At 33.5% G+C, this 117,868-nt stretch overlaps 7 protein-coding genes across 12 annotated transcripts; 1 reads left to right on the forward strand and 6 right to left on the reverse strand.

Moving 5' to 3' along the window:
* Positions 1 to 418: 418 nt before the first annotated feature.
* LOC111518306 (uncharacterized) lies at positions 419 to 4,936 on the reverse strand. Of its 5 annotated transcripts, none has more exons than XM_023174722.2 (2): positions 4,785 to 4,936; positions 419 to 2,232 (listed from the first exon to the last, which is right to left on the reverse strand). In XM_023174722.2, exon 2 carries the CDS (start codon positions 2,192 to 2,194, stop codon positions 644 to 646), a length of 1,551 nt encoding a protein of 516 aa, XP_023030490.2. In that variant the 5' UTR covers positions 2,195 to 2,232; positions 4,785 to 4,936; the 3' UTR covers positions 419 to 643. The 5 variants fall into 5 exon arrangements, with proteins under 5 accessions (XP_023030490.2, XP_023030492.2, XP_023030491.2 ...); XM_023174724.2 differs by having other exon boundaries at positions 419 to 2,229; positions 4,785 to 4,894; XM_023174723.2 differs by lacking the exon at positions 4,785 to 4,936 and adding an exon at positions 3,059 to 3,232 and having other exon boundaries at positions 419 to 2,229.
* Positions 4,937 to 19,671: 14,735 nt separating this feature from the next.
* On the reverse strand, positions 19,672 to 77,288 carry cactin (cactin, spliceosome C complex subunit). The gene is made up of 9 exons (XM_023174719.2): positions 77,128 to 77,288; positions 63,266 to 63,682; positions 42,742 to 42,979; positions 42,447 to 42,621; positions 40,992 to 41,420; positions 33,757 to 33,961; positions 33,331 to 33,517; positions 26,343 to 26,642; positions 19,672 to 20,188 (listed from the first exon to the last, which is right to left on the reverse strand). The coding sequence occupies exons 1-9, from the start codon at positions 77,142 to 77,144 to the stop codon at positions 20,000 to 20,002; spliced, it is 2,157 nt and encodes a 718-aa protein (XP_023030487.1). The 5' UTR covers positions 77,145 to 77,288; the 3' UTR covers positions 19,672 to 19,999.
* LOC141483599 (lysine-specific demethylase 6A-like) lies at positions 65,405 to 75,699 on the reverse strand. Its single transcript, XM_074178347.1, has one exon. The coding sequence runs from the start codon at positions 75,386 to 75,388 to the stop codon at positions 74,486 to 74,488; it is 903 nt and encodes a 300-aa protein (XP_074034448.1). The 5' UTR covers positions 75,389 to 75,699; the 3' UTR covers positions 65,405 to 74,485.
* Positions 77,289 to 82,920: 5,632 nt separating the features above from the next.
* LOC141483600 (zinc finger MYM-type protein 6-like) lies at positions 82,921 to 85,743 on the reverse strand. The gene is made up of 2 exons (XM_074178348.1): positions 85,333 to 85,743; positions 82,921 to 85,270 (listed from the first exon to the last, which is right to left on the reverse strand). The coding sequence occupies exons 1-2, from the start codon at positions 85,379 to 85,381 to the stop codon at positions 83,463 to 83,465; spliced, it is 1,857 nt and encodes a 618-aa protein (XP_074034449.1). The 5' UTR covers positions 85,382 to 85,743; the 3' UTR covers positions 82,921 to 83,462.
* A 7,002-nt stretch (positions 85,744 to 92,745) lies between these two features.
* Positions 92,746 to 98,537, reverse strand: LOC111518304 (cyclin-dependent kinases regulatory subunit). Its single transcript, XM_023174717.2, has 3 exons — positions 98,371 to 98,537; positions 94,774 to 94,901; positions 92,746 to 93,094 (listed from the first exon to the last, which is right to left on the reverse strand). Exons 1-3 carry the CDS (start codon positions 98,439 to 98,441, stop codon positions 93,030 to 93,032), a joined length of 264 nt encoding a protein of 87 aa, XP_023030485.1. The 5' UTR covers positions 98,442 to 98,537; the 3' UTR covers positions 92,746 to 93,029.
* Positions 98,538 to 99,855: 1,318 nt separating this feature from the next.
* Positions 99,856 to 103,665, reverse strand: LOC141483601 (uncharacterized). Of its 2 annotated transcripts, none has more exons than XM_074178349.1 (5): positions 103,354 to 103,665; positions 102,989 to 103,142; positions 102,572 to 102,876; positions 102,239 to 102,442; positions 99,856 to 102,050 (listed from the first exon to the last, which is right to left on the reverse strand). In XM_074178349.1, exons 2-5 carry the CDS (start codon positions 103,090 to 103,092, stop codon positions 101,743 to 101,745), a joined length of 921 nt encoding a protein of 306 aa, XP_074034450.1. In that variant the 5' UTR covers positions 103,093 to 103,142; positions 103,354 to 103,665; the 3' UTR covers positions 99,856 to 101,742. The 2 variants fall into 2 exon arrangements, with proteins under 2 accessions (XP_074034450.1, XP_074034451.1); XM_074178350.1 differs by having other exon boundaries at positions 103,468 to 103,486.
* A 908-nt stretch (positions 103,666 to 104,573) lies between these two features.
* On the forward strand, positions 104,574 to 107,417 carry LOC111518301 (cyclin-dependent kinases regulatory subunit). The gene is made up of 3 exons (XM_023174716.2): positions 104,574 to 104,803; positions 104,866 to 104,993; positions 106,521 to 107,417. Exons 1-3 carry the CDS (start codon positions 104,733 to 104,735, stop codon positions 106,580 to 106,582), a joined length of 261 nt encoding a protein of 86 aa, XP_023030484.1. The 5' UTR covers positions 104,574 to 104,732; the 3' UTR covers positions 106,583 to 107,417.
* The last annotated feature ends 10,451 nt before the right edge of the window (positions 107,418 to 117,868 follow it).

Consider the following 117,868-nt stretch of genomic DNA (forward strand, 5'->3'; position numbering starts at 1 on the left):
ACCTAAAAGATCTCAATCTCCAAATAAATAAATCGGCTATAGTACAAAACAGGATTAATTGGGTAGAGTTTGAATAGGTGAGCCACAATAAACACTCGCGGGTTGCAGTATTATCGAACAGGCCCACCCATTTTAAACCAACCTACTTATTGTTTTTCAGAACTAATTTTATACCAGCGATACTTGTTTTGCTATACATTAGCTTTATCAAGCGCTTGATGAAACTATTGTATAGCGAAACACTTGTCGCAATTTTTTTTAAAACCTTTTACAGTGAAAATCATACAATAAACTGTATTAATAAGTTTTAAAAAATAGTATAGCTTTAGCTATAAAGTAGTTTTTAAAGTCGCATCCATATATTGGTAAATTATGAGAAAAGCTGAGTTCAAATGCTTCCGGAATAAAAATCCAGGAATAAAAATATTTCTTATATATTTAATTTATGAAGAAACATATCATTTTTATTTTAGTATACAAACTAATTTTTAATAGTGGTTAAGATAATTTGTTATTCCATATTACCATCACAGTTTTATTATTCAATAAAATTATAAGTACCCTGTCTTCTAGTACTTGACACCGAATTAGATCAATTTTAAGCATTAATAAAATTTTATACCTGTATAATATGAATCAGAGTTTAATGTTCACATAACGAAAATCTACGCTCATAGAAACATTCAGGCTTTCCAAAGTCATATTCCTTTGTAGATTCATCAAACTTTCTTGTCAACATCAACTTCTCTCTATACATCCGAGCATCATCAAAACTCATAGTGAACTTTAGATTTGATTCTCTGTTTTCACTTTCAATCCAACTCCTTTGTTGAGGAGCAACGTGCTTTGTCGAGAGAATTCTTTTATTCGGATCAACAAGAAAAAATACCAAAATTTTCCTATGTCCATTCTTAGTTTTATCTACCAACTCAAAAGGGCCTACCCTGTGTTGGTAGATATTAGGAAAGGCAATACAACAATCTTCACCACAAACAATTGAACCAATTTCTTGGCTCAGGGGATCTCCATCCTCCAGACCATAAAACTCCTTCACCCCCCGGCCATCGTACTGTTCGTAATCTGGATCTTCGATACCTTGTTTGAAGAACAACCTGGATTCTGTTATATTCGAAGATGAGTAATAGTATATCCCTGTGGCTACGATGGCTTCATTTTCAGTACCTTCAACATGCCAGACACCTCCAGCATATTTTGGTTCTTTGGGAGTCAGTTCAATATTTGCCAGTTTTACTATTACTTGCAAATTTCTTCCCCTCACATCAACGATTTCACTTCCTGGTTCTGGTGGTGTGAATTTGGGTATTTCTGGCCATTGAATTTCCCTATTATCTTCTGGTTCTTCTGAAAAGTCTTCTGAATCATAGGAATGAGAATCTTTTTCCGAATCTTTATACCATAAAAAACATGATACTTCTATTCTGTTTTTTGGTATATTCAATAAATCAGTTAAAACACGATTGAACAAAGGAATAAACTTCTCAAATATCTGGCCAATCATTGAGTATAAAGGCTCATGTTTCTTGGGGTTCAAATTATTTATGTATGAATTAATAAAAACCTTTCCTTCTGAATCAACATGGAACTCTGAAGGTAGCCATTGGTATTTGTATATATTTTCTTCAACTGGTTTTGTGGAAATATGTAACTCACTTGCATGTGCTCCACTGGAAGTAGTCTTATATTCATCTTCTATATAATCCAGTTTATCATCTAACTTATCAACTTTAGTAACACCTTTAACATAACAATATAAAGACGGATGTACTAGATCCACTACTTGATTTTTGCTCCAAGGATGATAGTCCTTCTGACTTTCATCTACATTTTCTAGGGTATCGTGAACATATTTTTTGAAATTGTTTTTCAATTGAGGATCTATTAACCTAGATGCCTGCCATGTTCCATCTATTGCACCGACCTCAATCCCATTTGATGTTCGACTGGCATAATACTTCAATTCATCAAAAACATAATCAACTAAGTGTTTGTCCTCATTGATTTCATTTCTCCAATGTTCCAAGATATCATCGTCATTAATTTTCTCTGCCCATCTTTCTTTTTCTCTAATTTCCTGACTCAGTCTAATCATATGAAGCTCACGTACTGTCTTAGGAGTCATTGCAGTGTCCATTGTAAAGGGTGTTGGAAAAATTTGTTTGACTTCAGCTTCCATGATTGAGCAGGTGCTTGGAGTTGGTTATAGAATGTCTACTGAAATATAAATTCAAAAAGTTAGTTTGATAAATCAGATTCAAGAAGTGACATCTGCTGCAAACAGGTCAATGAAAATTAGTAAGGGGGAATTCACACATTGGGAGAGCGTTCATACACCATACTTTCATAGATGGTGTATGAATGCACTCATTTTCTTCAATTTTTTCTTCAAAGGTGAAATAAAAAGTTAAAGATTATTGTATGAACCAGCCAACAGTTTTTCAAATCTACCGATGATTAGCAAGTCTAAAGAAATAACTTTTCCCACACACCATCTATGTTTCTATAATCAATTGATTACAACTGGTCGTTAGGCCCATTTTACATCCGCTTGTAGAAATTATCATTGATCAATAACTTAAGATTATTTCTACTAAACATTTGAAATGAATAATTTGAATACTTTCATATATTATTCCTGGCAAAAAATGTTTAAAGGAAAAAGGCTCAACAGGATACATTATCAGAATAATTATAAAAATTCAGATACATTTTCCAATTAATTAATCTTGTAGTATATGAATATTGAAATTGATCGCTTTTTTCCTCGTTATAGGATCACAGAGGATACCTAACAATGAATTGACCATGAAACAATTGTGATTGTAAAATAGGGAGCAGTCATTTTTTGATAAATAGGCTAGATGTACATTTTGGTGCAAAAAGACCTCGATTCCTAATTTCGAGTGTGTCTGCATCAATATTTTTTCAATGGGAGGAAAAAATTAACTTTGGTTAAATGAAACTTCAGCTGAAAAGAAGAAAATTAACAAATATTATTTTAAACTTTAATAAGTTTTTACTTGGTTTTAAGTTAGATTACCTGAACTGTTTTGTACTGAGAAGTACCTATAACATAAATATATTTTAACTCTGCGGAATACAAAAACTATTTGGATTTGAAAGTGTTATTCTCAAAACAAGTGTTTTCATCTATATTTTTTTTAGTGGAAGAAAAAAAATGTTCCAAATTCAAACCCGTCGCCTGCCAATTGTCACTCTCACACTCACAGCCCACAACAAAACATGACACCTCACATTACCACAGAGTAATAAAAGAGAATAGAGGGGCCTTTTACATCCTTGCATTGAAGGCAGCATAACTTTGTTTACGGGAAGTAAGTTGGACCATAAAACAGTGGCGGTTGGTTTAATTGATAATCGGAGGGATATATATTTACAAAATCTATCATTTCAGGTAAAAATGTATTCTGTTCAAATAGTTCCTACACGAAATCTGATTTATTATTAATGATTATAGAAATGAAGCCAGTTTTTCTACCACCTACTAGATTTTTATTTATGTATGGCTTTATAATAAAGCGCGTGGTTTACTGGGTTAAAATTAAATTATTTCAAATGAACTAATTCATAACAATGATAAATGTTAATTTCAAAAGTAATGAACTTTGCTTCATATAATCAGATGGAGAAATTTGTGATTTATTCTCAGATTTTATAAACAAGCGGTACGGTTTGTGAGATCCGATATGAAGAATTTTCGATTAGAAATCATGATTTTATTCAAAATTTGTATCAAAATAATAATATCAAACCTCAATCGTAATTAATTATTAATATTCATGATTTCTAATCGAAAATTCTTTATATAGGACCTCAGAAACCGTACCGCTTGTTCATCAAATCTGAGAATAAATTACAAATTTCTTCATCTGATTATATGAAGCAAAGTTCATTACTTTTAAAATTAACATTTATCATTGTTATGAATTAGTTCATTTGAAATTATTTAATTTCAACCCAGTAAACCACACGCTTTATTATAAAGCGATACATGAATAAAAACTAGTAGGTGATAGAAAAACTGGCCTCATTTCCATAATCATTAATAAAAATCAAATTTCTTGTAGGAACTATTTAAACAGAATACATTTTCACCTGAAATTATTTATTTTATAAATATATAATATCCCTCCGATTATCAACTAAACCAACCGCCATTGTTTTATGGTCCACCTTACTTCAAATGTAAACACACTCTTCATAACCCCTCACTACCCGCCACACCCCCCTCGTCCTAAAATTGTACAGAAAAGGATAGTACGATACCCGCTTCAAAATACATGTATTGTATTGGTACAGGCATGGCAACTCTATGTCTTATTATTACTCCGGGGACAAAATCATCGTGTTTTATTTCAGAATATTTTTAAATATTACCACAATAATTGAATCGAACTGGCCGATACTTGATAAAAATCCATATTAAAACTAATTAATACAGTTTATTGTTTATAGTGAAAATCATACAATAAACTGTGTTAGTTAGTTTTAGTACCACAATAGTAGTGATTTTTGAACCACCAAACCACATTTCTGGTTTTTTTCTATTGGTTGAGAAAGCGATCAAAAATGTTCGTAGATAAACAATTCATTTTTGTGCGTTTCGGACTTTATTAAATCCATCATCAGAGCTCTATAATAAATAAATTTAATAAGTAAACAGTATATACCAATACATATTGTAAAATTTATAAAGTTTATACAATCTCATATTATGTGAAAGAGAAATAAAAAGGTGCACTTACCAAACATTAGTTATCCATGTCAAAAAATACGTTTAAAATATATGTATCAGACAACATAGGTACAAACGAACATGAGGACTAACCAAATGAAAACACATACACCACGGACACATTAAAAAAGAAAACGATATCAAGGGAGACAAACTGATTAGCAATGGACGTTTTTGTTTGCCTTAAAAAAATGTATAAACAATAGAAGGATATCAGATTACACAGGATGTTGGAAACGTATCTGTATTAAAATATTAAAGAATACGATTTAGTAAATTAAAATAAGCATTATTCAGTCCTTCTGTGTCCCTTCTAGTGTCAACATTTTTTGTTTGAAAATGTAGATCATCTCACTAAACAGTCGTTTACCTAATAAAGGTTGAATATCTAAATCTTGGGGTTTTCAAAGTCAAAACTGTGGTTGTTTTCTCTTATGTGATCAACAAGAGGTGTTGGATTGGCAACATTCAACTTCCTTGTATCTCTTTCATGTTCGGACAACCTGTTTTTTAAGTAACGTCCCGTTTGCCCTACATAACATTCTAGACACTCCTTGCAGTTAATTTTATTAACGACGTTTGATTGCATATTCATCGATTTTTTTTTGTTTCGAAAAAAATCTTTTACCTACAGTGATAACATTTGCAAACGCAATTTTGATGTGTTCATTATTTAGAACTGATCCAAGTTTTTCAGAAAGGTTATGTACACAAGGAATTTTGAAATATTTTGAATTGGTAATTTTCAGTGTGGGTTGTCTATTTTCATTTATAATTTTTTTCACCAATGAAAGTGGGCAATTATTTTTAATAAGAAAATCTTCTATAATTCTGATGTTTTTGTTATGAAAGTCACTATCAGAAATTGTGAGTGCTCTTGATTTTAAGTTCCTAATGATATTGATTTTATTGTTAAAACTGTGTTGTGAAAAATAATTAACCTTTCTGAAAAAGTAGTTTTGTGGTACCAGTCGACTTTTAAAGTCTGGTAAGGTGTTCTCGATATCTTAGTGTCTAAGAAGTCTAGAGAATTTTCTTCTTTCAATTCTGCTGTAAATTTAAAATTTGGGTGGAAGCTTTGAAAAACATCAGTAATTTCCATTTTTTCAATGTTGGGTATTGAAGTGTACTGCAGAATGTGTTTCAAAGCTTTCAGATTCGAAAAGTCGCCGGAAAAGATTCGCAAATGTCGCTGCACAAGGAGTCACGCGTTGGAGATACCTTTCCAGATAGATGCGTCTGGCCTCGCTTGAATTTCCGTCAGCCAAGCCAAATGCAAAAACCATATCTGCCATTTCAGCATGGTACCAAAAAATCATTTTATAAACTCCGAGCTGTGAATTCGTCAGTTAAGGTAATTGTCCCAATTACAGATAGTGTCCCAAATACTGACACTCATGTTAGTTATTATCAAAAAATAAGGTATATGGCTGCATTGAAATTGTGAATTTGGAAACATCAGGCCCAAACAAGTTTCCGTTACAATGCCACAAGTGAAATTTTGAAATAACCGCCTAAGAAACTGACAGCCAGCTTCTATTCTGAGTGCTTCCCGCCATTTACACGTGAGAGCTCGTGTGGTAGTCAATCTTACAACAACTTAGGTATATTTTTTGTGCAAGTTCCGTAAACAGCGTCTGTAGTCCTTTGCGAAATATTCGATACAGGTGAGTTTATGGTTAATATTTCCAAAGTAGAATTATTCCTTTCAGACTGATCATAAAGAATAAATTGAATATTACGAAAAATTTAATTGTCAGTAATATGTACAAATACCTATTGCATCATGTACCGAATACTGACAATACTGTCAATAACTGGTACAATGGATCTGAATGTTTGCTGTCTCTGTTGATTTCTACGAGTTTCCGTATTTTCTATTTCTGTTGTCACCTAATTTAATATTTCTCTGGTTGAGCTATGTTCCAGTTGCTGATATAGCGATTTCATTTCTATTAGCGTTATGTAACTCGATTTATGTGACTGTCGGTATCTAGGACATGCATCAGTCAGTAATTGGTACTTGGGTTTTTTCAGAAAAATGGCTCATCGTCGACTTCAATATTCGGAAGAGCAAATGCAAAAAGCTTCAACAGCTGTTGCTAATGGCATGAAAGTTTTTACTGCTAGTAAAACATACTCTGTACCAACAGGTGTTTACCCCATTGAAAGAAAAATTGGCCCTGATACAGTACTTTCAACAGAAGAAGAAACATATTATTGGTTCGGTAGATTCTCCATGTGGGAAATATAGGATTTCCTGTCACAAAAACTTAGTTGTTGGATAGTGTAGAAATGCTTGTCAAAAAATTGAAACGGGCAAACAAGTTTACTGATGGACGACCAGGCAGGCACTGGTATGAAGTCTTTCTGCGTAAACATCCGGAAATCCGTTTACGAACATCTCAAAATTTGACACACAGTCGAGCATCAATCTCGGAGCAGAAAATAAGACAATGGTTTTCGGATATTGGAAAACATTTTGAACAAAACAATCTCATGAACATTCTTGACGATCCTTCTAGAGTTTATAACTGTGATGAAACTGCCTTTTTCCTAAGCCCAAAAGAAAACAAACTTATCGTCAAAAAGGGAGAAAAGGTTGTTTATAATTTCATAAACAATGACGAGAAAGAATGTTTGACTACACTAATTTGTGGAAATGCAAAGGGCATGTTAGCATTCCCCATGGTTATGTATTCGTATCAAAGAGTACCCAACCATATAATAAGGAACATGCCAGCTGATTGGGCAGTTGGTCGCTCAGAAACCGGATGGATGACCGCTGAGAGTTTTTACGAATACGTTGCGAATATATTCCATCCATGGTTGGTGAAAAATAGTATTCAACTACCAGTCGTCTTGTTCGTTGACGGACATAGTTCGCATTTAACAATGGTTCTGAGTGATTTTTGCGTGGAAAGTGGGATAGAATTGGTTGCACTTTTTCCAAATTCGACACATATTCTTCAGCCTTTGGACGTAGCTGTTTTTCGTCTTTTGAAAGCTTCTTGGAAATCTGTTGTTCACAACTGAAGAATAGAACACAATGGTGAACGGTTGAAACGCGAACACTTTGGGTCCATCCTGAAGAAAGCACTTGAAAATGTTGACTTTGAGAAAATTCTACCAAATGGTTTTCATGCGTGTGGGTTGCATCCCTTCACTCCTGATGCCATCAAATATGAAAGAATTATAAAAGCACAAGAACAAGTCAAAACAGCAGAGAAAGAACATAAAAATGTAAACAGTGTGCTGGAATACTTGCAATTTTTTGAATCTCAGCTGAGTGAAGCAACCTTACTGTCATTCCAAAATTCATCAAACTTGTGGACGGGAAATTTGGAGGATAAAAATTTATTTTACTTCTGGCAGAAACTGAAATCGAAAGTTCAAAGTAGACCCGATACAAATCATCTTCGGAACACTGAAACAAAAACGGATGAAATTTTACTGAATCCGGACATTGAAACAGAAACAGATGAAATTATACTGAATCCTGGCGACGACGCTGAATGGGTGAACCAAATTCTGGGCGATAATCAATCCGTGGAATTATTGGTAGTAAATGATAACTCTGAATCAGTAAGCCACACACCTACTGCAAGTGAACTATCACATATTAATGAGAATATAAACTTGAATAATGCTGAACTGAATATGACAAGTCGAAATTTCATCATAACCCAGGATAGAATAGATGGTATTTTTCCAAATGGCCTAGCAGCTCCAAGTTTAGTTGAAGATAACTCTGAAGAGAACATCGAACCAAACAGTTCAATGACAAATGTATACCAACAAGCAACTGAGGTGTTGATACAGCCTGAGGTAGCTTGCAATTCATCAAACCCCGTCAGTGACATTGAGTCTACAGCGGCCAAAAATGGTGGTGTGCCTGTTAATATACCATCACCATTCAAATCAAGTTTATTCTGGCCTGCTCCAAAGCTGAGCGTTTCCAAAACGAAACCAAAACTTAAGTTACCTTCTGTGGCTACTTCAGATTCATGGAGGCAATACCATCAGAAAAAAGAAGAGGAAAAGCAACGGCAACTTCAAGAAAAAGAGGAAAGAAAACGAAAACGAGAAGAAAAAGCTGCAGAAAAAGCAAACATTAAAAAGAATAAAAAGCAGGTGAGAAGAAAAAAATCAGACAATGAGGAAGAAAGTACTCAGTCAAGAGAAGAAGGAAATAGTCGATCAGATGGGGACAATGCAGCAAATGTCAGTTATCCGAGGAAAACAATAACTCGGAAAGTGAAAATGATTCCGGACTTATAAATCATGCAAGAATTGATGGAATTTGTAAAAATGATATTGAGGAAAACAACTTTGTTGTTGTATGTTACGATAACCAATATTATCCAGGCATAATCTCAGAATTAAATGAAGATGAAGTGAGGGTGAAAACAATGGTGAGAAGTGGACCCACAGGATGGAAATGGCCAGTACCTGATGACGTTATATGGTACTCCAAATCTGACATAATGGAGATAATTAAACAACCTAACTTCGCAGCTGTCAACAAAAGAGGAGTTTTTCACGTTCCTGAGATGCTGAAATATTGAATACCCACTTGTACTTGACTGGAATGTAACTATATTCCTATTGTCTTTAATCGGGACATCTAGATGTCAGTGAATAGGACAAGTGTATTTGTTCAGTGTCAGTAACTGGAACAAAGGTTTTTTTCTGTAAAATTCATCAGGAATATAATGTTACTTTCTTATTGATTCATTCATTGAATAACCTAAATTAAAATACTGAAGATTCAAGTGGTGAAAAATTTTCAAGAAACGCAATAATCATTCCAGATATAATTATCTCTAAATCGAATTATAGTACTTAAAGTGTCAGTGATTGGGACGGTTACCTTAATAGTTAAAAATGTGACAGCGAAGTTCTATTTTTATGAACAAACTTTCATAGCCTACTCGATTTAATTAACTTAATTTGCAAGCGGAGAGTGACAAAAATTATTGAAATCAAATTTGGCTATGAAGATATGCATCGATATAGAAAATTGTAAATATCACGAAAACGTTCACCTCCAGCGTTGTTGAGGAAGTGTACCTTTTTTACTTGGAAAAGGTGTGGGAATTAGGTTTTTCATGAAAAGTATCAAAAGTTTACTGTTAAAAAAGTTACGGCAATTTGAAATAAATAATGACAGCGTACGCAGCGCCCTCTAGATGTTACATGAAAATTAATACAAAATTGTGATTTCCCACGTCAAAAAAACCCCGGGTACCGAATTTCGTGCAAATAACTTATTTTTTGCAAGAGTTATTTTCAAAAAGCAAACAAAAAAATTCAATTTCAACACCCCTTATCTCCGAAACGAAGCATTTTTGGACACAAGTTTATAACGACTTTTTTTATTAAAATTGTCCCAGGAATACGTCACTTGAATATTTTAACGTACTTATGTTACACCCTGTATATGTAGGAGCAAATACTTCCTTTTATGCAGTTGCGGTCAACAAATTTGCGGTCGGATGTGGCAAACGTGCGGTTGTCCGTTTAATCATGCCGTCGAAAATATAGATTTGGAACGCAGCACAGAGCGGTAAAAGCACCTAAAACGTGGCCAAAAATTAATTCTCACTTTTTTTAATTGTTATGGATAGAAATTGACATATTGTGATATTCTTACTAAAAAAAAAAGACAAATCAATAATGAAGATGAAACAAAACATTTATTTGTATTGAAAATAATAATAATAACATTTTTACAATTTAATAAAATTACAAAAAAATATGGATCTTATTAGCATAGTCAACAGATTTCACTTCAACATAAGTTTTAATGAATATTATTCCTGAAGAAGGCTGTCATTAAATTTAAAAAACTGCTTAGCCTCAACACTAAATGGTTGCTTTGGTTTGCGTTTTGTTTTCGTCTCATGCTACTAAGACATGGATCCGAAGTAAGAAAAAGTCGATTAAGTATATCTTCGTTGCACTCTCTTCTGGAAAATTTTCTAGAAAAACTCTCTCTGTACTGTCGAAAGTGTTTATTTCGAGCTTTCGCAGCTTCTTCCTATAATTGTCCGATTGGTAACAAAGCATGAGCTTTGATGAGTCCACTCATCAAGCGTTACTTGATGAGTGGACCAATATTTTGTGTACTGTATAGGCGACAGTTTGCCAAGAGTATAAATTTATGTACATTATCTGCTGTACTCTTGGCGAAGCTTGAAAATCATTCTAAGTTTATTTTAAAGCCAGATGACAAAACCTCCAATATTGTTTTGAATCTTTTTGATTAAGTATATGTCGATGCCCGTTATTGAAGCTGCTTCTTCAGCGTTCTGGAAAAATTTTCGTGAAGTGTTACCGTTATTAGTGTTGCCAGACCCAGCCTCAGGAATAGACACGAGTAATCCCAACTTGCCATTAAAATCTTTTTAAATTTGTTCCTTTGCATTTTGAATATTTTCTTTATCATTTTTGTCGGTTACACGACTCTTATAGACTTTACCATATCTCACCATTAAGCCATTCGTGGTCTTTTTCTAAGAAACGACTTTCTGTACTATTACAAGCAAGCAATTTACGTTTATATACCACTTAAAAGTCTTCACGACTTTATGAAGTTCATCACTTTTTTCCGGGGGGCTTTTGGTTATTTCAACCAATTTTTCTTCCAAATCCTGGAGCTGTCTGTCAAGCAGTCGCTGTGGACTTGCTCTAACAAGCTCGTATAGTTTTTTTGTCATAGATATAACAAAAGGTCCACAATTGGTAAAATATCACTCAAAACTCTAATTTTGCGTTAATTTCAACAGAAAAATTCTATGAAATGTGAATGAATTTGGTCATAAACTTATTCTAAAAACTTTGAAGTGCCATAAAATGTAAGTATTATCTTGTTACAATTAGTGATGATATCCACGATTCCTGAAAAATGACAAAAAATACAAGTATTTTTATACAAATGATTTTACACTCTATAATCGAAAATAAGGCATATTAAATAAAACTTATATATCTTAAAATATAGGACATACCTTCACCAACAATATCCACAGCAAAGGATGACCCATTTATCTACCTATCTAATGTGCATTATTGCCTGTGACAATTGAAGTTAAAAAATTTCATTTATGGCCAGGTTTTAGGTGATTTTATCGCTCTGTGCGCAGAGGCCCGACCACATTTTGTGGTTATAAACTTTTAAATACACGTACCCAGATGGAGGTTTTTATGCAGACGTTCAACGTTTTTGTTGACGCCATTCGCTCTGTTGCCACCCCTCGAGTCCAAGTGAATAGTTTTGAAAATGAGTTCAGACGAGGCAGACGTCAACACAGAACAGTTTATTGAGGAAATCAGATGTCGGACGTCTATTTGGGATGTATAAATGTAGATTTCACAAAGTATTTTACAAAATTTTACTGTGGATCTTTCACAACAGTTCGGAAAATATACCACAAAAACGCTCGATTACAAATATACCTACCCGAGAATTACCCAAAAATGTTTTACAATATTCAAAATAGCCTTCTGTTGATCACTAAAGGGATACTTTATTGTTCATGTAATTTTTAGAATTTTGAATTTTGCAAGGCAACTGAACCCGCAGAACTTACAAAATAGTCTGTCAAATCTTTTTTAACACTGTAGCTTGTTTTTTTTTCTTTAGAAACGCCCCATCGACAGCTCGTGTTCTATTAATAGGATGGACAGCCCACCATCTTTTTCTTCTTTGTTTTTTGCGATATATTACGGAATACTATAACACGCATGGATCCATTCTTTCTCTTGTCTGAACGGTTGCAACTTGCATAAAAAAGTAGCGACGGCACCACAATGAAACGTAGATCGTTGTGCCGTTCGACGGCATGATTAGACGGACAACTGCACCTTTGCCACATCCGACCGCAAATTTCTTGACCGCAACTGCATAAAAGGAGGAAGCACTTGCTCCTACATACATAATTTTTGAGCGTTTTATGCCGTTCGACTGTAAACCGCACGTGCATAAAAGAGGCCTGAATAGGTATGCTGTGCCTAAATGCTGTACAATCACGGTCACATATATCATATGATCATAAGGGCTAATAGGGTGGGGACGGGTGAATGACTACAACTTCAAAAATCTCGAGACAATAATGCAAAAATGGATTCTCAAAATTATAATACATAAAAATAGAACTCACTCAAGCGAAAGACTTTACAAGGCAGTTGGTGTACTTGGTGTACGTCAACTACTTTGTTAGAGTATTTTTGATAATTTAAAATAATATTTCATTAGAAGTAGTGATTCATCCCCATCATACCTACTTGAAATAGAAATATACGCTTGATTACACCTGAATGTGAAAAAACTATAGGACAAAATAATGCCTTTTATCTGGGACCGCGTCTTTACCAAATCATACTAGAAATAATAAAAAATAATGACAACTCAAAGATGTCATAGAAAAAAATGAAAGCTAGAATATTTGATAGAGGAAGAGAATTTTTTTAAGATTTTGTAAACCAGGATATCCCCGGGTAATAAGTATTAACTTATAATCCACAAATACGTGCAGGCCAGTGTAAGGGACAACGTATACCTATCCACCGATCATGGAATGCTTCATCAAGAAATTGACGAACGATTCGTTGAAAATGGGCCGGTGCTCCGTCATTTCGAAACCACATCCTTTGACGAACCAAAGGAATGGGTTTCGTTCTGTCCATTCAAATGGGCAGGAAGAAGATATAGTCCAACGTTATGATTTTCAATAATTCCTACCTAAATATTGACTGAAAACTTCTGTTGGTAGACTTTTCGAAATATTACATGCGGACTTTGTTCATCCCATAAATGGCTATTGCTACTATTGAAATACCCTTCTCTTATGAAACTTGCCTCATCCGTGAACAAAACATATCTGGGAAAGTCGTTCGCTTCTTCGTACATCCTCAAAAACCATTCACAAAATAATCTACGAGGGCCATAATCACCAGCATATAGGGACATCACCTTCTGCAGGCGAAATGGGGTACAATAGTTGTTCACGAGTACTACCCGACCTACTGTTAACATGGTTAACAGTTTTACAAAAAATACTTGAGGTGTAGTAATTAAGCTATGAACCTGAATCATAAACATAATGTATCATGAATTGCAGGGGCTTGTAATCAATCCACAATAAAAATATTGAGAATATCGAAAAATCCTTTGAGATCTGTAACATTTCATAAGGAGATGTTCAGAATATGATTATTACTGTATAAAAAATTTTAAGAGGTAGAGAAAAATCTACATTTACAAATACATTGTATCTGTTGATTAATTTCATAATACTTACGAGAGGAGCTCTTAAAGTTAAGAGAGAATTTGGTATATTGAACATAAGTATTGTTCGAGTACGCCGCCCAGGTACATTAAAAGGGATAAGTGCAAGAATTTCGGGACTGTTTAATTTACTATTGGTCACCTTGTACAGAAACATAATAGCAGATAGATTTCTTCTTTGGTCCAAGGACATTATTTTAAATGCATTTCTTGAATGAGTTGATATAACTGTGTTATAGTCAGACCACAAACGGTATTTTCTATAATACAATATTCTTAAAAGTTTATTCTGTACTCTCTCAATTTTATGTAATGAGGATGCATACTCCGCGAACCACAGTAATGATGTAAACTTCAACTTAGGCTTTATTAGCGCAAAACAGAGTAATTTTATTGTGGTAGTATTTGTGAAAATTGCAGATTGCCTCATCACATATCCTAGTGTTCGGTTGGCGGTGGATACTATATTTCCTATATGCTCCGCAAATGAAAAAACTATATTGTAGGTTACACCAAGATCCTTAATTTTTGTACATCTGATTAGTTTCTCTCCCCCCGTCTCATAATTAAAGATAACTGGTTCTTTAGTGCGAGTTAAACTCATCACTTTACACTTAGTGAGATTGAAATGCAGTTTATTAATCAGACTCCATTCATAAATACTATTCATGTCCTTCTGCAGCATAACACAATCCCGTACTGACTGTATTTTTTATATACTTTGAGGTCATCTGCTAACAGGACGCATTCCGAGTATTTAATAACTGAAGATAAATCATTTATGAATATAATGAAGAGGATAGACCCCAAATTGGAACCCTGTGAAACTCCAGAGTTTGCATGATATTTTCCTGATACATTTCCTTTGTGTCTGACAATATATTTCCTATTTTCCAAGTAACTCTTGGACTTTTTGTTTACTTTTTCAGAAGTACGTCATGATTTACACGGTCAAATGCTTTGGGGAAATCGGTAAATACCGTATCCATTTGGGATTTACATCCAAATGTTTCAAATACCCGGTTTCCAAATATGAACAAATTTGTATTGATCGACTTATTTGACATGAATCCATGCTGCTCAGATATTAAATATTTTTCAGTATATTGATATAATTTACTGTATATGATCTGTTCGAACAGTTTGGACAAAGCACACATAATTGAAATTGGTCGGTAATTTTCAATGTTCGTCTTATCACCAGATTTATAGATTGGTGTAGTGATGGCTGTTTTCCATTGCTCTGGAAAGACTCTCGACTCAAGAATTCTATCGAAAATATGAACAAGTGGTTTCTTTAACCATTCACTACAACCTTTTAGGACATAGGAAGGGATATCATTAGTACCTGCAGTTTTTTTGGTTTTAATTTCATTACCGCTTCCTCAAAATCTGCCTCAGAAATAGCCTTAATTGAAAATATATCGTTAACGTCCCCTACAATATCTGTATTTAAGCTATAGAAGGCTTTATTCAGATCATATACGGAAGAAAAGAATTCTGCAAAGACTTCAGCAGTGTCCTCTTCATTCACTACGTTACTTTTATATAGAACATTTCCGGCATCAGTACAGTTTGTCCTTTTACTTCTAACATAGTTGCAAAAATAGCTCACGTTCTCTGACATATTATCATGCAGCTCTTTGAGATACCTACTTTCTTCCTTTTTTATAATTGATTTCAATTTCCTTCTCATTACAATATATTTTTCTTTGTACTGTGCGTTCCACTAACCGTTCACAACGCCTAAAATACTCATTCAGGCGTTCCACATGACGACCGCGATCGTTGTGGTCGCGGCGAAAACGTCATTAATGACGTCATTACTTATGCTCACGCCTAGCTCACGACGACCCATCTCAAGAGGTGGGTCGATGTGAGCGTTTTGAGTAACTGAGCGCAATTTTTAAAACTAAAAGCAGCAAACATGGCGACAACAACAATATAGTTCTATTGTGCCGATCGAGATACTGTTGTGGATCTCAAACTTTCTCCTGCAGATGCTGAACGTGCGTTAAATGGCCATTTCCCAAAGAGCTATCATCAATTGATGACGGGAAGGAATTGTAGGACATCCGGGAACACGTCGGACTAAATCTTCTTGTATCAGCTCACGTAAATATTTCAATGTACATCTTGAAAGTCTGAAGAGATCAATAAAGAATTCCATGAGTAAAATTTCCAAAATCTATAGTGTATTAAGTGATAAAAAATAATTTACCTGAAATGTCTTTTAAATTCTTCATCTGAATAATGAGTAATTATATTATCGTAATCAATAATACGTGGTCTAAGTTTTCGTTTTTCACGATTATATTTTTGGAAAATTATATTCCATTCTTCATCTGAGCTGGACGAACTAGTACTTTGTGGAGCATTATTTCGATGCACCAACAAATTTCCAACTGCCGCCGTAAAAGGCATTTTTATTATATTCGAACATAAATTAGTTAAATACTCCTCTAAAATTGAAGTATATACATAATTTCATCAACTTTTTGTTTTGTTTTTTCAAACGTGCCATGTGTATTATTTAAATGAACGCTCAAAACGCTTCAAAATCCATTCCACTTGAGTTAATGATTGTGACGCCCAGAACCAAGTGGAACGGCAAAAACCGTGGTCGTGAGCGTGGTCGTTGTGAGTGCTTAGTGGAACGCACTGGTAATAATTCGATACCTTCTGAAGCCTTCTATATGTATCCTTTTCTTTCAACATACTCTTGTTCATATCTCTTATTCTATTCGTATAACAATGGTGTATACTGAATTTAAAGGAGCCGCCTTTCTTCAATCGTCGATGCATAGCAATAAAAGTAGTGAAATGTGGATGACGTCTGTTTGGATATCTATTTTGATATAATTCAGCAGCGGCTCTAGCATTTCCCCCTGTATCACCATAAACGAAATGCATATCTGTATATTCTTCAAATAAATAATCCATTTTGACACGATCTTAACTGACTGATATGATGACACATGACTTAACAACAATATAAACTTGTTTGGGTTACTGTCAATCATGTTTAATGTAAGTATCGATATATCAGTTTGTTTCTACCGGAAACAATGACGGTCTAATTCAGACTCATCCGAACCATCTTTTCAGTTCTTCCATTTGCTTCAGCTTTTAGCTTCTGACGATGATTACTAAGACAATTGAGTGTACTGTTCCTAAACGTTTTTCTTTCGATCCGTGATAACTAATTGCAAAGTGGAACCTTCCAGTCTAATTTGTATGCCATTGATCAATGCATAAAAAATACACAATTTTTTTATTCTTGTTCTTCTTCAAAACCATATGCTGAATGGATTAATTTTCCTCAATAAACCAATTAGGAAAAGCTCTAATAATGATACTCCAACATAAAATTTAACAAATCAAGAGTATTTATCTTCGATTTTCCACAAAAATTGATTCAGATCTAAACTCTTATCTGAATAGAGTATTATGAATTTAAAGTTTGGTTTATTCACAACAATCATAAGCAAGAAAAATTGTTTTCGATTCTGCCTACATTGAAAAATGTTCTGAGAGTGTACAAATATTCCGATAAGTTGTAAGAAATTAGCATTATGCGATATTGCACATAGGAAATTATGTTGATACTCAGGACATATCTTCAGTTTTGCTCAATCATCTCAGGAACCTTCACTTTCAGACACATAGAATATTATGACTTTCTAACAATTCATCTCTCGAACGCACGGGTATTTTGTAAACTTTTTCTTTAAACATTCCCCACAAATAAAAATCTAATGGATTAAGATCGGGTGATCTCGCTGGCCAATTCCATGGTCCCAAGCGCCTCATCCACCGATCGTCAAATAGTCTATCCAGTTCTGCGCTCACTTCTCTTGTGCAATGTGCAGGAGCTCCGTCTAGTTGGTACCAACAGTTTCGATAATCTTCGAGTGGCAGATTATCCACGAAACTGTCTACAGTATTCTCCAAAATATTCAGGTAGCTTCTGGATGTTTATGACTCCTCGTATATCACGTACCTCAATTTGTTGTCCGTCAACATGCAGAAGACATTAAAACTAAATTTTTCTTGAAATCCGGCTTCTTTTGTGACGTGAGGATTTTCACTGGACCAATAATGACGATTTTTTCTATTGAAAATCCCTTCTCTCGAAAATTTCGATTCATCAGTCCAAATAATTTTAGTTAAAAAAAGTGGATCTTCTTGAATGCGTGTCAACAACATTTCACAAAATTCTACTCTCTGTTGAGGATCTTGAGGCTTCATTGCTTGAATTTTGGTGAATTTATAATCATGCATTTTATGTCTTCGCAAGATTCTTTGAACCGATGAATATTTTATACCCAAATCTTCTTCAGCACTTCTTATCGATGACTCGGGAAATGCGTGAAAATATGCTAAGACATTAATCTGGTTGTCTTCGAAAGTTACGGGTCGAGGCAAGTTTCTTGGTGCTTTTAAAGTTGATCCAAATGCATTGAAATTGTTCTGAATTCGTATAAATTTCTTGAGGTTCGTTGGCGGTAGATTCGGATACATTTCATTGAACTTTCTACATGTTCTGCTGATAATTTTGTCACACTGTCCAAAAATAATTAACAAATTCATAAGAACTTCGTTTGAATAGTTTTGTTCCATCGTTTTGAAGGTATTTGCAACTTCTGAAGTGACGAAAATGTCGATATTATTAGGAGAATGTCACAACGCTACTGTCAAATAGTAATCATGGCCTGCTTACCAAATACCGAATGGAAATACCATTCTGAAGGGACATTTTCACAAATAAATGTTCATAAGTCCGAAACTTGACTAGTTAGGTATAGGTATGATATACATAGAAAGAAAGCAAATTTCAGCAGCTTTCCGAATTTTCAATAATAAACAGGGTGTTCCATTTAAAATAATCAAATTTCTGCAACTTTTTCAAGCAAACGAAAAAACTGTATTTTTTTACCACCCTGTATTGAAGTAACGGAGATTAGGCTGACGTGTGGGAAGTGTCCAAGTATCACCTAACTCCAAACCAAATTTCGATATCATAGTACTTCTTAACTAAAAGATATCGGCATTTTTAGAAGTCATGATTTTCGAAGAAAAAAATTGAAATTAATTTTTATTTCGAAAACGGTAACAGATAGGTATAGGGAAATATCAAGAAAAGTTGTCGGGCAATTGTTGGAGATTCCAAAAATAATATTATATACAGAGTGTTCCATTTGAAAAATCAAAGTTGCTACTGCTTTCTAATAGAAGCGGCAATACCGCATTGTCGAAAATATTTTAGTTGGCTAGAGAATGTCCGAATATGACCTCCATTAAATCTTCAAAGTGATCCGTTGTCTGGTTCACCAGAAACGTCTAATGTGCCATCCACCGTGAATCAGCCTGTGTATATATATATATATATATATATATATATATAATTTTGAAATATATATATATATATATATATATATATATATATATATATATATATATATATATATATATATAATTTTGAAATATATATATATATATATATATATATATATATATATATATATATATAATTTGAAATATATATATATATATATATATATATATATATATGATAAATTTTGCCAATAAATTAAATAATTAGTGAAAAAATTAAATGTATATTCTGATCCTTTTATAAAAAATGGTTGACACTTTGGAAAAAATTCGATCTTGAAAAAATTAAATAAAGTTACTTAGGGAACATTCATTCCAGCAGAGTTATTCTGCTGAAAAGTTACAAAAGAATCTATAGCTGTAATCGGCTATAATAATATGGGAACAAATCCAACATTCTCTACCAATCCTATGTAGTCCGAATGAAGGATTTTAGCAAGCCTACAAAAATTAGCAGAAAAACCCTGGTAGTTATTCATATGTGAAATAAATTGATCCATGAGAATAAATGTATAACAGTAAATAAAGAAGTTAACTCATCGTCGATATCGATATCTCTTGAAATGGAACCATAATTGAAATATGTTGTTGTGAAACTGACATCTAAATCCTCTTTTGTAAGAATACTCCCATTCCCTATTCACAATCTTGAAAGCAATGTCTTCGTATGGAGGGCCTGCATGGAATCGTAGGATGGTGAATTCTTTATTTTCCAAGCACGGAATCTGAAACAAAAACAAATGTGAATGATCTGAATAATTTATCTTGTAGTGTAGTCAAGAAAAAAGGGTTTATTTTTCACATAAAAAACTGAATGTTTGCATTTTGTCGTTTCAAAACAATTTCATTTAATTGATTAAATGAACGAGATTCTCTCTATGAAGGTTTTTTAAAAACAATTGAATTGAGCCAGTTGAAGGTAATGATGAAAATTCAAATATTATGAAGACAAAAAAGAGAAGAAGATATAATGAAGACTGTTGAAAGTGTATCAAGTGATTTCAACACAAACACCTCGAATATCAAAAAAATTGCTTTTGAAAAATCATGTTTTTAGATAAATAGATATGGCTTATATATCCCATTTAGGGATTGCGACCCTATTATAGCTTTCTACATCCTATGTTGACTAGGATGGATGAGTCCCTATGATCGCCTGGGTCACATCAGCCTCTCACATATCTTGCAATTTCTCTTAAATTTCCAACTCTGGTCCTTTTCAGATCTTTTGCCACCTCTTTTGACCAACTAGATCTAGGTCCTTTTTTTCTTTTTCCGCTATCATACTACATTATCTTTTTTTTTATCCTCCATATGTGTTTTTTCCATCTGACTCCTTATTTCTCGATTTCTAAAACTATGTCCTTTCCACATTTTTCCGAAATTTATCTGTTTATTCTTCTCCTATATTCATTTATAACGACTCTAATTGGCCTCCTTATTGTTTCCAGTATTTTCCTTTCTACCTCCCTTAATGTCTTCTTCATCTGTCTTAGTCATTGACATTGTCTCTGCTGCGTACAATATTGACGGTCTCATTATTTTTTTATACATTTTCATTTTAGTGTTGCTTGAGATTTCTTTACTTTTTACTAGTTTCCTGTTTTCCTGTAAATTTTTGTTGGCTTTTAAAATGTTCTATTTTATCTCCATTTCCCTACTTGCATATTTTGTTACTGTGAACCCAACATACTTCTCATTATGTCTCTTCTCTAGAGTCACTAAGTCATCTGTGTAGCCTATTAATTGTCCACTTCTTGTTCTTATTGATTCATTGTTCTTGTTGCATATTTAAGTGCAATGTTGAAAATAATTATTGAAATTGCCTACCCTTTCATTTATTTTAAATTCTTCTGTTTCCCCACAACTTGTCTTAACGCTTGCTCTAATTCCATACAATAATATTGCTGTGAGTCTCCTCATTTCAAATGTACATCTATTTTATTGCTGCTATTAGCTCACTTTCAATAATCGAATGAAAAGCCTGTTGAAAGTCTATAAAGAGCAATTCTAGGTTCATCTTGTACCTACACGCTTTTTTCATAATTTGTAATTTCCATAACTGTAGACCTTTCCTGTACGAAATCAAACTGATATTGTCCTATTTCTTTCTCTATTGTTGCCTGTAATGTGTTTTTTACTAGTGTAGTTAACATTTTATAGGCTATTACTGGAGCTTTATTCCAACATCAAACCGTTAGAATTTACATACAATGTTATCCTTATTTATACTGCTAGGTACCTGCATCTTAATTGTCTTTAATTAATTTTACAATGTGGCCTTATGTAATTGTCAGGTAAATCTGATTATTAAAATATTATTTCGACAAGCTATACAGGGTGTCCCTGGACTTCCTCTTTTCCCCTCGGGAATGTATAGATGAGGTCAAAATATCACCAGTACTTCATATAACTTTTTTTCCTAAAAGTCTTCGTAACCAAGTTACGGGCCCTCGAAGTTACAAAATGAAAAATATTTTCTCTTTGATAACTTTTCAAGTGAATATTCAAAATCATCCAAATTTTGGTAATTGACTAAACAAATGAATTCCGTCGATGAGCTTTCATGCAGGAGTCAGTTGTTTTGCTACAAAGTCAGGAACGGACTACCCCCGATGGTCCACACCCCAAAACTTTGAAATGACAGATATTTTTCAATATTTTTCAACAAAATAAGGTTACTTGGACAATTTTATGAATAAAAGTACTCGTGTGGAAAGTCGATCGGAGCAACGAGTCTTGATAAAAATGTAGTTCTACTCGACGACATCAAACCCGCTCGTCCACCATTATTTGAAATGAATAATTATCAAAGCAGAAATAATAATGATAACGTTAATTCAACAACATTTATAACAGGAATAATACAAAGTATGCTAAAATGAAGTCGTAAACAAAAAGTACAGTACCTATATGGAAGTTTAAGTCACAATTGTGATAGCAGATATTTTTTCAAAAGAAATATCAGGTTCTGTAGATTCGTGGTGTTTTTAAACTAACAAGCTACTCTACTATGAAATATCGAATTCATTCCATATTTTGTATGTACATAATACGTGTGGAATAATCACGTTTCGTGTTGATCAGTTATCTGAATCTCATGAAACTCAACATTCGAATGTTTCAAATTCTTCTTCACAGCTAAACTGTTGAGGAGTTTCACTGATAATTATAATTTTATGGGAGAAATTCTTTAACACGAATCTAAATTTAGCTGAAAAAACGCACATCGGAAAAAATATTTACTATACTAATAAAAAGCAAACGAATGAACTACAAAAACGGCTGCACATGATCAGGTGAAAAATATCCAGGGAATAATATTTCTTTCACAGATGTTGACAAAAAAACCTTTTAGAAAGTTTTGATAAAAAATGAGAAACTGGAATGCGATTTTGTTTTGTTGAGTGGTGCGTTGTCATATGACTATCATTGTATTGTCAATATTCTATAGGATATTTTGAATTTTTTTGATATGGCCGAACAGTTTACATTCAATGAATATGCAGATATGCATGTATTTTATGGACGAGCATTTTGTAATGCTGCAGAAGCTCGTCGTCTGTATTCCGAGCATTTTCCCAATCGAACGGTACCGTCAAGAGAAACATTCGAGCGTGTCGATCGCAGCTTGAGGGAGACAGGTATGTAATAATTGATAATTAATTTGAGCACGTTGTTTTATTTCAATATTATTGTAGGTACAGTTTTGCCAAAACGAGGTGGTGAGGGCGCTCCTAGGACTGTACGTACCGTTGTATTGGAGGAAAATATTTTGGAAGCCGTCGCTGATGATCCTTCAATGAGCATCAGAAATCTATCAGAACAGTTCCATACATCCAAGTCCACTATTCATAGAATAATTAGGGAACAACTGCTCCACCCATTTCACATCCAGAAGGTACATGCCATGACACCTCAAGATTTTCCAGCACGACTGGAATATGCCAATTGGTTCATGGATAGGCAAAGAGAGGATATGACTTTTATTAATCGAGTTTTATTCACTGATGAAGCAGGTTTCAGTAGAGATGGAGTTATCAACTCTCATAATCTCCATATATGAGCCGAAGAAAATCCCCATGGGATATTGCAAACCAAACACCAACGGAAATTCAACGTGAATGTTTGGGCTGGTATCATAGGAAACCATCTTATAGGACCATTCGTTCTACAGGACCGATTGAATGGAGAACGTTATTTGGAGTTCATTCAGAACGATTTGAATGGACTTTTGGAACATGTTCCATTGCAAACCCGAAGAGATATGTGGTTTATGCATGATGGCGCTCCTCCTCATTTTAGTTTGATTGTGCGTGACCATCTGAACCATATTTTCCACAATAGATGGATTGGTAGAGGTGGGCCATATTCATGGCCATCGCGATCTCCGGATTTAAATCCATTGGATTTCTTTCTGTGGGGGCATCTAAAAAGCCTTGTTTACGCTACACCTATTCACACAAGAGATGCATTGTTGAATAGAATAACATTACATTGTGAAGCCATACGAAACGACCCTGGAATGCTATTTCAAGTACAGAGAGGGTGTCTTCGCAGACTAAGAAAATGTATAGAGAGAGAAGATGGTCATATCGAGCAGTTTCTGTAGCGGATTTTTCATTTCTGTTTGCTCTTGAGGCTCTTGAGTTTCGTTAGTTAAACGTGTTTGCATTATAAAAATTCGTTATGAACATTTTACCTATCATTTCCATTTTCCTTAAAAACTAATATTTTCGAATAATGGTAGACGTCTCAGGATAAATGTTGTTGAATTAACGTTATCATTATTATTTCTGTTTTGATAATTATTCATTTCAAATAATGGTGGACGAGCGGGTTTGATGTCGTCGAGTGAAACTACATTTTTATCAAGACTCGTTACTCCGATCGACTTTCCACACGAGTACTTTTATTCATAAAATTGTCCAAGTAACCTTAATTTGTTGAAAAATATTGAAAAATATCTGTCTTTTCAAAGTTTTGGGGTGTGGACCAACGGGGGTAGTCCGTTCCTGACTTTGTAGCAAAACAACTGACTCCTGCATAAAAGCTCATCGAAGGAATTCATTTGTTTAGTCAATTACCAAAATTTGGATGATTTTGAATATTCACTTGAAAAGTTATCAAAGAAAAACATTTTTCATTTTGTAACTTCGAGAGCCCGTTACTTGGTAACGAAGGATTTTAGGAAAAAAAGTTATATGAAGTACTGGTGATATTTTGACCCCATCTATACATTCCCGAGAGGAAAAGAGGAAGTCCAGGGACACCCTGTATAGTATACTATTAGGTATTGGTACACCATCCTCATTCATAATATTATTATGTTCACTTATTTCTACACTCTCATTGGCATCTAGATGCCTGTTGTTGTTAACTTTTCTAACTAATCTTTATTAACTAAAGTCTATGGAATGGTTTTGTTGCAAAATATGATGGGTGACAGCTGAAATGCTAATTCTTGTCCATTCTGCCAATCATCTGGAAATGTTTCTTCTCTACATATTTTTTGTGTTAGTTTATATATTCTTTCTTTTAAAGATTCCACACCATATTTTAGCAATTCCATATTAGTACCGGCTGGCGTCAATATTTTGGTTGGTTTCCGGGTTCTGCCGTGGTCTTCTTTGGTTACAATCTCCAAAAGTTTCAACTGCAACAGTCATCTTCAGTGATGTTGCATTGTTTTATATAGCAAGGCGGAAATAAATAGTTCCCCCGTGAGCGAAACAACTGCTAATCCAATTTCCAAAAATAAAAGAGTGTTGGATAAATAATTGAAATATCTATTAAACAAGATATCACAAGACCCCCACTTAAAAAAAGTTGGTAGTTTCCTATATATAATGGAGGCAATTCTATGGATACATCAAAATAAAGATAAATATATATTTCGGGAACATATCTTCATGGACATGATACACGAAATAAAAATCAATATTAGATGCCAAAAATAAATAACGAAAAAACAAAAATACAAACTGAATATTTTCCAATGAAACTGTACAACCAAATACTAGTGAAATGGAAGTATTACACAACTAAAAAATTAAAGTACCAACTAAAACAATCATTGCCTGTCAAGAGTGTGGACTACAGATTTTGTGATTAATGTTTCTGTGTTTTCTAAAGTTAAAACTGTTTATATATGTATAAGTGTGATATAGGTATGTAAATATCTAATTTTTGACACACTAACATATTTTTTATTCTTAAATATTTTTTCAGTATGAGAATACTCTCTACAATTATTGTGACGTCCCTAAACAAAAAACTGTTGTGTGACTATTGTAACACTGTTTTCTGTAAATATTTTTGAAGGTGAATAAATATCTCATCTTATTGCCTTACTCATTAAAACGTACTAGAAATTATACCTTTTTACAAAAATTTTGTCTGACTTTGATTTCCAGTCTCGTTCAAAATCTAAGAGCGGTTGGGACTATTTACTTCTGCACTGCATAGCTTCCTTTTCCTCTGCAAGTGCGTGTTTGTGTTTCAATTACAAAGTGGAATAAACTGTCTAATATTTAAGTGCATACTGGAATATTCAAATTGCCAGATATCGAGTTGGAAAATGGAATACCGAATGTTTTTATAGAATGATTATTAAAAGTATTAACGGTTTTTATGAAATTTCACAAATAAAAGCAATTGTGTATTAAAAAAAGGTTAGGTTGTTCGGAGCAGTAGCCATATCATTTCGTTTTCATTAGTTTGTCAACTCATATCGGATGCACAAATTGATGACGCATGTGTATTCTTTCGTTGGCCCAACTGCAACTGTCTATCAATATTCTGATCAACAAATCTCAAGGATGTTTGTCCGAAAAAAATATACCTAGATGATATCTTACAACTTCAATATGTACTCACCAAAAAGTATTCGGGCGCACTGCTTTTATCTATTAGATCAGGATAGAAAATGTTGAACTTGTACCCTTGCACAATCTTTGGTGGAGGATTGTCCATATCATAATGTGTCTGATTATATTTATTCCATTCGAAACCTGTATGAACTCTGTTGAAATACCTCGGTTTCCGAGGTCTATACTTATCAGACCACAAATAAACTTGGCTATCTAGAGCTTGTTCCACAGAAAATTGTGCTTCGTCCGCATCCATTCCCTTTCTCGCTTCCTTTTGAAGCAGCAACTCTTCCTTTGTGATAACATTCTATAACGAAAGAATTGTATTATTATCATTCACAAAAGTTCACAGTGTCACTATTTTTCGGGTTTGAAGGCCGTCACTAGCGCTAGCCAATTGCTCCAGCAAAAATCAGAAAGAAATTCCAAAAATCTACGGCCACCGAACCCGAAAAATAGTGAGACTGAAAACCTCGGCTGCGAAAGCCTTAACCATTTTGTCATACACAAAAGTTATTTTTATTGAAATCAAGAAGAGAACCTTCAAAGCGTTTTCGAATTTTTAAATTAATTATTTTGAGAAAACCACAGAAATGATTTTGAATCGCATAATTCACCAAAATATAAATTAATTGCCATATAGGAGGTCTGTTTAAAAAATAAGGTGAATTTAATTCAAATATATATATAGGTATGTATATATATATATATATATATATATATATATATATATATATATATATATATATATATATATATATACATATATACATATATACATATATATATATATATACATATATATATATATATATATATATATATATATATATATATATATATATATATATATACATATATTCATAAATTTTTATTTTCCCCTTTCAAAGAAGTACCTCTCAGATATAATAAACTTGTGCCAACATTGTTTTCATTCCTGGAAGCAATTTTAATATGCACTTTTTGTTATGTCCTTGAGCTCACTCAGCGATTCGGTTTTTATTTCATCAATCGTCGCAAACGCCGTCCTTTCATTGACCACTCCAATCTTGGGAATAGGAAAAATTTGCAGGGTGGCAAGCAATGACAGCGAGCAGGTGCATTATCGTGATGCAAAAGCCTACAACACCGGACATTTTCTTAGCACTGCTTCTCGCAAGCGGCGCATACCTTCAATATAATACTCCTTATTGACCATACGACCATTAAAAAAAAAATAGATGTACTGTATGTGGAACATAATAAAGACGTATTATTGACCGTAGTGTGCGCTGGTCAGGCCCTTTCCCCCAAAGCTCCGATACATTCGGGAGGGCGCGCCAGCATTATCAACCAATAACCACTCCCCACACCGTGAGGTAAGTGATCATTGGGTCCGAGAATCATGTGCCCTGAGCAAGCGCAGTGAGCCAAGAATGACAGTCTTCTGCATCTGTGCGGCTGAGATTTCTGCCTTAGTGCGGCAAGCCGGTATGATTTTAATATTCCAGAGTAGAGAGGAGATCATTCCACCAAGGTCTCCATTAATCAGAACAACCATATTGACAGAGTGATCTGGATAGAGTCTGCGGAGTTCGAAGAGAAAATCTCGATATTTCATCCGTTTTTCCTCCTCTTTTCTGACGATATTCGTCTCGCCAGGAGAACGACAATTATCGTTTTGCTCTGATGGACGAGAATGACTACATCAGGCTTATTAGCTTGTATGAGCCTGAAGGTGGGGAACGAATAGTTCCAATAAATTCGGCACTTCCCATTTCCCGCAACGGATTCAATATCCCCCGGACCATAGGGCAACACCGGTGCCTCGTCAATACCGTAAAAGTGCACTCTTAGGGCCGCGTTATGTCGATGGATATAGGGCGAGACCGCATATGCTGGACATGTGCATTAGGGTCTCGGGCGCCTCGCGGCAGGCCCTGCACCGTAGACCGTACCGCGACTGCGGTAGACTACGGAGAGAATGTGCAGCATCCTACACCATCTGGATGCCGGAGAGACGTATACTTACCTCGGGGTGGAACAACGCCACTCACAACTGGTGGCTCTCTCCACGTCAAGTATCAGCACAAACTTCGACAGATCTGGTCATCGGAACTGTCGGGGAAGAACAAAATTCTTCTTGCTTGCCGTTCCAATCTTACTCTACTCGTTTGGAGTAGTGAAGTGGACTCGACGTAAAGACCCGCAAAATGATGCATCTCTATAGGAGTTTGCATCCCAAATCGTCCGTTCTACGGTTGTACTTCCCCCGACAAGAGGGGGACCGTGAACTTTTGAGTTTGGAGTGTCTACATGACATAATGGTACTGGATACAGCCTGTAAAGTCGTCAGGAGTTCAGATCCCCTTCTCTGCGTGGGCCGTGACCATGAGAGAGCAGGAATTGGAGCATTTCTCTTTAGGGCAGCTGCCCGAGCAGCTGATGAACTCGCTATAGTTTTCGACTCTGAACGAGGTGACCACAACTCTGTCACCAAGTCGGAGCCCGTTCAGCAAAAATCTCAGATAAAAGCCGCAGAGATCACCTTACTTCTGCGGTGACACAATGATAAGCCAATGCATGGGGTCTTCTTCAATAACATTGGAGACCTTGGCTTACCAAAGCGCCTGACGTTCGCTTTTCTCAGGTAGAGTGGGCTGAAGTCGGAAACTGAGGGGTTCATCATGGCTTGCCAGGATGGTGTCTTCAACACCTTAGTCTGCCGAAGACGTATTATTATTATTGACCATACGATCATGTGGCGAGAACTCTTGATGCACCAAACCACGGTAAACGAAAAAAACATTGAGCAAAACTTTGATATTTCATCGAACTTGTCATGCCGCACATGACATTACAGATCAGCTGAATGGGAGGATCATCAAGACCATTTCCAAAGATACCCCTGGCTAGTAGTTTGATTCAGCTCTGAAGATCCATCAACTTGTGCTTTTGAAGTCACGGAAGTTATTCTATCATCGATGAATGCATATATTCCTTTTTTAATGAAACGATCTTCTAACGGCAAACCTTGATACAACAGAAATTGCGAACAAACTGTCGCCTCCAAAAATCTCGTCTACCGGCAGTGGCGCAAAAATCCCAGTGCCGAAAACCGAACCAGGTTCATTAATGCTCGCAACAGCTACAAACAGAGGATAAATGAAAGCAAAAAACTTCACAATCAGAGAATGAGAGATAGACCGCTTGCCAATTCCAACAGGTCTAGATCCTTCAGGTCCGTAGCTAAAGATGTTAATCAGAACTTTACAAAATTCACAATTCCACCACTAACACAGGCGGACAGCCATAGAAAAAGCAAATTTACTAGCTGAACAATTTGCGTCCCACTCCACAGTAGATTTTCTAGAAAAGGCACCACCTACTATTCCACCATCGTACTTAAGAAGTGCGGAAATGAACTCGTACCAATATTTTGCAGACTTTTGAACCTGTCTTACAAGAAAGGGGTTTTTCCTTCTTGTTAGAAGATTGCTCGCGTTCACCCTATTCCTAAACCACCATATTATCAAGTATTTGGTGTATGACTCTTCAGCTTCCTGAAAGCACGGTCCCTGCAAGTGGCTGTCGATGGATATCTCTCGAATACTTTCACCATCAACGCTGGTGTTCCCCAGGGATACATATTGCCTCCAATCCTCTTTTTATTGTATATCAACGACTTATTGGAAAAAAACAAGAATCCAATCCAATATTGTTATCATGTATGGAGTTCCGCCCCCAAACATACCCTAAAGCTGCTGGATTCCATCCAGAAAAGAGACTGATTGGAGACGCGAACATCACTTGCAACCTTGATAGTCTGGAACATCGAATAAAGGCTGGAGATTTATATCTCTACTGTAGATACTTTCACGGAAAGTGTTCGAGTGACTTGGCACATTGTATTCTACCAAGAGCGGGACATATCAGAAATACGCGACGGACTATGGCTGCTCATCATTATGAGGTTCAACTCAGTACACCCCGAACTTCACTGTTTAAGAACTCTTTCATTTGGAGAACGGCGTTTATGTGGAATAAACTTCCTGAGAACGTTTTTCCAAATGGATTTAATCTTCAGCAATTCAAATCCAATGTGAATCACTATTTTCGTATAGGCACCGCTCTAAGAGCGCCTTAGGGATTTGCCTATAGTGCTTGGGTTTTGTCCTTAAAAAAATATGTTATTTTTGGTCTTGGCTCCCCTGGGCTCTTCCATTAGGAGGATTGGACTTTGGTTTCAATGTCATAACCATATACCCATGATTCGTTGCGATGGTTCTTTTGGTCAAAATTCAGCAATTTTAAAACGAACTTTGCTGCCACACGATTCATGCCCAAAATTTAAAAAAAAATTACACTGCCCGAGTCAACCGATATGCTGACATCCTCAGCAACTTCTCTACGACGATTCTCCAAAATAATTTTCTTCACTTTCATCGGTTGTTGATTTGTTGGGGCGGCATCTCCTCAATCTTCTGTGAAAAGCTTGTACCACTTGAACATATGTAATCTGACGATTTCCGCAAGCCGAAATAACAAAAATTCGTCGATAAAATTTAATGCGTGCAGCTATGTGATACCTATATTTCCCTCTCCGAGTGTCTATTCCTCTATTCTCTATTCACTTTTTCTCTATCTATTACTCTCTCACTCCGTCCCCACTCTGAATTATGTTGCCATGACGCCATCACAGCTGATCACAGAGACTCGTTCGTGATGAAGATGATGATTAATCAATCAATTAATTGATGGATGTAGCCGTTACTACGTGGTAGGAAATCATAATGAAGAAAAGAGAAATTAAACTTTCTATGTTTTTTACCACTTTTATTTGTAACTAACGTTATTGCAGTTTCGTCCTATAAGGACATTTTCAAACTTATACAATATATAAGAACATTTTAAAACTTACACAATATATAAGTTTGAAAATGTCCTTATAGGACGAAACTGCAGTAACGTTAGTTACAAATAAAAGTGTTAAAAAACATAGAAAGTTTCATTTGTCGTTTCTTCATCAATTAATCAATTGATTATTAGAAATTAAATTTTTGTTGAGCATTTTTTTATTATTTTTTTATAAATACAAGGATTCTACTTAAAAAACATACACTTATTCATTTGCATGCTATTTCCTGAGCTTTTCAATTAATTAAGTTCAATGAATTGAAAAAATTAAAAAAATTTGTTTTTGTCAGATTAAGCGAATCCTCTAGCTCTAGATAATCATCACATTATGAGACAGCATGTCTAAAATATAAAGATGCACCATATATATCTTAATCTGACGCGCTTGAGTATTTCAAAATGGCGAATTTTTTTTGCACATTATAATAATGGCCGCGAGTTTGCGTCAGATTGAAATCGTCAGATTATTTAATGAGAGCTTTTTTTTGTTGCACCTAACACCCCCTTAGAAAATCTGACACGCTCGATTAATTTTTTTTTTTTTTCACTTTTAACTCTTACGTACAACCACCCACATCATGCAAACGATCAGATTAACATACCAACATCATTAAAAATACGTAGGACATTGATACTATCAATATCTGACGCGCTCGAGTATGTCCACGCAACAGTATTTTTTACATATTTAAAAATCAATAGCCGCTTCCCCCGCCGATGAAAAGGTATATATTATATAACATTTTTTTCTTCTCATCATCTAAGCTTTGCAACCTAATATGTCTCAAAAACGCTCGAGGAAATCCCCATTTTGAATCGTGGGCTCCCCTGCTATAAATATAAATTCCTATATTATTTTTGAGTACTTTTTTTGACAGGATTCGAAAATGGAGAACATTATATAAAATCTCATTAGAAAAACCGAATTTTGATATTCCATTGTTCTACTTGAAACCCTGTTATCTGTAACTTCATCCAAAATATTTTTTGATAATTCCACTCCTCATCTCAAACTTTTAATAGAAGCTTGATGTGACACACACATTATATTTTTTAATCAGTTAACTAGCTTAGTGACCCAATAATTTTTCTAAAGAAAGGTTAGTTGGGTAACAGAATGCATTAAAAAAAAAACAATCGTTTTCTTGCCAACGTTTCGATTTTAATCAAATTCTTAATTCTTCTTCAGGGCTTGAAAAGTAGTTTCTTCGTGTTAATATTACTATTTTAAAAATCATTAGACACATTAGATACATTTTTAAAAAATAAAAAACATTGCAACAACCAAATTTTCGAGACATGAACACCGAACGACATGAAACCAAAGACATTTAAGAAAAAATTGATCCTGTTACCCAACCAACCTTTCTTCAGTCATACTTTTTAATCTTTGATTATTTTGGAGTATTTAGTACATATGTATCGGGAAATGTTCCCAAAATTCTTGGGTTCAAATCCCATTGAAGACTGTTTTTTTTTTTCATTTTTCAACCACCAAATTGTCAAACTACTCAGGTTGCTTTCCTTCATGAAGTTGAATGATATTACTTTCATTCAGAATATCCTTCACAAATAAATTATTTGAAATATTCCTAAGATTAACCATAAAAAAAGTATAGTATTGTCATGAATCTGAAGCCGCCCCTGACCGATATGCCGGCCGACTCGGCGAACAAACACATGACATCACTGCTGAAGAATCCAGTCGGAATCCCCAGTAAAACTCTAGAACCGAACCGACTACAGATTTCTAGAAAGGACCGTTACCGATATAAGGCCGGCTTCCCGACCCAAGAGGGCAGTTCAGAAAGTGAATCGAGCGGCTAAACAAGAAATTCAAATAATGGAAATAAATTAAGCGTTAGTTGCTAAGTGTTGTAAATAGATTAGTTTGTGATCAGTGAAATATTGTTGGAAATAAATTTTTTAAGACAGTTAATTCGTTAATATGTCACAGTATTCTACTCGCGAGAAATTTTGCTCGCCTTCAGCTTGCGCCAACAAACTTCATTCTCACGAATAATGACTACATTTCTTGCTTGTTGAATCCTCTACTATTTTTCCTCATGAAACAAACCTAAGTGATTATTGGATCTTACCTCAACTTTTTTACCACTGCCAACAACTTGTAGCCTAGCGAATTCCAACCTTTTTAAGTCATCTTCTTCAGTTACAACAATGGTTCCAGGTTCAATATCTTCTGGTGATAAAAATTTCGGACTGTAGCCTCCTGTTTGATAGGCAATGAAGTATTCATTGAGCATGTCTTTTGCTTCATCTTCATTTCTGAAAAGAATTACTTTCAGTTTCATGCTAACTAAAAACAAGCTATTTTGTCGGTCATATAAGAAATATATAAAAATAAATGTTAAAAGAAAATTCTTCCAGATTTTCTACAAACAGTTTTTGGCAAATGCCTCTTGAAAACGAACTACTTCCTGGCTAATACTACAACAGACATTGGATTCCATCCATAAGGCATTCGTGAATGTTGGTCATAGAGAAAATTCTTAGACATGTCTTACCCTTCATTTTCGCTGACTCGATCATCTTCTTGTGATACACCTGGTTTCGGCTCAAAATTTTTACTGGTACTTGGCTCGTCTACTTCATTGGAACTGGCTTCGGCCTGTGCAGGGATAATAATTGCTTGTTCAGCTTTCAATACTTGCAATTTACGTCTCAAACTGTCTTGATGTCTATCTCTTAGCCGTGCTCGTGCCATATGAGCTAAAGTAACACCAAAACAATTAAATTCAATTGGGAAAATTATTGGGAAAATATTATTGACTAAGTTAAGAGGAAGTTTAGAACAATATAAAGTTTCTCACAAAACTTTCGAGGACAATTCGAGTAAAAAAATCAAAACAATTTTCCGATTAAGGTGTACGCTGAAAACCAATTTGAACCAAAAAAATGGGTTGATGAAGGTTTTTTTTAAACCAAGTTGTCTTCCTTCGAACCACAATCTTCAGAAGTCTTCAAGAAATTTGTACTTACGGGGTCTGTTCAAAAAATAAGGGGAGTGTTAAAATTCATTAGCGATATTTTAATTTGTTGATGTTGGTACACTAGTTTCGAACATATGATCTCAGTTTTAGCTGTAGCATAAAAGTTAGAAGAATTTTGCGTGTTCGGCAATTTTCTGCTGTCGAAAGAAAATGGTTCAGAAAATTTGCATCAAAATTACTGAATTTTAACCGAAAAAAACGTCGCCTTAGCATCGTTCAGGAATTGTTAAATGACGTCAACGGCGATCCAAATTTGCTTCAAATGATCATAACTGGTGATAAACTGCACTCTGAGTGAGAAAAATGTTTACAAGTGGTACAAGATTTTCACAGAAGGTCAAGAACGTGTGAATGACGACGCTTGCCCTGGACGTCCCCACAAATGATGCTGCACTGCCTGAGGCCAGTGCGCAGCGAAATACAGAAGACAGATCCAGTCGTTAATGAACGCGTGCGTAAGGGCCGCCGTAAACGCTCCAAGATATGTACCAAATAGGTACATATTCCAGGATCTAAACGTGAACATACACGACGTAGACGCATACATGAGAAACACGCAGACGACACATTTGACAGAATACGAGCGCACGACAATCCAGCGCTAAGCTATCAATACAACGCACTGAACAGAGATGACCCCAGATTTCGAGAAAGGGGCAAACACAGAAGGCCAACGAATCAGAACCAGAGACCACCCCCGAGAGTCGCTGTCAGGCGGCTCCGGTAAGTATAAACATTTCTTAACCAGATCGAATTCATCTCATTTTCAGACTCACTGAAAAACAAAAATGCTCGCGACAAAAGACACCCGTCTCCGATTAGTTTTTGGGAACCCCATGCAAAAATTCAGTTAGGAAAGTCAAGATAAAAGCAAATAACAGATTAGAAAGCGAAAGCACCTAAAGGCTGACTTTCGACTAAAAGAGGTCAGGGACTGGCTTGAACGTTTAAAGTTAATTTCTTTAGATTTGTTTACTGCCAGTCTTCAAGCATAGCCCACTGACTAATAAGAAAGTTTTTCTTCCTTATTCAGAGGAATCGGGCAAATTTCGGATATGCAGTTGGTTAGTACCTCGTCCACTAGATGGAGTGACATTTTTGTTGTTCGCTCCAACTTCGGACGAGGAATGAAATACTATGAAAGAATTTCGATTTTCAATTACGGAATATCATTGACTTTAGGTCGATGATGGTCACTATTTCGCACTGACAAGTGGCTAAGGAGCCCGAAACCGGTCTGCAAGTGTGCCCGTTCCAAAATTGAGGGTCGACTCTTTCAGTTTTATTGCCAATTGCATATGCAGGAAATTTTCTATGAAGATTCCTGCACCGACGCCTGTCGGATTTAATCCAACACCGTTCGTGGTATTAGCCAGCGGAGTAGTTGTTTTCTGATAGGCGTCAGTCCATTGAACCTACTGTGTAGGTATATCCGAGACGGGCTTGAACATTTAACGGTCTCACTGTAGAAGTAATGGAAGACTAGATAAAATTAACAAAAATCTGCAAGAAACAGAATTGATTCCAGTTCAACAACTGCTTCTACAGACAGCATGAAGGCATGGTAATGGAAAAGCCACTCTATCCATTCATAGCTGATCTGTTCATGAGCAGATTTGAATAGAAAGCAAAAAATAAGTTAGATTACTTTCCACGGACGTGGATCCGATTTGTTAGAAGATGTATTTGCGATTTTTGATACCAAGAAATCAAAGGAAGAGGACTTTGTTTCAATTCTCAGTAACAGAACCCCAAACATTGAGTTCAAATTTATATGGGATTGAAAACAACTTAGAGTTACAAATTTTTGGAAGTCATAGTGATTAGAAGTAACCAGGGTCTAGAATTTAATGTTTATACGGAGAATACCAGTATGTTAAGATATATTCCTGATGGCTCACTAGATTTTTTGATGCTTTCGAAAGTCTGGAAATAGCAAAGTGTGGCATGAGAATTATGAACGATGACAACGGTTCCATTCCAAACAGCCCATTATATTCCTTTTTATGAACCACTTAGAATTTGAGAGAGCTTTCACTAGAATATTTCCCGCAAATTTCTATCCGAAATCATTGATGTGAATCGGAGAATGAAAGTGTGACCTACAGATATAAATTGAGAGTTTTGGAGTTAGGTATTAGTTTTCTTCATCTCCTGAAGACGCCAACTTGGTTGGTGAAACACACGCCGAGAAGAGTATTGCATTTCTGGTGATTGGGAAAAGTGCTTGTTGTTAAATTTATTCTATGCCACAGGTTCCAGTTTTAACTTTTATCTATTGGCTCAACAATTAGATGTCTGAGCCTTCTATAAATACAGTTGAAACTAAAATCCACTAAATATTTTAGCTTATGGCTGTCGAGTTTATTTGTACGTTTTTGCAAACATTCCAAGTGTATTGGGCTAATATGCAATTTATGAGCAGAATATTATTCAAACTATATGTATTTCTACACTACACTACATGGTTGATGGGATATTTTAAAAACGATGCCTACATGAAATATATCAACAAAGGCATTTCTAGTACGAAGGGTGCTCCAATAAAATCTCTCGCAGAAGTGATCAAAGAATTTTGGTCAGAAGATTTATTGGATAAGTGGTTAAACACTTTTCCTTGAAGAGCCAAATCCAAACTTTGCCCTCCTTTCATGGATTACGCAAAGTAAGATGCCAATGAGTTCGTCCGATTTTTTTTGGAAGGCTTACACCAAGACATAAATAGAATCACTCAACCAAACCAACTTGCCGGAAATTGGGGTAATATTAGTGGTCAGCGAAAAATCGCAAGAGCCCTGGTTAGAATATTCCAAGATGAAAAATTCCAACATTATGGACTGTTTGTTGGTCTTCTAAAATCTAGATTGAAATGTAGATACTGTGGACACTCATCAGTAACCTTCGATAGATTCTGGATTTGTATCTCTATTCCACAAAGCGATGGCCGAATGAGTTTATCATGATGCTTGGAGTCCTTTACTAAAGAATGAATTCTAGATGGAGACGAAAAATCAATGTGTTCGAAATGCAGAGAAAGAAGAATGTGTACAAAATCCCTATCAAACCATAAGTTTCCCTGGGCATTAGTAATACTTTTGAACAGATTTTCGCCAACAGAAACATTGAATGTTGCTATCGACTTTCCTCTGGATAATCCCCACAGTGGAATACCTACAGTGGATATTATACAGCGCACTGTAGATATCCGTATATAAACACACTGCATGAATATAACCATTCTCGCGTGTCTCCTATGTCACTAAAATATGTTGTGAGTGGAGAGGCCTATGTTCTCTTCTATGAAGAGGAGAGAACGAAATAGCACCCTTGAGGTGATTTAGTTAAGTATTTAGATTAATGTGCAAAATGTTTCATTGCATATAGATTAGATGTTTATTTCCAACTTGGTATATTAAGAACAATCTTTTTAATTTATATTTTCAAAGTAGTTTACATTTGGGAATGAAAGTTTTCTATCGTCTGCTATTTTGTTAAACACTTCAGCAGATTCACTCTTTTTTTTACACCCTGTGTTAAGATAAGACTATGTTGATATTATAAGATTTCCACGTCGATGATTGATCACATATCAGCTCTAAATATTTGATTTCATTTGTATATTCAAGGGTTTCATTTTTATAGTTGGTTCATTAGCACTTCATTGTGAGATCTTCACTGCACAGTTTTACAAAAACGCAACACGTGTTTCATCATACAATGGCTTCTTCATGGGTGTCTTTACTTTATGGCTTCTTCTTGCGTGTCCTCACTTTATGTAAAGACACATGCGTGACTTTACTTTATGTAAAGATACGCCTGAAGAAGCTATTGTATGGCGAAACACGTATTGCGTTTTTGTAAAACTGTGTAGTGAAACTTTCACAGTAAAGTGTTTTTTTTGAAAATATTTAATTTATTCAGTCTGCTTTGCCAAATCACCATAGACGGATTCAACAACACGTGCAAATAATAAAATTGTTTTATCATAAAAGGTGTTCTGTTCGGGCAACATACCCCGCGCTTCGCACCTTTTAAATTCGCCATAATCGTCCTACCGAATGCACTATTCGCAAAGTGGTGGATAAATTTGAGTCCGCTGGTTCAGTTAACGATCGACCAAAACCCTTACGTCGACGAAACGCAAGATCTGTCAAAAACATCGTCGCTGTCTGTGAGAGTGAGTAAAAGAATCCGAGGCAATCGATTTCGCGTCGCCCACAAGAATTCGGCCTTTCGCCGAACACAACTTGGCGTGACTTGGACCTGCACCCGTACAAAAGTCAACTGACCCATACCAGAAACTGTAGAAAAACGATCATAGACAATGACGTGTTTTCACTAAATGGGCTCTGAAGCAGTTGGCAACTGATCATAATGTTCATCGAAAAATCATCTTCAGCAATGAGGCTCATTTCTGGATTAATGGATACATGAACAAACAAAGAACAAACAGAGAAGCCATGACAGACATTTGAACGACGTTCCATCATCAATGAGTCTTTAAAAAAATAAAAACTTTGATAATATCTCACACACACTTTGTTTTATTTAAATTCAAACATAGAAAGTGTTTAACGAAATATCCTAATCATATATTTTTCTCATTTATGAAAATCATCAACTTATCAGCAAACTGGTTGCATATAAATTTGGAGTCATCATTAATGGCAATGAGCAATAAAGTGGGGCTGTTAACAGAGACTTGTGGGTTACTATTATCTGAGAATAAATTTAGGAGAGTTGTTACCAATTTAACGTATTGATGTCGTCAGGTAGGTACCCTATTTGATGCTTCTTGGTCTTGTGTTTATTGAATTCTGTATATTTAAGTGATTTTCACTTCCTATCGTCCAACCCACGCTAGGAATTACACGTTGAAATGTAAGACCTTGTTAATCCTTAGATCGCACAAGTGTCGACCTCTGAGAGTTGCCGTTGTTAGGGGGACCACAGCTGGTTTACAGAAAAACAGATTTTGTTTTTTTCAACAGAATAATAACTGGTAGTTCCTTCTATTGCTGCTTTTCTTTAAGTTTGAAGCTTCAGATTTTTTTCTTTGACAATTCTTATCCTTTTTTCATTCATTTTTTGTTTTTTTTTTTCATGTCTCATTTCAGTACGTAGAAAGTAGATGTCACTACCAATTTACACATGCCTAATTCAAAATTTGTTTTAAAATCTGTTTTTCCGTTAATCAGCTGTCGCCCCCATACGAACGACAACTCTCAGAAGTTGAGACACTTGTGCGAGCTAAGGACTAACGAGGTCTTACCTTTTAACGTGTGATTCCTTGGTATTTTTTACATGTTTTCAGTTGTCTTTGTTAATCAGAAAATAACGTATAATTGATTTTTCCTCTCTGCTAGGTTATTCCTTTATATATTTGTGAATTCCTTATGTTTCAATTAGGTATTTGATATTACTAAATTCTTTTTATGCTTAAGTAAATTAGTCTTTGTACATCATTATGCAATATCCTTTACAGTAATAAAGAAAATATATAGTCAAAGCTGATACCCATAAAATGTGAGTCAGTCACTCGATAAGACTAAGAATAAGAAAACTTTATTGACTACATTGTGAATAACTTACACGAGTACCAAGTCAGTAACAGTACACATATAAATGTTAATACAATAAAAAAATATATATGAAAAGAAGGTTAATGTATAGTGGATGTGGAGTTCATGTATTCCTCTATTGAATAGAAGCAATGTTCAGTCAATGTTTTTAAAAAGTATTTTCTTAAAAAGATACATGCTGAGCTTTGTTAGGCCTTAATTAAGTTTATTGTACAAATTCAAGTTGGGAGAGTTGGAAGAAGACATTTTCAGTCTGAACCTGTTTGGCCTCACCTGACTATTATTTCGGGTGGGATATTTGTGAAGTCTGAGTTCAACTTCAGATTTCCCCTATTTCTGTGCAATTCAATAAGGGTTTGATATATATATATATATATAATATATATATATATATATATATATATATATATATATATATATATATATATATATATAGATGCAAGGAAGTGGCATTATTCGATTTTTGATGAAAAGTGGCCTAAAAGGTTGGTCGTAGCGCGTACCTTCAATTATTCTCAATGCCCTTTATTGCAACTGGAATACTCTTTTTGTCTGACTAGAATTTCCCCATAAAATGGTACCATAGCTTATAAGCGAATGGAAGAGGGAGTGGTATGTAGTCAATAGCACATATTTATTCACAATATTTTTCAGTTTACGCAGCAAAAATAGTTGGCTAGACAGTTTATTGCATAGATGGTTTACGTGGCTATTCCACTTTAATTCATCATCGAGAGTTAAAAACCCAGAAGTTTAGCAGTGGATCCATTCGAAATGTTTTTATTACAGGAGAATATGATGTGCTGGGTCTTATCATTGTTCATTTTGAGTTTGTTTGTCGTAAACCACAGCAGTTCATTTAGTACAAGTCGACTATAATGCGAATTTATTAATGAAGTGTCGTCAGCAAATGCAATACACATATCCAGAAACAAGTAATGAAATATATCATTGACATAAATGGTGAACAACAATGGTCCAGGTACGGATCCCTGTGGCACGCCATGATCAGTACGAGCCCATAGCGAAGTAGTTCCGTTGACAGATACCACTTGTTGACGGTTGGTTAAATAGGACTTTAAGAGATTCAGATAGTAACCATATCAACAATAATGACTGAATATTGAGAAGAAATGGTTTCTCTGTAAAATGTATGAATGTATATACCTTTCAACTGAGATAACAAGGACTCCCAATATCCAATATCAATTCCATCTGCTCTACTACTGATTTTGGCCTCGATTTGTTTCTCCAAAGCTGCCAACTGAACTGCTGTTTTCCCTTTGAATATGGAAGTAACATCCGATGCAACTGCTTGATGAATTCCTTCACGTCTGTTCAAACCCATATCAAAATCGTCTTGTTTTTCTAGTTTTCGCAATTTTTGTAATTCATCTTCCACAATGACAGTAATGTCATTCCAGTAATCCAAATTTTTTCCTCTCTCCAGCTCTTTATAAACTTTTATATCTTCTACGAGATCCTCGAGATCTTTAATATGTAACCCATTAAGATATGTATAGGGCTCATGCATTTCTACCGCATCCACTTCTTCTTCAGCACTTATATATTTGGCGAGGAGGTCGATAGGTTTCGCTGAAACATTACTCACATTATTTATTTCATTAAAAATTGAAGGTAAAAATGCTTTATAACGTACCACTGCTTTAAAAATCGACACTACATCTGAGGAAAGTGTCCGGTTTATGCATATGATAACATAACCAAAATTATTCTGCATTTGATATTTTGCTATATCTACTAATATTCTGAAAATAATTCCATATAAACAAGTTCAACACTTTTTCATTAATTTTGAGATTAAGTGCTGACGAATTTTATGAAATTGACCCAAAATCATAACTTACGCCTTTCACTATTAGTGAATTTGAAAAATAAAAGCAATTATTTATCAAACTATAAGATCTCATAGCGCACAAAGGATGAAGTGGTAATTGGCATGTGCTGGTAATTGTATCCACGTCCAATTTACTCAAGAGGTACGGCTACAGAAAGAGAACTACGTCGTAAGCAGGGTATTGATGAACCCAAGTAAAAGACAAAAATAGTTTATCCAATACTGAGATATTTAGGCATCATAGGAAATGAAAAAGCTGATGAGACATGAATCATCAACCCTTTATATGGGCCACGAACCGTGACAGAAAATAGATCAATGAAATATTAAGATTCAAGTGAAGAAGGCATTCCACCAAGGGATTCAATCATCAGAGATCATTCTGATCAACGAAGTGATCTAGTAGAGTGTGCCGAGTTAGAACATCAACCGTTTTTTATCCTTTCCTAAGAATGATTTCAAAACGGAAACTCCGTAACAATTACTGCGTTACTTTGATGGACGAGGGTTATATTTTCCGGAGGGTAGAAAAAGGAGTAGATAACTACACCTGATTCAATAGGTAATATCAATGTCTCGTCAATACCGTAGGAGTACCGGTGATAATACAGCATTTACACAGCCGCCGTTTGCTGATAAATGAGACCTCCTATGCTAGACATGCTGCCATCAGTCAATATAAGAGTCTTGGAAGCTTAGCTGTAGACCTTGCATCTGGTGTCAGGAACCTCTAATACCCATTATTATTATTATTATTGTTTTACCTCTTCCATCCTGAATTCGAATGTGAGAACGCAATCGAGCTTGTTCTAGATGAAACTGATCTTCGTGACGCTCCCACTCCTCAAATTGTGCCGCTTCTTTACTTCTCTGTAAAAGTTGTGTTTCTTCTTCCCTCTTTTGTCTTTCTAATTCTCTTTCTTGTCTTCTCTTCTTGACCTACACATTACAAAAAATAAGAATAAAGGTGAGAAACACAATCTAATAACATAATTCACAATTAACAAAACTCAATAATCTCCGATTGGCGATACTTCTAATATAGAACTTCTTTCTCACCTTCTCAAGTTCTCTTTTATTTTCTTCTTGCTTGAATCTGTTTCTTGCTTCTATTTCTTCGTGGCTGACACCTATTAGTCCTTCCTTTGATAATTTTTTATTCCACACGAATGTTGACAAAAGATTTCCGTCGCCAAATGGATTATCGCTATTGGTGTAGTGTAGGTATTCATTATCCCATCCCATCCGTTCTTTCCTTGACCGTTCCTTTGCTTCCTTTTTCATGAGTCTTCGAATCCTACAGAAAATTACAATTTGATAAGCAGGTTCAGTTAAATTCTAAACTTGAAAAATCTGTTTGAAAAGATTATCTACTGTTTCGAATCCAATATAGGCTCTGAATCAACAATTAATAATGTTCTATCAGCTGCATAAACAAGAATATATTACATGGGCTGAAAAGTCCAAAAACAATGGATCAAAAGCAATGGACGTCCAAATGAGGCAGTCAGTAACACCAGAAAACAAAAAATCCAGAAAATCATATTGAATGATCAAAAAGTGAAGTTCCGTGAGTTAGCTGATATTGTAAAGGTATCAAAAGAAATTGATGGATGTACCTTTACTACGTGGTAGGAGATCATCATGTGAAGAATGAGAAATAAAACTTTCTGTTATTTTACCACTTTTTTACGTAACTAATGTTGTTACTGCAGTTTCGTCCTATAAGGACATTCTCAAACAATTACAATAATAACACTAAAGTTTATTATATATAATTGATCTGAAAAAACTGCAGTAACAACATTAGTTACGAATAAAAGTGGTACAAAAACAAAGAAAGTTTTATTTCTCATTTTTCCATGATGTCAACCTCTCTTAAGATGAGATTCGCATCCAACGCGTTCAATGCTGTAGTATCGAAGGATTTGACGGTACCAGGGACATCGGATTAGTTATAATAAACATTCGGAAATTGATATTGTTTGTAGTTTATTCGCTGTTGTTATTATTGTTTTTAGTTTTTGTAGTAGGTTATAAGTAATTACCACAAAATATTCTATAATAACCTTAAATTTAGTTTTTATATGAGCGCACGCCCATGGTAAAAGAACGAAATTGGCTCCTCACTTCGTTTCGAGGTCACCGGGAACTTTGTGAATTTATGAAAGTAGTGGGAGTACTTACTGGTTGAATTTCACTATGATTTGACTATGAGAAAGCTCTGTTCAAAGTGGGTGCCGCGCGAACTCAGTGTTGACAAAAAACAAGAACGTTCTGATGATTCTTAGCAGTATTTGGCCATGTTTAAACACAACAAACCGGAATTTTTGTCGTCGAATTTTTATAATTTTTTCAGCTCGTGTTAATAGTTAAATTTTTTTTGTATTTTTTTTTGGTTGTTGCTTGCATGTTATTTCATGATAATTTCAGTTCTTTTACTAATAAAATTGTTTTTTCAGCTAATCTTTTTAATTTTTTACCAATTCTTTCAGGGATTTCCAATCAATTTATATCATATTAGACAATAGAAGTCCGAACTAATGAAACATTGACAACCACCTTCAAACAATAGTAGGGGAGCCCATGATGCAAAATGGGGATTTACTCGAGCGTCATAGAAACATATCAATTTGCAAAGTTTAGATGATAAGAATAAAAAAAAATTATATAATATATAACTTTTCATCGGTGGGGGAAGCGGCTATAGATTTTTAAATATGTAAAAAAATATTGTTGCATGGACATACTCAAGCGCGTCAGATATTGATAGTATCAATGTCCTACATATTTTTAAAAATGTTCGTATGTTAATCTGATCGTTTGCATGATGCGGGTGGTTGTACGTAAGGGTTAAAAGTGAAAAGAAAAAAATTTAATCGAGCGCGTCAGTGGGTGTTAAGTGCAACAAAAAAAAGCTGCCATTCAATAATCTGACGATTTCGATCTGACGCAAACTCGGGCCATTATTATAATGTACAAAAAAAATTCGCCATTTGAAATACTCAAGCGCGTCAGATTAGGATATATATGCTTCATCTTTATGTTCTAGACGTGCTGTCTCATAATCTGACGATTATCTAGAGGGATTCGCCGAATCTGACAATTTTTTTTTATATTTTTGAAATCATTGAATTTAAATAATTGAAAAGCTCAGAAATAGCATGCAAATAAATAATTGTATGTTTTTTAAGTAGAATACTTGTATTTATAATATATAATTTTAAAAAATTCCATTCACATTATTTACAAGAAACATCAACTTGGTACAATTTGATTATTCTAACGAAAATGATCGAATAACTAGAGTGAGTAAGATTAGCGACCTAGGCATTATATTCGATTCCAAAATGATTTTCGAATCTATCGTAAACTCCGCCTCACGGATGTTAGGCTATGTAATGAGAACATGTAAACATTTCGAAAACATTAAATATTGTTACGTTTTTCCCTGTAGGTTGCCAATAATCGACTACAATGAATAATCAAACTTAACTTTATTTGACTTTAAATAACACAAACACTTCAACTATTATTTCAATGTCTATAGCCTTACTGAATTACTTCGCGTACCGCACTGTAACTTTCACTTGACTGTGTCGATATACTCGCGGCTAGCGTTTAAATATCGTAATCGAATGCCGTAGAAATTTCGCCGAAGTTCTGTCGAAATCAGTAGCATTATTTCTCGCTGCTTCTAAAGCGGCAGGGAACATTGTGCATTCACGCTCTCTTAACTACGTCATGTTTAGTTTATGGTTACCAGTGGCGGACGGCGTTATTTTCTTTCGGGCATGATATACAACACTATTCAGTGTATTTGTGTATTGTAAGCTAAATTTCGCTTATATTATATGGTGTCCTCAATACAAAGCCAATATAAACCACCTGGAAAACATACAGAACAAGTTTGTCAAATACATTTGTTTTAAACAAAATTTGAATCACAACGGCGACATTGAAAATGCGAGAAAACATTTCAATATTATATCCCAATCAATATATCCCAATAATATTTTATTTCTACACAAAATTATCTCAAATTCCGTAGACGATGCCATAATACCAAACCAAATTGAAATAAACGTTCCTATTCGGCCACTTAAAACAAACTACTTATTCCACATACCTCTCCGGATAACTGATTCGTCTCAAAATTCTCCTTTATGTAGAATTGTACGTAACACTAACAGGTATAGTGATCAAATTGATATTTTCTCTACATAAAACCATTTTGAATCGTTTCACGTAGTTTTGCATAAATTATTTAATTCTGTCCACTGATAACTATTTTTTGTCTTTGTTACTTTGATATATTTTTGTTTCAATTCATGGTTTGAAAATATTATTTAAGTTTAAGTCAAAGTTAAATTGTTACTTTAATGTCAGGAATTTTACAACTTATTATGTATTATTATTATTTATTAAAAGATATTCCAATTTCGGATACTCTAATCGAAACTTTTCACGGACAGGAATATGTTGAAATTATTCTTCGGGTTTGTTCCGTGTGGTGTATTGTCATTCCCGATAGGAATAAATTTCGCAACGTTTCGACAAAATCACATTTGTCATCATCTGGCGATTATTTGTAAAGTGTTCGGAAATCGTCTGACCCTACTCAGACTACTGTGCGGGTACAATGATGTTATTACATATATACCGTTCTTGATACCTGAATTTGGTACCTGAATATTTTGGTACCTCAGTTCTTTTTCTTCTCGATATGACCTCATCTCCCCGTAAAGGTTTGAAATGTTAATCGAAGGTTTTCACGAACAGGAATATGTTGAAATTATTCTTTGGGTTTATTCCGTGTGGTGAATTGTCATTCCCGATAGGAATGAATTTCGCAACATTTCGACAAAATCACATTTGTCATCATCTGGCGATTATTTGTAAAGTATTCGAAAGTCGTCTGACCCTACTCAGAAGACTTCTTACTGTGCGAATACAATGATGTTATTACATATATACCGTTCTCGATTACCTGATTTCTTGATTTTGTCGAAACGTTGCGAAATTCATTCCTATCGGGAATGACATTACACCACACGGAACAAACCCGAAGAATAATTTCAACATATTCCTGTCCGTGAAAACCTTCGATTAACATTTCAAACCTTTACGGGGAGATGAGATCATATCAAGAAGGAGAACTGAGGTACCAAAACATTCAGGTACCAAATTCAGGTATCAAGAACGGTATATATGTAATAACATCATTGTACCCGCACAGTAGTCTGAGTAGGGTCAGACGATTTCCGAACACTTTACAAATAATCGCCAGATGATGGGAATGACAATACACCACACGGAACAAACCCGAAGAATAATTTCAACACACACACATATATATATATATATATATATATATATATATATATATATATATATATATATATATATATATATAAGACTTGTGTAATATTATATACAAGAGAGTGAATCTGGCAGAGGACAGTCAACGATACGGTGTTTAGATGAAGGCGTCCGATATAATATTATATATATATATATATATATATATATATATATATATATATATATATATATATATATATATATATATATATATCAGAATAATTAGTGACTGGATTAACTATAAATCGGTTCAATTCGTGAGGTTGCAGTCAATAGCTGGGCTGTTACAAAGCCCAGCTTTGTATATTTCGGTATATTTCACACCTTCGTCGGGACAACTACAATATTAAGATTATATATCTTGTAAAAAATATATAAATATGGAGAACTTACTAACGTGAGAATAAAATATAAAAAGGTTCAAAAACAGATAGGAAAACATTAAATAATGACAGTTGATAAAAATTTTGGCTGACAATGTCAAGTGGGAAAATTCTGAATGATAGTCGAATTGCTAGATCTTTTATTTTCTTTATCATATTTCAGTAGGTACGTGTAAATTTTGCTGAGACTGTCAATATCAGTTCGTTTATTCATTGAATGTTCTTCGTTATTAATATGCATCATTTCTAAAAATATTCTTTCAGTTGTATTGGTTTCTCTGTCTAAAATATTTGGATTTTCAAAATTTATTTTATGATCCTCCGAATTAACATGTTAATTAGGCAAGTTTCTTTATGTAGTAAAAAAAATCGGACGCATTCATCTAAACACCGTATCGTTGACTGTCCTCTGCCAGATTCACTCTCTTGTATATAATATTACACACGTCTTATAATTGATGAACTCATAACTATATTAATCAGAATGATGCACAATCAAATACACAATGCTGATTGTTTACATGAAGTGACCTTGTTAGAGAATGAATAAATAAACGTATTATACATGCATTTGCTAATACCTAAAAAACGACGATTTATTGAAAGTTTCAACTTATTCAAATAAGGATTACTTATTGCACTTTGTATTCAGAGGTCCAACAAATATACAAGGTAATGTTATTTTGTCGAAACTATGGAAAATCTGTTCATTTCAATATGTACTTTTATTAGTGTATTAGAGAATATTCTTGGAAGAAGCGAACTATATATAACACGCATATTCAGAAAACTTTTGGGTTTTCTGTCTTCATGTGCATCACTTAGATCGGTTGGCAGTTTAGAGGCTATTAGCCACTTCTATGTAAAATCGAAAGCCAAATAACCTTGTTTATTTTGATTCAACTTATGCATTGAATAATGGAAATGCGAGGAAAAACAGAGCTGAGTTCTCAAAAAACTGTGAAAAAGACTATTTAGAGATTGGACACTTCCATATTAATGGTGGAAATAAATTCATTATTGATTTGAATGACGACAGTGACAGTTAAACAGAGAATATGGAAGAGGAATTATCAGAAGCTCTCGAAGAGAACGAAATATTTATTACACACACACACACACACACACACACATATATATATATATATATATATATATATATATATATATATATATATATATATATATATATATATATATATATATATATATATATAGGGCTATTCAAAGAAAACTAACTCTTTGTTTTTGCCAAGCTTTCGGTGGTGCTTACCACCTTTCTCAGGACAATAACATGAGATTGAGAAAGAAAATTTTATGGAAGTGAATGACTGTCGTTCACTTCCATCAAAAAAAGAAATGTTTCATGTTTTGTAGATATAGGTACTAATTTTCTGACTGATATACTGACTAACAATATGCCATTGAGGAAGTTCTGAAATTCCGAGTGTATCCGGAGTTTTGAATGTTACCAGATTTTTTCTCTTCAATGATGTATCATAAGTTATCATTCTTTTTCTAAAAATTAGAGGTATTGAAAAAATTTATTCTTATCATAATAGGCTTTGACTTTGATGTTTCTGAATTTGACTTTCAATTACACTCAATGACATGTTGTTATTGCACAAGTCATTGAATTTTTGGCGAAAAATGGCTTTCACGAATGAAGAAAAAAGAGATATGATACAAATTTATTACAAATACGATAGAAACAGTGTTAGGACACCGGAAATGTTTTTAAACTTGTTTTCCGAAAGACGACAAGCACATGGAACTATGTTCAAGTTGTTGAATCAAAATCTCACCAAGTTTGGTTCGTTTGAAAAGCCAATGAAAAAATACGGAGACAGAATCAACAATCAAAATTTGATAAATGAGATGAGAAATAGAACTCTGAACAAATAACAACAATTAACTAAAATGTAAAGACAAAAGTAAATCACAGCAAATGCTCAAAATGCTGGCCTTGTTCATGATAACACAAATGTGCCCTTCTTCGAATATTATTCATTGCACGATTAATTTCCATCCTCCTCAATCTTTCAAACTCTCTAACAATGCTGTGTTGAAGGTCCTCAATATTTTGATATTATCTCTGACCATAAACTGTACCCCATAAGAATGTATCCATAACATCTATGTCTGGAGACCTTGCTGGCCACCTAAAATCTGGTTCTATTCAAAACTCCGGATACACTCGGAATTCCAGAACTTTCTCAACGGCATATTGTTAGTCAGAAAATTAATATATCTACAAAACATGAAACATTTCTTTTTTTGATGGAAGTGAATAACAGTCATTCACTTCCATAAAAAAAAGAAATGTTTCATGTTTTGTAGATATACTAATTTTCTTTTTCAATCTCACGTTATTGTCCTGAGGAAGGTGGTAAGCACCACCGAAAGCTTGGCAAAAACGAAGAGTTAGTTTTCTTTGAATAGCCCTCAACACCTGACTGCAACCCCAAAATACTGTTCTTCGTATAATATATCCAAGAATTATCCTGAATATATATATATATATATATATATATATATATATATATATATATATATATATATATATATATATATATATACAGTGTCATACATAAAGTCCGCATCAAATGGGATTTTTTTTTGTAATTAGTAAATCAAAGTTTAACTGTTTGAAAAGTGCAGTAAAGAATAATAAATTATTGACTTTTCATTGATATTGTTTTTTAATTATGCTTATGTATCAAGCTATTTCGCAAAAAGTAGAAATAAAGTGAAATATTTATCTGTTTTTAAAAAAGTTGAAATAAGTTGTATTTAGAATTGCAATTGGTAGTAAAAATGCGTTGGAAAGATAAGTTAGGCATAAAGCACTACCTTTGTTAAGGTTTGGCTAAATTTGAGAAATCGGCAAATGTCAAATTTTCGAAAAACTGTAAAAAAACTAAATTTGTACTAGAGAGCTAAAAATTGGTATATGAGTAAAAAAATGAAAAAACAATCATCTTTTCTCTTTACCGATCAATTTCGAGCAATAACTGCTTTTCTGAACATTTTTTGGAAAAAATGTCAAATTAGACTGGGAAGAAAAATCACTTGATAGGTCATATGCATGTCATTTGGCATCATTTTCAAAGCACAACCTAATGGAGACATCAAAAGTTGCTTGAAGAGATGAACAAAAAAAAATCCCATTTGATGCGGACTTTATGTGTGACACTGTATATATATATATATATATATATATATATATATATATATATATATATATATATATATATATATATAGTAGATGGGTAGTCTTTGCTGGCTAGTTAGAAACAAAATTACTGAACTATTGGGCTACGCAGCATGCAAAAGAATACTCTTAGGACATTGATTCTAATATTTTGACACTTTTTATTGTTATCATCGAAGAAAATTGACCACGAGGCTCTATGCAAATGGTGGAAAAAATCATCAAATATATGTACAACAAAACATTTTGGTAAAGTTGACAATACAATCTTTGTAACAGATTAAAATAATAATACTGTAAAACATTCTTGAAACTTTCAGTCAATATTTTGAATAAGTTATTATTGTGATAAATGAACCACTAGTACCCAGAGATCGCATATCACTGCGGCCTCTGCATGACAAACTAGGGCTTATGAAACAATTTGTAAAAGGTCTTAATAAGGATGGTGATTGTTTTGAATACATCTCTGAAAAGTTTCATAATATGAGTACAGAGAAACTGAAAGCCGGAAGCACGAAAAATTTAATAGTTATATGAGTGTATTAAAAAATGCCTGGAATAAAATCGTTTGGATTACACAAAATTTTCTGGGAAACAAAAAGGAGGAAAGCTACGCTGAGCACGTTGAAAACATTATGTCGCACTTCCAGTAGCTTGAGTACACTTCCTACCCAGACACTTATATCTCTTGACTCAAAAGGAGTTGGAAGAAATAGCAGCTGAAATAAATATTGATAATGAGAGTGACTTTGGTTCTGATGATTCTTTTAGAGATCCGGATTTTCTTCTGGACACCGCATCTCTACAATTCAGATTCGATCCATCTGATGAAGAGGATGACGAAGAATCTTCGGACATTGAAGAAACCCTACAAGATTTGGCCATGAAAGAGGCTCTGGAGGAAGATAATGACCAAATTGAAGAAGATAACGGGCTGCCATCATATTCATGTGATTGGAGCGAATATGTGGGACGCCATAAGAACTTTACTGGTCTCAGTGGACCGCAACAAGAACTACCTTCTGAAATAACTCCGTTTGAAACATTCCTTCTGATCGTAGATGATGAAGTCATAAAGCTTATTGTTACTGAAACCAACATATTTGCAGCACAAACTATAGCATCGATGGGAGTGAAGAAATATTCCCGCATAAAAAAATGGGCACCTACCAATCCAGAAGATATCAAAAAGTTTTTGGGATTGACAATGTGGATGAAATTGATTCGATGGGTGCACTACCAGATTATTGGGCGACTAAGGGAATTTATCGTCAAGACATTCCTAAAAATACTATGTCACGTAACAGATATCGTTGCTACTAACTCTAATGCATTTCAACGACAACGAAACAATGCAAAACGGTGACCGTTTAGGAAAAATCCGACCTCTAGCTGATATTCTACAGAATAAATTTCAGTCGCTATTTCAACCTGATGAAGATATCGTTATAGATGAAACTTTGGTATCATGGAGAGGCCGCCTGATATTCAGGCAGTATATCCCAAACAAGGCTCATAAGTATGAAATCAAGCTGTTCAAACTTTGTTCGACTGATGGTTACACATAAGCACTCGAAGTCTATGCTGGGAAATCAGCGAATGGGCAACGTGAAATTGGATTGGCATCAAATGTTTGTTTGAGATTATGCCAGAAACTGCTCTATCAAGCACTATACGTTGATAATTTTTACACAAGCTATGAGTTGGCCAAAACAATGCTCGAGAAGTTAACACATGTTGTTTGAACCGTAAGAGCTAACAAAACAAATATGCCAAAAGAAGTTCTTCACGCAAAAAGAGGGGGGATGGTATCTCGCGAAGATGAAAACGGAATTGTTATTTTGAAATGGAGAGACACGCGAGATGTGAGGTTGCTCTCTACAAAGCATGCTCCAATTATGGTACCAACCAATAGAATTGCTGAAAACGATCTGCCTATAGCTAGTACCTCCAGAATCCCTAACGTTCAACCTTCTACTACTGGAAGAGATTCCCCTTTACCAACCGAGAGGCAGGAATCTGAGGACTCCCAAGATAGCGACAATAGACCATTGGTTACACCAATGAAAAGGAAATCTCGAAAAGCAAAGGAAAAGCCAATGACAATTTTGGCTTACAACAAAAGCAAATCTGGTATTGATTTGTCTGACCAGATCCGTGCATTCAGGGATATGTTGGCAGCAAACCTACTTGGCCATGAGCAACACTCAGAAACGCCAAGGGTACCTACATCTACAACTAGATATCACCATCTAGCTGTGAGAATTGGTGAAATCGAAAAAAAAAATCCGTTGGAAGTGTTCCGTGTGTTATTCAAAATTACAAAAGACATCAGGTCGTATAGTTGCAAAAAATAAAGCAAAAATGACACACAATCATTGCAAAGAGTGTCCCGGGCAACCACAAATGTGTTTTTCGTGTTTCAATGAAAAACATTGATTTTTCTTATTTTTGTTCTATTATATATTGGGTATCATTCTCTGGAATAGGAATGCTTGTTTATTTTCGTAATTATTCAATAAAAAATATCAAAAACTTTTTTTCTTTACTTATGATGGTTAATCTGAGTCACTGTATACAGCGTGACTCACGGTCGATAGTAGGTTAGACGTTTCTGGAAAACGCAAAGCATGATTTTTCGGAAAATTTCACCTCTCACATTTCCTCACCTGTTCTATCGATCTAAAATATTTTCAGCATTGCGGCGTTGCCACTTCCATCAAAAAGTCCTAGCAACTTTATTTTTTTTAATGGAACACCCCGTATATTAATACATTTTTGGTATCGCTCTGGTATTTTAATACTTTTTTGTTAATAATGTCCTATACCTATCTCTATCTGTTTTCGAGATAAAAAATAAATTGTGCTAAATATAGTCCAAAACATAGCCTTAATTGATATTTTAGTTGATATTTTGATGATAGTTTGGACAAACTCGAAATATTCAAATAACACCAAGAAATCGACTCCATATCATACAGGGCGTGCTAAAATTACTATTATTTCCATTGTGCTTAAAAGTAGTCAAAAGTTCATTTTTTCAAATGAAACCCCTGTATACAGGGCTTTTCATGATGAGCGTTAATTAGCCGTTTCTGACAAACTATTTAACGGATCATCCTGAAAATTTCACAGTATGCTTAAATCAATATGACCTACACGCCTAAAATATTTCAGATGAAGCGGCGTTGTCGCTTCTACTATAAAGTAGCGGCTTCTTTGATTTTTCAAATGGAACACCCCGTATATAATATCATATTATGATTTATTATCACTTTGTTAACAAATTCATATACTATTTCCCTATATCTATCTATTACCGTTTAGAAGATATAAATTAATTTCGATATTTTTTTACCAAACATGATCATTTATAAATGCTGATAATCTTGAACTCTCTTGCACTAAAAGGATCAAATTTGAAATGGAGTGGTGTGATACTATGAGGATCTTCACTCCGAGTCATATTTTCATTTGCCTCATGAGTGGAACTCAATTTTTTCAAATAGTACACCCTGTATATTTCAACATTTTTGAGCTCTACATCCAATTTTAGATTAACTTTGTTCAGATAATACTATTTCTATTTTGAACCGTTTTCGAGATAAACTGTTTCAAACAGAAACTGACGTGGTTTTCTTGCTCGTTTTTTTGAATTCATCACTTATTTTGGATATTCAACATTTGTTTTTATACTTAGTAATATTTCTTTTTGATCCAGTTTTTTACCTGTCTCAGATCAGTCAATTCGAAATTGGTATGTACCTACCTTAGAAAAAGTTACAATTTGTATACATTGAGGTATTGGTCTCTAACGTACAACAGTACACATCAATATTTTTTAATAGTGTGCTTTGGAAAAATAAATAAACCAATTATTTAACGTCAGACTTTCGTTGGTGGTTTTGACTGATTGTGATAGCTACCATTTATAATAGAATAATGTCAAGATTAGATTACAGTAATGAAGATTTCTTGAACTCATAAATAATTTATGGTGAGTGCAAGAGAATTGCAAGTAGAACATGCCGAGTATTTCATGAAAGATATCAACAACTTCCGAAGCCAAATAATAATGTGATAAATCGACTACTGAAAAACTGTAGTAGGTTGAATGGAACCTTCCGTCCAAAAATCATTCGTAAGGAGACTAAAGTGGATGATGATGACAATGGTATAACAGTTTTGGGATACTTTCATGCATTTCCAAATGCTTCTCTGCACGAGGCTGAAAGGGAGATAGGTATACCCTACGTGTCAATTTGTCGAATTCTTATAATAAGCATAAATGGCATCCCTATAAGTTCTACTGTGTCCAACATTTGAAAGAGACTGATTTACCTCGTAGAGTGGAATTCCTTGAATGGTTACTTGTCAAGACTCAAGAGGATGAACATTTCCTTGACAATATCATATGGACAGATGAGGCCAAGTTCACAAAAAATAGAGTTTTCAATAGACACAACAGTCATTATTGGGCGCCAGAAAATCCCCATGTTGTCCGCCAAACGGGTTTTCAAGAAAGATGGCAATTCTATGTATTTTGTGCCATAAAGAATGAGTCAATTTCTTATATCGAGTTTTATGATGATAATTTGAATGCATCAAAATATGAAGATTTACTGAGGAATGGAATTCAAATCATTTTAAATAATAGACCAGTAAGAGAACGTGTATGGTACCAAATGGATGGTGCTCCACCCCATAATTCTCATTCAGTCAGCGAAGCTTTAACCGAAATCTTCGAAGACAGATGGATTGGTAATAATGGACCTTTTCGTTGGCCTCCTAGAACACCAGATGGCAATCCATTAGATTATTTCGTGTGGGGTTTCATTAAAAATATGGTTTACTCTACTCCAATAACAACAATGGAAGATATGAAATCGAGAGTTACAACTGCTTTCAATAGTTTGACTCCAGACTTGATGAGAAGCGCTACACATGACAATCTTTTGAAGAGATTACATGTTTGTTTAAGTAGAGGTGGAGATGTGTTTGAACATATTCTGAAATACACTGACGATTAAATGAACTCATTAATTCATGGGTTTATTATTTTCAGTTCGTGTTTCAGAGTTAATCTTTTAAAAAAAAAAATCGGTTTCTGTTTAAAATCTGTTTTTCCGTTAATCAGCTGCCGCCCCCATACGAACGACAACTTGCAGAAGTTGACAAATTTGTGCGAGCTAAGGACTAACTAGGTCTTACCTTTTAACGTGTGATTCCTAACACGGTTGCAGAATCATTCCAGGTTCAACCAGATAAATTCTCTCGAAAAAAATATCTGGTCGAGGCGGGAATCGAACACACGACCTTCCGATCGTGAGGCGCACGCATTACCACCGCGGCCAATTCCACATTAATAAAACTATTGTTTGAAGAGAAGTTTCATTCGATTGTTGAGGAGTATTTTAATAATTATATTTTCATTGTATTATCTGTGGCTAATTGAGAAACATCAAACGAAATATGTTTTACAAAAATGAGTGATGAACAAGGAAACCATGTCAATTTCCGTTTGAAACGGTTCAAAATAGAAAAAAATTGAGTTCCACTCATTTTTTCATGAGATCAAAGTATCTGCATTTTTTGAAGACCCTGTATGAGGCAAATGAAAATATGACTCGGAGTGAAGATCCTCATAGTATCACTCCACTACATTTCAAATTTGATCGTTTTAGTGCAAGAGAGTTCAAGATTATCAGCATTTATAAAAGGTCATGTTTGGTAAAAAAAATATCGAAATTAATTTATATCTTCTAAACGGTAATAGATAGGTATAGGGATATAGTATATGAATTTGTTGACAAAGTGATAATGAATCATAATATGATATGATATACGGGGTGTTCCATTTGAAAAATCAAAGAAGCCGCTACTCTATAGTAGAAGCGACAACGCCGCTTCGTCTAAAATATTTTAGGCGTGTAGGTCATATTGACTTATGCATACTGTGGAATTTTCAGGTTGATCCGTTGAATAGTTTGCCAGAAACGGCTAATTAACGCTCATCATGAAAAGCCCTGTATTACTCGGTAAATTGAAAGATGGTGAAAAATGCTTCAAGATAATATATCATGTCCCTATACCTAAATCGTCAAGTTTTTTCAATAAAGTCGCTTCTTCCAGAAACATTATTTTTTTTAGAATTTGGATTTAGGTAGCAATGGAATTATCAAGCTTATAGCAGTTCGGTTACTTTTATAAGTAATTTACAAGTTATCGACGGTGTTTCGAATCATCTTCCAAAATGAATGCAAATATCGATTATTCAAACGAGGTTCTTATGAAATTATTTATTATACACATTACATGAACAAAGTGATCAAATCATTGTCAAAACGTGTAAAAAATTCAACCAAATGTATCCTGAATTAACACCAATGAACGAGAAGAAGTTTTTAAGGTTACAAAATAATTTCCTTAACCATGGCTCAAAGTTTCCAGGGAACAACTGTACCAAAAATCAGTCATTTCTAGGTAAAAAGTAAGATTTTGTGGGCTAAAACATGTGAAAGTACAGACAATAACAAAATAGGATGATTCAAAATAACAAAATTGTAAACAAAATATCACATTTTTACAATAAATGCTGAAAATGTTGTCCATTACATTTTAAACACTTTAAAATGTTTTTTGTACGCGACTTGTGGTTGCTTTTTCAATTTCCTGGGGATCCAGATCTTCAATACTCCGCACTATTCGCCGTCGCAGTTCTTCTTTGGTAGGCACTTGAGTACTGTATACCCTTTCTTTTAAAACACCCCATAAAAAAAAGTCAAGTGGCCACCGAAATCACCCGATCCCACGGCCCTAAACGCCTAAACCAACGATCGTCGAAGAGTTCGTCAAGTTTCCTGGAAACTTCCTGGGTGGAATGAGCTGGCGCTCCGTCCAGTTGAAACCACGAATTCCTATATTCCTCTAAAGGCAAATTTTCAAGAAAATGGGTTACAGTCGTCCTTAATATTTGTAGATATCTCTCTACATTCAGTGTGTCTTCATAAATAAAAAAGCTAATTTTATTGTTCTTCAGAATACAGTAAACATTCATGACAAATTTTTCTTGAAAACCCATTTTTTTTGTAACATGAGGATTATGATCAGCCCAAAACTGTTCATTCCTTCCATTGAAAATACCATCCCTCATAAATTTTGATTCGTCGCTCCAAATTATTTTTGACAAAAATTCCCGATCTCCCTGTGTATGAATCAAAAGGGATTTACAAAAATGCATTCTACGTCCGAAGTCTTCTGCTTTTAGAGCTTGAACTTTGGTAAATTTATACGGATGCATTCCGTGATTTTTCAAAATTCGTTGTACTGAAGCATGTGATACACCTAAATCTTTTTCTGCACTGCGAATTGAAGCTTCTGGATATGCATAAAAATATGCCAAAACGTTAACATTATTGTCCTCATTTGAAGTAACAGGTTTTGGTAATGTTGAAGGCGCTTTTAACATGGAGCCATAGTTAAGGAAATTATTTTATAATCTCACAAACTTCCTCTCGTTCATTGGTGTTAATTCAGGATACATTTGGTTGAATTTTCTACAAGTTCTGGCAATGATTTAATACACTGTCCGTGTATAATAAATAATTTCATAAGAACTTCGTTTGAATAATCGATATTTGCATTCATTTTGGAAGATGATTCGAAACACCGTCGATAACTCTTTGTAAATTACTTATAAAAGTAACCGAACTGCTATAAGCTTGATAATTCCACTGCTACCTAAATCCAAATTCTAAAAAAAATAATGTTTCTAAAAGAAGCGACTTTATTGAGAAAACTTAACGATTTAGGTATAGGGACATTATATATCATCTTGAAGCATTTTTCACCATCTTTCAATTTACCGAGTAATATACAGGGGGTTTCATTTGAAAAAATGAACTTTTGACTACTTTTAAGCACAATGAAAATAATAGTAATTTTAGCACGCCCTGTATGATATGGAGTCGATTTCTTGGTGTTATTTGAATATTTCGAGTTTGTCCAAACTATCATCAAAATATCAAGTTTTCATGAATTGAGAGTACCTACTGATGTACTTAATTTCAATTAAGGCTATGTTTTGGACCATATTTAGCACTATTTATTTTTTATCTCGAAAACAGGTAGAGATAGGTATAGGACATTATTAACAAAAAAGTATTAAAATACCAGAGCGATTCCAAAAATGTATTAATATACGGGGTGTTCCATTTAAAAAAATTAAGTTGCTAGGACTTTTTGATGGAAGTGGCAACGCCGCAATGCCGAAAATATTTTAGATCGATAGAACAGGTAAGGAAATGTGAGAGGTGAAATTTTTCGAAAAATCATGCTTTGCGTTTTCCAGAAACGTCTAACCTACCATCGACCGTGAGTCACGCTGTATAATGTACTACCAAATCTTCATAATTCCAATTTTCCTCAAACCAAGGTTCACAATACTTTCCCCAGAGGACACGCAGAAGATTCTCTATTTGAAATGCACGGCATCGTCTTTCAATTTTGATATACACTGTCAGGAAGTGAAAGATGTCTGTCTTTCAAATATGACCTGCAGAAATGTTGCTGTCTTTCATATATGAACGACGTGGCACGCAATGTGTTAAACAAATAGAGAAATTCAATATTTTTAAATTTTTTTTTGCTATTTTGTTGTCTAGAGATAGGTAATTATGATTTTGAAAAAAATTATCTCAATTTTAATTTTTAATAGAAAAACAAAAGATACTAAAAATAGGTATCATCGCAGTTGATAATCTTTGTTACAATATGTTAAAACAACGATAAAAATAAAATAAATACAACAATAAAAATTAATTGGCGCTCCGGGGCGACTTCATTGATTCCAGTGGCGCATTTGCTTTTTCAGCTGCAGGAAAACCCGGAAAAACCTGCAGCACCACATCATCTGCAGATCTTGATCTAACAATGTCCTCTCTCTCATAAAACAAAATGTAGGGTGTCTCCAGAGGCTCCAATAAATTCAATGCATCGCCAGAACACTTCGTGACACGACTATCGTCAAACTTAAACCAGTCCGTTTCTTCTTTGACCAAGGCGTAATAATGACCACATTCAACGCCAGAACCACAGTGAACAATGACTGCATGAATATTATAACAGTGGTCTGCTAGGTTGAAATGTTCATCTATTTCGAACCTTCCAAAGAGTTTCTTGGTTCCGTTAGAGGTTGAGTCTTGTTTGAAAATCATCAGTGTTATTATTAGATTGACTGGTGCCTCAGCTATACTTGTTTCCTTATTACAGTCAGTTAGTTTGGCGCATGTTTGACAATACAGTCGATCATCACCTGTTAAAAATTCCATTTTCAGATGATTTAACAATAAGCTTTGCACGGACTGGTAATTAGTCGTATTAGGAAAAGCTAGATGAAGTTCCAGAAATTCACATAAGTTTTCAGTACTTCTTGAACATTTACCACAAAATAAATAAGTGAGGATTTTTCCAGCAAAAGATTTACAAACACAAGACGAGATGGGTTGTACGGAATCACTCAGACCGGAGCGGCTGGGAGTATTGATTTTGCTATTGTTTTGCTCACGAAGAGTATTCAACAAGAACCCCAAGAATTCGGAACAATCCTCTTGTTGTCCTAACGAGTATTTAGTGGACTTCAAAGACTCCAGGAAATCGGTTGGAGGGAAAGATGATACCTTCTTACGAAACTGCAGCTGCATGAACAGTTGTTTGAGTTTGATGAATAAGCAGGAAACATTCCCGTTCTCGTTCATCATTAAAACTTCGTTCTTGAAATTCTTCGTCATGAACAACACTTGTAAAATGCTATTCATGTAACAAGTGTTTCCTAAATTATCCAATCCAATTTTCTTCTCTACATTTTTAGGACAACTCTCTACTGATTCGTAAGGAAGAACACGTTTCACAGAATCTCCATAAGAACCATTTCTCAAGCTGCGATCGATCCTTCCAAGTGAAAAAGGGTTTCGTAGAGGGATCGATTCGGCTCTTGCTTCAAGAAGCGCTTCCACTGAAATGGTACCAATTCTACTAGGAATGCAACTCATTTTTTGGGGCCAAGAATGACCTGAGTCCACTGACCGCACTGAAAAAGAAGAAGGTGGATCAATCACTTGTGAATTAACCTTGATAGGAGACTGATAAATATCCACATATTTTGGCTTGTTTCGAAGAGGTTTCAGTTCCGTACTGAAATTAGGGCAATGCATGATCTCATCAAAATTATGTGAAGGAGGAATAGTTCCAAGTACTAAAGCAGCATTGCCACGTTGAATAACAATACTAATTCTTTCTATCAAAAAAGAGGTAGAACAGTGATCTTTCGTTGCTTGGCCTATTCTCCTTCCGAGTTCATGAACGAATAACAGAGACTCCGGGCCATAAACACCAAAAGTTTCAACCGCTACTGGATGAAACAGATAGTTGTTTCCAAGATTTTGTTATTTTTTCCTTTTCAATTTCTCGCCAGACAATGTTGCAGTTCCAGCAGACTTGGAACTTTCGGCTAGATGGGAAGCCGCGACCGTGTCAACGCAAGTAAAGTCCCATACCACAGGTTTACCGTATTTCCATGGTATGAGAGACATGCCATCTGGTAGTTTACCATCATCTCGACTGGTACCTAAGGGTTCCAGAATCGCAGGAACATCCGCTGACAACATAGCTCGTTTCAATATGTCGTTCACTTGGTGATGTCGAGATATACGCCCTGCACTTCTCCTGCAACTCAAACCATGTGTACCTTTCTCATCAACTATACTACCGCAAACACAAGTATGAAAAACACAAATAGATGAACCCATCCTAAGTCCTACTGCTATTCTGAAAGATTCATCGTCTAATAGTGTTCCAAGAGATGCAACAGGTAAAGCATTCAGCCAAGCACCCGATTCCTTGATCATTGCTGCTTTCAGACGAGCCTTATCGTATACATTTGTAGATTTCAGAAGTTTATCAGTTATAATGTTCAGTTATAATCGATTTTCGATCGATTGTTTAAATAGTTAGTTAAGAAATAATTTTGCTTTTAAAAATCATAATTTACACTTTCAAATAGTTTGGCAGTATTTTTTTTTATTTATTATTTAATGGTTTATTAGTTTAACAATTTGTTATAAACAAATATTGACCAACAATTTTTTTCTGAAGCTGAAAAAAATTATAAAAACAGCTAGGTATATATAAAAAAGTGCCATAAATTTTTTATTTATTTATTATAATACTTTCTTATAATAAATATATATAGCTGTTTTTATAATTTTTTTCTGCTGCAGAAAAAAATATAACCTTGGTCAATATTTGTTTACAACAAATTGTTAAACTAATAAACAATTAAATAATAAATAATCTTTTTTCTTTGCCAAACTATTTAAAAGTGTAAATTATGATTTTAAAAAGCAAAATTATTTCTTAACTAATTATTTAAACAATCGAAATATAACAAAATTGATTTTAAGCAATTAAAAATTAAAATTAGAAAAAATTTTTTCAAATCATAATTATCTCTAGACAACAAAATAGCAAAAAAAATTATTCAAAAATTTTGAATTTCTTTATTTGTTTGAAACATTTTAATAAACAAATTACGTAAAAAATTCATATTCTATGTTAATAACTGCCATTGTTTAATGTGAAAACAGACATTGCTAAATATCAATTGAAAAAAAATTTTCATCAACAATTTTTAGATATTTCATTTTGCAATAGTTATAAGAAATCATAATTAACAAATTAATAAATTTGTATGAACTTTTATCGCAGGATCATATGAAGTATATATATCTAAAGGGCTCCACGAAGTTTAAAATTTATATGCCAATTATTTATACCTTTTATCCCATTATTTATGCCAACGCAGATTGGGAAAAAACTTGTTAGTTAAAAATTGAATAACTTTTTGAAAAATGGTGATAAAACTTTTTTTCTACGAGACTCGATTCATTCAAGTGTTAAAAAGATACTAGATTTTTTTTAACACTTTAGCGGCATCGCGCGCATGCCGTAACAGCCGCGCGGAACCCTATTTTCAACCTCAAATTAAAATTATAAATAATGGAGATACAGTTTCGGGAGTCGAGACTTTTTTATCGGAAATTTCCTCCTCTTTAACGAGCTTTTTTCAAAATTGCTTAAATATTAATATTTTTTGAGTTATTAACGAAAAACTAAATACCATTTTTTTTAATCTTATTTTGTTAATAACAATTGCAATTTTTTACCTGCACCAAAATCCTTCAAAAACATTTTCTAGAGATGATTCGGAATCGAATGAGCTACCGCTCATATTTTTAGAACCTTTATCTCTATTTTTCATGTTTTTGAACTTGTTGATTAGACTAATAGGAGGAAAGCAATTCATGGACAATCCAATTTATGTTCAGAAGAATATGGGAAGAACATGTACAAACGAGTAAAGAGAACAAGGTTATTGAAACGGATGTCTTGAAAAGATAGTGATGAGCCCATAAGGCTGCAATGTTTTTTAAAGAAATGGACAAGTTACGAGTAGCAAATATAAAAATTATCATTATTACTATTGCGAAAACCTTTAAGAACGTAAGTGCCTCATATTTGGGACCTATAAATGAAGATAGATAAAACTAAAATTAAAACGAACCTTTTTTCTTCAGCAGTTTCTGTAGCCTTGAGCAATTCTTTCCGTTTCCTTTTCTCTTCGGCAACTTTGAGCCGTTCCGCTGTCAATTTCGCCAACAATTTCGTAGAATCAGCCGAAGAATCACTGTCACTATCACTGGAACCATCATCTGAGGAGCTGCTTCTTGATTTTTTCTTCTTGCTCTTTGATTTCCTATGTTTTTTGGTCGATTTCTTTTTCTCCCGTTCTAAACTTTTCTCCCGATTTGAATATTTTTTGTCTTTGTCTTTCATATCTTTGGCAGATTTTGATCTATGTTTACTAGATTTTCGGAATCTTGAACTCGAATCTTCAGAACTATCAGAATGTGATGTTTTTCGTTGCGAGTGACTAACACCTCTACTTTTGGACTCTTCATGATATCTCGACAAACGTGAGCTATGAAAAAAATAATGCACATTTAGGATCGAGCTTTTTTAAGTTGCCTATTATATTCATATTGGACTATGAAAAGTCACATTTGTATCTATACTTCACATAAAAAAAAATTGGAGGATGTTGAAGAAACATGTAAGAGACAAAGAATGTTGTGAATGAATGTTTTTAGAAATGAATATGGAATGTCTGATTGAAATGTCGACAATATTGAGCTCAACATCATCCTGGCTTGCCTTTAATACAAAAAATAAATACAGAGTTGAAAACTGGTATTGAGAATTTTAGCACTTCAATCTCTTCATTATCTAAAATTGTTAATGAAGTTTAATTCTGAATAAAATTCCTTACTCAATCCTGAATGTGCATAATTTTATTCAAAAATGTCGAAAGTAATCAACCTTTCATTTGAGGGATTATGTCATTCATCCATATCAGTCGTGTACATCACTTAAGACATGATTACATACAGATTTGTAATTAAAAATTACTCCAACAAAATCACAAAGAGTTCCTTCTGATTCGTTTGATGAAATACTCTATTTTTAAGATGAATCTAGCCAAAATATTCGTGAATATCAGAACCTACTTAACTGAAGAGGAAGTAATTTTTAGGAAAGATGAATTTTTCGAAAAAAAGCTTTTTGGCCCTCTACTTCTCTATTTTTATGCAAAAAAATAGGGGAAGAACTTGACCTCAATAAACTTCTCACAAGGATGTGTAGCTCGACCACAAAAGTTTCTTTGAAATAAGTAACTACTTTAAAACACATGAACATTAAATTACACAAATAAATATAATTCACAGGGACTATACAAAACGTAATATACAGTGCATTTCTTTTAATGTCCCTCCCCCGTTTTATTTTTTGAACGAACCAACTATTTTCAAAATTTATGAAATATTCTAATGTATTTTTCATTCAAACAAGTAAGTCTATTATTTATTTTTTATATAAAAGTAAATCCGAAATATACTATCAAAAAAAAACTCCCATATATGTGTAACCGATTTTAATAACTTTTGCTACCTGTGCTGTGCCTCTCACTTAGTGAATCATTAGAGTTTCAACTTCATTGGTGAACTAACTGAAAAAACAGGTTCAAGGGCGATTTTTAAAAGAACATATATAGGCGTTAACCTTTTTGTTTTCACTCAGAATTTAAACGTAAAATCTTTCCCTAAATGACAGGTCATAAAAAATTTTACTGTGATTTCAGTAGAAATATGATTTTAGTATGCATTTCGACTGGACGACTTCCTTATTGAATTAATGTATATCAATTAGAAATACATTCAACCTGATCAAAAATGAACTTCATAAAAAACCGATATGGTAAAATAAATATAAAGTGTTACACAAGTACTTAGCATATGCATCTTTATAATTAAACAAAGCAACATGTTGAATCGGCTACGCCAACTAAATGGGCTAAATCAATTTTGTGACATGCAAGAACTGGAAAAACCTATTGTAGAGAAAATTATGGCTATTACTGTGTTCATCTCAGAGTGATGCCAAATGGGGGTTTTAAATCTGTGTCTACGAATTTATTTGGTCATGAAATACTACACTTGAGCTGATTTTTGCATTTTATAAACATAATTCAGCTTGCCAAGATAATAGTTGAGCTCAAAATCAACACAGAAAAATGTGTGACTTGACTAGATTTATAAGATATAATCAGAATGGGCACAGGTATTCTTAAATAACACACTGAACGTACACATCAAAATATTGTAAGGTTTTATTAGGCAGTCAGTGGGAATATAATTATTCTAAAACCACAATTATTCCGATAATGTATGATTCAGATAACTGTTAGAGAAAACAAAAGATACTCCACATAATATAATTATTTGACTAACAATGTATTCACCGCCTTGGAAACAATGGTATATCAAAGGTAACTAATCAAGTAATGGAAAAGGATCAAATAATTTTGAATACTGTTAAATCTGATATGCAAATTGGAAAACATGAGGGACAAACGGAAATTTTGTGGAGACTATAAGTCCCATCTCTTGTTCAAAAAGTTTGGTTCGATTATTAACCAGCTAAATGATAATACTATACAAAAGTGAAGAATAAATCTAAATGAGTGCTAAGTTGTATCACACCCGTTTCCAATACAGCAAAATGAGATAAAAATACAAATTGTACATTTTTGAGAGTGCTAGGTAGAAATTATCAACATAGCGTTCTCATATACAAATAAACGTAAACATATCTCAAGAAATGCAATATAACATGAATATCTGAGATCTATATATCCGAATCACACAAAGTAATCTTCAACCCATAAGTAATTTGGTTAGCCAATTCTAATTATTCATAATTACTAATTTTCTTCACGTTCTTAGTCTTCTCTGAAAGATACTTGATGAAAAAATTTCCCAAAAATATATCTTTCTCCAATTTTGTAGATAAATGTCACCAGTTTGTTAGATTTATAATCTATGTTATATCGCATGTTATATAAAAAGTCAAATATCTATGTTGAAAAGAGAAATGAAAATTTCTGTTTTTTACCACTTTGTGTTTGTAACTAACGTTACTGCAGTTTCGTCCTATATGGACATTTTCAAACTTAAACAATAAACAATATTGTTTAAGTTTGAAAATGTCCATATAGGATGAAACTGCAGTAACGTTAACAATAAACAATGTTGTTTAAGTTTGAAAATGTCCATGAAACTGCAGTAACGTTAGTTACAAATAAAAGTGGTAAAAAACATAGAAATTTTCATTTCTCTTTTCATCATGATCTCCTACCACATAGTAACGGCTACATCCATCAATTTATTCAAATATCTATGATTAAATTAATTATAACCTTTACTGTTTATAAGGAATTCCTCCACAAAAAAATAGTCTTCAAATAACATATCTAAGTAACACTTGTGAACCGTTTACTAAACACTTCTTCAGGGGTGTTTCATACTAATTACCTACTTTGATGACTACCTAAAACCACCAATCAACCTTACTTGCAATATTCAAGTAATTACCAATTTTAACAATAAACAACTTTTAAAAAAATCAGTTCGCCAGAACAAATATCAGGAGATAACCGAGTCTGACTCATCTCCTGATGATGCTAACTTGGTTAGCGAAAAGCGCGTCGAGAGTACTACTTTTATTCTGGTGTGGTAAAAAAAAGTGTTTTCAGTAGATTCGTTCTACGCCAGAGGTTCCAAATTCTACCCGTCAAGTCATAGTAATGATTAAAAAAAATTGAAGTGGAGACCAGTGAAGTGTTGAATGTGTGTTCACTCCAGATTTTCTGAATGTGAAAACAATTCCATATTTACAAACCATCTTTTGGAAGAGGGGCATAAGTTCAATCACCATGACGTGTTACATTTGAAAGAGATAAGTATGGAACTCATTTTTTTTAATCCTTAGAAATCAATGGATTCGAAAATTCGAGCCATTTACTCATTGACCAAGAAGAATTGAATAATTTTCCTTTGTTCAATTCATTTCTTAACGTTGAAATTGGTAATCAGTTTAATATTCCTGGTAAGGTTATTATGTGAACTTTAGTAGTTTTTAATTTATTGTATGTTCAATTCAATGTTTGTTCTTAGAATGTAAAATTGGTGGTGATAAGTAGGTAGTACGAATGATTTCAATGCAAGCTAGTAAGATATTTGAAAAGTAAGAAGAATTTAGTTAAAATGGAACACACCTGAAGAAGCTGTATATAGTTAAACAAGTGTACCTTGAATATGTTATCATGGATATTCATCAAGTATCGGCCAATCCCATCCACGTTTTAAAATAATTAGAGATTTGATTTATATATCAGGTATAAGTAACTCAAAATCTATCAAAAAAAAAAGAAGTGAAATGGTATATAACCAAATTCTTTGCAAAAAATATATTCCCTTCTGTTTTTAGGAAAACTCCATTAGAAATAAACTCGGTTCTCAATTATTAACATATCTATATTCCAAAACAAAATAATTTCTCAACGTCACCACAGATTTTCAGTAGTAGAGGCGTTTTTTCCATGTGCTTTCTCCAATAGGCTCCCTCATTCATAATCTCATTGTCAAATGTCTAAAAAAATGTTCCAGTTATTTCGTGGGTGACCCTATTGAACAAACCAGATGAAAAAAAATAAGATGGGGACATTGTTGAAAAATTACAGAATGCATTATATCCGTATCAGGAATTGAGAGACACTTTTTTTTGAAATTGATTACTTTCTCCAAGAAAATAAGTGACTTGTTTGTAGAAAATTTTATGATGGATAAAAAATGTTATATATCAATTCATCATATCTTTAGTAGTTTTTAGATTATTCAAAAGTGGTGATTTCTACGAAAAAAACAAAAACTTTTGATATTTCCGAAGATATTGAGAAAAAAATGTACTTTGACATTGAATAAAAAGGAAGCCCACTCGTAATAATTCCCATCGATAAAATGGTACAAGTGGAAAATTAAAAACAAGCACTGTTTCCCCAAGCTGATTTACTCTGTAGCCTACTTCTCCTTAAGATGCCAACTTGGTTCGTGAAATGCGCTGGCTGAAATTTTATCATCAGCAGAAGTCTAATAATCTAACCGAAAAATAAAAAAACGAGAAAGAATATTTTCATGATATTTGTTCCACCAAAAATCTAGTTCAACTTCCTTTTACTATAACTTTTTGTTTTTGGCCCTCTGATTACTTGTGAGCCAAAGTTTTCAAAAATGTTAAAATAATATAGACGTGCCATTTTCCTCGAAATGATAATGATTGAAAAGTAAAATATATTACAACTAAATTGAATAAATAAAAACACATTCAGTCACTAAACTCATAGAAGGTCTAATTACACAATAAGATTCGAATAAGAAAAAATGATATATTAACAAACGAGAAAGTATTAAGCTTGAATTTTAACCATGCAGGGTTGGGCGAGTATAAAACTGCTAATATAATATAGATATATTCACGATACAGTGTTTCCCACTAAAGATGAATACAATCTCATATTTTAATTTTCAGAAGCGAAGAAATAATTTTAGGTACAATTATAGATCTTCATACACTGCATGCTTTGTGGTTGTTGGCATAGGCAAGATGTAACGGAACCCCTGATGCTATTGTCAAAAAAATTGTTTTGAATGAAAGTTCAAACCAAAGTGTCGATTTCAATCGGAAAATTAATATTTTTATTATTTCAATTGTTTCAGTCTGATGCATTTTTCAAGCATCTTATGATTATCGTTGTCAACTTATCAAGGTTCGGTGACTATTATAGGTATAGCAGCTATTTTTCTACAAGTAAAAAATGAAGATCAAAATACTCTCCATGATTTCACGTTTGCATGATTGTTTGTTCTGGATATACCGAAAAGTCGTAAATATGGCGTAAACTGTAGGTAAATTCAAAAATAACCGTTGAACGTCTGTTATAAGAAAAAATTGAAATAATAAAATTCTTTGGAGACAAAGTTTAGTAGTGGAGAGGTTGCTCGTAAATTTTATAGCAATCATCTGAATGCTTTGCTTCAATACTACTGGTCGTGTGTCATAAATAAAATGTCTGCTAATCTACTTCGTAGACATCGGAAGCCATTTGAACAAATTCTTACATACTTGAATACAACTTGAAAAACTGAATTACTTTCATTGGGAAAATGTCCTCACAAAATTGAAGATATTGGGCTGTAGAAAATCCGTACTGGCACATCAACTGCAAAGACATATTCATAACACAACCCGCCTTCAACAGAGGACATCGAAGATTTTCCTCTCGAAGTGTGACAAGATATTACAATAAGGTATAGACGATTATTTTATTAATAACTCTCCCCTCATTCGAGAGTAGTTGAATAAAAATTTTCTACTGAAGTGGATTAGAATAAATAGCTCTTTCAAACTGTGGCCTCTTTGTTTCCCAGATATTACGCTCATAGATTTTTATTTCTTAGGTACTACCAGGAATAAAGATTGCGTGAAATAAATATTCAGGGTTGTCAGAAAAATTGTTAAAAATATTTGCAAACAGCATGAAAAATGCATCAGACCAGAAGTTGGACTAGTTGAAACAGATGCCATTCAATACATTTACATTTGCTAAATTATAACTAGTTTTATCAATTCAATGTCAACTATTGAGAATGGAAATGTCACTGACTGTCGGCACATAGGTATAAAATAACATTCTAAGCAACTTTTCCAAGTAACTTTTTTTATTATAAAATTGACCGAGTTCATAACTTGCTAATCATTCAATTAAAATGAATTTACACTTATTAGAAGCTGAAACTGTAGAATACATACAGTAATATCTTAAAATATGCAGCTTACGGCGGTTCATATTTATATCAATAATTATTTCTTTGCTGCTGAAAATGAAAATAAAAGATTGCATTCATCTCAAGTGCGGCACACTTTATATCAAATTATTTTCAATATTGGTAATATTCAAATACAATATTATATAAAAACACTTTATAAAGAGATAAATAAATGAATATTCAATTTCATCATGAATTAAATAATATATGAATCGAAGTCAGTTCGTGCAAACTCATCAATAATTGTAAAAGTTTACAATCATTTGTTCAGCTCAAATGTTTCTTCCAAAAACAAAATCTCTGTTTATATGACCCAGTTTAGAAATGTATACAATTTAGTTCACTACAAATGCAAAAAGAAATAGTTTCACTTTATAATATAGAAAACAAACTGAATATTCAAAACTGAAGTTAGCAATTGGAAAGAAGTAATGCAAAAAAAAATTAAATAATTACAATAAGCAATACATCAAGGCTACATCAAGAATAAATGGTCAGTCTCTTAACAAAATTTTTAATAATAATATGAGTGCTGAAATGAATTTTGAATGATACGAGATCGATGGTCTAGTAAAAGAGGAAAATGGTGGTTTCTCTTGGGATGAAAACTGATGATATCAGAAACAGTTCTGAAAATATATTGGAAAACTTCACAAATTGGCTTAAGAAAAAAATGGATGTCATTTTCAAAACTAGAAAAAATATTGAGAGCATCCCATACAAATAAAAAGGTGAACATTTTTTATCTTATACCATCGCGAGTAGTGAAACAAACATAACTGATATTTCAGTGTATTAAACTATCCTTGACCAACATTTATGAACTCAGCCATCTATTTCAAAAAATTATTAATTTGATGTCATTTTACCTTTAAAATATTGAATGTATCTAAATCAGGATCGCAAAAACACCTACAAATTCTTCAATGTCAAGGGTGGTCAAAGAAACCTACTTTGAAGGGTGAAAGGCATTGAACAAATTTTTATATATTCTCAAAACAAATATTTTTTTTGCAAGAATTTTCTGAATTTATTCTGATATCATCAATCAGTGTCATTCAGTACACATGAGAAATGTAAAGTCTCCACCATTCAATTGATCTTTCGTCTCACTCATTATAGAAATGATCATAAGATTATGTATACCTAACAGTCAAAAGAACATAAAAAAAGGTTTCATAATCATTATTAATTTCACTAAATAGAAATAAATTCTCTCAGTTCAATTTTTAGACAAATTCTAATTGTTTTTCATATCCTAGAAATAATAAGATTATTCAAGTTCACGTGAAGAACATGAAAATAATCACATGAACTTGGCTAGTTCATACATTTGCCATTGTTTTCAAGAATGCAAATTCAAGAGCCCACTCATTCCTTACTAACATTCATAACTACCAGACGACAAGCCGACAAAAATTTTTAAGGGATTGAATGACCCACTGTGAATCATGTTTAATAATGACGCTGCTATTTAAACGATAACTTAAAAGCTCGCCGTCACTTTGGAGCAGTTCAGGTGATTTCATATGAAAATTGAATTTTCTAGAAGACGACAAAATATTCTTGTATAGCTTTTTCCAAGATTTCATATGAATCTAATGGCATACAAAAATAATGGTACAGGAAGAATGTACTATATGACATTTATATAATTCCATTATATAGATTATTCCGGATGAACAGTGTCATGTGTTTTTGGTAGTTCGACGTTTCTGCTTCGATTTTGAAGCCATTTTTAAGAAGCTATCACTACACTGAGGTCTCAATCTGCTTACTCCTCAGTGCAGTGACATGCTGCCAGGGGTTTCTGACTTGACGCCAAGGCTTTGCAGGGGCCTCAATCCGTCTACTCCCAAGCGACAACTGAAGCTTGGAAGTAGGCAGCAGGGTTCACTTCACAACTTCATTTAATGATCTCATTTGTTATTTCATGAATCAATAGCATTTTTGTCATCCCATAGTTTTTTCATGGAGGATACATACTGCTGCAACATATTGTCACCAATAAAACTAAATGCTATACAATTATTTCTCAGGTATCAATAATTATATATTACCAGGAAAACAGTTTTACAAAAATGTAACACGTGTTTCGCTATACAGTAGCTTCTTCAGGGGTGTCTACACTAACTAAAATCTACATATTCAAGAAACACTTCATAGTGAGTTTTTCACTAAACAGTTTTACAAAAACGCAACACTTATTTCGCCATACAATGGCTTTTTCAGGCGTGTCTTTACTCAGTTTTTGTAAAACTGTTTAGTGAAAATCTCACGATGAAGTGTTTTTTCAATACTTTATGGATTTTCATCAAGTATCGGCCAATTCCACCATACAATCCACATATTCAATGCTTTATATATGATTTTACAATTTGAAGTACCTAAATTCTAGCTATCCAATAATTTTTAAAATGTGTACCTGTGTTTGAAAGTAAATCAATTAACATTATTGTAAGAAAAGAAACTGTACCAACTCATTTAAATAAGTATGTAACAAATGAAACTTGGTTCCGCCCTTACACATTAATGGTCTCATTCTTTTATAGTGTGAATAAAGGCATAATTAGTGTTATTTTGTATATGTTTGAATATACTTCCAGTTTCAAATCACATTTAGCCATAGCCTTTTATTTACTCTGTTTACGGGAGTGTATGATTTTGCAATCTAAAAATTAGATTCAACCCCCCAATTTGCAATGATCTTACACCATTACGATGTAAGGAAGATGGTGTCGCTCCAGGTACTCCATGGATTTTTTTATTATTAATTTTAGGAAGAAGTTATTCTTCATGAAAAGTTGTAAAAACACCTAAAATGCAATCATGGGTAATGGAATTCCTTCGATCATATATGGGATTTACAAAAAAAGTATGATTTGTTCTCAAAAGTACAGTACCTTCATTTTTTGACAATATGTAATAATTTACGATAAAAATTCGGTCTTATTTTTCACCAATATTGTGTATTACATTGTACTCAGTTATAGTCCTTAGTTTTCAGTTATTATTTTTCTTAGTTTTCAATTTCTATTTCTTTAGGTTTCATTTTTTAGATTTTTAGATGATCTTAATCATAAGTATTTCTGTACACCATTGTAATAACTTGTTTGTATATTGGATGTTGCCCGTTAGATAAATAAATAAATGAATAAAATAAATAAAGGAATACAGAAATAAATACAGAAACATTTGCAATAGATTTTCATCGTTGTAACTACGGTAAACATTCTTCCCTGTCTAGAGTTGCTATTGGTGGTAATAAAGTCGATCTAGACTTCTTTTCATTGAACGAAACAAAATTTTGAGAGCGAGCATTACGCTCGCTCAGAAATAAATTATAAATGGTAATAAATATAAACATAAACATCCTCAATTATTGAATTTTCCATATCTTAATCATTCATTTATCTAATTAATATTTCAATTCAGTAAATTTATTTTCTCAGTGTTATTCTTTATTAATAAATTAGTTTTACTTTTAGCAAGTTAGATGTAAGTATTTGTTGTATTCATATAATTTATTGCGAAATCTCTTAAACTTAATTGGGTGTTAATTTTTTGAAATTGTCAATAAAGTATAGCTGAGGAAGCACCAAACTCTTACGAAGGTTTAAAATAGATGAACACTTCAATCTAGCAGACCACTATTATTCACTGTAGTTCTGAAGTTGAATCTGGTTATTATTACGTCAAAGACGAAACGGACAGGTTTAAGTTTGACGATAGTAGTGTCACGAAGTGTTCTGGCGATGTCTTGGAGCCTCTGAAGACATCCTACGCTTTGTTTTATCAAAGAGAGGACATTGGCAGATAAAGATCTTCAGATGATGTGGTGCTGCAGGTGAAAAAGCAAATACGCAAATTTTTGTTGTTTCATAATTTCATGATTTGTATTACCGTCAATAAAATGTATTTTACTTTTGACCAACCGTGTATACTACTAAAATAATGTGATGATCGATGGTAGCATTTTAGGATTCATTTCTTACAGAACTTTTTATGAGGATTTGTTTTCCTGATAATAAAAATTTTTCAACTTACTGAGACAATGCGAAAATGATATTACTGATTAGTGAATCTGTATAAGTATAAAAAGCTACATTCTCTATAATTTTTTTATCATTCTTTAGAAAGCCGTACATAATATTTTGTCTACCTTCAAGTGGAAAATACAATTTTCCCATATAGTCACCTATACCGCTCAAAACTCACAGTAGAGTGCTCCAAGTAAACATGATGCATGGTAGGTCACTTTACCCCATAAAATTTTGAAAGGGCTTGTAATCTATACAATCTAACTTTTTTCTAAATTTTCTTAAATCACACATACCTCACAATCTCATCATTCTACACTTTTGCTCTTGCCCAACCCTATACGTACCACAATGTGTTTATTTGACAATACAATACCTATTAAAGCAATTATAAATATTAAAGTTGTACATCAGTTACAAGTGGCAGTGATAGCTGACTTTAGTGGTCACCTAATGAATTAACTATACAAGTCGATACTGATCCTGAGCAGAATTTATATCCGAATATAATTTAAAATTATTATAAACTTCACAAAGTTCTTGGAGTTTATATTCTTCTAGACAAACGAAACCTTCCAAATTTGGGGATTGCTTGCGGGCACAGTCCATGCAATGCACCACATGCCTTTTCTCTTGCTCTTTGATGAAAAGAATGTTGAATACTTCAACTTCACAATGCCCGCAGTAGTGCGAAGATTCGTTCTTTCCCCTGCCATGAAACTTAACCTCAACACCTCTATTCTTGACATACTCCAGTATTCGAGAGCATTTTGTTAAAGTTCTCAACAGACAATTCTTTATCATCTCAAACAGTCTTCTATCGGATACTTTTATATTTCTTGCCAAATTCCAAGACAAATGGAGCATGGGTACAATCGATTTGAAACTCTGCAACTTATTCCACTCGTATCTTTCAATTGCAAGCTGGTACTGTCTTGCCGTTAATGGTCCAACGTTCCATGCAATGTTATTGCACCACCCAACAGCTTGAACCCAATGTACACACCCAGCATTGACCCACACCAAGTCTCCAGGCCTCTGCAAAAAGCGATACACCGGAATATTGGCATGATAGAGATCTTCTAGAACTGGCCACCAAGAGCCATGGAGATAATTTATTTGGTTTTTCTCACACAAAGCATAAACAGAACCCCAATAGGCATCAGGAACCCCAAACCATTCACAATCACCCGGACCTATATTGATATTAATCGAACAAAAATTATTGTTCTCTTGGTGTCCTGGCGTTCGACTCCCAGGAACCTTCATATAAAGTTGGACCGTGTTCATACCAAGAATGACATGTCCAACGTGAGAGAGCATATTTGCCGCAGACACTATTCGTGCAAATGCAGGTAATTTCATCAGTTCTTGAAGCTGCGGTCTCCACTTACGTTCATCAGATAAATCAACATTAGTACCAAACTTTAAGGTTTTCTGTTCTTTACAATTTTTTATGATCGATGGTGTGATGCTAATATTGATTTTTCTCCTTTTTGCACCACACTGGGAAGAGTCCTTCGAGTCTGAATCTGATAAGGCATTAGTCTTTTCTCGCTCTTCTCGCAAACTTTCCTTGAAACTCCACGCTTGATACTGGGCGTATCTAGCAATGGTAGTGTGAGATCTATGTGAAATGCAAGCCCAAACTTTTCTGCCTGTTTGTGGATCCAGTTTTCATCTGATGGTTGTTGTATTTGCGTCCTCACCTCCACACTGTGATCTGGATTAGCCTCAACCAATGTTTTTGTTGAAAATAAACCCAAATCAAGTTTTAATGCAGACGCTAATCCTCTAACCACCGCTATGGGATGTTTCAGGCAAAATTCTTGTAATTGAGGGCTGAATGCATGTTTTTTGTTTTCCAAGAAGACTGAGGGGGTGGGAGGTAAAAGTTGTTTATGGCTGAGTACTACCGAAGGAGGGTCAGGAGGTATTGGTGGTGGAGCCGAGTCCGATATTATTGAGCTATTGATATTACCATTTACAACTTCACTTTTGCACAATTTTATTATTGTCTGCGCATCCATTTCAATATTGTATTCGATTTTAGACTTTTTCTCTCCTGAATTGATTTTGTCAAAATCCCAAGGTGGCTCTGCTTTAACTGTCAATACGCTCTCATGTATGGGTGATTTGACTTTTCCCTTAACATCAGCTACAATTTCTGATCTAGAATCAATGTTTGAAGGCGAAAAACGTTGTGAAGGCAACATGTTTGGACTATTATTATTTCCATGAGAATTTGGTACAGATATAGGCTCTTTCACGTCCATATCATCTGAACCGAAGTGTTTCAATAAATTTTCAGCTAGAGTTGTAGCAAGATCTTTTTGTGCAAATATGTCTTTGAGATCCTCCTCTAAATCCTCATCAAGATCAGCTGTATGAGGTCCAGAATGTACCATAAACTCTCTAGGTTCAACAACAGGACTAGATTGAACCAATTTATCACTTTTGGCAGTGTTCGTTGAGGAAATGATTTGTCCAAATGACTGAACATTACTATAAGCTGGAGTTGTGCCTGCTGGTCTTGGTGCTGGGTGTCTTTGGGCAATTTGTTGTTCTTGAGTCTGCTGCGTTAATCTGTACTGTTGTTGGAGATGATGCATGATATTCAGTTGTGTTGAATTCAATGTACCCACATTTTGCTGGAGGTTATTCAAAAGGTGTAACTGTTGCGGCGATAAACTGTAGGCTGGTTGGCCCATTGTTGTCTTTTGGCCAGTTTCTGGCTTGAAACGTTTGCTTGGGTTATCATTTGGAGATAAATATGGGGGAGGAGGACCTTGATGCGTTGAAGATGTGTAACTTTTCTGGAAATTTTGGGATGCCCCAATTCTATTAGGTTGGGATGAATTTTGCTGTCTTGAAGTCATGTCGGCGAATACGGGACGTTGCACGTCTTTAACGGAAGGAATTGACCCAGCTTTTGCATGTCATATCTCTTGAAGATAATATATAATGCCAATGGAATTCTCTGATTTGTCTGCTAATTGATCTTGGCAACAATCAACCAACCAAGCTGTTGAAAAATATCAGCTCTCAGCAGCTTTATTACAAATATTATTCTAGGATAATGTTAAAACTGAACAAATATTTACCTATGTTCCCTGGACATTCTCAAATCAAAACATAAATAAAAATAAATAAGACTGCATTCAACCACGTAACAATGCACTAGCCGTAGTTTTCTACTCTCGCACCGGTTGCAATTTATGCAGCAATAATACTATTTTCATCTCTTATAATTCAATACAAACAAGAGAGAGAAAACTGTTCGAATATCAAACGGTGCCGAATAGGGTTCCTATAAAGGAATCACTATAAACAATGAAAAAAACGTCAGTGCTGCCACCTGCATACTTTAGTCTGATAACCACAGAACTATAACTTAGATATAGTTCTGTGCTGATAAACATATCGGTCTGTTGACACGAAACAGGAATCCATCAGATTAATTTGCGTTAGCTTCGATCTAATCCATGGAGTTCATCAATGTACACCGATGACAAAAGGAACATTGATGAAATCTATCGGTAAAAAGCCGGTGAAAAAATCAACAGTCCGATTGAATTCCGATTACAACGGTAAGTCAATCTTTCCGTGCGTACCACTAATCGCTCAAAACGATCAAAATGCTCCTAGAACCGCTCCATATAATGACCGCGGGCGTTGTGTGGTGTGGTCGCCTCAAAAACATCATTCATGATGTCATTGCTTTCGCTCACGGCAATCTCACAACGACCCATCTGAGGAGGTGGGTCGAAGTGGACATTGAGAATAATTCAGCGCAATTTTTCAAATTGTTTTTGAAATATGACATAAAAGTTATATATCATTCGTAATTAATTCCCAATTTCATAACTTATTTCAGTATTCAGTCTCATAAGTAATCAATGGAATAATAACTTGCACATAATGAAGTAAATTCAAGAGTAGCATAAATTAAGAATGTAATCTAAGTGTGCAAATAGACATGAAATTTCAAAATTAACATTTATAGAAAATCATGTACTTGAATTGACTTCATCTTCATGTTTTCAACCTCGCCATTTGTAATGTTTACTAAACGCCCAAAACGTTCCATAATCCATTCCACTTGAGTTTACAACAGTAACGCTCGCAAGCAAGTGGAACGGAAGAAAGTGCGGTCGTGAGCGTGATCGTTGTGAACGCTTAGTGCAGGGGTCGCCAACCTGTCGATTGCGAGCTACCGGTAGCTCGCGAAGGCAATTCTGGTAGCTCTCACAACGATTTTAATTAAAAAAATACAAACTGCAAAAATCATAGAAGCTTTCGAAAATTCCACAAGAAAATCTAATTGTCATAATATTAAACATAAACAGCGGCAACGTGCTAGAATCGGCTAGAACCGACCAGCCGGACCAGCGCGTTAGTGTTCGAGAACGATCTGGATTGCTTTGAACGGGATAACTACGCACGGCGCGGCGACATTGTGCTTAGTTTAAAACTGAACGCGTAACCAACGTCCAGCGGTTGGGTTAGTAGAGAACAACAAAAATAATATTATGGCAAGCAGTTGTAAGAAGGTAAAGACATACCACTTTCATTCGGAATGGGAAGAACAATACTTTTTCACAGAAGTTAAAGATAAAAATGTATGTTTGTTATGTAATACTTCGGTCTCCGTTGCTAAAAAAGGAAATATTGAGAGACATCATAAAACTGTACATTCTAATTTTGAAAAATCATTCCCACTACATTCTGCCGCCAAAAAGGAGAAACTGAAACAGTTAAAAAAGCAGTTAATTGGACAACAATCAATATTTTTAAGAATAGTCGACAAAAATAAGGCTGCAACTGAAGCATCGTACCGTGTGTCCCAGATAATTGCACAAAAAAAGAAACCTTATGAAGACGGGGAAATGATAAACCAGGCGTTTTCAGAAGCTGCTGATTCGTTATTTGCCAACTTTAGAAATAAAGACGAGATAGTTTCAGCTATAAAATCTATGCAACTTTCTGCTAATACAGTGATGAGACGTGTAGAAGTAATGAGCAATGATATTTTTTTACAGTTAAGAACTGACTTATATAACTGTGTTTATTTTTCACTTCAACTGGATGAATCAACAGATGTCGTTGACTCTGCCCAGATGGCCGTGTTCGTCAGAATGGTTTTCAGTGATTTTACGATTAAAGATCTTTTGAAGTTTATTCCACTGAAAGGACACACTACTGGACATGAGTTGTTTTCTCATTTAAAAAATATTATTTCTTCCGAGAAAATTCCAATATGGAAAATAGTAGGCTTAACAACTGATGGCGCTCCAGCTATGGTGGGTTGTGATAAGGGTCTGGTGGCGTTTCATCGTAAAGATGAAACTTTTCCGCAATTTCTCTGTAACCACTGCATTATCCATCAGCAAGCATTATGTGGAAATTTCCTGAAACTAAAAAACGTTATGAAACTGGTGGTAAAAATTGTGAACAAGATTAGAGCTCAAGCGTTACAAAGAAGATTATTCAGAACCTTGGCCGATGAAGTTGACTGTCAATACGGGGACCTATTCCTTCACTCTGAAGTCCGATGGTTAAGTGCTGATGGTTAAGTCCGATGGGTGCTGAAACGTTTTAATGATGTCCTATCTGGCATAGTTCAATTATTCAAACAACGCGATGAACCGACTCCGGAACTAGAAAATTCAATCTGGCTTAGAGATTTTGATTTTCTCGTAGACATTAGAGAGAAATTAAACGAACTTAATTTGCAGCTTCAGGGGAGAGATAAAGAACTAGCGGAAATGATTTCTGATATAAAAGCATTTATCAAAAAGCTGGAGTTTTGGGAACAAAACCTAATTAACAGCGATGCCAAGCATTTTCCTATTCTTTCAGAAAAAATATCTCAAAATCCATTAGAACCCTATGACAACAAATATCATGTAGAAATAATTTCTACCCTGAAGAATAACTTCAAAAATCGTTTTAAGGATTTCAATGAAATGGCTTTAGTAGCGCAGTTTGTTGTTTCACCCTTTATGGAAATTGATATCCAACAGTTTGCAACTTGTGTTATGCAGAACTTTGGCGAAGACATCGCTGCAACAGAAATGGAAGTCATTGAGTTTCAAAATGATTTAGCCTTAAAATCGTTAGTCTCAAGTACTGAATGTATCTGGCCTATTGTAAGTAAAGACAAATATTCAGTTCTATGCCGTGTTGCCTTGAAAGTGAAAGCATTATTCAGTTCAACCTATTTGTGTGAATCTTCTTTTTCCAATATAAAGTTTATTAAGAACAAATATCGCAATCGACTTACAGATGAACATTTGGATAATTGCATTCGAATGGATGCATCAAATTATACTGCAAACATTAAAAAAATTATCGATGAGTCTGAGTGTCAGCCTTCTCATTGAACGTGCTTTTTTATTTTTCACTGTTTATGTTCATGATAGTGCGTTACTTTTTTGTTGTTATTATTAACTATTTTTAAATCATACGTGACATGCCGTAGTGGCTGGATAAAAGGTTGTGTTTATTTTTCAAACACCTTCGTTTGATAGGTAGGAATGTAGCTATGAACAAGTACGTACTAGTAATATTAGTTATTTTGTTATTAGTTTATTATTAGTACCTATATATGTATTACCAGTTAAATAGTAAAATAAATACTAATGATAAATTCACTGTGGATTATTTCATTTACGTTGCGTTACGTGGCTTCCGTGTGGGTAGCTCGCTGTTTATTCCAAAATTAACAAAGTAGCTTAACACATTGAACGTGGAACGCACAGGTGGTTAGGATTGTACTTTTCTCTCTCTATATTATTGGCTTTTGCTTCCATTCAGGCGCAGTAAGCCATATAATTCTACTTGTTAATTTGTTGGTTGAGTTCATTTATAGAAAACACAAAAGTGTTAACATTTACTTTACAGTATCAGGTAATAATCCTTAGTGTTGAATTGAATTTTACTTGGTTTATAAACCATAGTTCAAAGAAATTGTTTTGGGTACATTTTTTCTACCAGTTTGAAAATACTTCAGTGTATTATCTATCTACCTGTGGATATTTTATTGATATTCATATTTTTTTACCTAGAATTTACTCCTTCTACATAAGTAGAACAACTTTTTTCTCACCATAAGGTTAAAAAATAAAATATGCTTTTTTTTTTATTTTTATTTCAATTAACCAGAAATAAATTTTCTCAAATTATTCCTTTTTGTGTTGACCACAGATCTTATTTATTAAACGATTCGTTTCATATATGCTTGATATAGGTTATTTTAATAGAGTATGGAATTTGTAATTATTGAGTACTTTGTTTATTAGAATAAATACCTAGGTTTCCTGTTAGGCGGAGATGTAGCTAAATATAATAGTAAAAAAAGGCTGATTGTTGTTTATATAATAATCATATGAGAATTGTGAATAATCATTTATTTTCTAATTCGAAAAAGCACGATCATAAAAAAATTTCTGTCATTTGTTATTTTTTACGTCAACTGTAGCATTGATAGCTTAGAGTATTGACAGAAGCACAACAGAAGTAACACCACAGAACTTAAGTTTCCAAGTTATAGTTCTGTGAGTAACACCAAACCAAGTACGGAACCAAAAACCTAAAGTCGAATCGTTTTAATTTAATCAAATGAATCGAATACAATGAATTATTCGAGTTATTCGATTTCTCTATCGCTACAGTATGGACCAACAATTTGGCATGTAGTATGAACCATGTCCCTTAGAACATATAACAATGAACAATTGTTTATTATTCTGTCATGATAGACTGAGCTAACAAAGCGGAACTAAATATATATTTCTCGTAGTCAGACAAAATAGCCTAAAAAAATTTAAAGCGAATGCTCATTATTTGACATCTATCTAACGAATTTGTTGGTTTACGAAATGCACCAAAATCTGCACATTTTTTGCCCCATTTAGTTTTTGTACACTTCGCTACTTCCTTCAGCAGAGCAATTTCACCTGCAAGTGAGTCAGATCCTTTTACGCATCAGACACAGGTCACCGATTAATCTACAGTGTGACCCATTTAAGATGGAAGCACCCTTATAAAACTTACATTTTTCAACCGATTGGAATGTTTTTTTTGTTAGGTAGATATTCAAAAAGTCTATTAGGACACCAAATATCATGAATAAATCTCAATTTCCAGGGCCAACTAATCTTATTTTTCAAGGTCAAAAATCTAAAAAAATTACTAGCGATTTTTTTAGAAAAACTCTGACTACACCGCTGGATTTGTGACATTTTCAAATGGGTAACATGTAAATTACGTTGAAATGCGTCAATCAATAAAAGAGTTATAAAGGAATGAAATTTGAAAAATATGCCGTTTAATCAACCCACCAATTCATGTTCAGGAATTTTATGAAAATTCTGTATACTCCACTGGATTCAGGATGTCTTGAAATATCACTGGTCACAGTTTCATCGAAATCTGTTCAGTAATAAAAAAGTTATAAGGGAATGAAATTTGAAAAATATGTTGTAAAATGAAATTTTAACAACGTTCTTACTACACCACTGTTGATTATTGAAAAAATTATTGGGGTGATTATTGCAATGTCGTACAATTATAACATCTGAAAATCATGATGGTAAAAATAGTCTATAGGTATTTCTCGAAGTGGAGTGGATACATAAACAAGTACAATCAGGAGAGAACTCCTGGTTAATCTTCATGAAAACAATTTCAACAATATAAGACAAGTCTAATGTACTCCCAATAGAAATTATAACGAAAAAAATATGCAATGGATAATAATTATTATCATTCCAGTAGGTAACATCAGCTGTGATTTCTTCCTTTTGTTGAATAGCAAAAAATGAGATTTGCAATTTTAACTTCCTGTTATTCAGAATGCATTAATGAAATAAACAAGTTAGCTGTGACCAGTGTTGCCAGAGCGATCTACTGAAATATCGCCACGAGCGGATATGAAAAGTCGCCACTTTGTCGCCACATCTTTCAAGTACATGGGAGAGTAAATATGTAAAATAAAACAATGTTTTTTAGGGAACAAACGAAAACAAACTTTATTATCCTAGAATAAATATAAAAAAAAATAAATACATCCCTAAATTTGGCAAAATAACAAACATAAAACGAAGTCTATTACTCACAACAAAATATAAATAAAAATAATATTAAAAAAAAAAATACAAAATACAAGAAAAACAAAACATTCAGTTTGATTCACTATCGGAATCTGAACATAATTTTACATCATCTTTTGAACTTTTATATATATTGCCCATTCGTGAAAAATGTTTATCGCTAAAATTATATGTCGTACAACAGTCTTTGTTTTGTTTTAATTCTAATTTGATTCTCAATAGATCGCTTAACATTTGTGCACTCATTTTGTTTCGTTTTTTTGTTTTAATGTCCAGCATGTTAGAAAACACTCTTTCTACATCTGCATTTCCATGTGGTATGATTAAAATATAGCATTAACAATTTTAGCTATATTTAAAAATAATAATGTGCCATTAAAATTTTTAGTTTCTTCTAAATCGGTCCAAAAAGAAACCACCGATTTCTGTTCCCACATCTTTTTTTCTTCAGAAGAAAAATAATGCTGAATTTTTAAAATTCCAGAAAATGCCAAATTGTCATCCCCAATATGTTTAAATTTTTTTAAACCCATTTTTATATTTTTGACAGAATTTTCATTAAATTTATAATTAAAAATATTAGTTGGTTCAACAAAATCTAAATAATCCATCCATGTTTCTTTTACGGGAAATCTTCTAACAGAATCAGTGGCGGCTTTTTGATAGAAACTAAGACACCTAAATTTAAATTGCTGAACATCGCCGTTATCCAGGCTACCAAATAAAGCAGTTGTTTGCTCACTGAGTCCAAACTGAATTTCTTCAAGAGGTAACAAACTGTGGGGATGTTCAAAATTTGAAGTAAAAAGAGAATTGTCTGAAAGTAATTCTGGTTTGATGAAATTACCGCACAACTGCCTAATAAACCGTTTACTCTCTTTACTGATAATTGGAAAAAGTACTTTTGAGGATTGAAAAAGGCTATTAAATTCATTGAAGAGTGGTAAGATAAAAAGAAGAAATTCAAAGTAGGCTTTTACGAATGGATTTTGAAATTCATTGTAAATGATTTGGGCAGTGGAATTTTTATCTTCAAAACAGGCTACTTTAAATAATTCCGCTAAAACATCCCATTGCTTAAGAACTCTTTCGACGCATTTAGAAAGCGATAGCCAACGTGTTTTTGCCGGAGCTAAGATCTTATGTTTTTCCTTTCTAAAAAAATTTTGGAATTCCTCTAAAATAGACTGACGTTTGGGAGATCGGGAAAAATATGCGTAGATATTTTGTAAGAGGGATTCAATATTTGAAGGCAGTACTTCAGAAGCTGCAGATACTACAAGGTGAGCACTGTGACATATACAACCACTGACAACGATATTCTCGTTCTTATTGAGTAAATGGGTTTTAAAAGATTCCTTTACACCCATCATGACACTGGTATTATCAGAACAATATCCAACAATGTTTTCATATTTTAAATTGAAATTATTCACAGCTTTGTTAAACAGCAAAAATAAACCTTTGGCAGTCCCTTCATCAGCACCTATTTTTATACAATCTAAAATTTGTGTTGTTAAACCTTGGCTACCGTTAATAAATCTTACAAGTATGCACAACACCCTAGTGTTGGAGATATCTGTGCTCTCATCTACTAGAACAGAAAAAAGTTTGTTTTTCATTGTTTCTCTTAGATTGTCGCAAATAACAGGTGAGAGAACGTTTGTAACTATTGAACTACATTTTGTGCGACTTAATTTTACTTTTCCGCTTAAAGAAGAATCTTTAAAAACACTTTTTGAAATATTTACAATATGTTGTACCGAATTGAAGCTAAAATTATGACTGACAACTAACAATGTGTACTTTAAATCAGCAATCATAATGTCCTTTGTTATATTTTGTTGTTTAAATAGTACATTTAAAGTTTTTGTATTAGCTATTTTTTGGGAGCTTATTTTGTGTTTATTTGTATTCGCATGTTTTATTAAGTCCGATTTTTTTGCTGATAGAGAAACGTTACAACATTTGCATTTAGGTTTTCCATCGCATTCCATTAACCATCCCTCAAATAATGGCTCATCCAACCATTCAACTGAAAAACTTCGATTTTTCACAATATGTGCTCTTTTTGATTGGGGAGTCTCAATTTCGTCAGAACTACTGCTACTAGTATTTTTTGTTGTTTCATCTTAAAGAAAAATTTAAAAAATAAATACCAATAATATCAAATAAACTGAGCAAATAACTTACCAGTCCTAGAAGTTGACGCAAGACTAAAGTATTTGGTAATTTCACTCATATTAACCAAGGAAATATCGGAAATTAAAATAAAATATACAAATTCAACTCAATTCACATAACATCATGCGTCACTGGCCTTACACACAAGTAGTGAAATAAAGTAAATTAGTAAATTGACAAATTTTACTATCACAATCAATAAAATTAATCAAAAACGTGCTGAACGTTGGCTAGTCGACTAAAATTGCCCAACGCGCTCCAGCCGCTATGAAAAGCATGACGGGGATTCCCCGAGATTTCGCACGCGACGGTGCCATATTTAGTTGCCTTTAGCTATTATTTATTTTGGCATCCCTTAAAAATATTATTGCGACTTCTGGCGAATAATATTAAATTGTTTAAGCAACTGTTATCGATATTAATTAGGTCAACACTGGGTGTTTTTCTGACACTACTGAAAAATAAAATAATTGAAGGTAATGTTCTAAAAGTCGCCAAAAACGGGCACTTTTTGAAAAATCGCCGCCAGGCTCGAAACATCGTAAAAAGTAGTCATTTTGGCGACAAGTCGCCACAAATGGCAACACTGGCTGTGACTTACAGTTTCTCATCTATTTATTTGCGCATGAATTGTCATTTTGTTAAATTGTCATTTTGTTACGCACCATTAGTGAACTGAATAATTTGTGTTTCAAAATAAAAACAGATAATGGCTCAATTGTCAATTCAAGAAAAAATCGAAATTATACGTCTTTCCGGTGATGATTACCGGAGTAAAAGAGAAGTAACTAGAATATTCAATGAAAGACACCCAAATCGTCCAGCCGTAAGTAACAGCACGGTACATAAAATAAACCAAGTTTTCAATCGGACTGGAGCAGTAACCACATTGTATATTTTAAAGAACAATATACGAAGAAGGAACGACGAAAATAACCAGACTATATTAGATTACTTCAGAAATAATCCAAATAGTAGTTTGAGGGATGCCAGCTTAGATTTAAACTTACCTAGGGAGAATGCTAGGCGATGTCTGAAGAAAAATAAATTGAGGCCATTTAAACCAAAGTTTTTACATACTCTGGAACTAGGTGATCAAGAAAAACGATTGGAATTCTGCTTATGGGCCCAGGGCGAGTATCTTAATGACAGGCAATTTTTAAAGAAAATTTTATTTAGTGATGAAGCTAGTTTCACAACAAATGGAGTGGTTTCATCACAAAATATTCGCTATTGGGCCACTGAAAATCCTAACTGGGTGATAAACTGTAAAAGGCAGTATTCAGAAAAAGTGAACGTTTGGTGTGGAATACTGAATGAAAGGATAATTGGACCATTCTTTTTCGACGGCAACATGAATGGCGCAATTTTCCTACAATTTTTAAGGAATGAATTTTCGGACGCAATAGATGAACTTCTCCTTGCAGAAACAAGAAATTTATATTTTCAGTTAGATGGTTGTTCCATACATAATGCGGGAATTGTGAAGAGTTGGCTGAATCAAAATTACCCTAATCGTTGGATAGGAAGGGGGAGTACATTAATTGGATGGCCACCAAGATCGCCTGACCTTACTTCACTCGATTTTTTCCTTTGGGGTTATGTTACACAAAAGGTTTACAAATCACAACCAAGGAATCGAGTGGAACTGTGCACCAGAATTCAGCAAGCTTGCGATGCAATTACTCCACAACAATTGAGGAATACTTTAAAAATAATCGTAAGCGATATGATAAATGCATTGAATTGGATGGAAGTTTGGTGGAGGCCACCAGAATATGAATTGCACTCATTTATTTTTCAATTCGGTATCTTCTTGGTTTCTATTTTTACATTGATTGTGAATAAAAGATTGTTTTCCGCTAGTTTGTAGCAATTAGAAAAATGTACTTACAGTTAGTTTTTTGTAGATTCATTTGAAATTATTTACACTAAAGTTTGTTGTGATAAACTGATTGATTGATATGGTTCGACATACATTATGAAAGGAAATTGATTCTCCCATAAACGTTTCATGAATTTTATTTGAATAAATAAAATTTTGTTGAATATTGCCCCTAATCCAGTGGTGTAGTAAGAACGTTGCTAAAATTCCATTGAACAACATATTTTTCAAATTTTATTCCTTTATAACTTTTTTATTACCGAACAGATTTCGATGAAACTGTGATCAGTAATATTTCAAGACATCCTGAATCCAGTGGAGTATACAGAATTTTCATAAAATTCCTGAACATGAATTGGTGGGTTGATTAAACGGCATATTTTTCAAATTTCATTCCTTTATAACTTTTTTATTGATTGACGCATTTCAACGTAATTTACATGTTACCCATTTGAAAATGTCACAAATCCAGTGGTGTAGTCAGAGTTTTTCTAAAAAAATCGCTAGTAATTTTTTTAGATTTTTGACCTTGAAAAATAAGATTAGTTGGCCCTGGAAATTGAGATTTATTCATGATATTTGGTGTCCTAATAGACTTTTTGAATATCTACCTAACAAAAAAAAATCATTCCAATCGGTTAAAAAAAGTAAGTTTTATAAGGGTGCTTCAATCTTAAATGGGTCACACTGTATATTCGATCGCTCTATGACGCTTGGCAGAAAAGCGACAATGAGAAATGATATGAGCAGAAATAAAGAACCCACTGAAAATCTTTTGTTGTATTTTGGGTTCTTTAATTATGAATTCGTGAGAGTAATGTTTTATTTTCTGTAGTTATGGATAAAATAAATTAGTTTCTCTCAAGGAAGTCACTAGAAACCAGAACAATATATGACAGGATTTTTTGTTTTACCCGCTGACTTAGTTTCAATATATGAGGATGAGGTAGATGCCGTATCTGGACAGAAAACTTCCCAACAGATTTCTTTGAAATTTCGCTAATCAACTGGACTAAGAAATAATCATTTTTTTGACGTGAAAAACACTACACAAGTTTTGTTTTCACCAATACTCTCCAGTTTTCAAAGTAGAAATTGGATTTTTTTCATTTCTGGTGATGGGTATAACTATTTTGCAGGTCTGAAGGTCAGTCAATTGTTCTCAATAAGCATTGCTCACGTAATGTTGTAGAAAGGCAAAAATTATTGCAGTTCTGGTCTCTCAAACATGAATCTCGACCAGGTTGATCATTCATGACAGAAACATTTTCCAACCCCCACCAAAAAATTTCACAATTCTCATGAAATTGAAAATAAACCTTGCAGGTCGGCTCTCCCAGACATGAATCTCGACCAGATTATTTATTTTCGACAGAGAAATTTTCCAACCCCTACCCAAAAAGTTCATAAATCTCAAAAAAGTGAACACACATTTTGCAGGTCGGGTCACACCCAGATATCAATCTTGACCAGATTATTCATTTTCAACAGAAACATTTTGCAACCCATACCCAAAAAGCTCACAAATCTCAAAAAATTTAAAATATATTTCATTGGTCGGCAGAAATTCTTGCAGGTCGGGTGTCCCAGACATGAATCTCGTAAAGGTTGATCATTTTTGCCAAAAAAAATTCTAACCGCCACCCTTTGAGTATTGAAAAAATTCACAGATCTCATGAAATTGAAAATAATCCTTGCAGGTCGGCAAGAGAATTTGGCAGGTCGGGTCTTCCAGACATGAATCTCGACCAGGTTGATCATTTTTGACAAAAAAATGTCCAACCTCCACCCTTTGAGTATGGAAAAACTTCATAGATCTCATGAAACTGAAAATAAACCTTGCAGGTCGGCAAGACATTTTTGCAGTCGGGTCTCCCAGACATGAATCTCGACCAGGTTGATCATTTTTGACAAAAAAATGTCCAACCTCCACCCTTTGAGTATGGAAAAACTTTATAGATCTCATGAAACTGAAAATAAACCTTGCAGGTCGGCAAGACATTTTTGCAGGTCGGGTCTCCCAGACATGAATCTCGACCAGGTTGATCATTCTTGACAAAAAAATGTCTAACCCCCACCCTTTGAGTATGAAAAAATTTCACAATTCTCATGAAACTGAAAATAAACCTTGCAGGTCGGCAAGACATTTTTGCAGGTCAGGTCTTCCAGACATGAATCTCAACCAGGTTGATCATATTTGACAAAAAAATGTCCAACCCCCACCCTTCAAGTATGAAAAAATTTCACAATTTTCATGAAATTGAAAATAAACCTTGCAGGTCGGGAGAAATTCTTGCAGGTAGGGTCTCACAGATATGAATCTCGACCAGATTATCCATTTTTGACAGAAAAATTTCCCAAACTCCACCCAAAAAGTTCACAAATCTCAAAAAATTGAAAATACATTTTGCAGGTCTGCAGAAATTCTTTCAGGTGGGGTCTCCCAGACATGAACCTCTACCAGGTTAATCATTTTCAACAGAAAAATTTTCCCTATCCTCTGAGTATGAAAAAAATTCACATTTCTCATGAAAGTGAAAATAAACCTTGCTGGTGGTAGGACAATTCTTGCAAGTTCGCCTCCCAAGATGAGAATATCGGTCGGATTCATCATTTTCGACAAACAAATTCCAACTATCACACATTGGGTACAATAAAATTCAAATTTTCCATAAAATTCGAAATAAACTCGAATAGATTTTCTGTCGAAAATGATCCACCTGGTTGAGATTCATGTCTGGGAGACCAAACCTACAAAAATGTTTGCCTTTCGACAAGATTACGTGAGCAATATTTACTGAGAACAATTTGCTGAACTTCAGACCTGCAAAATAGTTACACCCCTGGTGATGAAATGAAAAGAAGATGATCAACGGAGTGTATGGTTAACAGAAAAACATTTTAACGGAATTCCTGAATCCTTTTTAGATTCTCAAATCAAAGTTTCAATAATTGAAAGTAGTTATTCATCAGGTGCATCATGCATGTTTCATTTATATACTCATTTGTGAAATGAAATAAAAATTTGATTAGTTATTGATGAGTCACAGTTATACAAGTGAATTTCTGTATTTTCATGGTTTCACTTATGTTTCATAACATTTATTTATTTACCAATATAGGGGTTACAAACAGATAACAAATCCAATAGAGAACCCACTTTATAATTTTAGTTCAAGTGGGCTTTGAGAAAAAATAATGTAAATTTTAATTTTTTTTTAAATTAAATTGGACAATGGAAGAATAACATAATTCTTATAAGAGTGACAGAGACTACCGAAATGATCACAACTTAACAATGAAATTTTTTTTCCTCCTGCGTTTGAAACAGTCTAAAGAGATTTCAAAATATTGAATATCATTGCGAATTTCGTAAAAGGTTTTAAGCATTCAATAAAGTGGTGAATTTTGAGCAGCATTTGTCCTTGTGCAAGTTAACTTAAAGAATTCTGTACGCCTCAACGTTCTACCCTGAACATTGAACTCAATTTTGGAATAAAGCTTTGGGCAGTGGACTAATTCTTTCATCAACTTGAAAAGCATGATAAGATCCGTAACAGTTCTTCCATCCTTCATAGGTATAATTTTGTATTGGCACATAATGGGACTGTAATCGCTATTCGTAATTGGAGAATTTAGTTTGTGACTAATGTAGCGAAGAAATTTGTTTTGGACTCTTAATACTATCTATGTTTATGTGAAACTGAGAATTCCAAACAACCAATGCAGAGCAGAGCCTATATACTATGTACATATAAATTGAGGAGAGGTTTTGCCGTTCAGAAGTTTTGATAGTTTCTTTTGAGGAATCCAATGATACTATTACATTTATTGACGGTTTTTCCTATATGTGAATTAAATGACAACTTCGAGTCCATAATTATTCCCAAGTCTATAACTTCTAAAACTGATTTCAGTTCGTGATTTTCAAAGTAATAATTATTTCTGATTATATTTTTGAACAAAGTCATAAGAAAGAAATATAGATTTTCCATTTTCAAATGGATTTTGCTGCTGTTTGAAATTGACATGTTTCTAAACATACTTTGACTGGTTCAGCAAATATCAGTTATAATACACATAATTTTAATGTCACATTTTTTAACTTTCTTATTCATGTTTAACGGGACCGTTTTTCATTTCCAGTATAAAATAAGACACTAATATAAGAGCATACATGGGCTTTCACAGCCAGAGTTATGATTAAACAAAACCAAATCCGTGGATGAATGGGACTTAAAGTCCCATTCTCTTCAAGAGGCACTAATTTCATAATTTCATGATAGTTTCCAAAAGCTGAAGAGATCGTGAAAGCTAAAATAGTTTTGGCAATTTCATTCACAATAGAAGCATACTTGATTAAATGTTTAAATTATAGTCCATTTTCTGAGTAACAAATTTCATCATTTCTCTTGGCATAAGTTTATAAGCAGAGTGCGATGTAGTATACAAAATCAAAACCATAATGATTGTTGAAGAAGCATATGTTTTTTTGTGAATTTGCTTCAACTGATCAGTGAGGCTATATATATTTGAAAAATACTTGGTCAAATTTGAAAAGATTTAAGTTGCTGAGGTTTTTACTAACTTTGGATCCTTTAGCAAGGCATTTGAATTGATTCATCTGGCAAAGCCAGTAGACATACCACCAAATTAATTAATGAATTTCTTCATTTTTTGGGAAACAAAAACTGTGACCAGGATGAAATAAATTAGTTTCTCTCAAGGAAGGCATTAGATCAAGATCTTCAGATGATGTGGTGCTGCTGGTTTTTCCGGGTTTTCCTGTAGCTGAAAAAGCAAATGCGCCACTGGAATCAATGAAGTCGCCCCAGAGCGCCAATTAATTTTTATTGTTGTTTTTATTTTATTTTTATCGTTGTTTTAATAAAAACTATCCTATATAACTATCCTATATAACTATCCTATATAACTATCCTATATAACTATCCTATATAACTATCCTATATAACTATCCTATATAATATCCTATATAACTATATATATATATATATATATAATATATATATATATATATATATATATATATATATATATATATATATATATATATATATATATATATATATATATGTGTGTCGCGGTTTTGAAAACCTTTCATAATGGAAATAAAAAAAAATTGAGTAGGTTGTTATAGAAGAAATAAAAACGTTGATATTTTCTGACAGTTTTTCTAATTCTTAGTAGGGCATAAGTTTTATTATTATAATATCAACACTTTGTAATTTAGTGTAAACACCCTTCAGTGTTCCCTAAAAAAATATATTTGTCAGTAACTTATTGTATTTCATTTTGTCTTATAAATTCAACAGATTCAAAAGTCCATTTCTGTCATCAGGATACAAAAAAGTCCAAACAAACCAGTTGGTTTTGTTGTGTAACCTTCTTTTGACTGATCTCAGATGAACAAGACATTGTTACTCCTCTTTAAAGGGACACATACAAGTTCCAATCACTATGCCTGCATTAAAAATCACTAACAGGTCTCTCATGCTCCCAACGAATGAAAAAACAAAAATCATTCAGATTTTATTTACGAAAATCAGGTGAAAAATACCTTATCCTGAAATATTGCTATAATTCATATACTACATAAATAATTACAGCCTTTTATCAATGTAAAAACAGTTCATTCATCCTTATGCTTCTATAAATGAAAAATAAATAACAGGAATCATTCTACAATGTGATTATTGATAAAACATATTTGGAATCAAAAAAAAGGATGAAGTTACACATTAAAAAAATATTCAGTTTTTATTATGAATCCAACTAGGATACTTCTACACATACGGATTCCTCACTGATTCTCTTTTGGTGGTGGTGGTGTTGTGATGGGCCTTTTGAAGAGTAGAATGTGTGGTTCTGGAATTGATTAATTTATGTAACTAACATCACAATCAGCATTTCCAGAATAGATATATATATATATATATATATATATATATATATATATATATATATATATATATATATATATATATATACTAGTCTCAGAAAGTTTACACAACGTAGAATTTCTCCAAAAGAAAGAGTATTCAAAAAGTGTAGTTCGGCCAACAGGCAATTGCACCATATGTGATCATTGGTCTGACAATCATAACTCCAATGGATTTGTTTGGGACCTAAACCCCAAGTTTTATCACAAATCCTTCGACATATCCATAGGGACAGTCTGGCTTTGTGTTACATTTTTTCCAAGTGAGCGTTCCAGGTGAGTTTTTTATCAAGGACAATGCCAAAATATTACACCTCTGTTCCAAATGGAACGACCTCACCATTGAGGGAAAGTGACGTTAGATCGTCCAATTTTCTCCTTCTAGTGAAGGGGATTATCACAGTTTTGCTGGGGTTGACAGACATCTGCACCATGACAACATACTTTGGAGGATGATACAAGCTACCCTTCTCGACGTGACCCTTGCCAAGATGACAAGGTCATCTGCATAAGCTTGCAGATCTACTTTTTTTCTGCCGAGGGCATCAAGCAGATTATCCATCAGGAGCGACCACAGAAGGGGAGATAGTACCCCACCTTGAGGGCAGCCTCTGGTGACCCTGAACCTAATGGCCTCGCCTTGAAGAGTCGTAGTTGCAGTTCTGTCTACCAGCTTGGCATAGATCCAGCTAGTTATGATCCATTCTATACCTTTAGTAGTCAGAGATGGTCCTGTAAATTTAGGTAGTGCATTATCAAATGCTCCTTCGATATCGAGAAATACAGCAACCGCAATCTCCTTGTTGTCAAGGGATTGAGAGATTTTCTCTACAAGGTTGTTTAATGCCAAATCTGTCAATTGCCGGTTTGATAAGCATGCTGGTGGTTATTCAGGGGGATGCATATAATGTCGCCCTCCTGATGTTTCCGTCCAGTATCCTCTCACGTATTTTCAACAGGAAGGATGTAAGGCTGATTGGTTGTGCCGATTTAGGATGTTGGTCTTTCCCACCCACTTTAGGTATGTATATATATATATATATATATATATATATATATATATATATATATATATATATATATATATATATATATATATATATATATATATATATGTATATATACCACCCAACTGGGTGGTATATAGTTCCACACCAGACTAGCTCTATACAAGTTTATGAGAATAGGTAAAATAATGCCCAGTCTGTTTTGAAGGGCTGAAACATCCTCTCCAGGAGATTTGAAGGGCTGAAACTTGATAGCCCATTCAACTTCCGCTGCTGTGATAACCTTCTTGACGACCTCCCAATCGTAACAGAGTAACAATAAAATTAAGTTATCTTCGTTATGTAATCCGAAATAAAAGGGACACAAGGCCATGTACTAAGGCTCCTATACTCTGGCCAGGTGCAATCTACTCTTCAATATTGCTTAACATTTTGGAGTTCATCAGCATAAACCAACAGAGTTTTTACAGATCAGAAATGAATATTACAAGCCATGCATAAAATGTCGCCAACATCATCATGCAGACCAGTCTTTAAGAAAGAAAACACTTTCCGATTTACTCTTTATGTATTTTCACATACTATATAATCGCTCTTACCTGGGGAATGTGTCATATAATGCATCCAACCTTTGCTCTGCTGTACACCAATTTCTCTCCATTCTTTTTCTGACATCAAATGCGTTTTTGGTACCAATTTGACCATTTCTTTTGGCAGAACTACATGCCTATAAAAATAATGAAAAAACTGCATTCTTACAATTTCCAAGTTTATGAAAAAATATACCTAATGGTACATTGGCTTATTGCAGAAGCAGTTCATCTCTCTGTAGAGATAGAATAATCAAAATTTATGCTCATCTGTGTGACATATTATTTCACCTCAGCACATCAGTTTCCTTAGCACGAATGGTTTTCTTCATACTTAACTGCTAGATATCAACAGGTAAAATGTAACATTTATGTTTTGAGTTTAATTTTATTCTTAATTGTAAATGGTCTACTTGAACCCTTGAAACGAGAGTTTAACAGTCTTAGTACTTCAAATGTCAGAAAACAGGCTATCAAAGCCAACAAATGTCTCAAAGAGAGAAATTCGTATGCAACATCTATAATCCATACAAAGAACCTGCCAATCTATCTCTATACCTAATATGAATTACATACGAATATTTGAAAAAATAGTTTTTTTCTTCTACTAACTATATTCAAATCTTAGAGTCAATAGCTATTCTTGATTGAAGAAAAGAACATTTCTCATGCTAATAATAATTGATGTTTAATCAAAAACGGAGTTCTACTCAGTAGTAAGTTTTTAAAGTCGAAATAAAGTTAACTATACTTGCGGAATGGGAAGATAATGATAATACTTGAAGTAACACAATTCACCTTCAATTCAGTGTAACTTTTTGTCTGTGTGAAATTTCATCGACATGGTACATGGATAATGTCAGTGCAATCAGGTTGGCGAAGAATCCAAAATTTCACAATCGATCGAAAATATATAGAAATAAGATTCCACTTCATAAGAGAAAAATATCAGTAAGGAATCGTACAGATTCAACATGTCAGCAGTACAAACCATGAGGCAGATGTGAAGACAAAATCCATTCCTTTTATAAAGATTATCAAAAAATGAGAAGAATGTTGAAAGTGGTCCAGAAATAATTAGGAATATGTCAATTTTGGAAGTTAATCTCGTATTCTCTTGTTTACGTTTCGTCTAATTGCTATAGTTCTATAAAAATTCACTCTCATATTAAATATATTAAATGTATATATATATATATATATATATATATATATATATATATATATATATATATATATATATATATAATAATATTTTATTGGTTCTTCTGGATCATAACTCAATGATATAGAACAAGTCAGTGTAATATGATATAAATAAACTTATAAAATAGAAAAAATTATGTATATATAGGATATGAACAGTTATGTAAAATTATATATTAAAACTTATAACTAGGTAAAATTATAATATATTAACATCCCTAGACGACAATCTCAATTCTTCAGTTATATTGATAAGTCATTTATAAACTCTTCAATGGAGTAGTAGGCTTTATCAATCAGAAAGTTTTTTAGGAACGGTTTGAAATTTCTTAGTGACATTTTTCTAACATGATTTGGCAATTTGTTAAATAGCCTGACACCCATGAAAATTGGACTTGATTCTGATCTAGCCAGTCTATGATTTGGTATTTCTAACAATGTTGAATTTCTTGTGCCGTAATTATTTTTGTTTAAGAAGGTAAAAGGTCGCTGATCCGATTTTACAAAAATCAACAGCTGGTACATATAAATGCATGGGAGAGTTAATATTCTTAAAACTTTGAATAGATCTCTGCAGCTAGTACGTCTATTTACACTCTGAATGTTTCTGACAGCTCTCTTCTGTAAAATAAATACCCTTTGTGCCTCACGTGATAGGCCCCAAGCTACTATACTATATGAGATTGTTGAGTGTAATTGGGCATGATAGTACATGAGTACCACCGACTTATCTATAATTTTACTGAGTTGATAGATACAGTAACACATAGGCGTTATTTTTTTACATATTTCATTAATATGTTGATTCCATTTACAATCTTCAGTGAGAGTAAGTCCTAGAAATTTTATTGAATTCACCTGTTTCATTAAACCGTGCTGTGATTTTAACAGTAAACTGTGATCATGACCATTTGGGGCATAACTAAATCTTAGGAAGGATGATTTTTTATCATTGCAGATCGATTTATTGCTAGAAAACCAGTCCTGAGCTTTTAAAATTTCCCTGTGAACCAAGTCTACTGTGGATGTAACATTCTTACCACTAATCAGTAGTGTAGTGTTATCCGCATACATTACAAAATTTCCTTCAAAGTCATTGACATAAATTATATAAAGTAGAGGTCCCAAAATAGAGCCTTGTGGTACTCCAATAGTATAATTTAAACGTTTAGATTTATACTGATCTATATCAACGTATTGTGTTCGATTTTGGAGATAACTTTCAAACCATCTACGTGAGTTTCCCCTAAAACCATACTTTTCCAATTTGTCTAGTAGAATTATGTGGTCTACAAGATATATATATATATATATATATATATATATATATATATATATATATATATATTTATATATAAATGTTGAGTTCGCGACCCGTTTCTGGAATTTTGTGTTTGACGTTTCAGCTCCATTTTCAAGAAATTGATGTGACGACGCGGGGGCCTCAATATGCCTACTTCCCAGGTCGCGTCATGAGTCATCTCTAAGGTATCAATCTGCCTACTCCTTAGAATGAAGTGAGGTATCGATGAGTGTTCGATGGTATTTATCTCGGTGGGAGCTACTGAAGTAAAAATGTGGGGACTGGGCTTTGGGTGATTACCATCACGAGACGTCTTGGTGAGGAGTGGACATCGGGAAATTATGGGTTTCCGGGTAGTTGAAAGTTTCTGACCGTTATCACGTTTGTTCAGGCAGGAAGGTAACTTTTCAATTTCGATGGACTCGCGAATTATCCAAGCTTGTAGTTTTTTCACTGTGGAGATGGTCTTAGTGTTCGCAAAGTCTATATTGTGTCCTGCTCTTGATGATGTTTATACAGGACTGAGGATGGGTCTGACTTTCGGACAGCAAGTTGATATTGGTATACTCTACTTGTCAAACGCCTGTTGGTCTAGCCTACATATGTTCTATGGCAATCGGAGCATGGAATTTAATATATACCCTGGGTATATTGTAGTCTGTACAGTTTCTTGTACAGTCTTCCAGTAAAAAACTTTTTGTGTTCCACACTAACAATATCCACTAACCATGACAGGATAAGAGATTGAAATGCACTCACTATCCTTGTAAGCCCCCAAAGTGCGAAGAATAAAGAATAACAAACTATTTCGATTGTATTAAAAAATTATTTATTACTCGTTTGAGGATAAGGGCTTAGTATTCTAATTCATTATTCAAAAAATATATGAGTCAATTCTACATTGAGCGAACAAGCTTCAACCAGAGAATTTTGCTTGTTTCAAGTAGAATATCATCACTAGAGAAGTACTCTGACGACTGTCAATGTTAATTTTCTACTAAACTACAAGTAATGTCGCGAATGACTTTTAAAAATGCTGATTTTATGCATCAAATACAAATTTTTCTTCTCTTTACAAATATCATCACAATACTTACCGGTATTCATACTCTTCATCATAATATCTGTCGGAATAATAAATATTTCGTTGGATTTCTTCTTTATTCATAACAGCTGTACTACTTTTGAAATTATAGTAAAAAATTAAACTTTACATTTAAAACGAGTATTTACAAATGAATATATATATATATATCAAAATACAGCAAACAACTAACGACAAACAAAAAACAAAAGTTTGGAATTATGAATTCAGTTACTTTTGCACAGAATCCCCAACTGAAGAATGATAAAATTCCCAATACAGCTCGAAATTCCCCCAACAATTACCCACGCGTGCGCAGTAGTGATTGAAACATTTGCCATTTTTTAGAAGACATAGTAATACCATTGTCTAAGGAAGAGTACCCAAACGCCACTGCACCACAGCATATGCTGTGACTGCACACGCTTTAAATTTGTTCGTTTGTAATCTCATAGAGGACGCTTTAATATATAAAATTTTAAATTTGACAGTTTTGAAGAAAATCTGTTGAAATCTGTTTTTTCGTTAACCAACTGTCGCCCCCCCTTTACGAACGACAACTCTCAAAAGCCCAAAGGAACCAAGGACTGACAAGGTCTTAACCTTTAAATGTGTGATTTCTAACACGGGTTGGAAGATAGGAAGTGAAAATCGATTGTCCGACCTTGTGTTTCGAACCATCGGATCCACAGCGGTCGATTGAGTGTGTCGAGCAAAGCACCAACGTCAACCCACCAGGCTACCGTCCTACCAAAATTATTATTTTCCAATTCATAACACAGAGTTTAGGACTATTTGATACTACTTACTGAAAAATGTACAAAACATCATTCAGATGAAGGTAAACTCATTTCAAACACAACTATATAATTGAATATTATTGAAGTTTTCATTCAATCTGAATCATTTCTGAAACGTGACAGGACAGTTACTGACCTAACAGAAAAAAAAAGTGAAAACTGAAAATACTCCGAGCCACCACAATTGATGGGTGAAGCATTTGGTAAACTTTTTGGAAACGAATTGCATCTATAAGATTTGATGACATTGACAAATGACAGTTAATTCCGAATTCTTCAAAACTCTTCAATATGTTTGATTTTCCAAGCAATATCGGATTTGTTATGGAATTGACCGATACTTGATAAAAATACAACACTTCATTGTTAGATTTCTACTGGACAGTTTACAAAACCGCAAGGAGTGTTTAGAATTCAAAGGATCTAAGAATGCTCTCAATTAACGGAATGAGTAAATAATAGTCATATGCCTCGAATTGTTTTTATATTGTATATGTCCATTTGGAGATTTTATGGAAATTTTCTCTTACGATTTTTAAAAATTGTTATCTATCTATTCAAATATTATTATGAAAACTACAGATTAAGTAGAATTTAGACAGTGTTAGAACGCTTGAGGAAACTATTGTAAAGCGAAATACGTGTTGCAGTTTTGTAAGCTGTCCCATATGGACATCCCACAATGAAGTGTGACTTGAATAATAGGGAATTATTGAACACCGGCTTTTAAGGTAATGCCTTAATAAAGTTAAGCCTTATTTGAATAAAGCAAAACCTTAAATGTCAGGGTAGAAATTGAGTTATTGGAAGTCATTCTTTAAATTGACAGTTCTTAGGACAGCGACATTTTTATATCTAACCTAAAAAAAACTACTTGTGTCTCTGCTGTTCAAATTTCAGTGATATTTTATTGTAATTTTGATAGCGGTTTAGAACAGTATGGAAAATATTTTGGAAGACGTAATTTTAGGCGGTGGGGCCGATGAAGATATTGAATTTGTTATAATGAATAATATTTTAATTAACAGAGATGAGGAAGGCCAAGGTCTCCCTTTCGAGTTGGAACACCTGAGTGATGAGGAAGTAGTTAAAAACTTTCGATTCCAAAGGGGAAATCTTCAAAGAATTAAAAATGTTTTTTTAATTCCTGATGAGGTTGTCACGGAGGCTGGTGATCGTGTCAATGGTAGGCTTTATTGTTGCCGGCTCCACACATTGAGCCCAATGTGCCTTTGTCACAGTGTATACAGTAGATATAATGATTGCCCAAAAAGGGGACCTTTTATTGGACTTAAACCTTCTACAGTGGTTAGACAGGCAAAAACTGGAATCATATGCTCAAGTATATTGATGGATCTGATGATTATTAAAGCATTCCACAATAATTTTAGAATGCTTTAATAATAATCGGATTCAAATTGTTTGATACAAATCAAATCTATTTTTTACTTTATTACAATATTTGCCTTTTTTTAGCTTTATTCAGAAGTATAGTAGAACTGTAGTAGTACTATAGTAGCACTGTAGTAGGTAATTTAGGTATCTTTATTATTTTAGGCAATTCTTGCAAAGGGGGCAGCTATAAACAACTGCTGGGGATTCATTGATGAAACTGCCCGTGCAATGTGTCGTCCTTCCATTAACCAGGAAGAATACTATTCTGGACACAAAAAGTTTCATTGCCTCAAATATCAAAGTGTGCTTTGTCCAGATGGCATAATCACAAGTTTAATGGGAGCATTTCCTGGACGTAGGCATGATGCAGGCATATTTAGGTATTGTTGGTACTATAAGTAATTTATTAGTCTGAACACTATATATTTTTTAGGGAGAGCAATTTGTACCAGCAACTGGAAGAGAAAGTAGTGTTTGGTGAAAACGATAAATTTGTTTTGTTTGGTGACCAGGGATATGGCCTTATGGAATTACTTATCACCCCTTTTCCAGGACAGCCAAATCTGTTGCCACCTCAACAATTACAATTTAATAATTGGATGAAAACTCTTCGAGTTGCAGTTGAATGGGGTTTTTCGAAAATTATACAACAATTTGCATTTATAGATTTAAAAAAAAATCAAAAACTATTAATGCAGGACTTGCAGTCCCTATATAAGGTCTCTGTATTATTAACAAATGCACACACATGTTTATACGGTGGTCAAACAGCAGACTACTTTAATCTGCAACCCCCAAATTTAGAGGAATATTTTGGATAGTTTTTTGTAATAATTGTTGAAATTAAAAAATAATATTATTCATTATATCAGTCTTTTATTGAAGTCAACAATTATATATTGGACAAAATTTTACATAAGTAACATTCCTAAACCTACAAAAAACATAACATTGTTACAAAAGTCAGTCTTAGACAGTCAACAAAAATATATTAGACTCTAATTTATAATTATTAAATCGACAAAAGTAACATTCCTATTCTTACAAAAACCTAATATTTTTACAAAACTTTCTTTAAATCACATTTTTTTCAAATCACAACTTTATACTCTAAAAATATTAATCATTTTTGGTTTCAATCGAAGGAAGGTCAAAAAATATACAAAACCAACAGATATTATCTATCAAAATTATACCTTATTGCACTTTTGTGCAAGAGTATCTATCAGTTTTTGCAATATGTTAAAAGTAACTTCTTTTTCTTTTTTTTCTCCATACATTCGCTGTTTCCGTTCTTCATTTTCAAGTTCTAATTTTTGTTTTTCTAATTTTAGCTTTTCTTCATTAAGATTAATTTGTCTTTCTTGTAAAGCAATTTTTCGCTCTTCTAGTTCTAATTCTTTTTTTCTTATGGCATAGTCTCTCTCCTGTTTTTGAGATAAATATGTCAAGGCATTTCTTCTAATAGGCTGTCTTTTAATTCGCGTCCTCGAAGGGCCTAACATGTTAATTGAGTTTACAATTTTTTTAGACTAAAATTGCGATTTTACAAACAATAAGGATGAGTTTATCAAACAAAATTATCATTTTGAAAACAAAAAATACAAATATACAATCTGTATTTTATTGTGACCCTTGTGCACATTATAAAAGAATGAAACAATAGTCAAACTAGGTACTGCTTACCTAGTACACTACTTTTTTGGTCTGTAGACTGTGTTTTACGTATTGGAGTGGCAGTTGATTCCAGACACCCTCGAGTCTTTTTAGGACTTATGACTTCCAAGGTCCTTTTATCACAACCATTGTAACTCAAAGAATTTATCTCCAATGTATTTGTATTGTTAATTTGGTGACTTGGCGGCTCCAGCTCAATGTCAACACAGCTAGCTGAAATAAATAGAACAATAATCTAAGGTATTTGTCTTCTGGAGATTTTAGAAACGAAAATGAATAATTTTCTTCTATTTGTCAAGAGGTATACAAACATGACTAATTTTGAATTTGAGTAACACTTACCATAATCATGATCATAAAAAAAGATTTCATTTTCTTGGTCACATGTTATAATTTCTTGTAAAACAAATTTGCCATTGTCTTGATTTTGGTTACATACTTGTTTGGTGGATGTGGAGGCATTTTCATTTATATGTTCCACTTGATCCAGGTAACTGTTTCTCACTTTTTTGCCTAACTGCGATAATTGTAAGTCTCTTGGAGTTTTTTTCTTTTGCCTGTCTAGGCCTACAAAGTTAAATTCTTTGCATAATACACTAGCTTCTTGAAGTAGTAAGTCCCTTTCTGAACAATCCTCAATTCCTGATCTACAAAATATTAACGGATTTACTAACGTTAAATCTTGGTATAAATATTTAAATCCCTTGAGGGTTTAGGCGTAAGCAGAAAGTTCACTGAAATCTGCCATTTTTTCCTTACCTAACTTCATCAACCTCATCTTTCTTGATCCATATTTCAGTTATTAGTATCAGATGTTGTTTGATTGTTCTAATTGTGAAGGCCTTGCCAGTCGAAATTTGCATGTTCTGCTTTATCACCTCCCATCCTTCGGGATTTGATAGGGGATTTTGTCCTACAAATTCTCTTAATAGAGCCAAATCATCATTATAAGTAAAACTTAATCAGTTTTTTTTCGTGCTGTATTCTTGGCCAAGGCTTCGTATTGGCTCACTCATATTTTATAATTTAATCTTAAAGATTAAAAAAAAAGTTGATGTTGACAACCGTTTTTTGTGAGGTTAGGTTTGGCGAATAAGGGAAATAAGGAAACGTTAAATATTTACCGTATCTAGTCGTAAATAGGGGAAAGCAGTATTTTATTATGGTTTCCTTATTAAATTTTTTCTAGTGCGCATGCGTACCTCCCATTTTCGGAACGACCATAATAAGGCATTTACCTTATAGCGTTTCCAATAATTCCCTAATATCCGATTTCTCAAAATTTGAGGAATTCCTCAACAACTGATATCGTTGTTATCGCCAACATAAGGTTATGTCACAAAATGACATAACCTTGTTACGCACAAAATGACAACGGTCATAGAAAACACAACGTTGTCAATTTGTTCCATTTCGAATTTTCATTTTATGTTCTGTTGATTATTATTTAACTTTTCTATGGACTAATTGCTTTTGAGATTATTTTGGAATGTTGCTACTGCCAATGATTTCGGTATTTATATAAGGATTTCAGATTAAAACGAAAAAAGTAAATGGTTTTGATTGGTTTTTCTAAAAATAAGGATAGAATCATTAAGAACTTTCTTTTTTTTTCAAGATTATAGCGAAGTCGATATTTCCATTCAGATCATCCAGTCATTTATTACAGAACTGTATACTTTTACTAACACTAAAACACAAAAAATTACGGAAAATCATTCAACAATGAAGAAATTGATCAAATAAATAAATATTTTTTTTCAAAAACGTCACGGTACAGTTACATTATTCCATATATTAAGTTACAAAATACTATAGCACAGTTCAATCATGGGCAGTTATCGCATTTCTTTATTTTGTATCATTTAGAACAGATCTGTAATCGTCCCCAAACTATTTTAATTTTTTCAAACCCTACTCGGTTCTATTTTAGAATGAACATCTATTTAAGACTTGGGAATAGAACTTCCATTTCGCACTAGCGCACTAATGGAATTTTTCATTCGTGTATAGTACAGTTGTGGAATCCATTTGTTTTAATTAACTCATTTGTAATAATTTTTTATCTATAATTTCAATATTTTCAATAACAATAACAAACAAAACAACTAATAAAAAAACATCCCTCCATCTACAGAATCGTGAATAAATTCGTATTAGTTTTCCATTTGTGAGAATATTGTAGAACTGATATGAGTTTGTATCAATCCTGAACGGTTCTATGAAAGTTCGAAATTCAAAATCAAAATAAACCTAGAGAAATCAACATATCCATTGGCAGCACTGATAAAATATCAATTGAACATTACAGGAGAAATATGCGTTTCCATTGGCAGCACTGATAATTGAACATATTTTAACTGCCTCAGTTGACAATGCCACTTGATACTTGCATTTGAGTTATTAGAGTTTGGAGTGTTTCAGCTGGAATAATTATTTCAAGTATAGTGTGAAAATTATCAAATTTTAAATTTTCATATAGCGCAGTGTGACAGTCTCAACAATGAATAGACAAGAAATACAACGTAATATATTTTACTCAGACAGATATTATGATGATGAATATGAATACAGGTGAGTTGTTTACATTTTATTTCATATTTACCCCAAATATGTATGTATATTCTTTATTTCAGGCATGTTGTCCTTCCCAAAGAGATGGTTAAATTAGTGCCGAAAACGCATTTGATGACTGAGGATGAATGGAGAAGTATTGGGGTGCAACAAAGTAAGGGTTGGATACATTATATGACACACTCACCAGGTAAACAATTTTTTCTCAACCATTATTATTGAAGCTTTTTAAAGACCTTTCTCTAAACATTTTTCTTGTTCAACAAGTCAACTACAGTCTAGGATGACGTTAGTGTCATCTCATTTTCCAGATTAAATATTGCCCCTCTGACTGGATTTATAGATCAAGTAATGCAAATTGAATGAAATGCAATATGATTGATAAAAACATAAAATTACCTATTAAAATGCATACATTTATAAATGTCGCTTCGTAAACAGTAATAATTCTTATGCCTTTAAAATGAATAATTCCACCAGAAAAAACTGCTGAATCTTTCAACAGAGAATAATGGAAACATTGCAAGCTGTCTTCATCACTTGATGAATATTTTGTTATACATTGATTCAAATAATATGGTTTGATGTACGTCTCCCGTTCACCCCTCTTATCTCTTATTTTTCTCTCCTTTAGAAAAAATATCATGTAAATTCTACAATTTTATTATTTGATTTTCAATGGTTTCATATTAGAAAAAAGGTCATTCTACCCAAAAAACATCGAATTTACATGACCATCTGGATGATTTCATCAGATTGGTATGGCACAAATTGGGTTTGACTTGTTACAGTTATGCCATATTGCTAAAGCTTTTGAAACAGAATCTTGTGATTCACTTCATCAAATGATATTGTAGTTTGAAAATGTAGCTCCTGTCACTTTTACTGTTATTTGTATTAGTATAAACACCATGACATCAGTTTCTTTTCTATTCTGAAACAAAACGGAAGGCAATAAATTGATGGATGTAGCCGTTTTCTACGTGGTAGGAAATCATAATGAAGAAAAGAGAAATGGGACTTTCTATGTTTTTTTCCACTTTTATTTGTATTTATTGTCGTGTCACGAAGTGTTCTGGCGATGCATTGAATTTATTGTTCTGGCGATGCATTGAATTTATTGGAGCCTCTGGAGACACCCTACATTTTGTTTTATAAGAGAGAGGACATTGTTAGATCAAGATCTTCAGATGATGCGGTGCTGCAGGTTTTTCCGGGTTTTCCTGCAGCTGAAAAAGCAAATGCGCCACTGGAATCAGTGAAGTCGCCCCGGAGCGCTTAAACATTTTTCGAAGCGAAGACGAGGGCTTATATTTGGATTAAATGAACACACCTAAGGAGTCCCTACTAATATTGTTAATCATTTTCCATTTAGAATTTTCAATATATAGACAAATGAATAGGGTAGCCAACTCCAGAATAATCCTGTGCTCCAAATAAAATATTTTTTGATATACTGGTGTATATAATGAATTTTATTGAAAACTCATAAATTTTGAAACTGTTAGTTAGATAGGGTTGCTCAGACTCATCTAATCTACTTGTACACCAAACCGTTTGGTGTCGTGATAAACCTCCAGTAATACTCATATAATCTAATTGAAATGTATAATTTCACAAATTGACAAATAAAAGTCCCCCTAATATATCATGTGTATAAGTGAATACTTAAAAACATGTAAACTATTCAAATCACTAATTATTGATTTTGTTTCAGAACCACACATATTACTCTTCAGAAGGCCCATCACATCACCACCACCACCACAAGAAAACTAGTCTAGAAAATGAGAAAGATTTGTATATAATGTTTATATTGTATGTTAGTTTGGTGTGAGAGATTTTTTGGATTCCACAGTTATTGTTCCTTTCCAAATATCTTCTAAGATTCAATCAAAATTTCTACTGTCTTATAACCAAGGTGCAACAATCCCATTTTTGTTTCATCTCTACTTTTTTAACATGTAGGAGGGGGAGTACATCTAAATAATATGTATTTGGAATGGTTAAAATTTTTACTGTCCATTCATTGTACTGTATTAATAAAATATTAGCTCTTTGATACTTACCTTAACTAAATTAGAAATTTATTTGTATTCGTTAGTTTTTTGTAATTCCGTTAATGTCGAATTTATATTTACTGTTCCCTTATTAATCAGGAAATTTTTCAAACTACTTGTATTGAATAATAACTAAAAATATTCTTGTTTCAAAGCAACATGTTCATATAATTTTATGTAATTTTTTCATATTGAAATTATGAATGTCTTCGTACCATGGGTCAACAATTAGAACAATATTGACAAGCAACAATGAATTAATTTATTTCAAATAATTCAAATCAAAATTAAGTTGAATTGATACTACTGATTCAAGAATTTTTCCCAGTTAAATAAGGTAGAGATGTCTTTTTGTAGTAATCATCATTTAGGAGTTATTTAGTGAAACATATTTAGTAGAATTTAATAACACTGACCAAACCTCACTCCATAATATGCCAACAGGAATGAAATGTCTTGCTTATTGAAGCAGGCGGATACAAATACTTAGTTGATATGTTTCTGTGTCCTCGTTTTTACTTACTTTTATAAATAAAATATTTTGTTATAAATTACGGTTGCTTTTGCTTTATCAAAACTACTAGTTTATATGACTGAAATGTGCCGCAGGATAAATCACATTTTCATGTGAAATTCACATGAAAAAGTGTTACAGTTCCTGTAAGAGGAAAAAATGTGATTATGTGTATACTTGCATTCAACATGAAAAAAGAGAGAAATATGTACTTTTGACATTTTCAGTAATTAATTCAACAACATTCTGAATCATTGACTTATTTATTTATTTATTTACGGCAATGCCTATTCTTTACAAGATGATTAACAAGTTCCCACATATGTATTTAATACTAATATAAGCTAGGTTTAAGGAAAATATATATAAAATAAAAAAATCGTAAAAATAATGAATTACAATCTTTTCACAGTCTTTTTAAATGTTTCCAAAGAAGAATTAAAAAATTTTAAATCTACATTGTATGTATTTGCAAGTCTCAAAATTCTACCTACAGATTCATTCCGGCCATAGTTGGTACGACAAAAGGGGTTCTTTGAAGATATCCGAATTTCTTGTTCTCCTTGCATTCACATTCAAAGTTATAAGTTCGACAAGTTCTGGTGAATTGATGCTACCATTGATTATTTTATGAATTAAGGTCTGCTTCTAATCTTCTATGAGCCAGAGTATTCAAGTTAAGAATGTCCAATATAATTTTATAGTCATATTCACCTATACTGGGATATCATATTTTGAACACTTTCAAGCATATCAATATCCACAAGATCATGATATGAAGGGCACAAAATTGTGGAATTGTATTCGATTATTGATCTAACAATTGAACAATATATGATTTTTATTGAAGTGAGAGATAATTCATTTGCAGATCTGAGAATGAAACCTAACATTTTTAACGCTTTAGAAGTAATATTTGCAATATGGGGTTTAAATGACATTTTTGGGTGGAGAGTGATTCCTAAATATCTGATCCTGTTTGTTGTTTTCAGTTCTGATTGGTTGATTTAATATGGCCAGTTAATAGGATTTTTGTTTTGGAAAAAAGTAAATTTTTGACATTTGTCTATATTTAATTGCAGTAGATTTATATCACACCAGCGAACAAAGTTAGATAATCGTACTGTAATAATTTTGTATCAATTGAGTCATGAATAACTTTAATCATCTTCAGGTCATCAGCAAACAAAAGGAATTCACTATAAAGAATAACATCTTTCTCAAGTCATTGACAAACAAGTTGAAAAGCAATGACCCTAAATGAGAACCCTGTGGTACACCCGATGAAACTGATTGAGGAAGATACTGAGTTACCATATTTTACAAATTGTACTCTGCAGGCTAGATAACTTTCAATCCATTTTAGAATGTTTTCTTGAATACCCAAAGCAACAACAAATTGTGGTTTACTCGGTCAAATGCCTTTGAAAAATCTGTAAATAGAATCCACCTGGTGTCTATTTTCGAAGGCGTTTGTTATACAGTGTTGATAAATTAGCAGATTTGTGCTGGAAGATCTACCACTACTGAATCCATGTTGTTGATTAATGATTATATGTCTACAATCCCATGTTAGCTTTTTTGTAATTAGGCTGTCTAACAATTTGGGTAATTCTGATCGATTACAGACTGTTTCATAATTTTATATATCATTATATGATCCACTTTTATAAATAGGTTTTAAAAAACTGTTTTTCCAATAATCTGGAAAGATCGACGATTTCAAAGAAAAATTGAATAGCATGTGAATTGGTTTGACCAAGGTAAAAATACATTTTTTGATTAGGAATAGCGGAATTCCATCTGGACCTGTAGACAATTTCCCAGGTAATGACATGACTAGATCGATTATTTCCTTAATATCAACGCTATAACTACATATATCAACCATCTTACTAAATTTATATTCTGGAATTTGGTTAACTGTTTCATCACAAAGATTTACAATATCATCACTATTTTCACTCTCTTTTTTCTTTTGATTTAATCAACTTGTTTGCATCTTCTACACTGGTAAAAATAACTTTCAACGCAGGGTTACCACTTTTATTCTTCTGTCCAACTCTGAATATCTGTTAAATATGTAAATCCTCATGAGTTATTTCTTTAACTATTTCCTTAACAGTATTCAAGTCTGAGTTGTAAGAATTACCTTCTGCTAGATTGAATATCATAACATTGTTCATTCTTTTTTTCTCTTGTATATTTCATTTATGACTGTTTCTTCGGGAAAATATGTACCTACATGTTTTTTTTTGAATTTTTGATTTCAGTTCTTCAACCTCAGAAAGCAACTCATCAATCTTCTTGATTAAATTGGGTACTAATCTTACCCCTGTGAGACAATCATCACAATAAAACTTCAACAGCCGTTTTCCTTTTAAAGCCATTACCTTTAATTCAGATGCACTTAGATTCGAACATTTTGCATGCATTTTGCGTTCACAACCACCACAACTCAAGGGCAAGTCATTTCCGGTAATTCTACATTTTAAACAATCCATGGTGTAGTATGTTTCTAGAGATATTTAGGTAAGTCCTGACCTGTCACTGGTAGGGTGCTTTATTTCCATTTTATGGGCTGTTCAGGCACTTGAGATTCCGATATCACTTTCAGGTATTTTGCCTAATTGTAAACAAATGTGAAAGGGATTGTTTAGGATGGCTTAGTTCTAGTTTAACTATATAAATTTTAAATATTCAATTTTCATTAAACTCAAAACTTGAATTTGATGTTTCTCTTCATAAAGTTTTTCACGGTATTATCACTGTTGTTTTGATATTGAATTTGAAATTTTCGAAGGTAAAGAAACCACAAAATTTTCACTTTATATCATAGCTCTGGCGACACACGTGTGCATTTCTACCCACAATTTAAAATAATCATATCATATACATGCATTTTGAGGAATCGTCTGTAGATGATAGTTGTCGAAAAATCAATATAGACTTGAAAAGTCTGACTGAACTTTCGGGAAAATATTGTCTTTTTGTCATGCTTTGGAATGTCAGCAACTATGAAAAAGTGCTTGAAAAATATAAGCATCAATCGATAACGTGTCGTTACCAATAAAAGGCGAAGATGACAATATAAAAAACCTTGGTTTGCTGATAAATCCGTCGCTAAGATTTTCATCGCATATGTCTCACTGATTTTGAAACGAGGGTATTGTAACCTCAAAACAATCAACCTGACCCTGAACTACTGAATCGCCAGTCTCTACATTTCTACACAATCTTTACATTTAAAAATTATCACAAGTATCTGGCCAGTAATACTGAAAGGTGGCACACAATAAATCTGCACACAGCAGAACTGAAACAGTTTACATCATTCATTTCTATAAGGCACCCAACTTGATGAAATTCGCGTGACTTTCAGACACAAACTAGATGAAAAAGCCCTCTCAAAACAGCTTTCATATAAACATTGAATTACTCTAAAGAAAATACTTTTCAAACAACTACTTTCATATAAACACTGAATTACACAAAAAATACTTTTTTCTATTCAGTTTGTATTCCAAACATTCATTATGGAATTGAATCAGATATCATTCACGAGATTGCTATACAATATAGTGAATGAAAGGTAAAATGTCACTTACATGGATCGCTATCATACTCGCTGGTGGACATCCGATGTTTTGGAATAAAATACTTGCCTTATTGCCTCTTCAGCACCAGTCTGGATAACATTACAAAATGAAGCACCCAATTTATTCATAAAATTACGACCTTATGTCACGAATGAGTTGAATCTGCTCATGTCATGGATGACAGTACATAATGACATTCATTCGCTTATTTGATTAAATTCCACATGAATTTGGAATTGTTTTCTTTGTGCTTTTGCTGTTGTAGAGAACTTAAACATTTTTTGTAAATCTTTCTTTTCCAAAATTTAATCTCTTAAAAATGTACCCTTTTCAATTTGGACATCTTCAGTAACAAAATTAATAACATTCTGAATTATAATCGATTTACATTTAAAAAATTACCACATGGTGAAAATATTTTCATTACGAAAATGTGTCAAAAGCAAGTATCTCAATTTGTATGAGCAAAGTTTTTGATAGTAGTTTCTCTTTTTCACTCATCAATGGTGCCTGACTTGAATGTATTAGTTACCAGTTGTTGCCCGCGGCTTCCCCGCTTAGAATTTGGTTTGTGACTGACCATTTCAAACAAATAGTTACAATATTTTGTATTAACCCAACTTGAAAACTGATGAAATTCAATACAGTTTTTGAACCCCTAATTTTTCCCATTGGGGTGGAAATTTCTGATTCCCTTTCTTGATGCTTATTTACGCTATACAAAGAACCTACCTACCTCTCCACGTTAACAAAGGGCAGGTCTTCATTTATGCAGATGATTCAACAATTATATTAACTGTTAACGAAACATTTGACTTGAATGATAAAAAACTAGTAGTGTAGAACTTCACTCAATTGTGTGAGAGAAAATCAGTAGTCCTCAAAAACACTTCAAGAACATGAAATTCAACTTAGGCCACACTTAGCATTAGAAAGCATGAAATTCCTTGTTATGAAGCTGAATTACAAATTAACCTTCAACAACCAAATTAAAAACATATGTAAAAAACTGAATAAACTGTATTATACTTTTACTAGTCTCAAATCGAACTTTCACAGAAACCACTTGATTACATGCGGTAGGTTAACTGAAGTATCACGAGTGTTCATTTTACAAAAACGATTTATAAGACTCATTTTTGGCATGGATCATAACGAATCTTGTAGAAATACTTTCAAGCAAGAAAATATTCTAAAGTGCGTTTACCTATATAAGTTATAATTTATACATTTAATAATAAAGATAAATTTACAAAAAATAGCGCGATCTTCACGAGCTCGATACTAGATATATAAACAACATGCACCTAATTTAATTCAACAAAACATGGTACATAAAATCTTCCCTGTATGGTGGAGGATACTTTTATAATCTGCTTTAGCAAAAAATTTAAAAATTTTCAAATCCGACCTAAAGAATGTTTTGCTCCATCACTCCTTTTATTCGCTATATAACTGAATACATTGAGTTGAATATTAGAACTACATGCAATAACCTATAGACACATTTTTAACGCTTTTAATTAGGTACATTTTATTTTATATTTTCAACAAGTTTTGTAAATAGTTGGCATCCAACTCTAGACTTATATTTGAATATTGTATGTTCCATCAAATACTTGGTTTTGTTATGTGTATATAAATACCTGACTACTCAAACTATTATATTTATCTTATCTTTATGAATACCATTGGACTTATGTCATGTAAATGAGTTATGGAGATTAATAAAATTATCTATCTATCTATCAAAATTTAAGGTTCATTATAGCTTCGGCTGTACATTAATATCAGTTCCGGCAACAGCTAGTATTTTATATTTTCATTTTGAAAATACAATAACTGAAATAATATGACAACTGCTATAAGTAATGAATAACTTTGATGTCGAATTATGTTACCTATAAAGAAATTTGCAAAACTATCACAACCGTCAACGACGTCTGCCCGCGTTCTCGGCGATGGCGCTTCATTGCTTAAATCGCCCCTCTTCCCCCGCGTATCATCTACCATTGTCTTACAGTAGACGCGACGCGTAATGGCTTACTGTGTTGCGTCAAGCTACTTTTTTATCGTGATAACTTTCAAACGATTCGTACAAATTACTATGCAAAATCAACACTGGATTTCAGGAACGTTATTGGCAATTCACAGAGATGTCATCATCCCAACTGATGATGTTATAACAGAATTTGCCCATAATTAGTCTAGAAGGCTTGATTTTATATTGTGAATTCATTGAACTGGAAATTTGAGGTTTTTAGTTTTAAAAACAAATATTTTATACAGTTTTTTCAGTGGAGGGTTTTTCCCGTACCAATTTAATGGTAATTAATTGAATTTAAATTAGCAGGTCTTTTTTATTGAGACTCCCCTCACCGAAACAAAAATCTGGGCACGGCCTTTTGTAGGAGTAACTTTTGCAAAATGTTATACAAAGTGTTCGGAATCGATGACTAACTCTGAAGATATAAAAATGGGCCAAAACTAAATTTTTTCAAATGGAATAATGAATACCTAGTTTTGAGATCTATTCATCGGGATAGATCTAAACTATTTACCTTTCTAGGAACAACTAATGAAACTGGAGAATAATAAATATAATTTTTACCTGAGCCATCATTTTACCTAGTTTTAAGATCTATCATCATGATAGATCTTAAAAAAAAATTGGAGAAAAAAATGGTTTTTTGCCAATTTTTCAAGTTAACAAAACTGAATGAATCTGTGCAGTTATTCAATCTTCCACCAACGAGTGCAGCACCTCACCAATATTTCAACCTATTACGACAATTTTTACCACCAGCTCTAGAGGAATTGCTCAACACAATATTCTACAAGTGCAAAAATTCTTGTATTTCGCGATGTAGATGTAGGAAAACAGGGGCAGTGCTTTTTAGCTTGTAGCCAGTGAAATGAGCAAGCATGTCTCAATGCTTTACCATATCAGAGTGATGTCAATGAAGACGGTACCTACCTCTGACTCCGAAATTCTGGAAGGACTCAAGACATGAAAATGTCGTTGAAGTCGAAAACGAAAAGAAATTTCAAATTTTACAGCGAGCGGAAGACGATATATAATGAAGAAGAAAAAAATTGAAATAAGAACTTGTAGTTCTTATTATTTTTGTATATGGATAGTCTATATACAAAAAGTTATTATTCATTATTTTTTCAATTTCAACGTTCATGAATGTATGAATGGTATTCTTTCAATAAAAACATTATTTGAAAATTAAATTATTTTTTTTAGTTAGGAAGTAATAAGAAAAAATTTCTACCAAAAATTATTTAATAGAAACATATAAAAGAAGAAAGTAATAATAATTATGAAATAATGGAACAACAAAAAATAATTTGCGCTCCGGGGCGACTTGATTGATTCCACTGGGGCATTTGCTTTTTTAGCTGCAGGAAAACCCGAAAAAAACCTGCAGCACCACATCATATGAAGATCTTTATCTGCCAATTATCTCTTTTATAGAACAAAATGTAGGGTATCTCCAGAGGCTCCAATAAATTCAAGATATTACCAGAATATTTAGTGACACGACTATTGTCAAACTTCAACCAGTCCGTTTTGTCTTTGACCAATGTGTAATAATTTCAATGACAGGACCAGAGTGAATAACGACTGCATGAAGATTATAATAGTGGTGTGCTAAATTGAAGTGTTCATCTTTTTCGAACCTTTGTAAGAGTTTGGTGCTTCCGTCATCAGAGGTTGAGTCATGTTTGAAGATCATCAGCATTATTATTAGATTGACTGGGGCCTTAGTTATTCTTGTTGTCCTATAATAGTCAGTTAGTTTGGTGCATATTTGGCAAACAGTTGATCATCACCCGTTGAAAGTTCTATTTTCAGATGATTCGACAATAAGCTTTGCACGGAATAGTTATCAGTCATATTAGGAAACTCTGGTTGATGTTATAGAAAGTCACATACGTTTGCGCTACCTCTTGAACATGTACTACAAAGTAAACCAGTGATGATTTTCCCAGCAAAAGATCTACAACCACAAGACGCGATAGACTGTACGGAATCATTCAATCCAGAGTGGTCAGGAGTATTGGTTCTGCTATTTTCCTGCTTACGAACAGTATTCAACAAGAATCCCAAGAACTCGGAACAATCCTCTTGTTGTCCTAACGAGTATCTAGTGGACTTTAAAGACTCTAGGAAATCGGTTGGTGGGAAAGATGATACATTCTTATGAAACTGCATCAGCTGCATCAACAAGTTTTGAGTTTGGTGAATAAGTTGGAAATATTCTCGTTCTCGTTGATCGTTGAAACCTCGTTCTTGAAATTCTTCGTCATGAACAACACTTGTAAAATGCTATTCATCTAGCAAGTGTTTCTAAAATTATCTAATCCAATTTTTTCGCAAGATTTTCAAGTTTAATCTTCCTCTTGAAGATGATTACTTGGTTATCAAAAAACACGTGTCGAGGTGTTAAAATAACGGTTTGGTGTTGGGATAAAACTCCAGTAATATTCATTTGTTCTCATTAATTTCAATAATTTTGGAATACAATTACAAACAAAACAACTAACGAAATTAAAAAACAGTCCCTAACTAGAGAATCGTTGATTTATTTGTATTAGTTTAGGCGTCAATTCAGATCCAAAACAAACCTATTATAGAGGAATCTATACTAAAACCAATAATGATTGAGAGTAGAAGTAAGCCCAGTTGACAGCAAATCGGGGGCGTGCTTATTAATTTTTGAGAGGGTTAAGAATGAAAGAAAAATTCTTAGTACAATTAGTTAAAATATTCATACACATTTTTTATTTATTTCATTAAAACTTTGCAATATCGTAATTTACCTAATCGTTGTAGTCATTAGGTGGGCCTTATGAAAACGGAGTAATAATCGTGGTAATTATAGTAGGTACCAAATAAATTAACAATATCAATAAAAAACACATATATATATATATATATATATATATATATATATATATATATATATATATATATATATATATATATATATATATATATATATATATATATATTTCACTATTTGGTTGCAGCAATTAATAAGTGAACTCTTTATAACTATTCTCAAGCTTTCGAGTAACTTAAACTCATCGTCAGGGGTACTAGAAAATACAAATTACAAATTTTTGATAATAGAATATAATATAAATGTAAATGTACAAATTTTCGTCTAATCTTCAACCTCAGATTCGTCACTGTTGGTACCGCTATCATCAAAGTGAATTATGATTGGTTCAATATTGTGTTCAATACGGTTGTCTACGTCCCACATTTTTTGCTCCTCTTTTAAAACATACTGCATGCATTTCTTCCAGTCTTCTGCAGAAACAGTTCGAATAGCTTCTTGTAGGTGATGTTGCACGTCTACTAATTTAAATGTTCTGTTTTCTCGTGCCACATATCCTTTCACTTGCGCCCAGATTAATTCTATTGGGTTTAATTCGCAGTGGTATGGTGGTAACCTCAAAACTGTAATTCCACGACTTAACGCCATTTCATCCACTGCGAATTTTTTATATTTGTCTGTGAGTAATTTTGTTAGCTGAAGTAGTTTTGCCTTTAAACTATCTTTGTTAGGTATATTGGATGTTCTTATTAATTTACCATTCTTGAATTGCTGCTTTTTTCCATGATTGTTTCGGTAATGGTTCTAAATGTCGACTATGGTATGGGGAATTGTCCATGACGATGACAGACCCAGGTTCCACAAGTTGAATGATGCCTTCAAACCATTTTTCAAACACCTCCGCATTCATCTCTTCATGATAGTCGCCTGTTTTCTTAGATTTAAATATTAATTCACCATTTGGTAAAAATCCACTGTCGCTTCCTATATGCGTAACTATCAGACGACTACCTTTTCCAGATGGCTGTTTTAACCCAACTGACAAACCTTCAATAAAGGCTTGTCGTGCACTTGTTATATTACCATCCTGCCATACTTTTTTGACCGTGTGTCCTTGGTTAACCCATGTGTCGTCCATGAAGTACAATTTTTTTTTGAGCTTCCGAAATTCGTCAATTTTTCTTAGATAGTTTCTTCTCCATGCTATTATTTCTTGACGTTCAATGAGAATGCTTTTCCTGTCAACTTTTCCGTACGTAAATTTCATTTCGTGTACAAGTTTCCTAAAAGTTTCTTTACCCATTTTTGGAACCAATTCATGATCGCTAAGTGTCTCCAGAACTGTTTGTAGTGTGGGCAGCTCATTTCTGAAAAAGAAACTGAATAGTTCTGCGTATACTGGTTTTGGCTTCTTCATCAACTGTGATTTTTTTTCGTCCGCTACTAGTTTTTGGCGTTTGTACGTCCCCATGAATTTCTTCTTCTCTTAGTATTTTGTAAATCGATGATTTTGGTACACCGGTATAATCAGAGCACATATCAACTAATTTATCTTTTGTAATTGTGGAACTTAATGATGTAGAAATGCCCGGTTGGTTATTCGGAGGTACACACGTAGAATTACAGCACATATGCACAAAGTCATATTTTGGTGGCTGATGATCTCTTTCAAGACAGTGAAATACTCGCAGTACAATTTGTTTTTCTCTTACTGACCGAGACTCCGACCGTTTTACCTTTTTCGACGTGGAAGGCTCGACCATGTCTCCCATTTTTTGAGTAGTTTGAGAACGGTGTAGAAATATAATTATGTAACGCTTAAACACTTATTAGCACTATTATTTTCACCAATTGTTATCACAACACGTCGATTGCTGACTAACTTAACTGTAAAACGTACAATTCACGCTGTATAATTCACAAACTAATGATACGCTCATGGCTGCAAGTACATTAGTGAGGACTGCAACGATGAGATGGAAGTTACGGTAAAGTGACAAAGACAGAAATATCGTTGCGTACAGCGTTGCCACTAG

Source organism: Leptinotarsa decemlineata, unplaced genomic scaffold (assembly GCF_025532065.1).
Source record: "Leptinotarsa decemlineata unplaced genomic scaffold, Ldec_3_MD MMD2_tig00003736_RagTag_RagTag, whole genome shotgun sequence".
Lineage (NCBI taxonomy): Eukaryota > Metazoa > Arthropoda > Insecta > Coleoptera > Chrysomelidae > Leptinotarsa > Leptinotarsa decemlineata.

Coding starts and splice junctions, on each gene's coding strand:
- LOC141483599 (XM_074178347.1), bottom strand. CDS start 75,388: ATGAAATTACCTGCATTTGCACGAATAGTGTCTGCGGCAAATATGCTC.
- LOC111518306 (XM_023174722.2), bottom strand. CDS start 2,194: ATGGAAGCTGAAGTCAAACAAATTTTTCCAACACCCTTTACAATGGAC.
- LOC111518304 (XM_023174717.2), bottom strand. CDS start 98,441: ATGAATAAAGAAGAAATCCAACGAAATATTTATTATTCCGACAGATAT. Junction 94,902..98,370: donor GATGAAGAGTATGAATACCG/GTAAGTATTGTG, acceptor TTATTTTTATAG/GCATGTAGTTCTGCCAAAAG. Junction 93,095..94,773: donor TTATATGACACATTCCCCAG/GTAAGAGCGATT, acceptor AATCAATTCCAG/AACCACACATTCTACTCTTC.
- LOC141483600 (XM_074178348.1), bottom strand. CDS start 85,381: ATGAGTGAAATTACCAAATACTTTAGTCTTGCGTCAACTTCTAGGACT. Junction 85,271..85,332: donor TGCGTCAACTTCTAGGACTG/GTAAGTTATTTG, acceptor TTTTTCTTTAAG/ATGAAACAACAAAAAATACT.
- LOC141483601 (XM_074178349.1), bottom strand. CDS start 103,092: ATGCAAATTTCGACTGGCAAGGCCTTCACAATTAGAACAATCAAACAA. Junction 102,443..102,571: donor TTTTTATGATCATGATTATG/GTAAGTGTTACT, acceptor TATTTATTTCAG/CTAGCTGTGTTGACATTGAG. Junction 102,051..102,238: donor CCAAAAAAGTAGTGTACTAG/GTAAGCAGTACC, acceptor TTAACATGTTAG/GCCCTTCGAGGACGCGAATT.
- LOC111518301 (XM_023174716.2), top strand. CDS start 104,733: ATGAATAGACAAGAAATACAACGTAATATATTTTACTCAGACAGATAT. Junction 104,804..104,865: donor GATGATGAATATGAATACAG/GTGAGTTGTTTA, acceptor TCTTTATTTCAG/GCATGTTGTCCTTCCCAAAG. Junction 104,994..106,520: donor TTATATGACACACTCACCAG/GTAAACAATTTT, acceptor ATTTTGTTTCAG/AACCACACATATTACTCTTC.
- cactin (XM_023174719.2), bottom strand. Junction 33,518..33,756: donor CGAGTCAGCGAAAATGAAGG/GTAAGACATGTC, acceptor AATTCTTTTCAG/AAATGAAGATGAAGCAAAAG. Junction 20,189..26,342: donor GTGCGCCCGAATACTTTTTG/GTGAGTACATAT, acceptor TTTTTGTTTCAG/ATTCCGTGCTTGGAAAATAA.